At 40.4% G+C, this 144,179-nt stretch overlaps 1 long non-coding RNA gene and 1 pseudogene across 5 annotated transcripts; one reads left to right on the forward strand and one right to left on the reverse strand.

Moving 5' to 3' along the window:
- Positions 1-10,783: 10,783 nt before the first annotated feature.
- LOC145509061 (uncharacterized) lies at positions 10,784-16,863 on the reverse strand. 4 transcript variants are annotated; one of them, XR_014055832.1, is made up of 3 exons: positions 16,657-16,863; positions 15,239-15,592; positions 10,784-11,333 (listed from the first exon to the last, which is right to left on the reverse strand). It is a non-coding gene; the product is annotated as an uncharacterized LOC145509061 (long non-coding RNA). The 4 variants fall into 4 exon arrangements; XR_014055833.1 differs by having other exon boundaries at positions 10,784-11,167; positions 16,657-16,858; XR_014055834.1 differs by having other exon boundaries at positions 10,784-11,356; positions 16,657-16,858.
- On the forward strand, positions 16,745-79,717 carry LOC145509058 (large ribosomal subunit protein eL28-like; annotated as a pseudogene). Its single transcript, XR_014055829.1, has 3 exons — positions 16,745-16,851; positions 75,848-75,956; positions 76,711-79,717. The product of XR_014055829.1 is annotated as a large ribosomal subunit protein eL28-like (transcript).
- Positions 79,718-144,179: the final 64,462 nt, after the last annotated feature.

Here is a 144,179-nt window from a genome sequence, read left to right on the forward strand (position 1 = left end):
AGTTATGACTCAGGCTCTGCAGCCTGAACTCTTACACTGAACAAGATGACAGGAAGCAATAAGCCAGATACTGGGCGTGGGCTGGAAATAATCCACTCCTGCTCTGAATTGTCAACAATGAATAACCATCTAAAATCTTCTCAAACGTCTTCAGTGAGAATTTCCTCCCTAAGTGGATGCAAGTAATAGCTACAATGGTAGCAAACGCTTGTTTACTACCATTATTTTAAGCATTATTAGCATTATTTTAAGTGATAGACATATATTGACTCGTTTAATTTAGAGCAACCACCCATGAAATGGATGAGGAAACCAGGACACTCAGAGCTCCATGGGCAGCAGAGCCAGGATTTTAACTAAATGTTCTGGATCCAGAGTCGGCTTTCTTTGTGTCTCCTTGTTTATCAAGAAGGCTTTCATAATTTTATGAAATCGACAAGAGCAGGACACAGTACAGGGATTGCCTGAGTACTTAGACTTTTTCCCACAGCTGCTTACCAGTTCTTGTAATGCTTAATCACTTGACCTTTTTGGAGCTCAGTTTTCACATTTTAAAATTGAAGGTGTTGGTCACTTCCTGCCTTTATTCTCCTTGAGCCTATGGATCTTAGGTTTGGAAGCTGCCTTAAATGCCTGAAAGTGAAAGTGAAAGTTGCTCAGTTGTGTCCGACTCTTTGCCACCCCATGGACTATACAGTCCATGGAATTCTCCAGGCCAGAATACTGGAGTGGGTAGCCTTTACCCTTCTCCAGGGGATCTTCCCAACCCAGGGATCGAACCCAGGTCTCCTGCATTGCAGGTGGATTCTTTACCAGCTGAGCCACAAGGGAAGCCCAAGGTTACTGAAGTGGGTAGCCTATTCCTTCTCCAGTGGATCTTCCCAACTCAGGAATCAAACTGAGGTCTCCTGCATTGCAGGCAAATTCTTTACCCACTGAGCTAACATGCCTAATCCAACAATAATTTTACCTGGATGATGGTCAGAACCATCTGCAGAATTTTGAAAACGTCTAGAGTCCTGAGCCTTCACCTAACAGACTGCACCAACATTTCCAAGAGTAAGGCTTCGGATTCTTATCATTGAAATCAACTCCAAGGAGTCTGATATGTTTGAGAAACGCTTATTTAGTTCGTATTTCCTCAGTGCTGGAATTCTCTCCACATCACTTTTTCTCCTCTTTAAAATGAAAAATGTTAAATGAGAAGAAAAGTGGAGATAATAAGATAATAAACCCATGACCCAGCGTCAAAACTTACCCACTCAATACCGATCTTATTTCTTTCCTACTCCCAATCACTTCATAGTGTTCTTGGCAGGTGATGGTAGCGCTGCTTCTTTTTAAACACCTCCACAGATGGAGCTGTCACTGCCTCCTCAGACTGCTCATGTTAGTTAGAACCTTTTAACTGAAAGTGACAAAAACTCAGTTCTGATTTCAGTACGAGATCATCGCTTTGGAATGACAGTAGGGTATTTCACAAAATCCAAGGAAAAGTTGAGTGACCAAGTTGTGGGAGGATAAAAGTATAGTGAACCTCAGGAACATCTGGAGCACAGGACTTAATCACGTCTCTTTGTTTTCCCTTTGTCCCACTTCCCTCTCCTCTCTTCTCCTTTTCTCTCCTTCTCTTCATCACACCTCTGAGTGTTACATTTATTTTTTCTTTCTTGCCATACATCTTCTCCTCTGGGTGGGAAACTCTTCTCTAGTTTTACCTCTGAAAGTTTCCACTACAGCTAGCCTGAATCCTCCCCACTCCTAAATCCCCAAATCCCAGGGAAAGGAATCATTCGTCTGAATTGGGTCAGGGGTAAAGTACAATGTATTTCAGTGACAACGTTGAGGGAATGAAAATAATTCCCCAGACATGGTTGTGGAGGAGCTAAGGTGCTAAAACACTTTCTGCTACCCATGCCGGGTCCAGCCCCCAAGCTCTCAGACTTCCCTGTAGAAGGCTGACCTCTCCCTTCTTCTGACTCCACCACTAGATCTTTTCCTCCACTTTGGAAATATACAGACCAAGTCTATTTCTCCTTTCACATGATGTGATTTGAAAACAACTCTCAAATCCCCCACTTAATCTTCTCTCCCCCAGGCCAAATAGCCCTGGTTCCTTCAACACTCCCTGGCTTGACATGATTTTGAGTCCTTTCTTTGTCCTGGTCACTCTCCTCTGGATGGGCTCCAGTTTGTCACTTAAAAATTGGCACCCAGAAGTGAAGGCAATAAATGTTCCAGATGTGGACAGGCCTGCAGAGCCAAGAGCAGAACTAAGCAAGCCCCACACATAACATGCACATGTACGCTGTGGACAGGACACTGTCAGCATAGCCTCGATTTGTACTCCTTCCCTCGAGCCTCAAAAATGCACAGTTCATGTAGGTGTTTCAGTCAGCTAAATCTCAGCTCTGTTTATGGGAAGAGTTGTTAATCTAGCAACCTCCCATCCCTCCCCAACCATTTTATTGAACCCCAAATATTGATCCCTTGTTTTGAATGCATCCTGTTAGTTTGGCCTTATTATTCCAAGCTGTCAGACATTTGGAATCTTTGTTTTCAAAGAGTAGATCTTCCTCTCAGCTGCAAGGGGTCTTCTGCACCTTCCTGCCACTGATAAAATGTTGAAGAGAACCACTCAGTACCCTGGGACACAGGGACGCACTGCTAGGGATCTCCATGTTGATGTGGCTCCATTTATCAGCTTTCTTTGTATTTAGTAACCTTACTGAATTCCTCAATTCCTTATTCTCAGTTCTAAAACAAACAAAAACCATAAATTGAATTAAAAACTCTCCTCTACAAAATGCTAGCAAACCAAATTTAACAGCACATGAAAAGGATTATACACCATGACTGAATGGGATTTATTCCAGGAAAGTGAGGGTAGTTCAGCATTAAAAAAATAAATAAATCAGTGAAACATGTTGTGCTAATAGAACAAAGGAAAAAGAGCTTACATGGTTATCTCAATTAATGAAGAAAATCATTTGACAAAAATCCGACATTCTTGCATGATAAACTTTCAGAAACCTACCTAGAAATAGAAGGAAACTTCCTAAACAGTATACAGGGCATTTATTAAAAAAAAAAAAAATCCACAGCTAATATCATGCTCAGTTGTGATAGACTGAAATATTTCCCTTTCAGGTCAGGAAGCCTGCTTTCAGTACTATTATTCAACATTGTACTGGAAGTTCTAGCCAGAGCAATTGGATAAGAAAAAGAAATAAAAATTATCTATGTTGGTAAGAAGTAAAATTATCTCTATTTGAAGATGACATGCTTCTATTGGGTTGGCAAAAAAGTTGTTTCCATTTTCAAGTAACAATAAAAGGCACATCTTTTATTTTCACAAAGAACTTTATTGAACAACTTATTCACCTCTCTGTTCCACTACCTTCTGCCATTTTTCAGGCAACTTCATAATTCCATCTTCCCAAAACTTTTAATCTATTTGAACAAAGAACTGCTCCATGTGTCTTTTACAGCCTTCCAGGGAATTGAAATTTTTTCCATTAAGAGAATTTTGTAAAGACCAAAGTCAGTGGAAATCTTAAGGGGCAATGTCTGGTGAGTATGTTGGATGAATCAGAGCTTACCAGCTAAGCTATAACAAAGGTTGCCTGGCCGTCAAAGAAACATGCAGTCTTGCATTATCCTGATGGAGGACTATGAATTTTCCATTGACTAATTCTGGATGTGTTTTGTCAAATGCTGCTTTCAGTTGGTCTAATTGGGAGCAGAGAATTAATTGTTCGGTTTTCTGGAAAGGAGCTTATAATAGAGGACTCCCGTCCAATCCCATCTTACATACAACATCACCTTCTTTGGATGAAGACTGGCCTTTGGTGTAGTTGCTGGTGGTTCATTTTGCTTGCTGCATGATCTCTTTTGTTCCACATGATTGTACAGTATCTACTTTTCATTACCTGTCACAATCTGCTTTAAAAGCAGAAAGTGTTCATTATGTTTAAGTAGAGAATTGCATGTGGAAGTATGGTCAATAAAGGTTTTTTTTCCCCCCGCTTAACTTATGTGGAACCCAAACATCAGAGAAATAAACATAACCAAGCTGGTGCAAATGATTTTCAACACTTGATTTGGATATTTTGAGTATGCCAGCTATCTCCCTCATGGTATAGTGTTGATTGTTTTCAATTAATGTCTCAGTGTGATTGCTATCAAGTTCAACTGGTCTACTCGACCACAGAGCATCATACAGTGAGGAATCTCCAGCACAAAACTTCGCAAAACGCTTTTGACACGTTAGATCAATCACAGCACCTTTCTCCATACACTGCACAAATATTTTTTGTGTTTCAGGTTTTCTTTAACCTTTTTTTTTTGTAATAATAAAGCATAATATGCTGAAAATGTTCTTTTTCTTCCATCTTCAATAATAAAATGGCTACACAAAAATTCACCAATTTTGATAAGTTTTTCTTTAAATACATGCTAATGTGCCAGCTGTCATAATACAAACAAATAAAATATTTTCAAATGAAGTTAAAGACAACTAAATTCTAGTAGAGCCATCTTATGGGGAAAAAAATAAATGAACTTTTTCACTCACCGAATATATGTTAAAAAGCCCCCCAAAAGCATAAGAAATCTTCTACAGCTAATAAATGAAGTCAACAAAATTTCAGGGTAGAGGATCTAGACTTACAAAAATCAATAATGTTTCTATACATCAACAATCAACAATGTGAAAAGAATATTAAAAAATTCCATTTACAATAGCATTGAAAAGAATAAAATATCGGGGAACAACTTTAACAAAGAAAGTGAAAGACATATACTCATAATTATAAAATATTGATAAAAGAAAGTCAATAAGATATAAGTAAATACAAAGACATCCTACCTTCATGAATAAAAAGATTTAATATTATTTAAATGGCAATGCCAAATATTATTTAAATGGCCAAAGTACCCTACAGAACTAACACGATCCAAATTCATATGGAATTGTAAAGGGCTCTAAATAGTCAAGAGAATCTTTTTCTTTTTTAAAGAACAATGATAGAGGATTTATACTTCTCAATTTCAAAACTTATGACAAATTTACAGTAAAAAAAAAAACAAACTGGTACTGGTATAAGGACAGATATATAGACCAATGGAATGGAACTGAGAATCCAGAAATAAATCCTACATCTATGGCCAATTGATTTTTGACATGAGTGCCAAGCCCTCTCAATGAGTAAAGAATAGTCTTGTCAATAAAGTGTTGAATTTCCTCTGGATTGCCACATGCAAAAAAATGAAACTGGATTCCTACCTCACGTAATATACAAAAATGAATTCAAAATGGATCAACAACATAACTGTTTATTATAGTTAAAACCATAGAACTCTTAGTAGAAAGCATGGGGTAATATTTATGCTCTTGTATCTGGCAATGGCTTCTTAGACATGACAATAAAAAGCATGAGCAACAAGAAAAGATTAGACTTCATCCAAATTTAAAACATTTGTGTATCAAATGGCATAACCAACAAAATGAGTAAAGAGCCTACATAACGGGAGAAAATATTTGCAAATCATTTATTCTAGTCCAAAATAAAAAACTTTTACAACTCAACAACAATAAGACAAACAACCCAATTTTAAAAGGGGCAAAGGCCATGGCACAGGCATGGACTAGGCATTTCCTGAAAGAAGAGATAAACATGGCAAAAAGGATTAGTCATCATTAGAGAAATGGATAGCAGCACTATAATGAGATTCCATTTCATATCTACTAGAATGGCAATAACAACAGTAACAAAGTAGCAAGTATTGGTGAGGATGTAGAGACTATACAACATCACTGCTGCTTGGAAACACAAAATAGTTCAGTCACTGGAAAATAGATTCACAGTTCCTCAAAAACATAAAATTAAAAGTTAAACATACAATTACCATATGATCTTGCATTTCCACTCCTAGGTCTTTACCCCAAAGAATTTAAAAAAAAAATGTTCAAAAACTTGTATTGAATGTTCATGACAGCATTATGGACAATAGCCTAAAGGTGGAAAACTCAAACATCCACCAATCGGATGACTGACTAAATAAGGTATAGTATATACGTAATGAAGTTCTGATAAATGCTGCAACATGGAACAACCTTGAAGACAGTATGCTAAGGGAAATAAGCTAGGCACAAAAGTATGAGCCTTGTGTGATCCCACGTGTATGAACTCTCTAGAACAGGCACATTTATAGAAGTGGAAAGTAAAGTGGAAGTTACCTGAGGTTGGGGGGACAGAGGAATGGGAGTTACTGCTTAATAGTTGTAACATTTCTGTTTGGAACAATGGAAGTGTTTTGGAAATAGATAATGGTGATGGTTGTACAACATTGTGAATATATTTAATGACATAGAAATAGTTGAAATGGTTAAAATTTTATGATGGATTTTATACTACAATTTTTTTAAAAAAATTTAATATACCAAAAACCACTAGATGAATGAGATAGTATGGAATGTAACTTATACCTCAATAAAGCTGTTTAAAAACAACACTTTAGAAAAAAAATTTTTTTAATTAATTTATAGTACACTTATTTGGTGGCAAAACCCAACATGAACTGACATGAGATGAAGTTATCTATAGGTTTTGTATATCCCACTCAGCCTGAACAATAGTATTTTTTCACAGAAATATTAATATGTTTGATTCAGGGTTCTGGACCATACACTGCTGGGGGATTGTTTATATATTGGGGGATTGTTTATATTTTCATTTATATATATATATATATATACACACATATATCTTTGCTTTCAACAATTTGAAGAATTTGAAATTTGAAGGATAAAAAGAAAGTCCTTTGGCAAAAGCTCCCCTGAGACACTGGGGAACAGGAATATTTACATTTTCTGCAATTATAAGAAAAAATGATAAAATTTATAAATCATTTTATAGCTTATAAATCTAAAAGGAAGCTAACTCTCAGAGAAGTTAAGTGATTTGCCTAAGACCACACAGCTAAAAATGAGGGAGAAATTAGACCTCAAGTTCCATGCTGTTTTCATTATCTTGTGAGCTCTTACCCAGGACTCCATTAACCCCAGGTGAACTCCCTGAAACTTGAATTTCTGGTGAGGAGAAGGTCTACAGCTTTCAACAGATTTTCAGATGTCTTCATAACCTCTCTGCCACCCACAGCAAAATCACATGCCTTTGTAAAATAGAATATTCAGAATCTAAATATTCAGAAATTTTAATTACCGAGATTTCTGTCTTCAACTTGAGAAGAAGTGGCAAATACCAGGCAAATAAACTCATGCCCAGGTTTTATTCCAAATAGTGACACAGTCAACTCTGCCCCCTATACCTTGCAAGCCAACATTAACAGCAGGGACCATAATAAAATACACTCCATCATCAGCTGGACCATCCTGGGCTCCTTCTGAAGGGTTTCAGGAATTGATGTCTTACTATCTAAGTAATATTTAAAAGTAATCAACTTCTTTTTTTAAAATAATGTGTGAAGCCAATATGAATGCTGGTTACTAAGTCTTCTCTTCAAGGAGTAACTGGGTATTTGTCAATTTCATGCTTCTGGGAGTCACGGGGGACAGTAGCTGAGGAAAGCTACACTCAAAGGAATGTAGGCCCTCATTTTCAAGGGAAAATGGGGTTTACATAGCGTTTGGCTCTAAACATCTCTATTTCAATGTATTTGAATATGGAATATTTCAAAGTTTCTTCTGCTTATGAAATAAATGTACTAGAATCCTGTTGTATATTCATTGCTTGTCATGAGTGATTGCATCTTTGGATCTATTAGATACCTGTGTAGTGAAAGAAGGACTCAGGGGATTCATTCCAAACGATTAGCCCCAAGCTCTGTAATAACATGCATTTCAAAAAGCCCTCTGGAGCATAGCTGATTATATAAAATAGCTTTTTCTATCCTACTGACTATAACTAGAGGTTATGGGAATTTTGGTTTTATAACATGAAGAGAACAGTTATCTCTTATACAAGACCAAAGTAGGAACAAAATCAAGTTCAATTTTAATATCATAAATATCATAATTAGAACATCTCTCTACCCCTTTGTTCCCCCTAAAAAATGATCAAACTAAGTGTCATCCTTACTGTCACTGACATTGAAAGAAGGGCCGTTCATTAAAGGCCTGGTTGTCCATACAGTCTTGTCTATACTTTAATAAGAGATAACCATGTTTATCAGATTGTCCAACAATTTTTAAGAAATTTTGCTTTACTCATGTAAAATACAGTGATTTTAATCTTACCCATGACCCCTCATATGGACTAATTATAAGTGGTCAAAAAATAAAAGGGTCATTTTTCATAATCCCAACATGAAGGCTTTAGTTTTAATCCTGAGATATTAGTAAATAAAATGAAAAATCTTCCTTGGAACCATAGGCTTGGTCTCTACCAGTGACAACTGACAGTACCCTCTTGCTTTTTGTAAGTGCCTCAAGACCTCATAGCAGGCAGAACTGTTGGGCATTGATTAGCCAATGATAATTTAGTAACAAATGTAGGCACACTTATTAGGAATTGTCAGAAACTAGAATAATGACCACATAAAAATCCAAACCATCTGGCCCATAATAGAGTATGTCTTTCCATAGTCTACACCTTGCTTTTGTAGTAATAAATTATTCCATCACATTCCTAGTAAAGAGTTGGAGAGGAGAGGCCAGGTGACCTTGAAATCTCTGATTTAATCTGAGATTCAGTTTCTGCAGCTTCATATTCAATCACAATTCCCAATGCAGAGAGACATCTTTTTCTTTTCCTTCTGGCCTGACAACCAAGAATGCTACCAGCTGAGTTATAGGAATGATAGACGCATTAGTCAAACCCTGTTCCTATGGGCAGGTGGGAGGAAGGAAGGATGGAGTGTAGATAATCTAGGAGAATTGTTCCCAAATCTGATTGATTACAAGGTTTTTAAAAACACAGATCTCTGAGCCTCAGTGGATGGACTTTTGGGGCCTTGGAGTGGATCCTAATTTACCAGTCAGCTTTCACTAAGGTAACAAATGGCTTCAACATCTCAGTGGCTCACACAAGCATCTGTGGTCACGTTTCATAAGGGCTGTGAGTTGGTGCAGCTCTGTTGGGCATGCCTGGGCCTGACCAAGAAGCATGTGTATCCTCATTCCAGAAACCAGGCTGAAGGAGTATCCTCTAACTAGGGTGTGCCGTTCTCTTAACTGAGTGCAAAAGCTAGAGGGGGTGCCAAGGCAAACCATGCCAACACATCTAATGTTTCTACGTTGGTGCGGCATGCATCATGCTCACTTATAATTCATCGACTAAGGGCAAATCTATGGCTATGCCCAGTGTTTTGGGGTTGAAAACCAAACATCACCTCCAGGAAAGCATGGTATATATGGCAGCCTGAGGGTGGCAAGGGAGACAAATAAATGTGAACAAGCACACAGCTTACCACACCTCAGAATATACAATTTTTAAAAAGCTCTTTGGGCAGTTCTGATTGGCCTCCGATCCCTGGTATTTCATGAGAAAGGCATCTCCCTTTATGCACCTGCCATGACAACTGAGCATCCATTAGTAGCCTCTTCAGCAGAGTGGTTGAGTTAAGCAACAGATTAGTGTAACCCAATCACTCACTTCATTAACAGACATGTGTACACAACACATAAGGGAATCTGATGCTTCCGTAAGTTTTAGCAGATTTTGCAAAGCACATTTGTATCCTCTTCTCATGTAATCTCCATAACTCTTTAAGTGGTTATAATTATTCCCATTTTGCAAGACTCAAAACCAAGCTGAGGGAGATTCAACGCCTGATGGCAAAACACCTAGAAAGAGTGGATTTTGACTGATTCCACTCCCAAGTCCAGATCTCCTTTTACAGTGTGTGTCCTGGGTGCCCAGCCCTGTTGTTGCCATCACTTACTCTGCAAGATATGTTTGCATAGATATTGGGATATGTAATGTACATTTTAACTAATTTATTTGATGCATCTACACTAAGCATTTACCACATTTCAGGCACTATTCTAGGTGCTGGGGAGGCAGCATGAACAAAACTGATGAAAATCCCTGCTTACAATTGAAGAGAGATGATGTTAAACAATTAAACAGGTAAACTCATATCCAACAGCAACAATTGGAACATCAGCCAGGTGAAGACAAGTGCTGGGAGGAAAAGCAACAGGTGTTTGGCAAGGTCAGAGTCAGTCATGGCTAAATTTAACAGGAAGTAAGTCCTTATTAAGAAATGAAGAAAGATTATCTTTCAGTTTTGATCCTCAGACTTCATCAGAGGGCAAAATATTTCTAGAACCTCCCCAGATCACTCCTATGTTTTGAAATGCAAAAAATAAACTCACATTAAATTCTATGGCATAAACTATGTTTCTTTTGACAGGTTCACTACTGAAATTCAATTTTTATTAAAATGATCCATGTGGCCATTTCAAAAACTTAAGCGAGTAAGAATAGTATAAGTCAATAAAAAATGAGCACATTTTTCTTCTTGTGAGCCTAAAAGGACCTCATATACCTCATTGCATCTGTATTTCAGAATAAGAACCTCTTATAATGATAAGACAGGTCCTCTGAGTGTCTCATGCTTTAATAAACAAATTCCCATAGTCAGCAAATTTACCATTTGCTTATTTCTATCAGGACCTCTCTTTCCTTGAGAAAAACTAAGGTAAGTCATCACAGTTGGATTCTCCATTCAACAGACATAAATTGAGACCCTGTCATATATTAGGCACACATCTGTGAACTGGAGCTATAGCAAAAAAGAAAACAGACCAAATGCCTTGCCCTTTTGGAGCTTACATTCCAGCTAGATGGAGACAGACAATTAACAAACATGATTGCTTGTTTGCTGGGGGCACAAGGGATCTGAGGAAGAAGAGTCCAGACATGCAAGTGCTCTCAAGCCCTGAGGTCATCTGCAGGCAGGAAGCAGCGAGTCTTTCAGCACTTCAGCCTTGCTACCACCGACACAGTTGTTAGGTTGCGCCCAGGGCACGTTCCACGCTGGCAAATGGGTTGAGAGGTGTTGCACTTGAAGCCTCTGGCCCCCACGTGGATCATCCGTAGGGCAATATTTCTGTCCAGCTCGCAAATGTAGTGATGGGCATAGGATGTGATCGATCGTTGCAGAATAATTGGTTTGAAGAGGCATCGTGGGGCCACAGCTGGAAACGAGCACATTCAGAGTGACAGGATCTTGGCAGTCACAGAGGCTGAGGCTTGGAGTCTTGCTTTTCAACCAAACCAAGTGGGATAGCTGGGCATTCATTAGGAAGAAACGCCTTCTTCACACCATGACTCTCAAATTGCATCACCCTCTCCCCCTAGGGACTGAAGAGGGCAGCTTCAAGGTTCTTGTTTATCAATGTATCAAAAGTGAGGTTGGACAACTGTCACTACAGAAGTAGAATTTATTTTAAGAATCTGAAAATGTATCTTAAGATATTAATAATTCGAGGATTCACTTTACTATGAGTAGCTTCAATCATTCAATAAAGAACCCATACACAGTAGAAAATTCCGATAGGCACCTTGTGTTAAAAATCAACAAACTTTTACCAAGAGCCTATTTTGTAACTTATATGCCTGAAGTCTGGCCATTAACTCAGTGGGAGAAAAAGTAGATGTTGGGGAATTGTCTCAGCAGCTGGTAATTTTTTTTGCAGAATTTTTTGCATCTCTGTGATATTCTGTCGATGCAATTATTAAGTACCTGCTTTGTGCTGTTCACTTTGCTGAGAACTTTGCGTACGTACTACTCAGGCATCTCCAAGCTTTACTAATTAGTGCTATCACCACCCGTGTGACGTCTAGGAAGCTGAAAATCAGAGAACTGGCATAACTTGTCCAAGATCAAACCTGAGATTCATTCCCAGGTTTGTCTGGCTCCCAAACTGTGTTCTTTTCACTATGTCAAACTGACCAAAGTCCTATGTTTTTCTTGCTGTGGCAGAGATCAATGACTGAACAATACTTCTTCTCTAGCCAGTTCTTCATTAAAGACCAAAGGTTACTAGCAATCCCTTGAAGGTGGAATTTCAGGGCAACTTCACTTTCTTCATCATACACTATACAATATTTTTCTTTTTAAAATAAGGGGCATATAGTACTTTAATAAGACATGGTACATATATACAATGCAATATTATTCAGCCATAGAAAGGAATGAAGTTAGGTCATTTGTAGAGACATGGATGGACCTAGAGAATGTCATACAGACTGAAGTAAGTCAGAAAGAGAAAAACAAATATCATATATTAATGCACGTATGTAGAATCTAGAAAAATGATACAGATGAACCTATTTGCATGGAAGGAATAGAGACACAGAAGCAGAGAATGGATGCGTGGACACAGCAGGGGGAGAGACATGGATGAATAGGAGATTGGGATTGACATGTATACTCTACCATGTGTGAGATACATAGCTAGTGGGAATCTGCTATGAAGCAAAAGGAGCTCTGCTCGGTGCTCTGTGGTGACCTAGACGGGTGGGAGGGAGGTCCAAGAGGGAGGGAATATATGTGTGTATATAGCTGATTCACTTCTCTGTATGGCAAAAACTAACACAACATCGTAAAGCGGCTATGTGCATGTGTGTGTGTTACTCGTATCCGACTCTTTGTGACCCCATGGACTGTAGCCTGCCAGGCTCCTCTTGTCCATGGGATTCTCCAGGCAAGAATAATGGAGTGGGTTCCCATTTCCTTCTCCAGGGGATCTTCCCAACCCAAGGATTAAACCCTGGTCTTGGCAGGCAGATTCTTTACTGTTTGAGCCAGCAGGGAACCCCAATAGATTTTTCAATTACTTTTGTAATAAGAAAAACATAAATTCTATTTCAGAGTTATGTAGCAAGGCTCAAGGCCCTGAAATTTACTCAGTTTCTCTCCTGTCCTTTGCCCCTTTTCTGATGTGATCTGGTCATGGAAAGCCCATGTGCTGCTATGCACAGGACAAAAGTAGTAAGGGACCAGGGGCCTAAAGAAGACTTTAACTGAAAATGTGAAATCATGTTCCATATCCTCAGAGGACTATTGCTGAAATGGATCACATTGAGAGGTCATGGGGCTTCTCTATCTGGGGGTTTTAGAAGACAGGAGAAGCAGGTATGCTGGTAACTCAGAAATTTTTGCAAGGGCTGGACCAAGTGATTCTTTTTATTTTTTAGAATAATTTTTTTTCAGGTCAACAAATTATTTTTTATCTGTAAAATAGAGACCCTATTCCAGCCCTAGAATTGTGGTGAGGACTAAATTAAATAAGACAGATGTGACCAATAAGTACTATAGGGCCTGACATATAGTAGGAACCCAATTAATGCGACTTTTGGCCTATCATTGATTAATGGATTATGAAGTCCAAAAGGTGGACCTAACAGAAGCAGAAGATATTAAGAAGAGGCTGCAAGAATACACAGAAGAACTGTACAAAAAAGATCTTCATGACCCAGATAATCTCGATGGTGTGATCACTCACCTAGAGCCAGACATCCTGGAATGTGAAGTCAAGTGGGCCTTAGAAAGCATCACTATGAACAAAGCTAGTGGAGGTGATGGAATTCCAGTGGAGCTATTTCAAATCCTGAAAGATGATGCTGTCAAAGTGCTGCACTCGATATGCCAGCAAATCTGGAAAACTCAGCAGTGGCCATAGGACTGGAAAAGGTCAGTTTTTGTTCCAGTCCCAAAGAAAGGCAATGCCAAAGAATGCTCAAACCACCGCACAATTGCACTCATGTCACATGCTAGTAAAGTAATGCTCAAAATTGTCCAAGCCAGGCTTCAGCAATACGTGAACCGTGAACTTCCAGATGTTCAAGCTGGTTTTAGAAAAGGCAGAGGAACCAGAGATCAAATTGCCAATATCCGCTGGATCATCGAAAAAGCAAGAGAGTTCCAGAAAAACATCTATTTCTGCTTTATTGACTATGCCAAAGCCTTTGACTGTGTGGATCACAATAAACTGTGGAAAATTCTGAAAGAGATGGGAATACCAGACCATCTGACCTGTCTCTTGAGAAACCTGTATGCAGGTCAGGAAGCAACAGTTAGAACTGGACATGGAACAACAGACTGGTTCCAAATAGGAAAAGGAGTACGTCAAGGCTGTATATTGTCACCCTGCTTATTTAACTTATATGCAGAGTACATCATGAGAAACGCTGGCTGGAAGAAACACAAGCTGGAATCAAGATTGCTGGGAGAAATATCAATAACCTCAGACATGCAGATGACACCACCCTTATAGCAGAAAGTGAAGAAGAACTAAAGAGCCTCTTGATGAAGGTGAAAGAGGAGAGTGAAAAAGTTGGCTTAAAGCTCAACATTCAGAAAACTAAGATCATGGCATCTGGTCCCATCACTTCATGGGAAATAGATGGGGAAACAGTGGAAACAGTGTCAGACTTTATTTTTTTGGGCTCCAGAATCACTGCTGATGGTGACTGCAGCCATGAAATTAAAAGACGCTTACTCCTTGGAAGGAAGGTTATGGCCAACCTAGATAGCATATTTAAAAGCAGAGACATTACTTTGCCAACAAAAGGCCGTCTAGTCAAGGCTATGGTTTTTCCAGTGGTCATGTATGGATGTGAGAGTTGGACGGTGAAGGAAGCTGAGCACTGAAGAATTGATGCTTTTGAACTGTGGTGTTGGAGAAGACTCTTGAGAGTCCCTTGGACTGCAAGGAGATCCAATCAATCTATCCTAAAAGAGATCAATCCTGGGTGTTCATTGGAAGGTCTGATGTTGAAGCTGAAACTCCAATATTTTGGCCACCTCATGCGAAGGGTTGACTCATTGGAAAAGACCCTAAGGTTGGGTAGGATTGGGGGCGGGAGGAGAAGGGGACGACAGAGGATGAGATGGTTGGATGGCATCACCGACTCGATGGACATGGGTTTGGGTAGACTCCGGGAGTTGGTGATGGACAGGGAGGCCTGGCGTGCTGCAATTCATGGGGTCGCAAAGAGTCAGACACGACTGAGCGACTGAACTGAACTGAAGGAGAGAGATGAGTTTAATGCAAGGCTTTCCATCCTCACACCCTTGTATGACTCAAAATTGCATCAAATTGAGTTTAATTTTAAGCAATCTTTGTGAATTAAAAGTTCACACAAATGAAAAGAGGCCAGAGAGGTAAGGAACAGAATCTCTTTGTCTCCGTCAGGTAGATGGGCCCTGAAATTGCTTAGTTTCAATTCCCTCTCCAACTTTCCAAGACTTTGTCACTTACCAAACACTCAGAAGTTTCACCAAAGCAGGATTATTTTGTGTGAGGAACCCCTCAAGCAAAGCAGCTCATATTTCCATATAGAGACCCCACTGTTAGTCAAAACAACACTTTGGATCATTCCGATTAATTATTTACTTAAAGTTCCACATCTTCTTTCTATGACTATAGATAGTCTCTGGGGAGCGTGACTTGTTTTTTCCTTATGGCCGTTATTATATTAGGTTACTCAAGTTAACGTACTGCGTCAGGAATGTTCCACTTGCTAAACTTTTTGAAGGTTTCTTCATTCACGTCTTCATCAGCGAAATGTCCTCTAAAGAGCTTTTCTCATTCCCTTTCCTATTTCTCCCTGGGCTGCAAAATGGAAATAAGTGCTCAGTCAGTAATACCACTGTAAGGTTCTTTGGAGGCATCTATGAGGTGGGCATGGCAACCACTCCAGTATTCTTGTCTGGAGAATCCCCATGGACAGAGGAGCCTGGTGGGCTACAGTCCATGGGGTTGCAAAGAGTCGGACACGACTGAGCTACTAAGCACAGCACGGTACACAGAACTGTCAGAGAGGTGCTTCCTGAGGGTTTGTGTAGTTCAACTCCACTCCTTCTAAACATCCAGAAAACTCACAGAAGCCCCATTCTGATTCAGCCTGCCTACCTGCGTGCATATTTCCTCTCTTGAGAGGAAAGGAAAAGCTCAAGAGACAGGAGAAAAGAGAAAGGGAGAGGTAGTTAAGAAGGGGTAGAGAAGGCTCAGAGGCAAGAAAGGAAGCAATGGAGATGTGATAGCCCAGCAACGTCTGCATCCCAAGCCCCTGGAAACCCTCCTGGTGTGATGTTGAATGGAATCGCTTCTCACTTTAGCATCTCACCTCCTGGGCCCCATGACAAAGCTGCTAAGGATCAAAACTGTCTATGAGTGGTGGGGTTCCCCGATTAGTTTCTTTCTTTATTTCTGACCTGACTTTCTTCATGAGCCCTCCACCTGCCTTAAGTAGCAAGAAAACAACTCCATTTAGTCCAATTTATTCTTCAGGTTAGTTTTGTCCAACCATTTACCCAAAATCTTTGGATTCACTTGTTTTTCTCCTAACTTCATCTGGACTCTCATCTCCCTCTCCTGCTCCTCTCTCCGGCTCCTGCAGCCCATGACACTGGGGGAGGGGAACCCCTGGATTTGCACTTGTGCCTGGGTGTGAGGTGCCTGGTGTCTGCTGAGGAATGCTTGGCATCACCCCATGGCTGGTATCCACAGCTGGCACCTGCAGCTGACATCTGTGGCTGGAGTACTTTTGGTCTATTTCTGCTTGGCTTGCTCAGAGTCTGGGGCCCCTCCCTGGAGACTCAAGCCCCACTGCCTACGCCGCTCCTGCTGATGAAGATGCTCTGAGTCTCTGCCATATCTGCCACTTCGGGTCCTACCTGTCAACAATGCTGTCCTGATGCGGCAGGCCCATCTCAGTCACCCCAGCAACCTAGGTCAGGTCTGTGACTTCACAAAGGAGCATGCAGGCCAGATGAAAACAGAAAAGCTCAGATCCGCAGGCCAGTCCCTTTATCCACCTGCATATCCCACCCCATACTCTGAATTTGCAGGACCCTCCATAAAATTTCAGGGTAAGTTGTCTCCATCCAAAACAAAAAGGTAGGTCAAAAGTCCTTGTGCTCTCACAATGCTCTCAGCCTATCCACTAACGCTCCTCACTGCACAGGGCTCTGATGACCCAGAGAGGAAACATTCAGATATTCTTCCTGATTTCCCTGAACTCATTGCTCCATCATCTTCTCTCTACAAGCCCTTGGCCTTGGAGGGGTAAACTTTTCTTTGGGGTCTACACTACATAAAACTGCATAATGTGTTTCACCAAGACTAGTTTGATATGTTAAATGGACACGAGAGTCATTTAGAAAATTCTAGTTTCATAATGCTTGCCTTTGAGGCTATTGTCTTGTTGGAAATCTTTGAATTACCAACTTTGCCAGAACAATATTCCATTTATTTTCACTTTGTGATAACCTTACTTTATATTGACTAGAAAACTGATCATAAATACTTAAGATAGAAGAGAAAGAGTATTAAATACCACTCAAAATATTGTGCTCATTTTGAGGGAGCAGAGATGTTCCTCTCAGGCTTCTTGCTCCATGGATTGGTCCTCAGAATGGCTGTTGCCTCTGACTGGTGTTGAGGTTATCAGGGTAGCAGCCCCCGTTCCATCTCCTAGGAATTATCTGTCCCTGACAGTCGTTGTCCATCCAGGTTGTAGACCGTGGAGCCACCTTCTCTGGACATGTCACTGAGATCTTGTGGCTGAAAATGAAATCTCTTGGATCTTCTCTGCATTCGTCAAACATTTATTAAACATCTCCTATTGGTATATCGGAGAAGGCAATGGCACCCCACTCCAGTACTCTTGCCTGGAAAAATCCCATGGACGGAGAAGCCTGGTAGGCTGCAGCCCATGGGGTCGCTAAGAGTCAGACACGACTGAGCAACTTCACTTTCACTTTTCCCTTTCATGCACTGGAGAAGGAAATGGCAACCCACTCCAGTATTCCTGCCTGGAGAATCCCAGGGACAGCGGAGCCTGGTGGGCTGCCGTCTGTGGGGTCGCACAGAGTCGGACACGACTGAAGCGACTTAGCAGCAGCATTGGTATATACTGATACAAATGCTCTTAGACACAGAAGTAAGAGGAAGGAACAAAATAAATCTGCCAGAAAGTCTTGTCATTAAGAATTTGTGCCTCTCTCCCAAAGTGGTAAAATGAGTTTGATTGTAGATATCAGCCTACAATTTTAGATGTCCATGTCAACCCTACTCTACTTGACTCCTTGAGGACCAAGAGGGATGAAACCTCATTCATTCTTTTATCCTTTCCTTTAACAAGCACTGATTGCTGTTATATCGCAGGCACTTTGCTAGGTTCTGGGGAAGCTGAGATCATTAAGATATATTATCATCTGCAAAGCATTCTAGATCATTCAGAAATATAGACATTTCCATGGCCAGAGTAAAGCGGTGTTATAGCTGTTCCCATCACCCCCATCAGTGAACTCTGCACAGCGTTTATTAAACCAGCTGCAGTGAGTGCCAGGAAAGGCTTGGTCAAGTTGGTCTTTGGTTGAAGGAGAAGGTGATTAGGAAGGAGACCTGAAGAAGATAATGGCTTGATTGAGACTTCAAATACTTGGTTTGTTTATTTGCCTGTTTGTTTACTTATAAGCAAGGAAAGGTTTCTAAGCAGAAGGGTAAGGCCTGAAGGTGATCAGCAGCATGAAGGTTCCAGGGAGCTGCAAGCAGAAGGAATGAGTATGGAAGGAGCCAATGGAACAGGAAAAGATCAAGCCTGGTTCCTTGGGCAGATGCCAGCCTGAGGGAGGTGGTGCTGTTTGCTTGTTCTTTTCACACCATATCCCATCAGCTCCTAAAGTCAATCATTATGAATGTTTCAAAAGAAGGACAAGGGCCAGAGAGAAGGGAGAACTGATAGTCCCAAAATAGACAATCATTAACTACACTAAAGCCTTTGACTGTGGGGATCACAACAAACTGTTGTGGGAAATTCTTAAAGAGATGGGAATAACTCCGAATGCTGTCAACAGCCTGAGTCGGCATGAGGAGGTGAGGTCCCTGGCCAAGGTCATGTGCTGGAAGTGATGGCTTAGGGTCCGTTTCAGGTACCCTCACCCCAGAGCAGGCCCCACTTCCACCACTACCTTCAACCAGCAGAGAGAGGTCAGTGGTTCTGCAGAGTCCATATCAGATTTCAGGTAAGTAAGCGAAAGAAGAATGAAGAAAACATAGATTCCCTTTGAAATAATTTTAGTTTATAATGAATGGAATCTAACTGGATGCCAAGTTCCAGCTTCCTATTTTTTATTTTTGTGAGGTCCCTGTTCTCTTTGAGCTCAATTTGCTTCAGAGGAAATGCCATACATGGAAGAAGGGTTTGAGGAGTGCAGGGGGATGACAACTTAGTTACATGTGCCTGGGGAACAAAGTAAAGTAACCACAGAAAGATGTGGACCTCTGTCTTGGGTAGGCCACCTTCACCTGCCTCCCTCTCACTGTGGCCATCGTAGTGAGCTGAGAAAAGCCAGAAGCTGTTTATGGAGCTAATTTTTATAGAATTCAGATATACTTAAATGTCAGTTTACTGTGTCACCTACATGTGACCCACTTCTGTACAAAGGCAGCAGGAACAACTTGATCCCTACCCTCTTTGACCTCATTATTCAAAACAGATATGCTGCTGCTGCTAAGTCGCTTCAGTTGCGTCCAACTCTGTGCGACCCCATAGACGGAAGCCCACCAGGCTCCCCCATCCCTGGGATTCTCCAGGCAAGAACACTGGAGTGGGTTGCCATTTCCTTCTCCAATGCATGAAAGTGAAAAGTGAAAGTGAAGTTGCTCAGTCGTGTCCAACTCTTAACATCCCCATGGACTGCAGCCTACCAGGCTTCTCAGTCCATGGGATTTTCCAGGCAAGAGTACTGGAGTGGGGTGCCATTGCCTTCTTCGATATGAATAGTACATTATCACCAGTGAACAGAATTAAAGCTCAACGGTCTCTGATCTTAGGTATATCACCTACATGTGCCCAGCAGTATCTCTTCTGTATGTGGGAAGTATATGAGATCAACCTTGGCATGCTTTGAGGAATCAAAGATTCTAGATTATTAAGAGTCAAATTTCTAGGAGCACTAAGAAATCAGATCTATTTGAACCTCAGCGTTCCATTTAAAAATCACTTATAACCCCTAAGTCTCTGATTCCTCATCTATAATGTGGATGTGGTAAGCGTGTCCACTTATAGGGGCGTTGTCAAGTTCAAATGTATTAAAAATACATACTAAGCTAACATATAAAAAAGTCTGAGCCCAAGTCTATGTTAGAATTAAGCGATGAATAATATTCACCTTTTTAATTAAATAAGTCATCTTTATTCTCCTTATCAGCAAAGAGCTTTTATTTAAGTAGGAAGCAATAAGGAAAATTTGCAAGTCAGATTATTAGAATACATTAAACAGAACACTTGGCATTAATAAAACAAGCACACATAAATATTTGAAAACAAATCAAAATACTGTTACTGGCAGTTGAAATGGTCATCATTTTAAGAAAAAGAAATAATCCCTTAGTTGGATGATCCTCCAAAGGAAATCTAGAACTGAGTATAATGGGCAATGACTTTGATGTGTAACAGAGGAATGCTGCACAGGGACAGGCAGTGAAGGAAGGGACGTCAAGAGCTTGAAAGGACTGAAGTGCACAGGATGTAGAAGAAAGTACGTGAGCTGGGTGTAAGGCTTTGATTTGGGTTTGGTTACCAGCCAGCCCTGAACTTGTACCAAGTACCTTCTGTTTTCAAGTTAAAAGTCATTTACTGGAAATCTATTGTATATGCCCCAAAAATGTCCCCCCAAGAGTTCGTATGAAATTTGCACACAAGTAATTCAACCCTAAGGGATGCTGTGATAAATCCTTTGATGGAGACACAGCCAGATACTCTTGGAGCACAGTGCGGAGCACAACCCTACCTTTGGAGTAGGGTTGGGTCCTGACAAAGACAGAAAAGAACAGACGAGTCTGTGGCCACCAAGGGCTTACAGTATGGCTAAAGAGAGAAGACAACAGTTACAAAATGTTCAATAACTTAAAGGCAGGTTATAACTAAAACATTCCAAAGCACAGAGAACTCATATTTCCTGGTCTTGGGTAAATATTTTTTCATTGTTGTTGTTTGGTCCTAAGTCATGTCTGACTTTTTGCGACCCCATAGACTGCAGCACACCAGGCTTCCCTGTCCTTCACCATCTCCTGGAGTTTACTCAAACTCATGTCCATCGAGTCAGTGATGGACATCCAACCATCCAACCATCAGCCATCCAACCATCTCATCCTCTGCTGTCCCCTTCTCTTCCTGCCTTCAATATTTCTCAGCATCAGAGTCTTTTCCAATGAGTGAGCTCTTCACACCAGGTGGCCAAAGTATTGGAGCTTCAGCTTCAGCATCAGTCTTTCCAGTGAATATTCAGGACTGATTTCCTTTAGGATTGAGTGGTTTGATCTCCTTGCTGTCCAAGGGACTCTCAAGAGTCTTTTCCAACACCACAGTTCTTTGGCACTCAGTCTTTTTTATTGTCCAGCTCTCACATCTATACCTGACTACTGGAAAAACCATAACTTTGACTAGATGGGCCTTTGTAGACAAGATAATGTCTTTGCTTTTTAATATTCTGTCTAGGTTTGTCATTGCTTTCCTTCCAAGAAGCAAGCATCTTCTAATTTCATGGTTGCAGTCAAACATTTATTGCCATGCCTTTCTATTATAGACCTATTTTTTTTAAAAAAAGTCAGATCAGGACGGAGCTAGCCCACATATAGAGGTGATTGATCTCTGCACAAAAGAAACTGCTATGTACTGGCTACAGGCATGGGGGCTGGGGTGTGACTGTCTGCATGCAAACCTGATGCTCCTACTCACTAGTTCTGTGACTTTGAGCCAGTCACTTAATCTTCCTGGGCCTCAGTTTCATCTTCAGTAAGATAAGCCTAGTCATGGAACCTGCTTTATAAAATTGTTGTGAAGAGTAAATAAATCAATGTATTTAAAGCTTTGGGTAATACCTGGTACATAGCAAGTGTTCAATACATGTAAGAATAATATTATGACTATACCACAATTAAAACCATGAGAAGGCTCATCATTTGTTTTTCTTTTGCTTTCTTTACACTCACCCTCACAAAACATTAATAATTTTTATGTTATTGTAGAACCGATGGAACTGTAGCATGCTTAGAATACTGCCTCCACTGCCCTCTATTTAGTCTGACAGTCTCTGATTGGTCTTTCAGGAGTCTTCCAAGACTCTCTCCAAACCAGGTTGAGTGGCTCTTCTGTAGGTTCCTATGGCTCCATATACTTAGTCTCGCCAGCAATGTGGTTTTTGGAATGTGTCATGGAATGTGATTTTTGGTTCATTTGTCTGTCTCTGTCTCACTCACTCCTGCACCAGGAGGGGCAATTCCTTGAAGGAAAAAACTGCATCTTATTTTCCATTTTATCTCCAGGAGCTAACATAGTGCCTGACATGATATTGAGTGTATATGTTAAATGGGAGGAAAAGAAGAAATAAGAGGGGAGGGAAGGAAGGAATAAGGGAGGGAGGGAGGGACAGGGGAGGAAAGAAAGAGGCAAAAGGCAGAAAAGGTGTGTAGAGGTGCTCTGGTCCTGGCAATGTGACATGTGTCTGAGTCTGCACACCTTCTTCCCTCTGCCTCTCCTGTCCCTCCAGTCCTGTAAAGTGAAGGGAAGTTTGAGCCATGAGAATGTTTTACTTACCCCAAATCACCACTGGAGAAATCTATTGCATTACTGAACACTTGTAATGGGCTGGCTCCATTTCAGAATATAGGATTTTCTGCCCCTGCCAAACAGACTTATCCACGAGAAGCTTAGATAGTGCCTTTGCCCACACCTGTCTGGCTCAGGGAGCTTGTTTGTCTGTCAAGGGGAGAGCTGGGCACTGAGAAGGGCTGATGGGCTTTGACGAGAAAGAGAACCGGGCACACAAGTCTCGTTTATAATCCATTCCAGCTGCTCCTCTGCTGGGGGAAACTGGCATTCTGTTTTGTTGGCCCCTTTTCCATCAGGACAGCTGTGAAACCCTACTCAGTGAAGTAATCGCAATAACAACCACCACTTTGCATGTTGATGCCTTTCTTCCAAGGAACTCAAAGTTCTTTGGAGACATAACCTCATTAATCCATCCTGCATGAAGTGGTGGCTGATGGGGAGGGGTAGGAACTCTTACTCATGCTTCCAGGGCTGGGGGATTTGAAGGGGGGAAGAGTGGAAAAGGAAGAGAAAGAAATGTTAGAGCTAGGAAAGATAAGCAAAGATATTTTCCCCCGAACCCCACTCTGGCACAAAGATAACACTGCATAGAACAATACTCAGTTAAACGTTTGAGATTTAAAAAAACAAAAAAACACTCTGAATGTTCACCATCCCCTCAAAGGAAGAGAATTCTAGGTGAGAAGTTAAGAAACCTGATTTGTAGCCCTGATATTGACACTGAATAGCTGTGTGACCATGAGCTAGCCTCATCCTTGGAGTAGTAACTTCATAGGAGAGCATGTGGCCCAGTGGTAATGCTGGAAGAGCGCAGAGCCAAAAGACAGGAGACCGACGCCTGCCTTTACAGCAGCATGGTTTTAGGTGTGTTCCTAGCTGCAAAGGCTCACTTTTCTTATCTGTGAAATGAAAAAAAAATTAGACTGAATTATCTCTAGAGTTCTTTTCAGTTCCAATAAAACCAGTTATTCTAGAAATGGTGGGCTAGGAAACGTCAGATCTGATTTCTGCTTAGACTTTTGGAAATCCAATAACTGTCCATATCAGTTTTCTACCACTGCCACCCTGAAACTCAGTAGTTCATACAAAACAACAATTTATGATTTCTCACCATTTTGTGACTTGCCTGGACAGTTCGGTGGCTTCACATGGGTCCACTTTTGTGGTTGAATTCAGCTTGAGGCTGGAGGGGTTCAGTTGGGACATCTGTAGTATCTGGGCCTCCTTTGCCTTGTGGTCTTTTCATCCTAAAAGCGACTACATCTGGCTTTCTCACTAGTGGTGGTACCACTTCAAGAGGGCTAGTCTTGGTGCTTATATGCTCATTACACCTCTTCCATGTCAAGTTCAATACTATCTTGTAACCTCAAGACCTCAAGAAAGTCACACGGCCTAGAATCAGTGAGGGAAGGACTACACAAGGACATTGTTAGAGCCGAATTGTGTCCCTCCAAAGGGTAAGTTGAAGTCCTAACCCCATGTATCATAGAATGTGGCCTTATTTGGAAATAGAGTCCTTTCAGATGCAGTCAAGTTAAGATGTGGTCTACAGGGGTAGGATAGACCTCTAAACCAGTGTTACTGGTGTCCTTATAAGAATAGGGAGAGTCACACAGACAGAGGCAAGATGGTCATGTGAAGACAGAGACAGATTGGAGTGATGCTGCCAATAAGCCAAGGAATGCCTAGGGCTACCAGAAGCTAGAAGCAAGGAAGATTTTTCTCCTAGAGTTTTTGGAGGCAAAATGGTTCTGCCATGCCAGTCTTGATTTCAGATTCTTGCCTCAAGAACTGTGAAGATAAATTGTTGCTGTAAGCCACCCAGTTTGTGGTACAGCAACCCTAGAAAATTAATACAGGCATGAACACCAGGAGACATGGTTCTTTGGGGCCACTAGTTAACAATCTAGCATACCATCTACTTTTATGAGCATAATTACACATTTGTTACATGATTATTGTTCAAAATATGTGAAAATGTAGGTGTGGTAGATTGCAATAATTCTTTACCCTTCCTTTAGTCCATGGCCTCTGCTGTATGACTTGACACCCTCCATCCCAAAAGGTTTAGAGCATATTCCCCTTCCTCCTCACTTTCTTATGGTCATGTGACTTGCTTTAGCCAATAGAAGAAGAAGGAAAGGCCATTATGCCAGTTTCTTAACAGGCCTTTATATTTCTACAACAACTGCCTGTTCTGACTGTTACTTGTGGCCAATGTGCTCTGCCAAAGATGCTGTCTCTTGTGCTCCCAGAGCTGTCTGTCCTTAGGTATGAAGGACATGCTCAGGGGTTCAGAGCTATGTGTTACTCTGGGTTGAAACTAGAGAGAATGCTCCTCTCTCTATAGGGATCAAACCTATACCAAAACTTTCTCTTCTGTTTTCTCCTCTTCTCCTCTAGCACAGGTGTCCTTAACACTTCCTTCCAGAGTCCTTTTCTCCCGTGCTCAGCATGCATACCAATGATATTGGCATTCAGCTTTTTCACTCTGGCTACATAAATCAATGCCAATGTCTTTACTATTGAGATGGGAATCACACTACACCAATCACCCTGAAACTTGCCATTTTTACTCAATAGTGTATCACTCTTCTTTCATTACTGTAAATACAGATTTGTCCTCATTTTTAATAGCTGCACATATTTCCATATACACATGGATATCTATATGCATGCATGCATGCATGATTAGTGGCTTCAGTCATAACCAAGTCTTTGTGATCCTATGGACTGTAGCTTGCTAGGCTCCTCAGTCCATGGGATTCTCCAGGCAAGAGTACTGGAGTGGGTTGCCATGCCCTCCTCCAGGGGATCTTCCCAACCTAGGGATCAAACCTGGATCTCCTACATTGCAGGCAGATCATTTACCCTCTGAGCCACTGGGAAAGCCCATCCATATGTATTTGCATAGTTTATTTAAATAATTCCTTACTATCAGACATTCTGTTTGTTTCATTTTTGTTTATTAATAATGTTGTAATAAATACACTTTTACATACCTATTCCATTATTTTCAAGATAAATTCATAGAGATAGAATTGCATATGCAAAATATATTTTAAGGATTTCAGTACAATTTTCCCAAATTACTGTCTGAAAACACTATATTAATTTATACCTACCAATGTGTAAGAAGAGGCGGCAAGAATGGACAGAAGAACTGTACAAAAAAGATCTTCACGACCCAGATAATCTCAATGGTGTGATCATTCACCTAGAGCCAGACATCCTGGAATGTGAAGTCAAGTGGGCCTTAGGAAATGTCACTACGAACAAAGCTAGTGGAGGTGATGGAATTCCAGTTGAGCTATTTCAAATCCTGAAAGATGATGCTGTGAAAGTGCTGCACTCGATATGCCAGCAAACCTGGAAAACTCAGCAGTGGCCCAGGACTGGAAAAGGTCAGTTTTCATCCCAATCCCAAAGAAAGGCAATGCCAAAGAATGCTCAAACTACCTCACAACTGCACTCATCTCACACGCTAGTAAAGTAATGCTCAAAATTGTCCAAGCCAGGCTTCAGCAATACGTGAACCGTGAACTTCCAGATGTTCAAGCTGGTTTTAGAAAAGGCAGAGGATCCAGAGATCAAATTGCTAATATCCTCTGGATCATTGAAAAAGCAAGGGACTTCCAGAAAAACGTCTGTTTCTGCTTCATTGACTATGCCAAGCCTTTGACTGTGTGGATCACAACAAACTGTGGAAAATTCTTAAAGAGATGGGCATACCAGACCACCTGACCTGCCTCTTGAGAAACCTGTATGCAGGTCAGGAAGCAACAGTTAGAACTGGACATGGAACAACAGACTGGTTCCAAATCAGGAAAGGAGTACATCAAGGCTGTATATTTGCACCCTGCTTATTTAACTTATATGCAGAGTACATCATTAGAAATGCTGGGCTGGAAGAAGCACAAGCTGGAATCAAGATTGCTGGGAGAAATATCAATAACCTCAGATATGCAGATGACACCACCTTTAAGACAGAAAGTGAAGAGGAACTAAAAAGTTTCTTGATGAAAGTGAGAGAGGAGAGTGAAAAAGTTGGCTTAAAGCTCAACATTCAGAAAGCTAAGATCATGGCATCTGGTTCCATCACTTCATGGCAAATAGATGGGGAAACAGTGGAAACAGTGTCAGACTTTATTTTTCTGGGCTCCAAAATCACTGCAGATGGTGATTGCAGCCATGAAATTAAAAGACGCTAACTCCTTGGAAGGAAAGTTATGACCAACCTAGATAGCATATTAAAAAGGAGAGACATTACTTTGCCAACAAAGGTCCATCTAGTCAAGGCTATGGTTTTTCCAGTAGTTATGTATGGATGTGAGAATTGGACTGTGAAGAAAGCTGAGCACCAAAGAATTGATGCTTTTGAACTGTGGTGTTGGAGAAGACTCTTGAGAGTCCCTTGGACTGCAAGGAGATCCAACCAGTCCATCCTAAAGGAGATCATTCCTGGGTGTTCAGTGGAAGGACTGATGTTGAAGCTGAAACTCCGATACTTTGGCCACCTCGTCCAAAGAGTTGACTCATTGGAAAAGACCCTGCTGCTGGGAAGGATTGGGAGTGGGAGGAGAAGAGGACGACAGAGGATGAGATGGTTGGATGGCATAACCGACTCGATGGACATGGGTTTGGGTAGACTCCGGGATTTGGTGATGGACAGAGAGGCCTGGTGTGCTGCAATTCATGGGGTCGCAGAGAGTCGGACATGACTGAGTGACTGAACTGAACTGAACTGAATATGTAAGAGGGCTAATTTTTTAATTCTCATGTAAGCACTATGATTCTTTACACCATTGCCAAGCAATAAAAAACAAAGTTTGCATTTCATAGTGTATTCTTCAGTCCTCTTTTAAACAATTGGGTTGCTTAGAAATGTGCTTATAAAATTGAATAGAAAAGAGACAGCAAGAACACAGGATACTGATGAAATAAAAATTGAGCTCGCAGAAAGAAACCAAGAGCAAGGAAGGAGCAGATGTGCAGGTCAAAGCACTGTTGTTAATGGTTGTGCTTCATGGATTTTTATTTGTCACATTAATTTAAAATGGCTTAGATGTGAGTGAATTCAACTCAAAACGATGTCACCATAAGTTGCCACACTCACAGGGGTTGAAAACGTAGGATAGAAATTCCAAATAAGAGCAAATTCTAAATAATATATCAGGGATAAGAGTTATCCCCCAAACATGATATTAATTAGGAGGGAAATGCAGTACTCAAAAAAACTGTTTTGAGGAGTAACCAAGTTAGATATGAGTTTACTGAGTGAAGAGGAGCAAGACCAGCTAAGATCAAGGATTTACACACAGGCATTTTCTGCCACATTGGTCTAAGATAGGATCAGGTGCTGCAAATGTGGACAGATCTATTTAGTTTAACATGTCCATGTTATCTATAGTGGTGCTGGTCCTCAGAAAGGGATCTATCTGGGATGTCAACATGGATTAAAAGAATAACATTTCATCTGCTACTTTCATTCAATGCTGGTAATTTGGTTTTAGATATACATGTATTTAAAATCAAATAATATATACACACACACACACATGCATGCATGCATGAGAAGTCGCTTCAGTGTTTGCAACTCTATGGACTGTAGCCCGCCAGGCTCTTCTATCCTTGGGGATTCTCCAGATAATAATGCTGCAGTGGGTTGCCATGCTCTTGTCCAGGGGATCTTCCCCACCTAGGGACTGAACCTATGTCTCTTATGTTGTGTTGGCAGGAGGCAGGAGGGTTCTTTACCAATAGAGTCACCTGGTATATATAGTTCATTTCATAGGTCTTAAACACATGTATTCCATGTGGCCCAGAATCTCACTTCCAGGAGTTCATCCTAATAAAACAACTTAGCATACACCCAGATATTTAGATACAAGATGTTCACTGAAACACTATTTATAAATTAATGATGCTAAAACATATACTGAGACCATTTAAAATGATATTATAGAAATATTTTTACTCACGTGGATCAATGATCATAAAATATTATATTTTGAAACAGAACCTGAAAAAGAATAGATACCTATATATGCATAACTGGATCTCCTTGCTGGACACCTGAAACTAAGATAACATTGTTAGCAAACAATATTCCAATATAAAATAAAAAGTTAAAGATTGCGAAGTACGATTCAGTATTGTCTGTGTGGATGGGTGTCAGCAGTCTATGACATTCCATTAAAGACAGCTACTACTAACACCTGAGTTTTACTAGTTCTTTGATCCTCTTTTCATGCTTAGATTAAGGAGTCTTACTGCAAGGTTGGTTGGAATCCTACACTTTAAGCACTTGTTTTTGCGAGCTCAGTGGTTTCTTCTCCAGAGTACACTAAGCTGAGGCATTGCGAGTGACATAAATGGGGATTGAAATTACAGCTACACTCTGAATCCAGACTCATGACACTTCTCCTCCAGCCCCTGTTTCTATGTTTATATGATCTTGACACTTGGGATGAATTCCTTCTCAGGAATCCTGTAGATCATCTTTGATGATTTGACTTCTACTGGGGAAACAGCACCCAAACACACACGCAGTTTGCCAAACATAACTATCCGTGTTTGGACCCACATTTGGACCTGTCTTAGTTCTAGCCTCATAATGTTCCCCCGTCTCCATGTGAATCATGTGGAAGCAAACATACACTTGGGAAGAGGCGGTGGTGGGCAGAGGTGACACCTAGTAGCATGTAGCAAACACATCTGAGTCTCAGTTCCAGATTACTCAGCTTATTTTGTCACATGTTTTTGTTTATGTAACTGTGAAAAACATTAATGCGAAGACCTGAAGAATATGCACCAAAAATATTGACAGTCCAGTGGTGGGTTATGGGTAATTTGTTAGTATTGTCTTTTTTTTTTAATTAAAAAAAAATTTTTTTTTTTAATTTGTTTTGCCATACATTGACATGAATCCACCATGGGTGTACATGTGTTCCCCTTCCAGAACCCCCCTTCCACCTCCCTCCCCATCCCATCCCTTCAGGTCATCCCAGTGCACCAGCCCCGAGCACCCTGTATCATGCATTGAACCTGGACTGGCGATTCGTTTCACATATGATCTATTGTCTTCTTTTATCTTACCTATGTATTCTAATCTACAGAATCATGTATTCCTTGTGAACATTAAACAGAAGAAGTAATGTTTTAAAGATACTCTCTCAAAAAAAATAAGAATGCTTCTCTGGTGACTCAGCTGGTAAGGAATCTGCATGCAATGTGGAAGACTTGGGTTAGAACCTTGGGTTGGGAAGATCAAGGGAATGGCTACTCACTCCAGTATTCCGGCCTGGAGAATTCCATGGACTGTATAGTCTATGGGGTCACAAAGAGTCAGACACGAGTGAGCAACTTCACTTTCACTTTTTTGAACAACCACTCTGAGGTGTCTATTGCTTCATCTCCAAACATTCTATAGTGATATCAGGTGAATTCTTGATTCCAGGGCCATCAACTCAAGTGCTTTTGCATTATATAGCAATTTTTAGTAATTTTTTTCTGATCAAACCCATTCCTTCACAGTGATCCTAAAATGGCCTGTTTATTTGGGATTGATAACTTTGATGAATAATGTGGAGAGAATAGATGAAGTATCCAAGTTTGAAAATACGAGAGAAACGTTTACAGAGAAGATTCATGAAGCATTTGGGGAAGCGGTTGGGTATTACTGCAGGATCCTCAGGGAGGCTTTACAAGCTTAAGTGTTTGTAGTGTGGTGAAAGTGGCCAGATTTTTGGTAAGACACTGGCTTAAAGTCTGAGAGATGGAATGTAGAACAGTTGGATGCAGAGAACAAATATGGACTCCAGTTAAGTTTGGGAGGTGACATAAAAGAGATAAGGGTAGATTTCAAATTTACTGTAGAAAGAGGAGGAGAAACTTGGCAATAGCCATGGGTTGACTCCTTCAGTTTCTGTTCAAATTTTCCCAGCATTACAGCCCCTTCCACTTTATGTGCTACCCAGTGGGATGCTCCAGACTTTAGATCCACCCAGGCTTGATCTCAGGAGTGACCTCCATGTTCAAGAAAGCATCTGCCACTATTTGGTCCAGGCTTAACCCCACCAGCCTCCTCAGAGATGGGGCATGCCAAAGTTCTTTTGTAAGTATGTAGTGAAAGTTTGAGTCACACTCTTGCTTAAGAGGATATTCTATGCATTTTCAGACATATGACTAACTGGGCAAAAAGCTTAGAAAATATAACTCGGAATAACACAGTGTTCAGCGGGAGAGTTGTTCTTTGCTTTTCGTGTTGTTAGAGGGGAGAGGGAGGAGGATTGGCCTGAAGTACGGAACACCATAAAGAGACAGATAGACAGAGAATCAAAGTCCCTGAATGGCATTTAATTCCATGTTGCTGTTTTTCCTGGTCGGGTTTCAGAAAACCTCTGACAGTTGGATTATTTGCTATTTAGTCATTCTACTGTACAAATTTTACTGACAATCAGCAGGCATTGCCTAATTTCACGCTCAAGCTAATAAAAAAGACCAAAGCAGACTACAACATCAAGTATATGTTTAACTTGATGCGATTTTTAAAGAACATTTCCAAGATAACACATAAGTTGTAAGAGTAGCAAATATACAAGGCTGGACGACATTTAAGTACATTCAGGTTTTAGCCAAAACGGCTTGCAATAACTAGGTTAAAAAAAGAAGGACAAGAAGCCTAATTGGAGGCTTTCACATTAGGTTCTGAAACACATTTTTTGGTCCCCTTGTGCCTTGTTTCCAAGATGGTAGCACCTGGAAAAACATGCAGCTTGATTTCTGTAATAGATATGAGCTCAGATAGTATGGGCTGCCTTACACCAGCTCCTTTGAAACGGGTGGCAGTTACTGCCAGAGTCCAAGTGGCTAAATCGCATGCTTGGAAATAAGAGTATATTCATCTGTTTGTGAAAATCACCAGGCATAGACTGTTTCCACCCAACACACCGAAGAAACTCGCAAGCCTCCTGTTACCAGCAAGAAATAAAGCCAAAACTCAGCAAGAGCAATGCCAGATGATCACGGCTGTTTTCCCGAAGCCTCGATTTTGAATGCTGTGTTACTATTTATTCTTCCCGGACTAAGAAGCTTCTGCCAGACTGACGACAGTGTCCTCCATGAGGCAGTGGCAATTTCCACCCAATCCTGGCCCCCAAAAGCATCCAGTGTGTGTTCACTTTTCATCACAACTTGATCAATCACCCCCAGGAAACTTCATTTCATTCCACTTGCTACAATGAGAGTAATGAGAGCAGCCTTTGACCCTTTCTTCTCTACCCCACTTAGTTTACAGTGAGCTGTGAAATGTGATAAGTTGATTCTTAAATACACGCTTTTATGCCAAGAACAAATATCTCTTATTTGACTTGCTGTTCCCCCACAGGAATTTGGTATTGTTTATTTAAGAATTTGACATGCAGCAATTTTGTCAGATAAAGTTGGGAAGAAATGTCCTCCAGATGACATAACTGCCCTATCTATGGAGGGTTCAAAACTTGCCTCTTATCTTTATATCTGTGGTAATAACTGGACCCTTTTCGTTCCACGTGGAAGGTACAGTTTCATCTCCAGTTTGAACTAAAAGTACTACAGGGCTAGAGATAGAGTCAAGTCCATTATAATAAAATGCACAAGCACGTAAAGGATCCTTCTTGGAAGTCAAACTATAAATTCTTCAGGTGCTTTGAACCGTAACCTTTATATACTTGGGGGTGCATCATGGGCTAAATGAAAGCTATCTTGCATTAACCCCAAAGTATGAGTTTTCAGACTTTTATTAATATGTTCATATAAACTAATAGGCAGTTTATATGTGCTGTAGAAAACCTGGGAAACAAAGAAGAGTTTAAAGAAGAAAACTAAAATTATTTTAATTCTATCTACAAAGATAATCACTCCTCCAATTCCAGTTTATTTCTTTTCAGTCTACCTTTTATACAATTATATAAACTTATCTTTCACCAAAAAGCTACAAATTGTTCTATAATAGTTTTAGCTTTCTTTCACTTTACTTTTTACTATGAGCATTTCCCCCCGTCACTAAACATGTATCAAAAACATGATATCCCATACTGGCAAAGATTTCATAGCCCATGAACTCCTTGGCATCTGGGTTACCTGCATTCTCCTTGAAATGCAGTGACCATGCAGCATCATGTACATGCCAGGACCCCCCAGTCACAAGAGGTAGAAACATAAATAAGAGAATTCATTGGCTTCCATTAAAAGGACTCCCTTTAGGCACCCCAGTCTTCTGGGCTTCAGCTAAGTTCTTCAGGAATCAGTCTTTGTCTCTCTGTCTCTCCTTACCTCTGTTTGGCTTCTAACCCAAGCAGGCAAGCAGGTTCTCTCTATGTGGAAGCACTACACCACTAACATCGCCACGAATGTACCCACTCACAGATCCAGTGAGATCAGAGAGAAAGAGAAAGTACTTTTCTCAGTGGTCCCCTGAAAGGCTCATGGAGGTCTCTAGTTGGTCTCACAGAGATCACATGCTCATCTCTGAGGATGGAGCACCCTGATTGGCCAAGTCTAAACTACGTCAGGGTCACACACAGGGGTCAGCTCCGTGGGAGGGGGCCCCAGGCAGGGAGTTTGTGAGAAGAGTATCCACCCTCTCTCCACTGCTTTTCTTTCCTTGTCTTAAAATTTGTCCTCACTAAGCAACAGCACCAGTTGAGTATGTGATTCAATTCTTGCCTCATAGGCTTTCTTAAGATGAGTGTGCTCAGTACATTTACAAACAGTTATATTCCCTGAACTCAGAAGAAAAACTAATTCCAGAGTCATTTCATGAGAAAGCCAGTTATCTTTTCATGGTCTAGTTTTGGGTCTGCCATGAAGATTATCAGCCAGTCACGTAGATATCAAGTGACTGTAGCTTGATTGTAGAATCTTGAATGGAAGCTAATGATACAATAACTTTGAAGGAGAATCAAGATCTAGAATTATAGGTGCACTTTATTTAGTGCCGCCACCATCATTACTGATCCACCGTAGTGCCATCCTTCTCAGAAGAAGACCATGTATAGTTTCCCATGGCTTCTCAGCCAGTACAACAGAGAAGGCACATCCTAGAATCAGCTGTGGCAAGCGTGCTTGATATAGTACCATTCCCAGTCTCAATGGTGCTGAGGAATCATTTTCTTATTCCTGTAGGGTTAGCTCTTTTTGCTATATTTGACCAAGAAAGACTGACAAGAGCTATACATGGAATGGTTTCAGAGATGCTGTGTGCTGTCTTACTGCAAGTTAAAACCTGCAAATTCTCCAGCAGGTTGAGATACCCTCAAGGGAATGGTCATGGACATAGGCACTCAAGCTCAGCAGTGTTTGAGAGAAGTCCTCTGACTTTGTGAAGGTCACCTTCAAGAGGGCCGTCTTAGGAGAATCGGTCAATCATGGTAAGAAGGCCAGCTGGAGGACAGTACTGTTGGTGGTGTACTGTGTTAATCTATTGAATCTGCATCTCTGTCACTAGACTGCGGGCTTTTCCTGGTATCCACTTAACTTCCTATATCAGACCTTGCACTCTCCACTTCCCTTCCTCTTGGCCTCAGTTCACAGCTCTGGAAAAGAGTTCCACAGGTTTCCAACTACTCTCCACTGACAGTGCATGCATCAAGCCTGCACCAAACACCTGTTTTCCTGCCTGGGGTGGGGGGGGGTCCCCTCATTCCTCAGGATGGGGGACAGGGTGCTTGCTTGACATCCACGTATGTGCAACCCAGAAGTGTGCAAGCAGTTGTGCTTTGACGGGTAACTCTCAACCGTAGCAGCTCATGAGCCCTCTGATGCTGCTGCATACTCTTCACAAGGTGCTGGCAGACTGGACACCAGCCACTCTCACTGATGGCCCTCTCACTAATGAGTCCTGATATTGGCTTTCCTCCCCCCCAACCCCGTTCCATTCTTCTTGATCCCTCTCTTCTGCCTTTTACAATCATTTCCCAAATCCATCTACATGTAAGCCTTTAGTCTCAGGCTATATTAAGGGAAACCCAGGCTGAGAAAACCACTGCACACCAACCGCGTAGCATAGAAACTGGCTAGATCAGGTATACAATAAGTATTTTTAAGTCAACAAATAAGCCAAGTATAAATAAATTAAAATTATTTTAAAAACTAAGAGGTAGAAGAAGACAAAATTAAAGAGACCAGTAATACAGTTTAGTACAAGAAAATTTGGGGCTTCCCAAGTGGTGCTAGTGGTAAAGAACCCATAGGGGATGTAGGAGATGTGGGTTCGATCGCTGGGTTGAGAAGATCCCCTGGAGGAGAGCATGGCAACCCACTCCAGTATTCTTGCCTGGAGAATCCCCATGGACAGAGGAGATTAGTGGGCTGCAGTCCATAGCATGGCAAAGAGCCGGACAGGACTGAAGCGACTTAGCACGCACGCACATGAAAGTTCAGCATTGCTTAAACCTACCAACTCAGCAGAGAGCCCCCCCATGCCATACTGGTGGACTCAGAAATGTGCTTTCTTTTTAAGTGGGTGAATTTTCACCAAGACCTATCTGTTTAATCCTTCCTCCCTCAACTTGAGAAAGCTTGGGAGAGTGGAAAAAGAATGAGAGTTGTCACGACACCCAGCTGGGCCTGACTCTCCAGGTTTGCCGCTGCTTCTTATCAACGGGACCTTCCCATATTCTTCAAGGTCAGTTTGCCTGTCTGGGCCTCCCCAATGGCTCAGCAAGTAAAGAATCTGCCTGCAGTACAGGAAATTCAGAAGACATGGGTTCAATCCCTGGATTGGGAAGATGCCCTAGAGGAGAAAACAACAACCCACTCTAGTACTATTGCCTGAAAAATTCCCGTAGACAGAGGACCCTGGCAAGCTACAGTCCCTGGGGTCACAAAGAGCTGGACACAACTGAGTACCAGCTCATGCAATGGGAACATGAGTAGTCTTATAGCATTGTTGTAAAGATTAAAAAATAGGTCCTCAAAAATATTGATTTCCTTTCCCCAGATTCTCTGCCCTCCTTTGCTCCCTTCTCTGGTGATACCTATACATTTTTTTGGAGGACTTGTTTCTGAACTTGTGGTCCATGGCCCTGAGCTGAAAGCTTGGGGCAACAATCTTCTGACTCCATTTGTCTGTCTTTACAGTTTCTGCACTTGCAATACAACAGCCAGCTGTCTCAACACTTGAAAGACAATCTACCTCAGGTAAAGATCTTTATAATTTCTTTAAAAAAATCTTTCAAAGGCATTTTGGTCCAGGGGGTTCCCCCCTAGGGACACCACAGTGTGTGTGTGCGTGTGTGCACATGGGCGTCCTGTGAGCCTGCAGCTCTCCACCCTTCTCTGGCCAAGAGTGCCTTTTGTCTGCTTGTGCTCCTCTCAAAGGTCAGACCCTTGTGAAAAATACTTGCTCTATTAATCATCTTGGAAGACTGCTCCAGACACATTTTCAGAAGGGATGCAGTAAGTTTTGTCTGCACTGTGCACCCTGGGAAAAGAGTTTCCCCTTGAAAAGCAATCTTGCCCGCAGCCAAGTCTTTTTTTTTTTTCCTTACATTTTTAAAAGCAATGAAATTATTGCATGTTCTTAAGGCATCAGGAGGCACCACCACCCCTATGGTATGGGCATGTTTGTGTACTTAGGAGATGTGTGCCCAATTAGAGGACTTCTCATGAATGCTGGTGTTGGCGAATGACCTACAGCCAGCTGCTGCTCAGTCTTTTGGGGGAACAGTGGAAGGTTTAACTGTTATTTAACACAGACTTGTTCAGTCAGAGACAGAGTGGTATGAGGATAGCTACATGCCCAGAGCTAATGAAAGATGAGCCAGTGATTAGACTGGCTCACAACCTGGGTAATAATTTTTATACTCACAATTAGATCATGGAATTAAATAGAATGAGACTGATCCCCCCACTGTACTGCATAGCAGGGGTCAGAATACATGACGTTCTAGTCCCTTTTTTTCTCATCTGAACCTTGCAGCTTTAGACCTTCAAAGGGAGAGGCACTTTCACCAGTCATCTGAATGAAAGCGAGTTTTTCATCTTCCTGTCTTGTCAATAAGGGATCACTTCATGTGTGCAAAGAGTAGTGAGCACAGAAGAGAGAAATTTCTGGGCTTGTTTCTGTCTCGTGTAGAATTTTCATCTTTTGCCTTTTCCACTTGTGTGGAAACTTTTCCTGGTCGTTACATAATCTAATATTCTATTCCATGCAGCCAGTCTTGGTAGCAATGAGAATGAAACCTTGACAAATGTGCCATCCATTCATTAAGACTCCCATCTTGTAAGTGTCAGGTATTTTTTTTTCAAAATTGTGATAATACCTATTCTATTTCAGATATAGTTTAATAACTCTGCCTTCTGAATGAAAGCAGGATTGGTTGCTATAGTAATTCTCAGCTGAGATGTGTGTGTGTGTGTGTTAGTCATTTAGTCATGTCCAACTCTTTGTGACCCCATGGACTGTAGCCCGCCAGGCTGCTCTGTCCATGGAACTCTCCAGGCAAGAATACTGGAGTTGATTGCCATTTCTCTCTCCAGGGGATCTTCCTGACCCAGGGATCGAACCATGGTCTCCTGCATTGCAGGCAGATTCTTTACCATCTGAGCAATAGGGAAGTCCCAGGTGAGATGAGAAATAACTAATCAACAGTGTCTCACTGAGAGTCCTCCCAAACGCCATGCCAAAGGAGGTCTACAGCCATATTCAGTAAAAATAGATAACACCCTGGACTGTTTCCCAGTGGGATCAGACCAGACAAGAACAAGGCAGGCTGCTTAGGAGACAGTCTGGGGATCTTTGTGAATGACATCTATAATAGATAGATACGCCTCCCCCTCAGATTCTTGCTCCTGGGCACATGCAGGACTTACAACTGAGTCATGGTTTTCAAGAATGAATGTGGGTGTCACAGTCAGTGACCTGTGGTCATAAATAGCTTGTTTCAAAAGTACCCCAGGCACAGCTGAGCCCAGAGAGTCCCTTGAATGACTTAACTCCAAGCCCACTTCAATAGCCTCTTTTTATTGTCCATACCCCCTTTTACTACCATGGCCTTGCATAAGTCCCACAATCTCCTAAAAGATTTTCAATGAAGAACCATCTTTGAACAAGAGCGCTAAGAACTGGGAAGTTGGACACCAACTTGTAACTGAGGTATCCTGGAAACAGTCCTAACACATTTCCCACACCTAACCACTTAGGGTAATTTGGAAAGTCAACAACTAGCTCTCATGCAACAGACAGGGAGCATCTGCCAAGGGCCAGACACTTGAATAGGTTCCTGCTGAGAGAAGCATGGAAGGGAACAAGTCTTCACTCTGCCCAGGAGGAGATCTCAGGGCCAGAAAATGTCAACAATCTTTCTCACCACAATGCCGCTCAAACAACTGTGTCAAGTGAGAGCTGGAGAAGGTACCACACAAGAGCTGGTCTTCCAGAGGGAAGGGAAGTTGGTCTGTTAGAAAAGGGAAGTATACCGATACCAAGAAGAACATTTCTATGGTCAAAAGCATGGAAGTGTGACAGACCATGGCAGGTAGAGAGTACTGTATAGCGGGAGAGTGTGTCATGGATAGATGGATCAAGGCACAAAATGCATTTGTTGGGCAGTTGCAAAAACCTTCAAACTTTCTGAACTAGATACATCAGGGGAAATTTATTATGAGGAGGCAAAAAATAGTTCATGGAATTCAAGGGCAGGAGGTACAACTAGGCTTAGGAACAGAAACACTATCAGGAACTAGAGCTGGAGTCACTCTCTCTACCTTTTTCTTATCTGGGCCATGAGGTTCCTTATTTCTGCAGATGCACAGCTCTGAATTGATCATTCCTCTATTGAATAGGAGCTGATATTCTTCTCTGTGCTCAGCGTGCTCCTATGCGATAGGAGGTGATCAGGGCTGGCTTCACAGGCACAGACACATGCAATCAAATGACCCCTACATTAGGTTTAATGCACAGCTGTGGCTATCTTGTAATTCTGAATATTTTCACTGAACTTATGTTTTGGAAGTGAAGCCCAATGGGATGATGGAGCATGGACATGAATAGAAGAGATGCCCAGAGTACTTTGCTTTCCAATTCACATATAGCATTTAGAACGCCCCATGGGCACACAATTTGAGTGGCCCACAATACATGGGCATTCAAGCAGATTCAAGGAAGGAAAGTATGTTACTGCTGCCACTAAGTAAGGTGGGGATGAGGGAGGTGCTGACATCCTAGAAGCCATCTTTCCATTTCTCCTTTGAACCAGAACAAGGACCAAGGAATCCTTTCACATTCTTTCTTATTCACATTCTTTCCCTGGATTAGCCAACTACTTCATGCTGAAATGATGCCATAGAAGGAAAGGGAAAGATAGCGCAATATAGACTTCTTTTTCCTTTCACTCCTTCCTTACTCATTAGTAAGGTGAAGGTAGAAAGCTTTGGTGGAATGTATCAAGACATGAAACAAAACTGTTCAGTTAGTTTTGAGCAGCATTTCCACTGTTCTGGTAAGAATGACATACATAACAAGTATAGGCTACAAAATATGAATCATGTAATTTTCATGACTTGCATATGAGTTAAATGCTATTATATTTGCATTTAAATCTGGCATTGTATAATACAAAGATAAACAGTAAAATCTGTACTAATAATTTACAATTTAACTTGTTCTTTACTTAGAATGCCATTAAACTAGCAAAGAAAAAGCACAATAGCAAGTTGAATGATCACTCAAGAAAGGAAAACGTTTTATACCTTACTGCCTTCAACAGTATTCATTTTCTTCTCTTTGAACAAAACACTCAACATACTCATTTTGCAGCAGGCTCCACAAATTGTGTAGCCAGTTCTGTTCTGGTGATGAGTGGGCAAACAAAATAGACAGGGTGCCTGTTGTCTATGGAGTTTACTTTCCACTGAAGAAAACAAGAGAAAATAAAATCAATAAGTAAGTAAACAAGAAAAACCTCACTAGCTCATAACTTTTTGGAGGAAATAAGCAGGGTAATATGATTATCAAGGGAAGGGGATCTTCTGTAGCTGGGGCAGTAGAGAAAGCCTCTTCAAGAGATTGTTCTTTCAGCTGAGGCCTGAAACAGGAGCAGTTAATGATGCTGACACAGTGAAGTCTGCCTCTTCGTTCTTAGGCTCTTGTCCACACTCTGCAGTCAGCCTGAACCAGCCTGCCCCCTCACAGTTTTACAGATCATGGCCAGGTCTCCCCAGGATTCTTCACTGTGTCTGTGCCCCTGGGTGAGCCTCCTCTGGACTTCCCGTTGGAGGAAGTTCCAGAGACTCTTCTCATCAAGCTATCTAAAGACCTTGACAACTTGAAGGGAAAACATAAGGTGCACCTATTTCAGCCCAAGAGTTTGAGGAGCCTAGAAATGTAATCCCTGGAGGACAAATCCCTCGTTCCAGGAACTCCTTAGAGAGGCTATCTGGCCAATGCCCTGCCTTTGTCAGTCATGCAGAGAAAGTCACATCAGAAGGGAGGATGATTTGAATGAGCCCAGATGTTTCACTTAAAACCACAACCAGGCCTAGCATTTCAACAATTTTTTCAGTCATTTCTTTTCACGTCCTGTACATACTCGAAAGTGGTCTAAGGAGACAGCATGCCTTAAAAGAGGACAATTGCAAATGGCAGAAAATAGCAAACACGATAATAACTTGTCATGTCTAACAAAGTTACAGCAAAGGCAAGCTGTCTAGCAGTGAGCAGATGTGGACCAAGAGGGAGATTGCAGAGAGCTAAATGTGGCAGGCCTCAAAGCATTTTGGTCAAGGATTATAAAACACTACCCACGGTAGAACATATACAGTAAATATAATATTTCAAGAAGGATTTAGAAATATGCAAGTTTTACTATGTGAGAGTTTAAAAGAGAGCGATTGAAGTCTCAATCAAAGGGGGTGAAAAGTTTTGCCAAGTGGAGTAGAATATGATTATGTTGAGGATTTGAAGCTAGGATTATTGTTTTTTTTTTCCCCCCAAAAAGAACGCTGCACTTGGCAGCAGCCTCAATTCCAGTACACAGAAGTTAGTAAACTGAAGACATGGCAGGGAATTCATCTAGAGAGGCTAATTGCTTTGTCACTTTCTGCCAAGACCATTTGAAAATAAGCCCCTCTGTCCTATTTGTGTTGTAGTTGGAAAGAGATTGAGGTTGACCATGAAAGACTCAACAAGTAATAGGTGAATTTAGGCATTTAGGCATGGTATGTTCTCACTAAATATTTGTAGAATGAACACAAGGACCCTGAGGGATGGGATGGAGAGAGAGGTTGGGGGGGGGGTTGGGGATGGGGGACACGGGTACACCCATGGCTGATTCATGTAAATGTATGGCAAAAACCACTACAATACTGTAAAGCAATTAGCCTCCAATTAAAATAAATTAATTAATTTTTTTAAAAAAAGAGAGTCTAGAAGTTTAGGCCGGAGGACAGTCTTCTGGACTAGGCTATGGGAGTGCCACATCTCGCAGTGGCATGGGTACAGATCCTTATACGTATGGATATATGCATATGTAGTTATGTGACCTATTCCAGCTATTGAGCCCTAACTGCATGTCCATAACATGTTGGAGAAGTTTGGTCTACACGTGGAAAGGATGGGTTCACTTGCCAATGGGGGCACCATTATGGTGAAGAGGGAGACGAGGCAGCCTGACACTTGACTGCAGTCAATAGCACAGGCTGGTGCGCCAGACAGCCACTGCCTCATCCTGCGAGGGTGGGACCGGGATCTCTGTGGACGAGTACACTGTGTGATGTGATGCAGCAAGTGATTCCAGTTGTGAGTGTTCTCCAAGCCAGTCCCCACAGACACCAGCAGTTTATGAGATATTTGGGAGCAGTTAAACCAGCATGTGGCAGATACCATTTATTTTTATGCCGTCAGACAGGGAAACTGGATGACGACATTTACTGAGCTGCTTCCTCAGATCAAAGACTTTTGGGAACTCAAGGACAGAGAAACCCAATTTGTCAAAGCGCTTGTTTACCCAGTGGTGCTTTTTTACCGTTGTGACAAAACATGGAAGTACGTTGAACCTGAAATGTTGAGAGAGAGAGAAAAAAAGGAATGAGCACCACTATACTTTCTGAAGTTTGCTTATTTATGTTAAAACTGGACAGATAACTTTTAAATAAGGCAATCATTATGCAATAAAATTAAAAAATAATGTGAAGCATTTTAGGATTATCAATGAGAACAGTGTTGCAACTTCAGAAGCAGATTGTCAGCGTTGTTGGATTAGAAAGTCACAATTTTAAGGGACAAACAAAGATTTCCTCTGGAAGAGTAGCTTAATTTAGGAGGCTCTTGTAAACCTGAGAGCACAACAGTTCCCTCTGACAACTTTGTGGATAAGCATGTGAATCCAAGAACTTATATTTCTACGACGAGTCAAACTCTGGCAAATGTTTCGATTCCTCTGGGTTTATTAAAATCTATGATTTCTTCATTCTTCAGGAAAACCCAAGAAAGAGTCACCATCAACACCACAAACCTAGAGTGCATCCTGACTGAGTGTTGAAAATGATCATTATATTAGGTATCAGGATTCGAATCCTCATGCAATGTGGGAGACCAGGATTCGATCCTTGGGTCAGGAAGATCCCCTAGTAGAAGGCATGGCAACCCACTCCAGTATTCTTGCCTGGAGAATACCCATGGACAGAAGAGCCTGGTGGGCTATAATCCACAAGGTTGCAAGAGTCGGACACAACTTAGTGACTAAACCACCACCACCGTTTTGAACAGCTAATGAGTTTTACCATTGTTTTTCTTACCTTTTATCTTTCGGAATTTCTAATCATGTGGCTTACTACCAAAAAAAGTTAGATTTTCTAGCTTTTGGTCATAACATATGTAGAAAGTGAAACTCGTCTTAGAATTCCCTCCTCTGAGGCCACTTTGTGCTCCTTTTGGGCAGGGAGTAAGATCCATCTGTTTATCTTTAGCCTTGCTTTTCTGGCAAACCGGCTCACATACTGGCAATGTGATATCTGTCACCTTGTATTTCATGGAGGATTTTCCCCCAGCCCCAGGAGTTCCATGACCTTTGTGATTCAGACATTTATGGTCAATTCTCTTCCATGCTCTCTGGATCCAAGATACTGGGTAGTGACATAAATGGCAAGTGATTGGCTGGTTCTGAAAAGACTTCCAAGAATAACTGCCACAAAACTTTTTAAAGAAAACGATGACTTTTAAAGATCTAGAAATGTTGTCTGTCAACTGAGGTCTAGAATGGAGACTACTGGTGGCCAAATCATCTCATAGGCATGTTTTGCTTGGCCAGGCAAGTGTTGGCCTGCAGAGTGTTTAAGAAATATTTAATTAGTTCCCAACATTTGAAAAATCAGGAGATGTCACATAAAAAAATCCAGATTTCTGGCATCATCTGATTTGGTAGCCCAGAGTCTGCATACTCGCCTGGCAATAATTGGCTACTCCTCTATAGCAGTCATCCCATCTGGATAGGCCAAGCACACTCCACTCATCAGTCCCTACCACTCCCCGCCAGACCTTCTTCACTCAACTCCATAGCATGCCTGGCTCAGAAAGCTTTTGAGATTGAGATCTTTACTTTAGAACTTCATTGTGCCTAGCATGCTGCTAAGAACTGTGGAGGAAACAGGAAGAGGATTAGCATTGTAAGCCTTCCTGGGTTATCACCCAGTTAGAGAAAACAAGAATACTAACAATAATTTTTTAAAAAGTTAATTTATGGATCAATTAAGGTCTTCTTTGTGAGGTATCAAGCACAGACATGACACCTGACCTACACACAACATGCATGTGTGTCTTGTCTGTAGAAGTGATGATAAGAAAGAGCCAGCCCTGCAGGAGACCAGTTGAAGAACTCGGCAGTTTGTCAGTTAGGTCACTAAGGTGCCTCCAGTGTGGACTTCAGAGATTCATCCCGGTATTTATCTACTGTTTCATTTGTCAACAAATATCTATAAACTGATGGGGAGGCCCCAGAAGTCCACCACTCAACCCTCTCTCCAGGGAATCTTCCTGGGGAGCTTGGTGGATGACAGTCACACATACTGAGCCTTTGGATTCACTGTGGATCCAACCTCCCAGAGACCACTTTCAGCCACAGTCTGAGCTTGGTGGGGGTTCTGGACCGAGGCCATTCCTGCCCAATATGGGATTTCTCCAGTGGGCAACCTTTGCATGGGGTCCACCTTCAGTCTGGCCAAAACTTGCTCAGAACTGCACCGGGGTCTGAGGCTCTTCCTGCCCAATCTCCCTTCCTTCCCTCTCTCCTTTGACTAGCCTCCTGTCAGATCTGTGTCACAGTCTAAAACCTTTCCCAGCCTTCTCTCAGCTTCCTCTCTGTTATCCTTCATAGGTGTTTCCACTAATAAGTTGCTTGGGTGTCTAATCCTTGGCCTCTGCTTCTCAGAGAAGCAGATGGAACTTCCAATTGTATGTCAGGCACTATGCAATAAAGTGAGGGTACATACACCATAAGCAATAGGAATAAGTTATTTAAACTAGGGAAAGCCTAGAGAATGACTTTCAGATTTATTGGGTGGTCAGGAAGGTCTTTCTAAGGAGATAATGCTTAATCTGACATTTAAATAATAAGAAGGGGTACATGTATGTGTATACTTAAGCGCTTAGTCGTGTCTGTTTGCGACCCCATGGACTGTAGCCCACCAGGCTCCTCTGTCCATGGGATTTTTCAGGCAAGAATGCTGGAGTGGGCTGCCGTTTCTTCCAAGAGGGAATAAGAAGGAGATAGATAGTCAAATGAAAGCCTTAGGAGGGAACATTCCAGGCAGAGGGACGAGCAAGTACAAAGGGTGGAGACAAGAACATCTTTGGTATATTTGAGAAGAGATAAAAGGTCAGTGTGGTTGAACAGTTATCGAAGAGGGAAAGAATGGATGAGCAAATGTCAGAGAACTAGGGAGGAGCTGATTGCTTTGGGATTGTCAGTAACAGCAAGCAGTTTAGAGTAGGTCAGGGAGAAGATTATCCTCTATCTCCAAGGACAGATGGGGCTCTGTTAGGTCAAGACAGAACTCTAAAGGCTTGTGTCTCCTGCTAAATGTCACAATAAAAAGACAGAGGTTTTAAACAGACTACAAATACAAAGCTTCTGGATGTACTTATATCATGCAGGCCTTGTGGGCCATCCTGAGAAACTAAGTACCACACAAATGTTACATCTGCAGAGGATGCTGGGTTCCAAGCTGTGTGTGTGTGTGTGTGTGTGTGTGTGTGTGTGTGTGTGTGTGTGTGATGGTGAAAACAGCCAGTGTCTAATCTGAACCTCATTCTTATGTGCTTTCAGAGTTCAGAGAAGGTATAAAGGGCTGTGAATTACAGTAAGTTGAAGAGAACTTCTTGGAGAAATGGGAAGTTAGCTTATTGAAATTATGTTGCCTGCTAAGAAAAAGGGGAAAAGCCACAGCCTTTGTCTTGCTAAAGCTGGCTGACTGTATTTCCATTCTAAGAAAATAAGGAGTCAACAACTCCTATTGCAAACATGCCAGCACTTCACCTGACCACTAGCAAGTCTGCAGGAGCTCCTGAACAGATGCTAGAATGCAATGACATTGGAAAGGGACTCTGTGCCTAGGTCTAGATGCAACTTGTTTGGAGAATATTCCTTGAATACCAGCTTCAAGAATCCATGCCTCAGGCATAAGCTACTGCTCTTGGACTGGAAGTTCTGAGAATGTTTTTTGACCAGAGGACACTTAAGGATATTGTTACCTTCTGCTCCTACCTGGTTTGAGTTTTAAGAGGCTTTGGGTTTTGTTTGTTTGTTTTGTTTTGTTTTTACTGTTGCCCTCTCATCCCATCGGGGGCAGGACAATGAGAAACAGATCTTTGATAGCTCGCTAGTCCTTTCCTTTGGAGAGTCACAGGACAGTTACACGCAGTAGGAAAGTTTCCTGAAATAGAACTGTATTATCCGATGACTGGAAAGAATGACGGAAAAGTTCACTTAACTATAAGGGAACTGATGAAAGGCCTGGATGGTTTCCCATTGTCCAAGGAGCTCAGCTTCGCTAAATAGATCTCAATATGTTCATCATTCAGCCCTTGTTATGGCTGGGTCTACATGATGGCAAACAACCGCGCTGAACATTGAGAAATCCAACTGCTATCTCTTAAGAGAATGCCACCTATTTGAAATACTTGTTGTTGTTGTTGTTAAATTTCCTTCTGAATATTTTTAAATCAACTTTGTGTTGATACTTGTGAATTTATACATATTATAAATTTTTTAAAAAGTGATCATTAAATTTTCAAAGGGCTTCCCTTGTGGCTCAGATGGTAAAGCGTCTGCCCGCAATGCAGGAGACCTGGGTTCGATCCCTGGGTTGGGAAGATCCCCTGGAGAAGGAAATGGCAACCCACTCCAGTATTCTTGCCTGGAAAATCCCATGGACAGAGGACCTTGGTAGGCTACAGTCCATGGGGTCGCAAAGAGTCAGACATGACCGAGTGACTTCAACTTCACTTAAAAGTGAATATAACTATACACGCACAACAGATCAAGAACCAGACATTATCAGCACCCCATAAGTCCTCCTGTTGCTCCCTTCCTGGAGAAGGCAATCTACTATCCTGGATTCTAACACAGATAGGTTAAATTTTCTTGTTTTGTATTTTATATATTAATAAATTGAATCTTACTATATGCACTCCTGATCTCAAGGAAAACTCTTTAGTATTTCACCATTGAACATAACATTTTTATATATCAAATTTAAAAAGTTCTCTTCTATTTCTACTTTGCTATGAATTTTCATCATGAATAGATATTGAAGTTTGCCAAATACTTTCTTTTATTCTCTTGAAGTGGTTTGCTTTTTTTACATTTTTCTTCTGTTAACATAGTGAGTTATGTTAGTTGATTTTTCTAATGTTAAAACCTTCCAAAACCAGAGTAAAGTCTATTAGCTATATTGTATTATTCTTTTTATATATCACTGGTTTCAATTTTCTGACATTTTGTTTAAAAGTTTCTGCATTCATGTTTATGAAAGAGCTGATTTGTAATTTTAAAAACAAATTTAATTTTTAAATAGATCTTTAGACTGACTTCCCTGGTGGCTCAGACGGTAAAGAGTCTGCCTACAATGCAGGAAACCAGGGTTTGATCCCTGGGTTGGGAAGATCCTCTGGAGGAGGAAATGGCAACCCACTCCAGTACTCTTGCTTGGAAAATCCCATGGACAGAGGAGCCTGGTGGGCTACAGTCCATGGGGTCACAAAGAGTCGGACATGACTGAGCGACCTCACTTTCACTTTCTTTAGACTGCTCAGTTTTAATTCTATTTTTAGTTGTAATAAGTAATATTTATTTAAGAGGTTTTGTACATTTTATCCAAATTGCTAAATATATTAGTGTCAAGTTTATTACAATACCCTGTTACTATCATTTGATATCTTTAGGATTTGTAGTCATGTTGTCCTTTTCAATATTGATGCCAATCATTTGTTTTTATTTCCTAAGAAGTTTTGCCAGCAACTTATCATTTGTAAATCTTTTCAAGAAACTAAATTTTGGTTTTGCTGATTTTCTCTATTGTATGCATGTGGGTTTTTTAATTTGTCATTTATTTGTCATTTTATTATTTATTTCCATTTATTCCTCTTTACTCATTTTTTGAGATGAAGGTTTAAATAATTCATTTCCTGACTTTCTTCATTTTCTCCATTTAGATGTATAAATTATCCTCCCTCTAAGTAGATGGCTGCGTGCCACAAGTTTTGATATATCATATCTTCATCATCATCCAGTTCAAAATATTTTAATTTTCAATGTAATTTCTTCTTTGATACATAGATTGTTTATAAATTTATCTTTTTCAATCTCCTGGTAGTTAACTTTTTCTAATCATCTTTTGTTGCTTTTTTTTCTTGATTCCACTGTGGTCAAAGGATCTATTTGTAATTCTAAATAATTTCAGTCCTTTAAAATTTATCAGTTCTGGCTTAATGGCCTAATATATGGTTAATTTTTACACCAGTAAATTGCTAATTATGTATACCTAGAAAAGTGTTATTTTGGGGTGTAATGTTTCATATTTGTCAAATAATACAAGCTTGTTAAGTTCAGAATTTTTATATCATTTTGAGTTCTTTGGTTGCTCATTCTATGGGCTATTGACACAAGTACATCATAATTTCTTACTATGATTATTTATCTATTTTAAGGTTAATTTTGCCAATTTAAAAATATTTTGAAGATTTATAGAGTTCAGTCAAACTTAGGGATATGCTGTCTTTGAAATGGAAAGACCCCTTCATTGTTAGAAAATGTCTCTAAAAGATCCAACTGACTCTTCTTTTTTAAATAAATTTCAATTTTCTTTGTGTATACATATCTATAGATTGTCTGTTTAGATAGATGTATATGATGTGATAGATATAGACATCCATATGAATATCATATATACAGAGAGAGATGACAGATAGCCTATCGCTGTCTCTCTATTTTTTTTATCTGTTTCTCTGGGACTCTGATACACCAGCATTTCATGTAGCCTCAAAACTCAGCAAATATTCTGTGAGGAAAAGTAATCATGTGTTTGAAGTTTCTGATTTTCAATCTGTTATTAGTCTTGTAAGACCACTAAAATCTTTGTTTTTTCCTCTTTTTCCCAGCAAAAATTTGCTGCCATATATTTTCATGACTTCTGTCTCTTTTTAGGCAACTTCCAGTATTTGTAATGTCAACTTTTCTTAGTAAATGATTAAATTTCAAAACTAGCACCTCATATTATTTTTGTAGTATCTTTTGCATAACTATTCATCAATATATCCACTTCACAAATATTTGTTGAGCTTCTGTCATATCATAAAACTGAACTTACTAATGTAAATGAGTTTTTTTGTTTCCATGAAGGCAGTTAAACCTCAATACAAAGAGCCATGATTGGTGATAAAGTTTTTACTCGAACACTTTGAAATGAGATAAAGATAACACAAAATACATGTCAGTATAAAATAATCAATTTCCTTTTTCTTTAGAAAGTCCACCTCTATTCTAAGATCAGGACCTTAATATTTGCAATGCTAAATATCTTTTTTTGCTTTCCCTTCCAGAAATCAGATGGTAGTTACAACAGCTTCAACAACCAAAAAAGCCTGACACATTTTTAAAATCATATTTTTAAGTTTCAGAGAGCTGTGGAAGTAACAAGGACTAAGCGAACTAAAATCAAAAGAGTAGAAAACATTTCCTAAATGGCCTGGGAGCATTTGTTATTGTGGGTGTGAACTCATGTTGGTCTTCCCCTGGGGAGTGAACTCTCTCTCTATCCTTCATCTCCATGTCTTTAAATTTCTGCTAGTCACTGTCAATTCCAAAGAAAAAACTTGCTGAAAGAGGAAAAAAGGAAAATTAAAATTTTGTTTTGTAATACAGCAACATAAATTTTTGGTGGAAGAGAGAGTTGAAAAGTTGTGGTTAAACTGAGTTTTAAGAAGTTATCTATTGATTTTCTTTACCCATGTTAATTGTATTTTGCCTTATTATGAATCACTCACAGTAGCAAAAGAAATAATAATAATGTGAAACATAATTGCAAAAAATGAGTTTGCATTTTGTGGTCTTCCATGGGCTATTTGTCATTTTATTAAATCTTAACAAGGACCTGTTAAGGTAGGTGTCATTACCCCCCCCCGTGTTATTGAATACATTTGAGGAAACTGAGGCTCAGTAAGGTAATGTGACTTGAACAAAGTCAAAGAACAAATGGCAGAGTCTGTTTTAATCCCAGGTGCCAAGATTTTGAGTCCAGTGGTTTTCCCGCTACACCAGTGCTGTCTTAATATTCTGCTTTCGTTTCATATTAATTGTACTGTTGGTCATGGTAAGAATACTAATGAATACAATTACCAATGATTTAGTAAGGGAACAATTTTAAAAGCTGAAGTTTATTACAAATGGCCAATTTAGTTTTATAAGGGATAGGTCATACTGAAATAAGTGACTGAGTTTTTCTAGGATATAATTTCCATGGCGACCATGGAAAGATTGACATTATGTACTTGGAATTCCAAAAAGGTTTTGGTAACATCTCAGAGATCATTAGCTCAGATCTTGGACTGAGGGTAAAGTACCTTAATAGACAGAAACCAGGCTCAAAACAGCAACTGAAAGAATGGATTTTTCTAGCTGGAAAGAACTAGTAAGTAGGGCATCCTGAGGTGAGACTGGATGTTCTTTTTTGTAATTTGTAGAAATATTTAGAACTATAATGTCCCTGGTGTGTTGACAATATACAAATTAGGGGAAAAGTCATCTCCTGCTGCTGTTGTTGAGCTGCTTCATCCGTGTCCGACTCTGTGTGACCCCATGGACTGCAGCCCACCAGGCTCCTCTGTCCATGGAATTCTCCAGCAAGAATACTAGAGTGGGTTGCCATGCCCTCCTCCAGGGGATCTTCCTGACCCAGGGATTGAACCCAGCTCTCCTGCATTGCAGGCAAAGTCTTTATTGCTGAGCCACCAGGGAAGACCCAAAAGTCATCTAGCCAAATTCAAAAAGAATATGTTCAATTTAGCATACCCCAAATAATTATTACAATTCATCTAACTCCTTTTGAAGGAGATAATGGGCCAGTTGGCTAGACATCTGGATGTGGAGACCCAACTCAGAATAATCCCCAAAGAAAGAAAGTACATAACTCTCAAGTCGATTATGGGGTCTTTTTTTGGTTGTAAAAAAAAAGGTATAAATAATAAGTATATAAGAAATAAAAGCGTATAGTCAGAAATTAACAGGAATATAAGCAACTCAAAGTCAAAAGAAACCCTTAATTGTCCTCTGTGTGCGAGCTTAGTCCTCAGTCATGTCCGACTCTTGTGGCCCCATAGACCATAGCCTGCCAGGCTCCATGGGATTCTCCAGGCAAGAATACTGGAGTGGGTTGCCATTTCCTTCTCCAGGGGATCTTCCCAACCCAGGAATTGAACCCAGGTCTCCTGCATTGCAGGCAGACTCTTTACCGACTGAGCTACGAGGGAAGCCCTCTACCTTTCTTTGACTTTTTTTCTTTATCTTTTTCCCCTGAACCTAAGGCTTCATTCAGTAGTTTTCTCTCTCATTGGAGCCTTTGACAATTTTTTCTCACCAAAATTTAAAAAAAAGAAAAAAAATAGTCTTCCAGAACAGAGAACAAAATATCTTTTCCAAAACATTACACAGGCTGTCTGAGGATCAAAGCAGTTCCTCTGTGTGTGTGTCTGTGTCTGTTTGAATATTTGTGTCTGTGATTCAGTATTATTATACATTACAAAATGATCACCACAATAAGTCTACTAACCATCTGTCACCTCACAAGGTTTTTATAATATTTTTGGCTATGTTTCCTGTGCTAAACATTATCCTCATGAATTATTTGTTTTATAAATGGAAGTTCATATCTCTGATTCTCCCTCACTTGATTCATTCACTCCTCTCTCCTACACCTATTTTCCGTGTATATATGTACAGTTTGTTCTCTGTATCAGTGAGCATGTTCCTCTTTTGTCTGTTTATTTGTTTTGTTTTTTAGATTCCACATGTAAGTGGAATCATATACTCCTTGTCTTTTCCTGTCTGACTTTTTTCACCTAGTGTAGTACCCTCTGTTTTGTGGTTGCTATTGATGTTCAGGCACTAAGTCATTTCTGACTCTTTGCAACCCCATGGACTGTAACATGCCCGGCTTCTGTGTCCTCCACTACCTCCTGGAGTTGCTCAGATTCACGTCCACTGAGTTGGTGATGCTGTCGAACCGTCTCATTTTCTGCTGCTTGCTTCTTCTTTTACCTTCAATCTTTCCCAGCATCAGAGTCTTTTCTAATGAGTTGGCTCTTCACATCAGGTGACCAAAGTATTCAGCTTCAGCTTCAGCAACAGTCCTTCTAATGTATAATTCAGAGTTGATTTCCTTTAGGATTGACTATTTTGATCTCCTTGCAGTCCAAGGGAATCTCAAGAGTCTTCTCCAGTACTGCAGTTTGAAAGCATCAATTCTTCCACAGTCAGCCTTCTTTATGGTCAAACTCTCACATCTGTACTTGACTACTAGAAAAGCCATAGCTTTGACTATACTAACCTTTGTTGGTAAAGTAATATCTCTGCATTTTAACATGCTGTCTAGGTTTGTCATAGCTTTTCTTCCAAGGAGCAAACATCTTTTAATTTCATGGCTGCAGTCAACATCCACAGTGATTTGGGAACCCAAAGAAAAGAAAATCTGGCATTGTTCCCAATTTTTCCTCTTCTATTTTCCATGAAGTGATCAGACTAGATGCAATGATCTTTGTTTTTTGAATGGTGAGTTTCAAGCCAGCTTTTTCACTTTCCACTTTCACCCTCATCAAGAGGCTCTCTAGTTCCTCTTCACTTTCTTCCATTAGAGTGGCATCATCCACATCTCTGAGGTTGTTGATATTTCTCCAGGCAATCTTGATTCTGCCTTGTGCTTCATCCAGCCTCACATTTTGCATGATGCGCTCTTCATATACGTTAAATAAGCAAGGAAACAATATATAGCCTTGACGTACTCCTTTCCCAATTTGGAACAAGTCCATTGTTCCATGTTGGGTTCTAACTGTTGCTTCATGACCCGCTTACAGGTTTCTCAGGAGACAGGTAAGGTGGTCTGGAATTCCCATCTCTTTAAGGATTATCCATAGTTTGTTGTGATCCATACAGTCCAAGGCTTTAGCATAGTCAATGAAGCAGAAGTAGATATCTTTTTGGAATTTCCTTGCTTTCTCCACAATCCGATGAATGTTGGCAATTTGATCTCTGGTTCCTCTGCCTCTTAAAAACCCAGCTTGTACATCTGGAAGTTCTTGGTTCACATATTGCTGAAGACTAACTTGAATGATTTTGAGCATAACCTTGCTAGCATGTGGGCTTCCCTGGTGGCTGAGGGTAAAGCATCTGCCTGCAATGCAGGAGACCCAGGTTTGATCCCTGGGTCAGGAAGATCTCCTGGAGAAGGAAATGGCAACCCACTGCAGTATTCTTGCCTGAAGAATCCCATGGACGGAGGAGCCTGGTAGGCTATAGTCCACAGCGTCGCAAAGAGTCAGACACGACTAAGTGACTTCGCACGCTTTGCTAGCATGTGAAATGAGCAAAACTGTATGGCAGTTTGAGCAGTTTTTGGCATTGCCTTCCTGTGGAATTGGAATGAAAACTGACTTTTTCTAGTCCTGTGGCCACTGCTATGCTTTCCAAATTTGCTGGGATATTGAGTGCAGCACTTTCACAGCATCATCGTTTAAGATTTGAAATATCTCAGCTGGAATTCCATCACCTTCACTAGCTTTGTTTGTAGTGAGGCTTCCTAAGGCCTACTTGATTTCACACTTCAGGATGTCTGTCTCTAGGTGAGAGACCACACCATCACAATTATCCGGATCATTAAGACCTTTTTTGTGTAGTTCTTCTTGACACCTCTTAATTTCCTCTGCTTCTGCTAGGTCCTTACATTTCTGTCCTTTATCATGCTCATCCTTCGTGAAATATTTCCTTAATATCTCCAATTTTCTTGAAGGGATGTCTAGTCTTTCCCATTCTATTGTTTTCCTCTATTTCTTTGCATTCTTCATTATCTCTCCTTGCTGTTCTCTGGAACTCTGCATTCAGTTTGGTTATATCTTTCCCTTTCTTCCTTGCTTCTTGAGTCTCTTCTTTCCTCAGCTATTTGTAAAGCCCCCTCAGACAACCACTCTGCCTTCTTGCATTTCTTTTTCTTTTGGGCAGTTTTGGTTACTTCCTCCTGTACAATGTTATGACCCTCTGTCCATATTTTTTCAGGTACTCTGTCTACCAGATCTAACCCCTTAAATCTATTTGTCATATCCACTGTATAGCCATAAGGCCTTTGATTTAGGTCACACTTGAATAGCCTAGTGATTTTCCCTATTTCTTCAATATAACCCTGAATTTTGCAATAAGAAGCTCATGATTAAAGCCACAGTCAGTTCTAGGTTTTGTTTTTATGGACTGAATAGAGTTTCTCCATGTTCAGCTGCAAAGAACATAATCAGTTTGATTTCGGTATTGACCGTGTGGAGATGTCCACATGTAGAATTGTCTCTTGGGTTGTTGGAAAAGAGTGTTTGCTATGACCAGCATGTTCTCTTGACAAATCCTGTTAAACTTTGTCCTGACTCATTATTTACTCCAAGCCCAAACTTGCCTGTTATTCCAAGTATCTCTTGACTTCCTACTTCTGCATTCCAATGCCTGATGATGAATAGAACATTATTTTTGGTGTTAGTTCTACCAGGTCTTCATAGAACCTGCCAGCTTCTTTGGCATGAGTGGTTGGGGCATAGACTTGGATTACTCTGATTTTGAATGGTTTGCCTTGGAAATGAACCAAGATCATTTTGTCATTTTTGAGATTGCACCCAAGTACTGCTTTTCAGTCTCTTCTGTTCACTATGAGGGCTACTTCATGTCTTCTAAAGGTTTCTTGCCCACAGTAGTAGATATAATGGTCATCTGAATTAAGTTCACCCATTCCCATCCATATTAGTTCACTGATTCCTAATCTATCAATGTTCAGTCTTGCTATCTCCTGCTTGACCATGTCCAATTTACCTCGATTCATAAACCTAGCATTCCAGGTCCTTTGCAGTATTTTCCTTACAGCACTGGACTTTACTTTCACCACCAGATGCATCCACAACTGTGTGTCATTTCTGCTTCAGTCCAGCCACTTCACTCTTTCTGGAACTATTGGCAAATGTCCTCTGCTCCTCTCCTGTAGCATATTGGACTCCTTCTGACCTTATTTTCTTTGGGAAAATACACAGAATTGGAACTGCTGAATGGTACTTTTTTTTTTTTTAAGTTTTTGAGGATGCTGTATACTGTTTTCTTTGGCTTTCCAGCTGGCACTAGTGGCAAAGAAAGTGCAAGTCACTCAATTGTGTCTAACTCTTTGTGATCACATGGACTATACAGTCCTTGGAATTCTCCAGGGCAGAATACTGGAGTGGATAGCTGTTCCCTTCTCCAGAGGATCTTCCTGCCCCAGGGACCGAACCCAGGTCTCCCACATTGCAGGCGGGTTCTTTACCATCCGAGCCACCAGGGAAGACTAGTAGAAGATAACTGGAGTCCAATTTTTACCTGCCTACTCAGGCATAGAAAAATCTTTTTACCCCATATCTCAGCTACTACTGAAGTTGGGTCATTGTGAGTACTTTGGAGATACACCTCCAAATATCTAGTAACCTAAACCTTAAAAAGGGTCAAGAATTGTGGTATGCTTCAGTTTGAAGTATAGAACTGTAAGAGAAAGCCATCATGATATTAGAATCATCAATTTTAATATCCTGGGGGAAGAAATGGCATATTTTGCTAACACTGTATCTTGTTTAATGACTGATGTTAGTTATTTTTGGCTTTTCATATGAATATTTAATCTTCGACACCTTCTAAATTAAAACCACTCTGTTTCATAGGTTGGCAATTTATTTCAATTGTTCATTCTACCATATCCATTATATTAGATGAAGGTATTATTAATTTAGATCTATTTGATCTTATACCTAATATAAAGATACAAGAAAATGAATGCTGAATTCATAAGGATATTCCCACAACTGTTATATTATTTATCTAGATTTTGACCATTGTATTATTCCAGTCAAAATCCAGTTAGAGCTCCCTCCACCATAGAAACATACTTTTTTTGATAGTAGCAACAAATTTAAGAAATAATGCAGCTATTTCTGAGGTTTTTTTTTTTTTACATATAGCCTCATACATTTTGATCTGCTTTTGTTTAAAATAAGAAAAAATATGTATCCTGAAAGCTTCCCTAATATTTTATCCTTGGAAAGAACTTTTTTTCTAAAATTGAAAGGTTTCTAACTAACCCAATTTTCCATTTATATTGCTCAAGCTTTCTTTATTTTCCAATGCAATTTATTAAACCAACAGATAGTTCCATTCTCTGAGAGAAAACACATTTCAGAAAGTTCACACAGATAGCTTTCAAATACCATTTGTTGTCAATAGAAATAGGCCAAAATCTCCAAACTCCAAATTCCCATACAATCTCCAGTTCTCCCACCAGGCTTATGAAACTATACATTGAAAGACACGCCAAGCATATTCACATTTTGATGGGAGCTTCATTCCCAAATCTCTCTGGTTTCCCACCATGTAAGGTTCTAAATGACCCTGTTGTTTCCTTAGCATCTTTCACCCTGGATCAGAGGCAGAACAAAGAGGTCTGTTCTGAGTTTCCTGTACTCATGTTCCACAATGGCCTTGCCTGGACTTCTAAGCTGACAGTACCTTCCTGCTCCAGTATCACTTTGCCACAACTTCATCCCAGCATGTAAGAGAGAAGGGAGATACTGTTCTCAGAAGGGAGATACTGTTCTCGTTTGTTCTTGTTTGTTTGTATATATAATCCCTTTGTTTCGTCCTCTAAAGTTTCATTCTTGGCTAATGCTATAGAGTCCACTAAGAAACTTCATTCATCCTTGAACTCCTTCCTCTTTCTCTCTCACCGTGTATATGCCCGGCAGTGTGCCAGGCACAGGAATATAATGATGGACAAGGAAGCAGTGTTTGAGCCCTCTTAAGGCTCAGAGATCCTTCAGACTCCCACATTCATCCATAGTCTATAGTTTGGAAAATATGATTATCATGTTTCCAGCTCAAAGGGTAGCTGGGATAAGACTTAAAATTAAAATAAATGATAATGGAACAAGGTGGGTACAAAGCACATTCACACATTTGTCTTCACTCAACACATTTTGATGAATACCCTTCACGCTTCAAGCACTGTCATGGTACCTGGGAGTAGAGCTGTGAACCAGCTTGACAAAGGTCTGCCCTTTGTCCAGTAGCCCATACTCTGGTGAGAGGAGTTAGATGATATGAGTGCACAAGTCAGTGAATCAATACAATGCACCCAGAGAGTAATATGGGCTAGGAAAGAAATTAAAGTATATCATGAGCCCGAAAGTGACTAGGATGGAGCAAATGGACAGGTCTACACTAACCAGGGTGGTGGAGGAGAGGATACATGGACTGAAAACCCCACCTGAACAAAAGTCTGGCATCCAGAATGTTCTGGAAAGAAGGGCCAGCAACTGCAAAAGCTTCAGGCCAGGAAAAATCTGGCATGTACTGGGAACAGAAGTGTCCCTAGAGAGTGACCTGTGCTTAATGAATATCTTGGGCTGCCAGTGCGAGATGGGGTAGGGTCAAGGGGAGGAGCAGGGTTAGATCTGTAGAATCTGGTAGGTCAAAACCTGACTTTGGACTTGACCCTAAGTGAGATGGGAGCGTCATGGAAGGTTGTAAGTCAGGGGTTAAAAACACCCTGCTGGCTGCTGTGTTGCTTCGTGGGGAAGAGAAGAACATCAGGGAGGCAAGAGTGGAACCAGGAGATTAGTAGGTACAACACAACATATGACACATCTGAAGTTTAATCCAGTGACCATCTGCAGAGAGTGAAAGAGAACTCCTCTGGCTTGGTCACGCCCAAACACAGATCTAGAGGTAGAGGGCCTTAGTCTGCTACAAGGCATTTGGGAACAAACCTCAGGATCTTCTCCTATAGACTCTTCCTCTCTCCAAACAGCACTGTGTAAATGGGAGGGTAAGTGAAAGTGTTAGTTGCTCAGTTGTGTCTGACTCTTTGCGACCCCATGGACTGTAGCCCCCCAGGCTTCTTGGTCCATGGAATTCTCCAGGCAAGAATACTGGAGTGGGTTGCTAATATCTTCTCTGGGGGATCTTCCCCACCCAGGAATCTAACCTGTGTCTCTTGAGTCTCCTGCACTGCAGGCAGATTCTTTACCATCTGAGCCACAGCAAAGCCCAAGAGGAGGGTAGCTGGCTTTCAAATAAGTCAGGCTGTGTTGGAATCCCAGCTCCATCATGGCACCTCCCCAGCCTCAGTGTTGCCCTCTGTGAAGTGGAACTAATGAGCCCTCCTCTCAGGAGGGCTGTGGGAGTAGGTTAGATAACAGAGGCAGAAGGTTATCTTCTCTTCTCTCTGGGGTGGCACATATCAGGGAGGAGTGCAAAGAACAGCAATTGTCCTCTGCATCCCAGACTAGAAGAGGCCATGTTTAGAAGGAACCTTGTGTTTATGACTTGTCCATAAGAAGCATGAAAGTAATATGACTAGGGGACTAGAAGGGTCATTTAAACCTACTTTATTCAATCGACAAGAAACTAAAGCTGAGATTTCTTTTTAAAAAAGTCGAGAGAAGCAGTCATGGAAAAGGTTTGCCCAACTCCACACCAAACGAAAACCCTGCGTCACACCTTCTCAGAGTCAAAGAGGTGAGGACTAATGTTTACATAGTTGCAAAATATTTCAGTCATTCTTATCGGCAATACGCCATGGGAATGTGATTTGAATAGTGAGGCAAATTTGGAGTTTGGATCTGCATGTAAAGAAAGGGCCAAGATGAAAGTTGGAGTAATAACTTTCACCTGACAGCCGGTGGAGGGGTTTACGTGGGTAAATGGTTTTCTAATTGACAGTTTTAGACCCTGGCAACAGTGATAGAAATGGAGTCCAAATCTTTTTGAGGGATTGTAACTCTAAAAGCTGTGTTAATGCGATAGATTAAATGTACCAAAGCCGAGGCAGCCGTCGGCAGACCCTGGGCCTGGGGATTGCCTTTTCCTGGTTTCACAACTGTTTATTTTGATTGCTTTAAGTGTTGCAAAGCCCTGTTGCTTTCCTTTCAAATTTCTGGCCTACCTCTACCCATACTGCTGGTTCATTTAAGCTTCTTTCCAACTTTGGCTTCCTCACAAAGCCTGTGCTAATTACGCGGTCAAAGATTTTGGGTGGTCAAATGTGGTTATCCTGAACAGCCATAACCCCCAGGATTTGCCCTTTGGCATGCCTTTTCAGAACTTGTTCACACACCTTGCATCTGTAGTAGTCAGTTAACACTGAATAACAAACAACCTCAAAAATCTCTGACCTTACGGCTTGGCAGTATAGCTTTCATGGACTAGGTTTTGGCTAATGTAATCTGAGTTCAGCTGCTCAGTGGCTGTATTTGGGGATGCAAGTTTGTTGGGTTGGCTCCACACTTGGGTCCATTCAGATCTGCCCCCCATGTCCTTTTGCTTACTGGGAACAGTGGCTATTGAAGGTCTGACTTCATGGCGAATGGAAGAAATTCAAGAGGGCCAATCAAGTACACATTTCAAGTCTCTACTCACATCATTTCCTGATTCCACACAGGCCAAGGCAAATCATTTAGCCAAATCCGAAATCCAGGAGCAGGAAAATATACTCTTCCTCTGGAGGGAAGAAGGAAAGTCTTATGACAAAGGGCATGGATGTGTGATTCTCACATAAGGATGTTTGAAGTGCTGGAGACCAACGAATGAGTCAATCTTCTACAACCTCTTCTCCAAGTCCTGACCAAGGCCCTCATCTTGAATACCAGTGGAAAAAGGAGGTATGGAGCATATGGAGCCCCCATAGGGAATTATGATTGTTTCTGCACCTTCTACTCCACTTACTCTCATATCCAGAGTTTCCTTGGGTCTTACTAGTCTACTCTACTAACTATACATATACTGACAAACCCACTTGGAAAATAATTCAGACTTCACAGGTTATGCCCCCACTGATGTAATGTAAGGCCCACTTCAAAAACTTCCGTAATTCAATCTGGGACTCCTCAGGAGTGTTTGACTTGATGTTACAAAAGACTCCTTTGGGTTCTGCCCTGGCACCCCCTTGCTGACCCCAGCACTGATGCTAATGCCTGTGACTCATCCAAGAGAAGGAGCCTCATCAGCACCTGTATTATCAGGGCTCCTGCAACAATGTCCCAGGACTCAAACTCCAAACCTCAGGTTTACAGAATCAATGCATTTCTACTCTGAAGCCAGAGAAACAGAGCTACACGTTTCCCTGCCACACCCTGTCACTCTCTTCATTGTATTTTGAAAAGCTGCTTATCATCCCCACCCAAACTAAACGCTTGTGTGAGTGCTAAGACGCTTCAGTGGTGTCCGACTCTTTGCAATCCCACGGACTGTAGCCCGCCAGTCTCCTCTGTCCATGAGATTCTCCAAGCAAGAATACTGGAGTGGGTTGCCATGCCCTCCTCAAGGGGATCTTCCTGACTCAGAGATCGAGCCAGCATCTCTTTCGACTCCTGCATTGACAGGCGGATTCTTTACGACTAGCGCCAAACTAGGTGCAGCAAGTGCTATCAGTGTCCCTCACTGTGTCCCTCAACACTTTCACTCTGCTCCAGCTAACTTCTAGCTACCAGGGTCCACATCCCTGTGACCAGAGAATATTTTTTTCAGAACTGAAAAAGTCCTCTCTGCCCTCATGTGCAGCAGGCCAGAGGTACCAGGCAATTAACAATCCCCAGCAGCTCTCAACCAGTGGCTTTCAAGGCTTGGTTTATCCTTCTCCTCCATGAGGGATAATCCTAGGTTTCAGTTTTACACTGTTGCCAGTTTCCCTGCAGGACAAAGTTCAAGTTATCCACCCTGGTTGTCAGCTTAATATCCTTCCTTTTCTGTGGTGGTGGTGGTGGTTTAGTTGCTAAGTCATGACCGACTCTTTGTGACCCCATGGATTGTAGCCTGCCGGGCTTCTCTGTCCATGGGATTTCCCAGGGAAGAATACTGGAGTGGGTTGCCATTTCCTTCTCCAGGGCATCTTCCTGACCCAGGGATTTAACCTGTGTCTCCTGCATTGCAGGTGGACTCTTTCCCGCTGAGCCACCAGGGATTCCCTGAATCACTTCCCCATTCTTCAGTTGATGCTAATTTCACCATTCGAATAAACTATTTGCACCAAAACCTCAGGATTAGTTTCTGGGAAACCAAACCAAGGCACCAAGTCCCTTATCACGGCAGTTTTTTTCAAACCCCATAGGGCTGACTTGGATAACTTCCAATATGCTACTTTCCATATACCCTGTTTTCCCATCCCTCTTGTCAGGATCATAGAACCTTCCTATAGACCCCTTTGCCCAGATAATTGCAAGGAGGCTGGTCTCATAGACCCACCAGACTTGCCTAAATTAATGCCTGGATCCAGAGTGCACACAACTTGGGCTCCAATGGACAAATCCACCATATTGTCAATTCACATTTATCATCACATTCTGTAATGTGTCTTGAGTCACTTCTATGTAAAAAGAGCTGACAACGGTGCGAGGAACATCAAATCATATGAGAAATAGTCCATGACCATGAGGAAAGAGGGGTCTGAGGGAAGAGTTCTCGCTGAGGCAAATGCTGCCTTCTGCTCCTGTATTTTCACTCTTCCCTTCGTATTTTGAAAAGAGAATCTATTAATTCGTATAACTACAAAACCCCCAAACTGTTAAATTTTTGCTAACCTAGCAAATTGAACAAGTACTTAGAAGACAATATAGACCATGGGATGAGTTGTATTTTCCTTTATTTGCCTGTGAGCAGAAGTAGGTCTTGCCCGAAGCAGGCTCTCAATGAACGTTCATCCCATGGATAAAGTGCTCACCCGGGCTCCATGCAGCCCAGGACTCACTTGACGGAATTATTTCACTTCCAAGAACACTGCTGTGGCACTGAAAAATTAAAGCATTGAACCCACCTGACTCTAAAGTCCAAACAGTCTATGGATCTGTATACTCAGAATATGTATTCTTAAAGGAAAGTTTTATTGATATCACTTTAGGAATATTTTCTTGGACCAAAGAGAGAAACTGCTAAAACGGTGCTAAGTAAGTAAGTGAAAGTCATTTAGTCGTGTCTGACTCTTTGCAACCACAATGGAATTCGCTAGGCCAGAATACTGGAGTGGATGGCCTTTCCCTTTTCCAAGGGATCTTCTCAACCCAGAGATCGAACCCAGGTCTCCCGCATTGCGGGCGGATTCTTTACCAGCTGAGCCACAAAACGTGGGAAAGTCATTTGAGAGAAACGTGGAAGTTTCCTGTTAGATTTTATTTTCCAAATTTGTCCCAAACTCTGATTGTCGATCAGTCTTAACAAGGAAGAAGAAAGCCCATACTCAGCTCATAATATGTTTATTCAGTGTCTACTGTTAGAATCAAGCTGTACCGGGCACTGAGGATGTAACACTTAACAAATAGGCACATTCTCTAATCTCACTGAGCTCACTCTCATCTCAAAGCCCAATGTGCCTGAACTGGTGGGTTCACTTACCCACACATCAGTCCCAAACCCACTTACCCAAGGTAGTCAGAATGCATTCACTGCATCCGTACATTTCTATACGTCATTTTATCCTATGATCTATTTGGGGTTCAATGCTAAATTCTAAGTGCTGAATTCAGATGATGCTCATCCAAATTTAGATGCATCATCCGAGAACAAGAGGAAGGGCCACATCCACAAATCACTTCTCTGGGGAGTTCACAGTCCTCTTGCTCTGGTGTAAAAAGCAGTTGCTCAAAGCAGAGCAAAGAAGTATAGACACGGCAAAAGCCATCTTCCTGGTTGGCAATTTCCCTTAAGATTATAAAGAAATATTTCACAGGAAATATGGAGCTGGAGTCCTCACAGCTGCTGAAGACAAGGCAATGAGCAGAGACGGGAACGAGGAGGGGATTGAAGCAAGATTAAAATATCAAAAGGGAAATCAGTAAATTTGAATCCTCAGACCTGGAACCAATTAGAGGTCAGCTGGCAACTGTCAAGAATCAATATAAGAAAGATGTAATTTTTAATAACTCAGAAATAAAGTATGCTGTTAACATGCTAGGAATTGGGGCAGGGGAGGAAAAAGAGTGAAGAAAAATGTAGTCTGTTAGCAATTATGGTGTGCATGCCAGGACCAGCTTAAAGGAGTCACTCTCACCTTCTCAGGGCTCCACTCTGGGTTTCAGCCTCAGCACAGCGCCCTTCAGCCTCCGCTTGGCACCACCCAAGCACAGCTGGCATGTCTGCTGCCCAGCTAGTTCAGAACTCAATGGATCAAGGATTCCTCTGTGTCATAAATCCAGACTCTTTTTCTCCAAAGAAGCTGGGGCTCTGGGAAACTTTATTAAACAACCCTTGGTCTTTACATAAGCAAATGTTTACCTTTCTAGTTATTTATACACCAAATTGATATCTTTAAATATCAAAAGCTTAAGGATTTTCACATTTGGCAAGTTTTTACAACTCTCACCAAGATAGGTGTGTAGAGTCAAATTGGGAAACATTTTCTAAGAACTGAAGATGAGTACAATTTGAAAATCACTTTGGAGATGGACACTTCTCCAAAGAATGAAAATGTACTTGAAGACCATAACACATAAGCAGATAGGGGGATCCCTGGAAAGATCAGACAGGAGTTTTCCAAAGTGTCCTCTGTGGAATATTAGTTCTGAGTGATTCGAATAGGCATTGCTTTTAATTTAAAAAACAAACAAACAAGCAAACAAACAAACAAAATGCATCTCAATAGCAAATAAGCCTGCAAACTCCTGTGTTATACAAAGTTAAAGAGATTCCTTTATTGCAGGACTTTTTAGATCCTTTATGGCATCTGAGCAGGATTGTGAATCTAAGAATTTTTGCATGGAGTGGGTTTAGTCTTGGACCACTGAAGAGTTATTTCACCATGGACCATTTTCTTGTTTTGTCAAATTCAAGTTCAAGTTGGCTTAAGCTTTTCCCTAACTCAGCAGGTATCAGTGTCTCGAAATTAAAATGGATCCTTACAAGGACAAGGTTTACAAAGAGCATCTCTGACATCTTTTTCAAATTTTCTTTCTTCTCATAAGACATCTAGGAAGAAAGAGAACTCTAACGTTGCTTGCTTCTGAATCCCTCTGATCTTTGAAACTGTATTCATTTCATTGGAGCCCAGTCAGCTTGATCCCCATTCAGGATCCCAGTCAAGCATCAGGCCGATCTGAATGCCAGTCTCATCTGACCTTGGTGTACAAGTCATTGTTTCTTGCTCTATCTCTAGGTAACTGAAAGCTTTCTTAGAGGCGAAAGGGGAGAGATCGCCTTCCAGAGATCAGAGATTGCCTCTCCCAGCAACTTCAGCTTACCGCTAGGGAAAACTGAGGCTCAGAGATGGCAAAGAACCTTAAAATCACACATCCTCTTTTTTTTAGAAGCCAAACCTTGCAGAGCCCACCCAGGTGATCAAGCTGTGCTCCCCCTCCCTGAACCCCTTGAGCATAAAGAACCTCACGTTTCCTCCAACTTCCCATCCCACTTGCCTCTTCAGGGGTCTGAAGCAATTTGAATGAGCCTCCCTCTGCCCTGTCACAGACTGGAGCACATTAAGGGCAGGAAATTAGGCTGGGGCATGTTTGTAGATCCGGTGCCGATTACTCTTCCCCTCCGATTGTACATCCACCAATACGGAATGGATTTCTCTCTAATTTATGAAAGGTCGGTCAGCATGGAATGATAAAGGAAAGGGCCATGTCTGATAAATTCACCTAAATTGAATTCTTGGGCCACATTACCAAAACAGCAGACATAATTTATCTGGATTTCAGGAAAGCATTTAGGGCTGTACCATATAACAGATGCATTTACTAAGGCAAACCATTGTGTGATGATTAAGTGTCAGGTGGCAATTTTGGAAACAGGTTTAAAATGGCCCAGAACCCAATGCTGGGTGCACCGCCAGGAGACACTTAAGAGTATAGACAGAGAGGTCAGTCTGGGGGTCATTGTTTCAAAGTCCTTGACCCTAATTATAATTTAATTTCCACAATGGTCATATCTCTTGAGAACAGAATTGGGATGAAGGGGGGGCCAGTTTTAAAAGGAACAGACTGAAAACAAGTTGTGTTTCTTTTTTCAATCCGAGTGGCTCAGTGAGGGATGAATGAGTTATTCTTCCACCAGGTGAACACAAATAAACAAGAGAATAAAGGAAGCCAAAGACTTCTGAGCAACAGGGCACTGCAGTGACAAACTGTGAACAGGACAGGGATGGGAGGCAGTGGGTTTCACTAATACTTCAAACTCGGAGAGTCTGAATTGATACCATGAATAGCAAAAGAAATGGAGTTCAGGGTTCTTGAGATAGAAATAGGCTCAAATAATTACGTAACTGTGAGTCATTAATACCCTTGCTATGGCCTCGAAAGGCACGAGCTCTAAACTCTGGTTTGAATTTGCCTCTTCTTAGAGTCAAGATTTATGCATCAGCCTTACATCTTTATCCAGGCAATGTGGAATAGATTTCTGTCTAATTCATTAAAGGTCAGTCAGCATGGATTGATAAAGGGAAACCCATGTCTGATACATTTGCCTAAATTGAATATTTCCTCTGGGCTACTGCAAAGGTGACCTGAGGTGACCGTCATCACGAATTCACCCAGGCAGTCTTAAACTGAGTCTCTGTCTAATGCCCTCACCGACTCCATGGAATCCAAGAAGAGGGCAGTAGTCTAGTGCAGGCTCATTCTCTTAGGAACAAGTTTTGGCATTTGGGTTTGGCCTCAATAACTAGTTCCCAGGTCTATCCCACATATTGAGCTGAAGGTGTCCACAAACGTCAAACCCCTCCCAGAGGTACTGAGCATGGCACACTTGTGCACACGTGTTCCATTTCCTCACCTCCCTCTCCGACTCCACTCTGGGTACCTAACAATGCCAGCCAGTACCAGAGCTGCCTCTGGCAAACACTCTCTTCTTCCTGGAAGCTCTTTCCTTGTTCAAGACTGTATCATGTAGTTTGTGGTGGTTAGTTGTATGTGTCAAGTTGGAGAGTGTTTGGAGATGAGATTAACATTTAAATTGTTGAACACTGAGTGAGCAGACTGTCCTCCACAATGGGGGTGGGCCTCATCCAATCAGTTGAAATTCTGAGTAGAACAAAAAGACAGCCTCCTTAAGCCCTAGGAAATTCTTCAACAGACTGTCTTTGGACTGTATCCACATCATCATCTTTCCTGGAACTCCAAGTGCTGGCCCATACAGCAGATTCAGACTTGCTGGTCTTCATAACCATGTGGGCCAATTCCTTATAGTAAGTCTCTTTCTATAATATAAACTATCTTGCTGGTTCTCTTTTCTCTGGAAAACCCTAATGGATACACAGGGGTATCAGTAGTTATAGTTCTGTCAGATTTCTGGAGCCTACAACTTGAGGTAAGGTCTCAGTTTTCACTTTAATTCTCTGTTTAAGGAAACTCTCTGGATCTACATGAAAAAAATTGAAGCATGGAACAAGCATGTCACAGACTTCATTAGCAGGAACTAGATTATGGATCTATTCCGAGAATTAAGGGAAACTTTGGGATCCTTGGACTGCAAGGAGATCAAGCCAGTCAATCTTAAAGGAAATCAACTCTGAATCTTCTTTAGAACTGACACTGAAGTTGAAGCTCCAATATTTTGGCCACCTGATGTGAAGAGCTGACTCATTGGAAAAGACCCTGATGCTGGGCAAAATTGAAGGCAGGAGGAGAAGGGGATGACAGAGGATGAGATGGTTGGATGGCATCACTGACTCAATGGGCATGAGTTTGAGCAAACTCCGGGAGTTGGTGATGGACAGGGAAGCCTGGCGTGCTGCAGTCCATGGGGTCGCAAAGAGTTGGACATGACTGAATGACTGAACTAAACTTGGAATCTTCAAGCAGGAGATTCCATGAACTAATATAAACAGGACACTATGATATCAAAGGGAGTTTAGAAAAAATACACAGTAGAATCCTGGCACTATTATTATGCCATTGCAGACTTCCCCTAGCCTCATGATGTCTTGAATCTCATGAAATTCGGCAGCTGAAGTGAAGTACAAGATGGAATTAAGGTAATAAACTCGAACGCATTTTCATCTCAGTAATGTGAACCCCCAATTGAGTCAGAATTTTACTGATGCAAGTTTTCATGGCCTCTCAAGTGAAAACATCACCGTGCTCAAATGGCACTTGTAACCACAGGCTCGCAGATATTATATAGGATGTTCATTCATTTATTTATCCATTCATCTAGCTAGCATACATTAAGTATCCAAAGCCCTATGCAGAGTGTTGCGGGAATTAAAAGAAATGCCTTCAATACCTGTTTTCAAGACACTGCATAATCTAGTTGTTATAAAGACAACCAACAGAATGAAAGTTTGCGAGGTATTTTTTTCTTGATTTATAAAAATAAACTATCATAGAGTCCAGATAATAATGTATTTAACAACACCCACATGTGCATCAACAACTCATGACCTGCCTAGGTGCGTGCAGTGATGGCAGAGCCAGCCAAGGCCTTCACTGAACCCCCAAAATATAAAATACAGTTGGGAAAATATAGGTAGGTTGACTTATAGGGATGGTACTAGGGTAGAGGTGGGCTGAGAACATGGAGAGGAGAGAAACTGGGTCCATCAGTCTTCATGACAAACCCAGAACAAATACAGTATTTGGCCTTTTGTAGGTGCTAAATACAGAGTAGGAAATGGCAACCCACCCCAGTATCCTTGCCTGGGATATCCCATGAGCCGAGGAGCCTGGCAGGCTACTGTCCATGGGGTCACGAAGAGTTGGGGATGACTGAGCGACTGAGCACCCTCACGCACAGGTGCTGAATTAATAGATACTGAATGAACGAACAAATTAATGAAACCGTTGTGATGAGGAGGAACAAGTGCATACAAAATACCTTATAAACTCAAGGGACAGTGAGGCACTTGCTTCCAAGGATGAAGCCAAGCTGAGCAGCAGCCAGGCTGTATATAACTCCTTTCATCACACTCCAGGGACCATGGTATTGCTAAGGAGCCTCAAGCAAGAATAATAAACAGAATAAAAATTGTCAACTTCATGAAGTGTGTCGGGTTGAATGAAAGAGTAAACTGCAAACTAATCAATGCCTATTACATGTAGGAAGTTGAATGAGATTAATCTAGGAAGACTTCCTAAAATAGGTGAGTTCTGAGCTGAATTTTTTTCCTTGGGGACTTGACAAAATAAATCTTACTAATAGTGTTTCATATGCATTTAGATGAATATATACTATAGATATATTATATATATTCTATACACACACAACATATATATAAATGAAGCACGTGTACTTCCCAAAGTGTATTCTCAGATATTAAATCAGATAATTCTGTCCTTCTGTGATCCTTATTTTCCTGTCAATCAACTTTGGAGACAGTCACAGTGGAGCAGAATTTCAATTTGGAATTCCAAAATCCTTAGTCCTGTCCCTTTATGGGAGAGTCTGGGGTGGCTGAACTCTTTTTTGCTTTTTGAGAGCTGCCCATATCCTCTGCGATTGCTGTTCCCAGGATGCTTGTCCTCTAGGCAAGAGATCTAGTCCTCCCTCCTAGAGTTAAAAGCCATTGCTTTTTCAGCATTTAACTGGCATAAACTCTTTACATCCTCTCCCCAGCTTTTTAAAAAAAATAAACTTTTACTGGGAAACTGTGGAGTTTCCCAGAGAACAGCCTGGAAGTATTTGAATGCCAGGACCCTGAATTTCCTTCCTAACAATCTCCTTGGACCATCACCAAACCCTTCTCAAGCCACCATCTCTTTATCTCTAGGGACCAGAGGCAGTTCATATTTCCTTTCTTTGGCCAAAATGTTTAGTTCCATCATCCTGGAGTCTCTTGCTATTTCTCCCATGGTATTTGGTTGCCCTGGGGAGAGGATCATAAGAGCAAGTCTAGGAGGGAACTGAATCAATCCAATTCCAGGGCTGTCACTGAGAACCAAGGGGTCATCTGGCCCAATGAGAAGGCACAGAATACAGTTTCTGGATGAACAAATTGGAATTACTACTAGTGTCAATTAAACTACTGGTTCATTCCCAAAACAAGTCAAGGAAGAACAGAACAAGCTCATCTGGGATGAAGACAAGAGTGTCTCCCCTACCTGCCCAGTAACATAGAAACCCCAAGGACCCCATGAGACCCAGGCAGAAGCAGAGTGGGCAGAGCCTAGCACCCCATCTCAGGGGTGTGAAGAGTGGGGAAAGGCTGGTCCTGACAGCCTTGGGATAAGTCATGGCACCTCTGTCCTTTAGTGCAAAGTTCTATGGTTTGTGTGTTGAGGACTCTTACGAGGTCTTTTCGTTGTTTGAAGGAATAAAATGGACCACCTCAGAACAATGGATGCTCCTTCTTGAAGTCAAACGAGGTTAGAACATGGACTTTTGTGAGGGTGGAATTTCTGAGCATCTGAACTGATCATCTCAAAGTATATTTCAGGATATGTTTGCCCCCTCCCATAAAAAATGATGAAAGCTCTTTTCTTTCTGCCAGGTCTTCAAAATTATAACTAGATTCTTTTCTTTTTGGTTATCTTTTTGTTGTTTTAAAAAATAAATCTGAGTGAAAGATACAGAGCTCTAAGAATAGATCTAAATCTAAAAAATTTTTCATCCAAATCATCCTTTCATTTTTTTTTAATCATAGCAGCGTTGAGTAATAAAGTATTTGACCATAGTGCTTTCTTAGCCCTCCAACAGCATCCCAAAATGTTTCTGAGCTCTGAGCAGTGGTTTAAGAACTATCCCCCAGGCCCCACATGTATCCCATCAAGACTTGGACTAGACAGGCAGAAAGAGCATCACCCGTGAACATGACCTAGTCATTCCTTATTTCTTCTCCTCTTCTTATGGCCTACTTCCTTCTTTTACACTCAATATAATTGACAGTGATGACATCCAATTACAGCATTTCCTTCCAAATAAATTTGGAGCCCAGAGAAGCAGGTTTCTTTAATTCTCTAAGAGAGAATAATAATTTTTCTCTAATTTTTGTAATATCAAATAGTGATGTTACCAAAAAAAAAAAAACAAACCCACACAAAACAAGTTTGCCAGATTGTCTCTTGACAAAATACAGGACATGGAGGCTGGAAACCATCCTGTGCTCTGTTCATTTCCCTCATAGTGATTATATAAATTATCTCCTGGGTCTGGAAACACCAGTCTCTATTTCAAAAGGATAGCTTTCCAAATCCATATGTGGAAGGACGAAGAAAATATTGTCTGTGAGAAACTGTCCAGGAGAATCATCAGCGCACAAGATCATTCAGGGTCCGTGGCCCACATGGATATGCTCAGCAAATCTCACTGGCGCTCATACATCCCAGTCAAATGGGCCACTGGGTGTCATTGTGCCCACTGTATTGATAGTGAAACTGAGGGTATCCTGTATCCAAGTTAATGTAGGCTATTTAGAAATGGAGCTGAAGGGACTCACTCCTGGGCTCTATCCTCATTAGCCAAATGGACCTTGAGTAAGACTACAACCTGGCCTTCCTCTAGAGGAATGTTGCCATTGAGAAATCTTAAACTTGGTTTGAAATAGAGCCTCCTAAACACTGTCCACCACCCTTTACCTTGTGCAGCTAATTTACTGCAGGGCGCAAAAAAAAAAAAAAAAAAAAAAAACATGGAAATAGGAAAGAAGGAATTTCCTGTCTTCTTGTCTTCTGGTCCTTCATGATTCAGTCACAACCTTCAAGCATTACATGTGATGTTTGCTCTGACCTGGTAGATTAATGACTTCTTCAGCTGCTAATGCAGTGATTATTATCATTATTACTGTTTTAATTTCAAACAATGGGAGGCAAGGAAGAGAGGGTATTTACTGCAGCGATTCAGTGGAGACGTTTGGGTAAAACTACATTTGTAGTACCATAAACTAGCTTCCCAGTGCCATTTGAAACACTGCCAATTCGCTTATCACTAACATTTCCCTGAAAAACAGAATTTCTTTTCTCTTCTTTTTCGGTCAGCTTGCCAAAAAGCATTATGTTGCCACAGCCAGCTACAGAATGGGATAGGAGAAAAGTGTGCATTAATTGTATTCTGAAGCCTGCCATAAATTCACTGTAGTGAATTTGGATGGAGAGATTAAACAGCATTCAAGAACATTTTCCAAAAGAGTACTCGAGTACACAATAGTGGTTTGTGTGGGGCAGAGAGATGACACAGGACGATTGTGATTTATGTACGTCTCATGTTGGGTCACCACTCTTCAAGGGGAGGAGTGGAGTCTTTCTGCTGTACAGCTCTCCATAGAAACTTGCTCAGGACTCTGTGTACAGCACATGGCCACTGGGTGATACCGTGGTTGGATGGGCCAGACTGTGAGCTGGACTGCTTGAGGGGCACCCAGAGAACACAGCAAACACTGAGGTTTGAAGAAAGTGACAAGAACTTGACAAAAAAGAGTCTGTGACTGTGAGAGAAAATTGCAAATATTAGACTCAAGAGTTAGACACATTTGTGGTGACCTCACGAGCCCAGGTGGTGCTAGTAGTAAAGAACCTGCCTGCCAATACAGGAGACATAAGAGACGCAGGTTTGATCCCTGGGGCAATCTCTTGGAGGAGGGCACAGCAACCCACTCCAGTATTCTTGCCTGGAGAATACCATGGACAGAGGAGCTTGGCAGGCTGCGGTCCATAGGGTTGCAAGGAGTCAGACACAACTGAAGTGATTTAGCACGCACACAATTTATTGTTCAAACCGAGATACTTTTGAGAGAATAAGGGGGCACTGTAAACATTATGCCAGGTCAGCAGTTGACAAATTATCATGTGTGATCACCCCAACTGCAATGTTCTTTGGCAAAGGAATGTAATGCTGCAAAGAAAGCATGTCCTTGAATTAATGAAATGCTCAGGAAGAGGTACTGTATTAGTCTGCCACCATAACAAAGTACTGGCTTCCCTCATAGCTCAGTTGATAAAGAATCCACCTGCAACGCAGGAGACACCGGTTCGATTCCTGGGTCGGAAAGATCTGCTGGAGAAGGGATAGGCTACCCACTCCAATATTCTTGAGCTTCCCTTGTGGCTCATCTGGTAAAGAATCTGCCTGCAATACAGGGAGACCTGGGTTCAATCCCTGGGTTGGGAAGGTCGCCTGGAGAAGGGAAAGGCTACCCACTCCAGTATTCTGTCCTGGAGAACTTCATGGACTATATAGTCGATGGGGGTCACAAAGAGTCACATGTGACTTCCACATTCATAACAAAGTATTGCAGACTGGGTGGCTTAAACAACAGAAATATATTTTCTCACAATTCTGGAGGGTGGAAGCCTGAAATCAAAGTGTTGGCAGGGTCGGTTTCTTCTGCAGCCTCTCTCCTTGAATTGCAGATGGCCATCTACTTCATGCATCTTCACATGGCCTCCCTCCATACCTGCCTGTGGCCAGATTTCCTCTTCTTAAAAGGACACCAGTCATACTCATAGGGCCCATCCTAATGACCTCATTTTGACTTAATTCTCTCTTTAAGGATGTATTCACAAACTTATCACATTGTAACCTATCAGGGGTTAGAACTTCACCATATGAATTGGGATTTGGAATGTACACAACTCAGTCCACAACCCATTCTGGTTTCTAAACAAAACCCAAAGTTTTACAAAAGCAGTTCATGCCTTCTGAGAATGGCCAGGCTCTTCAAGAGATCAAGAATCCAAGGTTCTGAGATTCACAGACTTACCAGAGAGAGACGACAGGAGGTGTGGTCACACACATGACAGCATACAGATGAAGCAAAATTTCACAATTAAGAGTAAGAGTGATGTTTAAAATATGTAACTGATATACTATAGGCACTGACAAACCACTATGAATATCAGCCAGCACAAAGCTGGAGCAGGGCCTGGATGCCGTGAATATATGTCCAGGGCTGACCTTTAGTGGAAGGGTTATGAGGCAGACTTGCAGGGAGGGCTAGTCCCCAGGCAAAGGCTTGGAGAACTAGGGCAGCAGGGACGCAAAGAAACAGCTCTTTACTGACTAGGTAGAAGTGTTCTAATGTTTTAACAACCAGTGCATACACCTCTGATCACCCAGTGATCACATGTATCAGCCCTGTTAGAAGATGAGCAATGTGAGTCTTGCCACTTATGAGTTCTGCGGTCTTCAGTCTTGTCTGATAGCATCACCTCTTTAGGCATTAAGTTTACTGATCTCTGTGAAAGTTGCATGTCCACGAGGCTCAGGTACTTGAATACTATTGTCACGTCAGCAGTTTTTCCTTAGGTTTACTGGCGCGCGCGCACACACACACACACACAATCCCACCTTCCAAGGAGCACCTTGATATCAATTTCCTTTCACTTTCCTTCCCCATTTTCCTTCCTATTGCTCAGAAACTCGCTGGGAGTGTCATAGAGGGCTCTCACACAATCAGAGCCAAATGCTTTTGGCTTGACATTAGGAAGCTAGCATCTGAAAGTAACCAGTTGATACCTTGAAGTTTTATTTGAGAATAAAAATCCAAAGAAGTTTCCATGGACCAGGGAAGGTTTTCAATCTCATTCAAAACCCACTTATGTGGATATTTAAGATCTTTTGCGTGCGTGCTAAGTCACTTCAGTCATGTCCAACTCTTTGTAATGCTATGGACTGTAGCTCACTAGGCTCCTCTGTCCATGGGACTCTCCGAGCAAAAATATTAAGGTGGGTTGCCATGCCCTCCTCTAGGGGATCTTCCCCACCCAGAGATCGAACCCTCATCTCTTAGGTCAGCTGGATTAACAGGCCGGTTCTTTACCACCAGTGCCACTTAGGAAGCCCTCAAGATCTTTCAGTGAGCAACAAACTGTGCGCTAACAGTTTTGCCCGTATCTAGACGGAACAGTGCTCAGTTCCCGGGAATTGGTCCTCTTGTGATCTGGGCACTGGATTTTCCGAATTTAAAAAGAAGAAACAAGTAAGGGATAGATAGAGTAAGGGGCAAAGTATTACAGGCAAAGCAGTGGTGAAATGTCAGTAACTCCCCAGCCTGGAAACAACTCATTGAGTAACTATTTTCATTACATCAACTTATGTCTCTCAGAAAATAATGATGGTCTATTCTCCCTTTCTACGATAATCCAAAATAACACAAGATGGGCAGGATAAATCATTGTAGGAAAGTATTCCTGATGTACCAGGGGTCCAGAATGAGATAGCAGAATTTCATACCTTTACAATGTTTAAAATCAGAGCACAGTGTCATCTCTGGAGACAGAAAGATAAACAAGTGACTTTCAAAGTTCCATTTAACTTTAGATGTAAAAATTAAAATGCATGAAAAATGTATGAAAGCCAAGAATTCTGTGTGAAGTTTTATGGGCAAGAAATGAGTATCAATCTTTAAAAGATTTTTTTAAAAAACACATTGATTTCCTTACTGAGATTTATTGTAAAGCCATTTGCAGAAAATTCATGGAAAACGCCCCCAGAACAAGAGATCATTTTATGTAGTAAATAACTCTAGCCATAGGTTAGACATGTATCTCACCCCAGCTTGACAGAAGGATTGGGAACCACCCCCACCCCCACCCCCACCCCCGAAGCAAAGAGGATTATGCTACATTGGAACTAAACCTCAGAAGAAAATATTGCTGTGAGGGGCTTCATATCTTGTCTCTAATATGGGGGATGGAAAGCAGGGAAGATAACGACCACCAACAGTGTAAGGAAAATGTAACTAAATATGGCAGCTCCTAGAAGACAGATGAGTTATGGAATCCCAAAGCACCCAGATTCACTTTAGACTTTACAGGTGATGATTCCCTTTGATTCATGGTTGCAGTTCTTAAGGGCAAAAGAACTTAGTTAGCTGGAGAAGGGGATGCAAACAGAAAGAAAGCCTTCTCCAGCTGGGAAAACAAAAGATGTTTGGGATGATGTCGATGAAAGCTTTTTTAAAGTGAGAGGTACAGACAGAGTGTAAGAGGAAGGCAGCTGGAGTCTTTCCAGATGCGCTAATGATGCATGGTGCTGCTGACAAAGCAGTTCACCCAACCGGTGCGAGAGAGAGCTGCCTGGGGGACCTGCCCTTTCTCTTAGGGTTGGACCCTAAGAGTCCAGGTTGGGGGAGCCTTCACCACTTGGTTCAGAGAACTTTTTTCTTTTGCTCTCATTTAAATGCTTACCACTGAGACATACTTAAAGCTTAGCTTTTTTTTTTTTCTTTTCCCTTTTCAGATTTCATTCCCCTTAGCAAGTATTTGGTTTCTAAGATCAGAAATCAACAGGGGAGAGGATGTTAGCCTGGGTTATAAAATGAAATGAAACGCCTTTCCTTTTTCATCCACTTTTACCGAAATGCTTGGTTCTTTGCTCATAAGACTGAGAAAAACCCAATCTGGGTTTAAAATACTTAGCTATTTGGGAATCCTTTGCCCATCCCAGGGACCCAGGGACCTGTGGGTCTTGGTAACTATGTCTGGTTGGGCCTGTGTGATCTAAAATGCAAAATACAGTGCATGACAACATAATTCATTTTAGTCTCTTTTTTTCATGTTGTTTCTCCAACTGAGGCAAGATGACATGTGCCACAAAGCCATCATCTGTGATGGTCTTAGAATTTATAATTTCAAGTTGCAGATCCCACATCACCTTCTCCCCATTATCACTAAATGGCCTCTAATTCCTCCTTACCCAATTTCAACCTGGGGACTTCCCTGTCTCTGGAAGCAGTTCACTCTATCATCAGACTTTACTGTACGATGGACTCTAAATTTGACAAGGTTCTTTCCAGATGACAGCAGTAAGGCCAACATGTTCGCCTTCTAAACCCACACTGCAGATACTGCCCTCCTATTTGTGACCATTATCTATAGCTAAGCTCTTCCCAGCCCATGGAGCTCTATAGAGAAACTATTCAGATGTGTTGTTTGCAGTTTGGTTTCATTTCGTGATACAACCTTACCTGTAGCACAGCTGATTGAGTTTGGACATTGGGAAGAATGTTCTCAGATGAAGGTTTTTACACACTGGAACAGTTAATACAGGGAGAGAGGAGTGCAGGGAATGTCCTCAAAATGCCCTTCCAGTATTTAGAATAGAAGTAAATATTTTACCAACTCTAATGCCTTTGTAAGAGTGCTACACAAAGTCACACCTGAGACAAAAGAATGAACTGGTTACTCTGTCTTCCATGCAGTCAGGTACCTCTCAAATGGTGGCAAGGTGGTCCTAGAGATTATTTCATGTCTGGAGTCAGCACACTACGGCACATGAGCCAAATCTGTTCCATTTCCTATTTCTGTAAGCCCTACGAGCTGAGAATGGTGTTTACATCTTTAACAGCCAAAAAAACTCTTAAAAGAAAGAATATTTTGTGACACATAAAAATTAAATTCAAATGTCAATGCCCATAAATAAACACAACTTAAAAGACAACCATGTTCATCATTTATGTGTTTTCTGTGGTCAATTTCACATTCAACATTTCAACTTTCAGCACAGTGGAATAGTTGTGTCAGAGAGCATTAGGACTGTAGAAAGCCTAAAATACTTTCTCTCTAGCCCTTAATGAAAAATATTTGCTGGCTCTTTCCATCTCAGGCTACCACAATGTGCAGAGCCACCACCATGCCCACGTATCTATCATGTATGGTCGTGCAGAACTGCTCCAGCTTCTTGATCAAGATGAATAAGCAGACTTACAACACCGAAGAGGAACTAAAGAGCCTCTTGATGAAGGTGAAAGAGGAGAGTGAAAAAGCTGGCTTAAAAACTCAACATTCAAAAAATGAGAATCATGGCATCTAGTCCTATCACTTCATGGCAAATAGATGGGGGAAAAGTGGAAACAGTGTCAGATTTAATTTTCTTGGGCTCCAAAATCAATGTGGACGGTGACTGCAGCCATGAAATTAAAAGACGTTTACTCCTTGGAAGAAAAGCAACGACAAACCTAAATAGTGTGTTAAAAAGCAGATACATCTCTTTGTCGACAAAGGTCTGTATAGTCAAAGTTACGGTTTTTCCAAAAACCAGTAGTAATGTATTGATGTGAGAGCTGAACCATAAAGAAAGCTGAGCACCAAAGAATTGATGCTTTCAAACCATGGTGCTGGAGAAGACTCTTGCGAGTCCCTTGGACTGCAAGGAGATCCAACCAGTCCATCCTAAAGATCAGTCCTGGGTGTTCATTGGAAGGACTGATGTTGAAGCTGAAACTCCAGTACTTTGGCCACCTGATGCGAAGAACTTACTCACTGGAAAACACCCTGTTGCTGGGAAAGATTGAAGGCAGGAGGAAAAGGGGACGACAGAGGATGAAATGGTTGGATAGCATCACTGACTCAATGGACATCAGTTTGAGCAAGCTCTGGGAGATAGTGAAGGACAGGAAAGCTTGGCGTGCTGCAGTTCATGAGGTGGTAGGATGTCGAGCACGACTGAGTGACTGAACAACAGCCCCAAACCCAATAACCTGAAGGTCTGCAACTCCTTCCACTACAATGGGCTCATGCACAGCAAGACTGTGGACATGCAGCTGGCAGTCGATGGCAAAAGGGTCGTGATGGTACCAGAGATCCGGCCAGCACAAATTGGCTACTTCCTGTGTGTGGACCACCATCAGCAAGAATGCCCAGGCCACCTTTAGGAGCATCTGGCACATGATCTGGAAGAACAAATACCACCTGGGTTTGCGCATGGCCACCATCCCCAGAGCCAGAGCCATCCTGTGCAACGAGAAGCCTGTGATGGTGAAGAGGAAGTGGACCCACTCCATCAGGAAGCTCCTGAACCATCTATCCCCTCTCCAAATCAATAAAGCTGTCAGCCTACTTTCCTCAAATTAAAAAAAAAAAAATTGCTGATGACTGATATATGTCCTTCCTAAGTCTTCCTGATCATGTTCCTTAAACTTAACAGTCTGTTTCTTTGCCTGAATCTGTAGTCTCAACTCATTGTTTACAAAGCTTTCTGTACAATGCCTGGCACATATTATTAAGAAGTAAGTACTTGATAAACGAATATAACTACTAATTTCATTATAAGACAAATGGAGTAGCATATCAGAAGCTCAAAAGATGAAAAGCCAATGGTACTTCTTGTTACAAACAGCTCAGCACCATTTTTCTTTGTGAATATGCAGTTTGATCTAAAATGTCTGCTATTCTCTCTGTATAAGATCTACTGGTTCTAGACTCCCTGGCTTTTAATTACAAAGCAAAATCTTCTAATGCCAATAATAAGACCAACTTCTATACCTTTTAAGTGCAATCTTCTTGATTATAAGCAGCCACTGACTGAAGACTTCAATTAGAGAGGGAGATTTCTTAAACCCTGGGGCAAAAGTTTAGTTCAAAACAACTTGGAAAGTGGTTTAACTCTTTAAGGATCACCTGCCTCCCAGCATACAGCATTCACAGAAAACCCATGATTTTGCACAGTTTCAAGAAAAGAACCATTCTGTGTTTCTTATTGAGTGGCTCCTGCCTCCTGAATACTGTCACCCTGGTTAAAGTTAACATGGAAGAAATGTGGGTAGGGAAGATAGAGTTCAGTTTACTTGTATAAGTCTCTTTATTCTATTTCAAAATAGCTGGTCCTGGATTTAGAATTTGGGGAAGCTTCAAAACCCTTTGGAAGAGTTCAGACATAAATTGAAGCTATGCCTACCCAGCAGAGACTCCGAGAGACTGTTATCATACACCATATCTCAGGAAGAGCCAAACATTCCTGTACAGATGCCAGCCAGGCTGGGAAGTAGAATGACAAGAAGGAACCTAGAAAAATTCCATAAACAGAATCAAGAAATGTCTCATGTCCCAAACAGAAATATGTATTCTATAGTTTCTGCAAATTTCCAAATATTCAGAATGAGAAGATTTGGGCAATCAAGTATAAACTAAAGCAATAAAACCCACTTATGCTCATTTATTCAATCACTTGCTCCTTCTTTCTGTCACCTTCTCTATGAAGTCTTCATTATTTTACTACTTAGTTTAGACCTAGTAAGTTTATTGTTCTCACAGTTTTTCACACTTGGCTTCCTTTCAACCCCTAAGCATTATGGATTCTTCCTTACTCTTAAGTGTCACACTTCGGCCTCTAGAGGGAGTTCAAGTCCCCAGATCCTCAAGAGGAAGAGTCCTGTTGTAACATATGGGTCAGTTGGACCCAGGTGTCTGGGATGGAGCCTTTCGTGAGAGGAACCATGAGGTTTAAGGCTCTCCTCCTGCCTGGAGTACTCACCAGGATTCCCTCTCCTTTGAAAATCTCCCTTGTCCTCTTAGCCTTTTTAAAAAAGCTCTTTGTAAAAACTGCTTCACTTTTTTTCTTCCTCTTTCTGGCTGAATAGCTTCTATGATAGTCTAAGCAGAGGGATCCTCCCAGTTCAAACACAGTCTAAACTAGCTCATGAGGAAAGGAGATCAGAGAAGCATTTCATAAAAAGTTCTGATTAGTAATGTGACAAGATAAATGCTAGTGCAGTCACTATGGAAAACAGTATGGAGGTTCCTCGAGAAATGAAAATATAGCTAATATATGATCCAGCAATTCCACTTTGAGATATTTGTCCAAAGAAAATGTAAACACTAACTCAAAAAGATATATGCATCCCTAGGTTTATCGCAGCATTGTTTACATTAGCCAAGATACAAAACAACCTTTGTCCATTGATGGATGAATGGATAAAGATATATATGTATATAGGTATATAAATAGAGATAGATAAATACAGTGGAATATTATTCAGCCATAAAAAAGAATGAAATCTTATCTATGACAACATGAATGGGCCTTGAGGGCCTTATGCTAAGTGAATTAGGTCTGACAGGGAAAGGTCAGACAGAGGTAATCAACATTTTATTTCTACAAGTTTAAATTATGCTATGAATTAGTTAGCATTAATATGGCACCCTGTACTTCAAGAGATTTATTATAACAATGAATTGAGAGCCTCCAAATTTCTGACTGCTAGTACAGAAAACTTACCCCAGGTTTCCTGGGGTATGTTTATAAAGCATTCATAAAGTGGACTCACCCAGCAAGAAAAATAAAATGACATGGCAACACCACATGAAATATATTTGCCACAGAATTTTTCAAAAAAAATCACTATTGTGAAAACATACTAGTTTTTATTGCATTTTAGGGAGTGTGGATTATTGGAGATTATTCAGGAAATAGAAAATGTTTAAAACACAGAAACTTGCTTAACAAAATGTTATAGTCTGATTTCGGTGTGACCATTTATACCCTACCTGCCTAAAATATTTTTTCTTCTCTTTAGAAGGTCATAATAGTAAATCTACACCATTTGTTCAATTTATTACTATCTCAGTAATGTGGAGAAGGTGTTCAAACTGACCCACAGTTTAGAAGAGGCGAGAAAGGGAGAAGGGGTTGGTTAAAAGGCACGAACTTCCACTTGTAGAATAAATAAGTTATGAGCATGTAATGTACAGCATGGAAGGAAGGAAGAAAAGAAGGAAGAAGAGAGGGAGGGAGAGAGAAAGGGAAGGAGAGGAAAGGAATGCAGCAGTGTTCCAAGACTCTAGCCTCAACCCTCCCAACCATTTCAGCCTTCCCACTAGAGAAGATCCTTTGTCAGCTCAATTTCCAAACTCTCCTCTCCATTCTTAAAGAAGGAGGCTTTTTACTTTGTGGGGGGCAAGATCAAGTTGATTGACTCAATAAGGTATGTTAGAAGGAGGTACAGGAATGGAGACAAGGAGAAGTAAAGGACTGTGCATGTTGGAGGGGAGACTGGGGAGCAGCTGCACGAACAAAGATCGGAACTCCATTTTTTCGGAAGGGGGAATCTGAATTTCTGTTTTTATTAATTTTTAAATTAATTTGCATTGGATGTAGAAACTCCATTTTATTTACTTTAGGCTTTGAATTTGTTTCTGGGACACAGCAATGCTCTGAGACTGAACTACACAGGTCTCCAGGTTAATTTGAGCCACGCAGAAAATATGTGTGTCCAATCCTCTTTGTACATTCTCTTTGAAGCCCATAGTAGGTGGCTGCCTGAGGGTCTACAGATTTTGGAGGTTTGCCGCCCTCATCATAATGAGTATCTGACAAGTCCAGCAGATCAGGACAAATATGGGCATGGAGACTAGGATCTTGGTGGCAGGTCCTCTCAAGGTCAATACACTACAGCAACAGCCCAACCTCTCAGGACAAATTCCCAGGTGGAAAGTAAGACTCCAGTACTAAGACTGAATCTGGAGAGAGTAATTCAGTATCATCAGGGATAATCATTCATTCTAGAGCCAGAGCAGTTTGTCTTTTCATGGATGAAGTCCCAGAGAAACTATGGGTGAGACTTTAAAATGAGTCTGCTACTAACAGGTGTCCTCTGCCTATAATTGCAGCTACATGGACTATTGGATGACTTTCACAAATATCATCAGGAATCTGGTCTTGGCATTAGCAAGAGCTCAGTTCTAGATTCAGAGCAAGATCACCTGCACACTCTTGGTTTGGTAGATGGGCAGGATATATGATTTCTCAATTCTCCTTTGTCTCCTTATCTCACCATTGAATCCCTAGGGCTGAAGGATGAACATATTAATCCGGAAGGAACACATAGGATCTACTTCAGTAGGAAAAAGGGTATTTCCCAGAAGAGAGGTTTGTGTTGCTATTAATGTAGAAGAGCTTACAAAGGCTTTTGGCTAATGGGGAGTTGGGCGCAGGACTGCCAGAGTTTGAATCTTAGCATCATCACATGCTAGCTAGATGACCTGGGATAAGCTCCTAAACTTTTCTCTGTTCCAGTGTCCTCATCTACAGAAGGATAAGTTGTACATGCTTCATGGGGTTATTGTAAGAATTAAATGAGATAACAATGAGCTAACTCTTCCAATGTAAAACATTGGAAGAGTGCTTGGCACGTGACAAATGCTCACTAAATATTAGCTTTTGTTCCCAGGCCTCAGAAAATCAAAGACTGAGGAGAGACAAAGTTTGAAGGTTAAATCTGGTTAAGTGTATTGTTTAGCTTGAAAATGTGCTTTAATTTTATAAATAAATTGTGTACATAATTCTAAATTATTATATGTACTTGTATCATACATTTTGAAAGCTAATCTAAATTCATTTTGCAAGGGAAAATCTATTTTGATCATGTAAATGCATAAATTATGTTCTAAAATTTGCCCAGAGATCATAATTTCTAACAATATGCTAACTTCATTGGTTATAGCAGAATACATAAGAGCAAAGGTGAAGAAAAATTTGCCCTTACAATGTCATATGTAGGAATTTACTAATACTTTGGTGATTCTCCTTTATGGAAAAAGACATTCACATCTCTGATTGATCATGGAGTCTAGATATCCTTGGATTAACCAAAGAAAGGACAAAATGTAATGTATAATGGCATCATCCCATTTCTAGAGCAGTATTTCCTTAAAACCAAGCTATGTTCCAGTGCCATGCTGACTGCCTGAAAATCCCTTGGGGAACTTGTCTCCGTGTGGGTCCTAGATTTTTTTGCCCAGAATTATACTCAGAATAAGACCCAGATTTTAATAACCTCCTAAAGTGATTCTGATCAGTCAGACTGGGGAGCCATTGTACCAGGAAGAGTGAAATCAGCATCCCTCCCTGCAGGAAGATGGGCACCCATGTGCATCCAAGGCTCACAATCAGACCAGGGCCAAGAGATGCGGGTTTGAGGTAGGAGCAAAGTTCTAACTTCCATTAGGATTGCTCTTTGGAGGATGGCCTCATCCTTCTGGAGATCTTTCCTATTGAATTGCTTGAAGGGTCTCTTCCTTTCTCTTTCCTCCTTATGGCATGGTGCTGTGGTCATTAAGGTCAGAGATCAGAGGTCCTAGGGCCTCTGAACAGCCCAATGGATCGCTCAGGAGAAAAAAGGATTAAAGAAGTCTCCCATTTCTTAGTTGATCCAACCTTTTTATCGGAGTGGAAGGCCACAAAATAATGTGGGCCTAAAGTGCCGCTGTGCTAAGCTGCTTCAGCTGTGTCTGACTGTAGCCCTACAGCCTGCCAGCCTCCTCTGCCCATGGCATTTCCCGGGCAAGAACACTGGAGTGGGTTGCCATTTCCTTCTCCAATGCAGGAAAGTGAAAAGTGAAAGTGAAGTCGCTCAGTCGTGTCTGACTCTTAGCGACCCCATGGACTGCAGCCTACCAGGCTCCTCTGTCCATGGCATTTCCCAGGCAAGAGTACTGGAGTGGGTTTCCATTTCCTCCTCCAGGGGAATGTATTTATAGCAACCTTAAATGTCAATGGACTGAATGCTCCAGTAAAAAGACATAGTGTGGCAGACTGGATAGAAAAAAAAGCACCAAGGGCCTTCAATGTGCTGCCTACAAGAGACCCCCTTACAGCAAAGCACACACAGATTAAAAGTTAAAAGTGAGGGAATGGAAAAAGATATTTCATGCAAATGGAAATGACAAGAAAGCAGGAATCGCAATACTCATATCAGACAAAATAGACTTTAAAGCAAAGGTTATTAAAAAAAAAGATAAAGAAGGACATTATATAATAATAAAAGGATAATAAAATTATCCTGCTCACATTAATGGACAGATCTTCCACACAAGAATCAATAAGGCAACAAAGGTCCTAAATGATATAATAGTATTGATATTTTCAGGACACTAATCCAAAAAAAGAAAACACTGAATATACTTTTTTTTTTTTCAAGTGCACACAGAATCTTTTATAATTTTGACCAGATCCTAGGGCAGAAAACTAACCTCAGCAAATTGAAGAATATAGAAATTATTTCAAGCATTTTCTCTGACCAAAATGGTATGAAACAGGAAATCAACCACAGTAAAAGAAATGAGGAAAAGATGATTACATGGAGACTAAATATCATGATTCTAAAAAAATCAATGAGGAAATCCAAAAGGAAATTTAAAAAAACACCTTGAGACAAATGACAATGAAAATACAAACATACAAAAATCTATGGGATGCAGCAAAAGCAGTTCTAAGAGGGAAAATTATAGCAATATAGGCTTTCATCAAAAAGCAAGAAAAAACTCAAGTAAATAACATAATTTATATCTAAAAGAATTGGGAAAAAAAGAACAAACAAAACCTAAAGTAGCAGAAGGAAGTACATATCAAAGATCAGGGAGGAAATAAATAAGACATTTTAGAAAAAAGAAAAAATAGACAAACCAAGAGCTGGTTCTTTGAAAGGGTAAACAAAATTAACAAACCTCTGGCCAGGCTCACCAAGAAGAAAAGACAGAGAACTCAAGCAAAATAATAAATGGAAAAGAATAAATCTCAACTGCTACCACAGAAATACAAACAATCATAAGAGAATATTATGAACAATTAATTATGGGCTTCCCAGGTGGTGCTAGTGGTAAAGAATCCACCTGGTAGTATAGGAGATACAGAGATGAAAGAGATTCAGATTTGATCCCTGGGTTGGGACGATCCCCCTGCCCCTGAGTAGGAAGTGGCAACCACTCCAGTATTCTTGCCTGGAAAATTTCATGGACAGAGGACCTGGTGGGCTACAGTCATGGGTCACAAAGAGTCAGACATGACTGAGCACACAGCACATGCATAAACAATTATATGCCAACAAATTTGACAACCTAGAGGAAACAGACAGCTTTCTAGAAACATACAACTCAACAAAATTAAATCAAGAACAAATAGATCATTTGAACAGAGCAATTGCTAGAAGTGGAATAGAATCTGTAAAAAAAACAAAACAAAAAAAAACACAACTTTCTACAAACAGAAGTCCAGGACCATATGGCTTTACAAGTGAACTCTACCAAACATACAAAGACCTTATACCAATTCTTCTTAAACTCTTCCAAAAGATTGACGAGAAGGTAACACTCCCAAAGACATTCTATAAACCCACTGTCACTCTGATAACAAAACCAGACAAAGACAACACCAAAAATAGAAAATTACAGGCCATTATCTTTAATGAATATAGATGCAAAAATTCTCCACAAAATATTAGCAAATTGAATCCAGCAACATGTAAAAAAGATCATACAACACGACCAAGTGGGATTCATCCTAGGTTCACAAGGATGATTAACATATGCAAATCAATCAATGTAATACTTCACATTAACGAAAGAAAAGTCAAAAACCACAAGATCATCTCAATAGATGCAGAAAAAGGATTTGACAAAATTCAATATCCATTCATGATAAAAACTCTTACCAAAGTGGGAACACAGAGAACGTATCTCAACATAATAAAAGCCACTTATGACAAACCCACAGTCAATATAATACTCAATGGTGAAAAGTTGAAAGCCTTCCCACTAAAATCTGGAACAAGAAAAGGATGTCTGCTCTCACAATTTCTCTTCAATATAGTACTGGAAGTCCTACCCACAGCAATCAAACAAGAAAAAGAAATAAAAGATATCCAAATTGAAAAGGAAGAGATAAAATTCTCACTATATTCAGATAACATGATACTATATATAGAAAACCCTAAGGACTCCACACAAAAAAACTACTAGATCTAATAAGTGAATTCAACAGAGTAGCAGTTTACAAGATTAAAATTCAGAAATCAGTTGCATTCCTTTACACTAATAATGAAGTATCAGAAAAGGAATGTAAAATCCTTTTAAAAGCATGCATATATATATGTAAAATACCTAGGAATAAATCTGACCAAAGAGGTGAAAGACTTATACCTTGAGAACCATAAAACATTAATAAAGAAAGTAAAAGAGAATTAAAAGAAACAGAAAGATATCCCATGCTTTTGGAATGGAAGAATTAATATTGTTAAAATGGCAATACTACTCAAAGCAATCTACAGATATAATAAGATCCTATCAAATTACCCATGACATTTTTCACAGAACTAAAATAAATAATCCAAAAGTTTATTTGGAACAGTGAGAGATTCAGAATTGCTAGAGCAACCCTGGGGTGGGGTGGTGAGGGGAAACAAAGCTACAGTAGTCAAACCAGTGTGGTATTGGTACAAAAACAGGGATATGACAAAATGGAACAGATAGAGAGCCCAGAAATAAACCCACACATACAGTCAATCTTTGACAAAGGAGGCAAGAGTGTAAAATGGGAAAAAGACAGTCTCTTCAGCAAGTGGTGCAGGGGTAAGTCGGACAGCTGCATGTAAGTCATTGAAGTTAGACCACACCTTCACATCACGACCAAAATAAACTCGAAATGGCTTAAAGACTTAAACATAAGACATGATACTAGAAAACTCCTAGAAGAGACCATAAGCAAACCACTCTTCGACATAAATCATAGCAATGTTTTCTTAGCTCAGTCTCCCAAGACAATTGTTGTTATTATCGGTAAGTCATGTCCGATTCTTTGCAATCCCGTGGACTGTAGCCCACCAGGATCCTCTGTTCATGGGATTTCCCAGGCAAGAACACTGGAGTGGGTTGCCATTTCTTTCTCCTTCTACCATTTTCTTCTGAACCTAAGGACCAAATCCAAATCTCCTGCATTTCAGGCAAATTCTTTACCATCTGAGCTATGAGGGAAGTAAAAGACAGTAGAAATAGAAGCAAAAATTTTAAAAAGGAGCTTCCGGGCAACATGGAAGAATAGACGAATGTGTGCTCATCTCTTCCTGCAATAGTACCCAAATTGCAATTAGCTGTTGAACATCCATTGACAGGAGGATGCTGGAACCCACCAAAAAAAGATAACCCATGTCCAAAGACAAAGAGGAAGCCACAGTGAGATGGTAGGAGGGGCACAATCACAATAAAACCAAATCCCATACCCACCAGGTGGGCAACCCACAAACTGGAGAACAATAACACCAAAGAAGTTCTTCCACTGTTGTGAAGGTTCCGAGCCTCACGTTGGGTTTCCCAGCCTGGGGATCCAACAAAAGGATTGGGAATCTCCAGGGAATCTGACCTAGAAAGCCAGTGGGATTTGATTATAGGACTTCCACAGAACTAGGGAAAACAGAAACTCCATTCTTGAAGGGCACAAACAAAATCTTGCACACACCAAACCCAGGGAAAAGGAGTAGTGACCCCACAAGAGACTGAACCAGTCCTATCTGCTAATGTTGGAGGATCTCCTATGGAGGTGTGGGTTGGCACGGGCTAGCCACAGGGATAGGGGCACTGTAGTGTAGCAGCAGCCTTGGAAGATGCCCCTTGGTGTAAATCCTCTTGGAGGTCACCATTAACCCTACCATAGACCACAGGCCAAACAGCTAACAGGGAGGGAATGCAACCCTACCCATCAGCAGATAATTGGATTAAAGCTTTACTGAGCAAGGCCCTGCTCACCAGAGCAAGACCCTATTTTCCTCACCCAGTTCCTCCTATCAGGAAGCTTACACAAGCCTTTTAGCCTCATCCACCAGAGGGCAGATAGAAGAAGCAAGAAGAACCACAATTTCATAGTAGCTAGAACAAATATGACATTACAGAAAGTTAATCAGGATGAAATTACTCTCTGAGAGTAATGTCCCAGATGAAGGGACAAGGTAAAATCCCAGAAAAACAACAAAATGAAGTGGAGATAGCAAACACCCAGAAAAAAACTTCAGAATGATGATAGTGAAGATGATCCAGGATCTCAGAAACAGAATAGAGAAGATGCAAGAAATGCTTACCAAAGACCTAGAAGAACTAAAGAACAAACAAACAGAGATGAACATTACACTAGAAGGATTCAATAGCAGGATAACAAAAGCAGAACCAATAAGTGATATGAAAGACAAAATCATTGTGGAAATCATTGCCACAAAACAGAATATAGAAAAAGAATGAAAAGAGATGAAGGCAGCCTAAGAGACCTCTGGGACAACATTAAATGCACCAATATTCATTTTATAGTGGTCCCAGAAGGAGAAGAGAGAGAGAAAGGACCTGAGAAAATATTTGAAGAGATAATAGCTGAAAACTTTACTAATATGGGAAAGTAAATAGCCAACCAAGTCCAGGAAGCACAGAGTCCCAGGTAGGATAAACCCCAGGAGGACACAGCAAGATACATAGTAATCAAACTGACAAAAATTAAAGACAAAAATAAAATATTAAAAGCAGCAAGGGAAAAACAACAACATACAAGGAAACTTCCAGAAAGTTATCAGCTAATTTCTCAACAGAAACTCTACAAGCCAGAAGGGAAAGGCAAAATATATTTCAAGTGATGAAAGGGAAGAAACTGCAACCAAGATTACTCTACCCAGCAAGACTGTCACTCAGATTTGATGGGGAAATCAAAATCTTTACAGACAAGCAAAAATTAAGAGAATTCAGCACCACCAAATCAGCTTTACAACAAATGCTCAAGGAACTTCTTTAGGCAGGAAAACACAAGAGAAAGGAAAGACCTACACTAAATAAACTCAAAACAGTTAAGAAAATGGTAATAGGATCATGTGCACGTGTGCAGGCATGCTTGGTCACTTGAGTTATGTCCAACTCTTTACAGCACCGTGGATTGTATCAGACCAGGCTCCCCTGTCCGTGGGGTTCTCCAGGCGAGAATATTGGAATGGGTTCCCATGCCCTCCTCCAGGGGATCTCCCTAACCCAGGAATTGAACCCGCATCTCCTGCATTGCAGGCTGATTCTTTACCCACTTAGCCACTTGGGAAGCCCAATAGGATCATACATATCGATAATTACCTTAAATGTAAATAGAATAAATGCACCAACCAAAAGAAACATGAAAACGTGTGCATGTATGCACTTCATTTACCACATCACTATACTTAACCCCCCAAATTGTATGTAATTATTTTGTATTGTTAGGTTAATCATGTTTCTATTATGACTTGCAATTTTAATTATCTTTTATTTTTTGTCTGGCTATTGATTGTGAAAACTGATAAACATCTTTTACTGTTGTGGTTATGTAACTACTATTCACCTAATACCATAGTATCATGATTGGTCAAGAGAAAATAATAGACTTCTGTATCACCAAAAATACCGTTTAATAGAAAAATCTGTAATTGATTTTTAAAATCCAGATGCATATCAGAATTATCTTGGAATTTTTTGAAAAATACAAATGCCCAGGAATTGCTTTCTTCCCCCAAAGCTCTAGATGTGACTCTAATGAGCAGTCATGTTTAAAAACACCTGGACTATATGATGATCTTTTACTTTTATCTAGTTTGTTTCACTTTTTCTATTTCATATTCAGTGCTCTCATTTCATTTAGTTTATGTTTTACAATTTTTCCTTCTCTTCTTTTTTTGATGTTCTTTCTCCAGGCTTTATCAAGTGTAGTGAAAAGCCTTTATAAACATATACATAAATAGTATGTATGATACAATATATACATTTTATAAAAGTGATGACATTTTTTACCTAGCTAAAAAATTTGACATTTTGATTCCACTTGTTTGACACAGTATGAAGAGAATGTTAGATTTCTAACTAAGCAACAATGTTTTACTGTATAGAACAGGGAACTATAGTCAATATCTTGCAATAACCTATAATGGAAAATAATCTGAAAAATAATGTATGTGTATATATATAACTGAATCTCCTTGTTGTGCACCTGAAACATTGTAAATCAGCTATCAGTCCAGTTCAGTTTAGTCTCTCAGTCATGTCTGACTCTTTGCAACCCCATGGACTGCAGCACACCAAGCTTCCCTGTCCATCACCAACTCCCGGAGCTTTCTCAAACTCATGTCCATCGAGTCAGTGATGCCATCCAACCATCTCATCCTCTGTCATCTGCTTCTCCTATACATCAACAATATGTCCTCCTATAAATCAACTATACATTAATCAAATATATATATTAAGAAAAAGAAAAAAAATTTTGACCTAATCAAACTTGCAAGTTTTTGCACAGCAAAGAAAACTAGTAAAAAAAAAAAAATACAACTTACAGATTGGGAAAAAGTATTGCAAATGATGCAATACCCAAGGTCTTACTCTCCAAAATATATAAATAGCTCATACAACTCAACAACAACAAACAACTCAATCAAAAAAAAAAATGGGCAGAAGATTTTAATAGACATTTCTCCAAAGAAGACATACAGATGACCAGTAGGCGCATGAAAAGATCAACATCATTAATCATTAGAAAAATACAGATTAAAGCTACAATGAGGTATCACCTCACACCAAACAGAATGGCCATCATTAAAATGTCTACAAATAAAAAAAGTTGGAGAGGGTATAGATATAAGGGAATCTTCCTACACTGTTGGTGAGAATGTAAGTTGGTACAGCCACTGTAGAGAACAGTATAGAGGTTCCATAAAAGCCTAAAATCAGAGCTACCATATGATATAACAGTACCACTCCTGGTCATACATCTGCAGAAAGCCATAACTCAAAAAGATATATCACCCCTATGTTCACAGCAGGGCTTCCCCGGTAGTTCAGCTGGTAAAGAATCCATCAGCAATGCAGGAGATCCTGGTTCAACTCCTGGGTTGGGAAGATCCCCTGGAGGAGGGCCTGGCAACCCATTCCAGTATTCTTGCCTGGAGAATCCCCATGGACAGAGGAGCCTGGAGGGTTACCATCTGTGGGGTTGCAAAGGGTCAAAGACAACTGAGTGACTAAGCGCGCACACACGTGTTCACAGTAGCGCTATTCACAAAAGTCAAAACGTGGAAATAACCTAAACTCCATCAACAGATGAACGGGTAAAAAAGATCTGGTACATTCATATCATGAAATACTACCTGGCCATGAAAAAAAATGAAATAATGCCATTTGCAGCCACATGGAGGCAACTAGAAATTATCATACTAAATGAAATAAGTCAGAAAGAGAAAGACAAATGCCATATGATATCCCTTATATGTGGAATCTAAAATATAGTACAAATTAACCTATTTATAAAACAAACCGGTTCACAGACATAGAGAACAGACTTGTAGTTGCCAAAGGAGGTAAGGAAGGTGGGAGGAAGAAGGATAAACTGGGAATTTGGTGTTGGAAGATGCAAACTGGTACATTTAGAATGGATAAACAGCAAGGTCCTATTCATAGCACAGGAAACTATACTCAATATCCTGTGATAAACCATAAAGGAAAAAATATTTTAGAAAAAGAATGTGTCAGTATGTATAACTGAGTCATTCTGCCGTACAGCAGAGACTGGCACAACATTGTAAATCAACTATTCCTCAATTTAAAAAAAGAAAAAGAAAATTTAAGAACTGAATAAAAACAAAGATAACAGAAGGACTGAAAGGAAAAAGTTATTATTGTCCTAAAAATAACTTGGACCTATTCATCTAATGGTAATAGCCAAGAGAGATAGTATACAAATTCATGTTGTTGAAGTAAGTTACTATCCCTGCTTTCTGATTTTCCTGCTGCTTGATTGATCAGCTCTTCCTCCCATCCTGTGAGCTCCCTGACAACCTTTCAAAATATCTTTTTTTAATGCTTATGTTGCTTATATTTGCTTTCTGTTGCTTATACCAATGATTCCTAATTGACATTGATAAGTTAGAGACTATACTCTCATGGATTGGTTTGGGAAAGAGAGAGACTTGGAAACCAAAAGATGAACCAGAAGGTTACTTCCGTGAACAACATGCAAAGCCTGGATGGAAGTGGGATCTGAGAAGTAAGGAGAGGCCAGGAGACATTGTGAAAGAACAAAATCTTGTGATGAGTCTTATACAAGGAAAAGGGAGAAGAGCAGTCAAAGATAACTCCCGAGCTTCCTAGCCTGGCCCGGAAGATAAAAACACAGGAGTAGTTCCTTCATTCAGCTTTATTGTGTGCCTACTATGTGCCAAGCATGGGCTAGTGGCTACTGATGCAGAGATTAAAAGTGACTTGCTACACAGTTGAAAGGAGAGAAGGTAAATTTTACTTTGGACAGGAAGAGTTTAACATATCAGGAAGAGGTGCACTGGAAATAAGGAATTAAGGCACTTCCATGGATCAGAAATTGAGCAGTAGGGCTTCCCTGGTAGCTCAGATGGTAAAGAAATGATTTGGGTATCATTAATGAGTCAAGGGGTTACTTTGGATGAATTATCAGGAGTTGAATTACCGAAACAAAGTTATAAAAATATTACATGGTTGCTAATAATATTGTCAAATTATTTCCTAAAGTGACTGTACCAATCATCAGAAAATGATTCTTTACTATCTACTTAGCATTGTTTGCTATGAAGAAAATTAAAACTTTTGCTTATCTAAAAGATAATAATTGTACCTTGTTTAAACTATATCTTTGATTATTAATGAAGTTTAACATTTTCCTATATGTTTAGTAATTATATTCTATTTGGGCGAATGATCTATTTATGTTTCTTGCCAGTTAGCTTTTTAAATTACTAAAGGGGCTTCCCTGGTGGCTGAGATGGTAAAGAAGCCGCCTGCAATACAGAAGAGCCAGGTTCAATCCTTGGCTTCCCAATTTGTGATATTTCTTTTGATTTCATATTGGCTATTTTTATTGTACAGTTAAATTTTTTAGTGTAGTCCAATCTGTTAAATTACCTTATTGCTTCAATCTGACATAATGCTTCTCCAAACATAATAAATATAGTTCCTACTGTTTTCTTTGGAATAACATTTTTGTAATTAAGTCATCAGTCTGGAATTTATCTTGTGTTATAAGATGTGAATCTAAAGGATTTACCTCAATTTGGTATTGAGTTATTTCAATTTCATTTGTTAAGTAATCTTGAATCGCTACATATTCTAAGCCAAAACAGAAGTGATAAAACATATGTATGCTGACTTTTGACACGAATAGACAAGTCCTATTGCTTTGGTAGCTGTCAGTTTATGCATCTCTCAAGTGAGTGGATTAAATTATGGTCTCTTCCAGAATTAACCCTTGATGATTCTCTAAAAGCCTTTCTCAGGAAAAGATCGGTGCTCCATGAGCACTCAGCTAGAACACGATGACCCACTGCTTTGGCTGTTGCTGTTTGGATTTCTCAGATAATTTACAAACATCCTTGGCCACACAGCCATTCAGAAAGCTTGGGATTTAGCATATTTACTTCATTTAGGAAGGCTGCACAGGATATGTCTGGCTGACATGAATGGTGCCTAATGGGCAGTAAATAACTTTTGACCACTTGACCTTGGTCATGTTGATATGACCCCATCAGTTCTCCTCAATGGTGGGATCATGCAGATGCCCACGAACCACCTCATAAATGAGCAGAGTATTTCCCCTAATTGGGGAGAGGAAGCATGGTAAAGCAGAGCAGTGGAAAGACCCACATTTTGTGAATGCGTGGCCTGATTGGATCCTAGAGTAAATCACCCACGGCCCAGCCCTGTCACTTTCTCCTTTTGAGCTTAAAGGCCCCACAGAGCCAGTGCTTTGAATTACTTGTCTAGGCATCAGTTTAACCCCATTTTCTACCCCTGCGCTCCCCCTACCCAGCAGCATTTTCCTCTGTTAGATCTTGTTCTTGCCTTCTAGTCAAAGCCATTTTCCCTGTTACCCTATATACTTCAATATTTTTCTTTTGAGTGTTTGCTCAGAACCCAGATTCCCCAAGATAATTTTCTTGTGTGATGATAACAACCACTACTATCACTATCACCACCACCACTACCATCATCATCATAAACTGAGCCCCGCTATATAACTGACACTAACTCTATAAACCTCATCTAGCTGTCTGGCCACCTGAGTCTGAATCTTATCTCTGCCGTTTACCAACTGTATGATCTCATTTAAGTCACTTAACCTCTCAGTGCCCCAGTTACCATCTGGAAACTGAACGTATTAATAGCACATATTTTATAAGGTTTTTGGAAGGTCTAGATGTGAAGTACTTAGAACAGTGCCTGGCATATAGTAAGTTGGAAAAGATAAGGAAAGATTCTCCCCTAGAACCTTCAGAGAAAGCATGGCCCAGTTTTAAGCCACCTAATGTGTGATATTTTCTTACAGCATCCACAGGAAATAAGCACATTGTCATTTAAGACTCAACTTCAATTTCAGCTCCTCTGTGAAGGAGCTCTCTGCCCCCTCCATCTCCTCCTGTCATCAACAACACGCACTTGCCCCTCCACTCACTGCCACATGCCATGCACAGCCTAGGAGTACATTACCATTTTCCATGGGTGCTAGACTTAGAGCTTCTGGAGAGCAGAGGTCAAGGATGATACTTACCCTGATTCCCAGTTTAAGAAATCTCTTTGGTTAGTATTAGCTTATTAATAGAAAACTCAGAAACATAGTTTATTGTGGACTCACTGTGGAAAATACTCCCTGTGCATAAAAGATAGGAAAAAAAGAAAGTAAAATGTTTCTGTATTTCAGTTCAGTCACTCAGTCGTGTCTGACTCTTTGCAACGCCACGGACTGCCGCACACCAGGCCTCCCTGTCCATCATCAACTCCTGGAGTTTATTCGAACTCATGTTCATTGAGTTGGTGATGCCATCCAACCATCTCATCCTCTGTCTGTATTACTTTATTATTATTTGTATTATTATTTATTATTATTTGTATTATTATTACTTTATTTTCTTTATGAGTTGGACCACTGTGGCTCAGGGAGAAAAGCTTAGAGAAAAGATAAAGTTAGAGGGATAGACTGAAAATAAAAAATGTGAGCTGGTAAAAATATTGATAGATGCATTAGAATATTTGAAAAAGTTGGCATTTGTTAACTTTCTTGCTTAAAAAGACCCTAAGACTATTTGTTCCTCTGAGTTCATCCAATTTTCGAGACTCATGCTCTTAAATGCTTCTGGAAGCTGAAGTGCATCTAAAATGAATACAGGTGAATAGAAAATGTTATTTATAAATTTAATGGAAAAACAGAAACATGCTGGTCTCAATTTCAAACTCTTTGATTTCAGCATCCAAGAACACTTATTAATTAAGGAGACATTCATGTTCTGAACTGCCTATTGCCTGTTAGTGTTCTTAATTCACATCCGGAAAGTTTCCTATGAGAACAAGTGTCCTACGGAATGCCAGCAATCTATCAAGACCATGTTTCTGGGGCTCTTCTTTTCTGATTAGACGGTTCTGGGAGACTCGAGGAAGGGAGGTCAGAGGGAGAATGCTGCTAGTCTATAGAGTGAGAGATTATAATATCAATACAAAAGGCCTCATTCTCAGGAGCCATGTTAGAAGTTGTTGCCTTATCATATGTTCTTCAAAAACAACTTGTAGGATTGAACTTCAGAATGAAATTCATGAGTCAATGTGAATAACTACAAATCTTTTAAACTTAACATTTTAGCCTTGTCCACTAAAAAAGAAATTACTCAAAAAGTCAAATGCAATGTTTGTTTTCTTCTAGGTCCTCAAAGAAAAGGTGGGAGTGATTCAACCATAAACCACTTAGATAACTTTAAATAGAGAATGATGAGGGACTATCATCCCTCAGAGTTAGCCATTGATCTGAAATAATACAGGTGATAAACAGGATAAAGGCAAGATCACTCACTGACATATCCAATTTTGTATACATGAAAGAATTGAAAATAAGAAATCCCTACTGATTATTCTGAATGATTTCTTTTTTCCCTTAAGACTTTCTGGTTTCCCTCCTTTCCCCCCAACTACGTCAAATGTTAACAGAATAAGAACACCGTTCTTCTGCCCTAAATGTCTTATATTCAAAATATTCAAATGAAAAATCTGATCAAAAAGGAGCCCCAGTTTTGGAAGGCAAAGAACACGGGACTGTTTAGAGTATCCAGTGTCATTCTACAAAAACCTTTTTCTTTCCTCATGAGGGCCTTTGATACTCTGCCCTGGAAAACCAATACACAGTATTGTACAATTTGATAATGTGTGCACACTGCTCTGTGAGAAGTTGGCAGGAAAAGTAAAGGGAAGAAATAATCCTTGTAGTTCTGGGGGAAAATAATAAGGTCACCGCAAGTAAAATTTTTCCCTTCGTCAAGTCTCAGTACCCATCGTTCTTCTGAGATTGGATTTCATGTGCATTTCCGCACTGGATGAGAAAACTTCACGTTAGTCCTATCAACTCACCTGCCTGTGACAATCTCAAGATCTTAATAGCCAGACCACCAAACAGGAAATAGTTGTGCAGCTCAAGTTTTGAAAGCTATCTGTCCACAACCCTGCTTGCCGGGAGTATTTTCCGGAGCCTATGCAATATTTACCATTAAATGTTTACAAGTTTAAAACACAAATATTTTATCTTTTTCACATAGAACAGAAATAAGACCTATTCTAAGGAAATTAATTCATTCACATTTATCTGCTCTTGTATTTAACTGCATTTGCTTATTCAGTTAATCATCATTCTTTTCCTCAGCTAACACAAGTCAGAAAGAGTGCTGAATGATGAAAATATGAAGATGAATAAGACCCTGCGTTTTCCTTCAGAGAGCTCTTAGGGAGTAGGCGGGCAACCACAATCTAACATAGATTTTGATTTACAAAGAGATGCATCCAGTTCCAAACTGGCCAGAAGAGTTCCACCCAAGTGAAAATAAGCATTTAGGGCCTTCAGAGCCACCGGGACAGTGAGCTCTTATCTTAGATACATGGAGAAAATAAATCCCTACCCAGCTGGGAATTTGCTCTTCTGTGTAACTTCCTAAATCATTGAGTACCAAGCTCGCCATTTTCTTCCTTGTTCTCATTCCAAGAGTAACTGAGTTTATTCTGCCCCAAACTCTTTTTCCAAAGATGTTGATATTTCAATTGGTTTTAAGTAGCTCTCCATGGACTTTGTTTTTTGAGGGTTTTTTTTTTTTTTTTTGGTTGGTTGGTTGGTTGTTTTGTTTTCCGTTGTTGAAGGAAAGTAGGGGGAGAGCAGAGCTGCATTTCTTTGAGGAATTTTGCTCATTACCTCTGCTCTCCTTACCTGGCCTTCCAATACTGTGCAGTTCTGAGATCCTTTATAGGACAAAAGGAGAAAAAAATGGCTCAGTCCCCTCAGTTGTTTCTACCCCATTCTTCCCAAACTCACTGACCTGGTCTCTGAACTCTTGTTCATGTAATAGGTCAGTTCCTTTCCTTATCTCTATTCACTCATTCTGAGCATGGATGACTATGTATTACAGAGTCTCCAGCTTGTTGAGACATTCATAACACTCAGACCTTTATATTTCACTGCTATTTTCTTCGCTTTTGACAGGGAATGTGAATGGTGTAAAGGAAAAAGCCAGACTTTGGAGACTGACAGAACCAGGTTTATCTCTTGGCTGTGGCAATTTTGTCAGCTGTGTGACTCTGAGCAAGGTCAAATCTCTCTGAGTCTCAATCTCAAATATCATTACCTTACACAGTTTTTGTGAGGATTAGATGGTATGACAAGCATAAAACACCTAGCATATAGCACAACCAATAAATAGGAGTCATTTTTGTGATGATAGTGTACACTCCCTGCTTATAGCCAAGACTGGACATGCCCATTTACTGTGACGTATATCCATCCATTTGCAGTGTGTCAAGAAGCATGCAAAACACTGGGGCTACACTGTAAGGAATATACAAGGCCCCTGTCCTAAAGGAGCTCACAGATTTTTACAGAAAGGACAGTTTCGTACACAAATTATTATGGTCCTAAGTAAACATGCCACTGTAGAAATAAAGACAGAGTGCTTTTGGAATACAGGGGATAAAAAGACTCTGTGACATGCAGCTCACCAAAGCAGAGTAAACTCTGGGAAGGCAGAATTCCAGAAAGGAAATTTTACACTTGCTTTTGCCAATTCTAGATACAATAATCCTGATAGAAATTCAATTGGCAAACTTATCAACAATGAATTATAAAAGGTACACGGTAATCTCAGTCAGGGTTTGGTCAGATAAACAATAATCACTCTAGGCATTTCAAGCAGTAAGATCTTAATTCAGGGAATTGGTTATTTATAAAACCACCAGAGTAAGCTCCAGGAGTTGGTGATGGACAGGGAGGCCTGACGTGCTGCAGTCCATGGGGTCACAAAGAGTCAAACACGACTGAGTGGTTTTTCTTCTGAAAATCACCAGAAGAGTGCCAAAAGAAAGGTAACAGAGGCCACTGCTAGATTTCAGGGGTGCTATTAGCTTTTAGAGAGTCAAGAAAATATAGGAGTCCAAGAAATTCCAGGCAATGATCATAGCACCAAGATGTGGGTTTAACGCGAAGTGTCTCTAGGGTGGCCACAAAATCTCACCACTGCCAAAATCTACATGTCTGCCAGCTGCTGTCAGAATAACAGTATGTGACATCTGCTTCTGCTTAGGCTTCCAGGTCTCATGTTAATGCCTATATTTACTGATGCTCGGACATCTTGGGGTCTTGCCGACTCAGGAACGACTGCCCCTCCCAGGACAAGCTAATTCCTAGAGACAGGAAACTAACTTGTGAGCATCCTTCTCATATGCAACCCAACCAATCCAGAGTCCACAACCCCCAGTCACCTCCTTTATTTGCTCTCACACTCTGGGCCACTATCCACCTGCCCTTACCACCTCAGGCAAGATACCAGACAACTATGGACATCACCTGTGACCTCGTGCTATGCTTAGTCACTCAGTCAGGTCCCACTCTTTGCGACCCCATAGACTGTAGCCTGCCAGGCTCCTCTGTCCATGGGGATGCTCCAGGCAAGAATACTGGAGTGGCCTTGCCCTCCTTCAGGGGATCTTCCCAACCCAGGGATTAAACCCAGGTCTCCCATATTGCAGGTGGATTCTTTATTGTTTGAGCCACCAGGGAAGCCTGTGACCTAGAGCTCACTGAAATTACTCAAACTAGTCAATCCTAAACCGAGCTACTGTGCATCTCCATTCCTTCTCATGGAAACCACATAAAGGCTCTTCTCACCTTCCCCCACTCCCTCTGCCTCCTGAAGACTTGGTGCTTCCTTGTGTGACTCCCTATGGTATGGTGTACCCCTATTCTCTTGGGATCTCTAAGTATAACTAGTAAACTATCTCCAATGACAGTTGTCTCCTGATCTATTGGCCTCACCATACCTGAATTAAAAACAAAGCAAAAACATCTACATCTTAATATCGCTCATTGAAAAAAAAAAATCTAGAATCTGCTGGCAGGAATTTGGAATTAGTTTCAGGCTTCCAACTACTATACTAAAAGAGAGAGAATGGAAAGGGAAAGAGGGTTGAGTTCCTGAGAGACAGTCTAGCATACTGAGGCATGAACTAGTGACAATCTTCCCCTACAGTGGTTGAAGGTCTAGCATGATCTGGCTTCTCTGATCTGACCAGGGTTGGCTACATTTTGCTTTATAACCCTTGCTACTAATTTTTTGAGTTTTTAAGCTTTGATTACTCATTGCTCAAAGCCAGCCTTTAAATACTCATTGATGGTCTCTTCAGAAGGTGTTGTAGGCCTTTGTGTTCTACACACTGCTTGCAATGCATTTCAATTGCTAACTGAAACGACTACATAGTGACTTCGCCCCTTACTGACCAACTGACCATTATAGACCTGTTGTCTCTCTTGCCTCATCTGTGCCATATGTACTATAGCAATAAAGGAGAAATTTTAAGATCCTTTTAGTAGGAAAGGCACTTGCTGCTTAGAGTATGAGCTGAAAATGGATCAACTGTAACACAACTGACACTTTCTATGCAATATCTTTAAACCTTCCCCATCCCAACAGAGAAACCCAGGGCTTTAGTGTTTAATTACCTCCTATAGCCTTAAGAGTCCTGACCCCAGAATAGAAAATTCAACAGCTAGAGAGATTTTACATTCAAACACATCAACATTAAAAATGGCAATAAGGATTGTATAACTCATTGAATACAATAGGACACAAAGAGAACAAACAGATATAAAGAAATATACAAACAAAAAAAAGGTTGAAGAGACAGAAGATATCAATATTCTCTCAAAGTGTATCCATCCTAGTAATTATTAGATTGTTGTTGTTGTTCAGTTACTCAGTCAGGTCCGGCTCTTTGGGACCCCATGGACTGCAGCACGCCAAGCTTCCCTGTCCTTCACTATCTCCTGGAGCTTGCTCAAATTCATGTCCATTGAGTTGGTGATACTATCCAACCATCTCATCCTCTGTCATCCCCTTCTTCTGCTCCTGCCTTCAGTCTTTCCCAGCATCAGGGTTTTTTCAAATGAGTCAGTTCTTTGCATCAGGTGACCAAAGTATTGGAGTTTCAGCTTCAACATCAGTCCTTCCAATGAATATTCAGGATTGATTTCCTTTAGAATTGACTGATTTGATCTCCTGAGTCTCCTCCAATACCACAGTTCAAAAGCATCAATTCTTTGGTGCTCAGCCTTCTTTCTGGTCCAACTCTCACATTCATACATGACTACCGGAAAAACTGTAGCTTTGACTCTACGGACATTTGCTAGCAAAGTAATGTCTCTGCTTTTTAATATGCTGTCTAGGTTGGTCATAGCATTTCTTCCAAGGAGCAAGCATCTTTTAACTTCAAGGCTGCAGTCACCATCTGCAGTGATTTTGGAGCCCAAGAATATAAAGTCTGTCACTGTTTCCATTGTTTTCCCATCTATTTTTCCATGAAGTGATGGGACCAGAAGTCACCATCTGCAGTGATTTTGGAGCCCAAGAAAATAAAGTCCAAAAAAAAAAAAAAGAAGAAAATAAAGTCTTGTCATTGTTTCCATTGTTTTTCCATCTATTTTCCATGAAGTGATGGGACTAGATGCCATGATCTTCATTTTTTGACTGTTGAGTTTTAATCCAGCCTTTTCACTCTCCTCTTTCACCTTCATCAAGAGGCTCTTTAGTTCCTTTTCACTTTCTACCACAAGGGTGGTGTCATCTGCATATCTGAGGTTATTGATATTTCTCTCAGCAATCTTAATTCCAGCTTGTGTTTCATCCAGCCTGGCATTTCTTATGATGTACTCCGAATATAAGTAAATAAGCAGGGTGACAATATACAGCCTTGTTGTACTCCATTCCCAATTTTGAAACAGTCAGTTGTTCCAAATTCAGTTCTAACTGTTGCTTCTTGACCTATCTATAGGTTTCTCATGAGGCAGGTAAGGTGGTCTGATAGTCTCATCTCTTTAAGAATTTTCCACAGTTTGTTGTGATCCACATGGTCAAAGGCTTTGGTGTAGTCAATGAAGCAGAAGTAGATATTCTTCTGGAATTTCTTGCTTTTTCGATGATCCGATGGATGTTGGCAATTTGATCTCTGGTTCTTCTGCCTTTTCTAAATCCAGCTCGAACATCTGGAAGTTCTTGGTTCATGTATTGTTGAAGCCTGGCTTGAAGAATGGGAGGTGAGGCCTGTGGCATAAATCCTCTTGGGGGAGATCACCATTAGCCCCACCATAAAGCCACCAAGCAGACGACCCACAAACTGGAGAACAATTATACCAAAGAGGTTCTCACACTGCAGCAAAAGTTCTAGGGCCCACAACAGGTTTCCCAATCTGGGGATCTGGCAAAGGGACTGAGAATCCCCAGGAAATTTGACTTTGAAGGCCAGCGGGATTTGATTATAGAACTTTCACAGGACTGGGGAAATGGACTCTTGGAGGTCAAAAATCAAAACCTTGTGGGCACTAGGACCCAGGAGAAAGGAGCAGTGACCCCACAAGAGACTGAGCCAGATTTTGATTATAGAACTTTCACAGGACTGGGGAAATGGACTCTTGGAGGTCAAAAATCAAAACCTTGTGGGCACTAGGACCCAGGAGAAAAGAGCAGTGACCCCACAAGAGACTGAGCCAGATTTGTGAGTGTCCAGGAGTCTGTCGACCCACGAGGTGTGGGTCGACAGTAGCCTGCCGCGGGGTCAGGGACACCGAATACAACAGTCCTGGGAGCCCATTAAGGTCTTTTTTTTTTTTCCCCCCCATTAAGGCCTTTTGAAGGAGGTATCCCTTACCTTCATTACCTCACCCATAGTTTGGCCTCAGGGTAAACTACAGGGAGGGAACACAGTACCACCCATTAGCAGAAAATTGGATTAAAGATTTACTGAGCATGGTCCTTCCCACCAGAACAAGGCCCAGTTTTCCCCACAGCCAGGCCCTCCCATCAGGAAGCTTCCACAGGCCTTTTAGCTTCATCCATCAGAGGGCAGACAGAATGAAAACCACAATCACAGAAAACTAACCAAACTGATCACATGGACCACAGCCTTGTCCAACTCAATGAAACTATGAGCCATGCTGCACAAGATGGACGGGTCATGATGGAGAGTTCTGGCAAAACGTGGTTCACTGGAGAAGGGAATGGCAAACCATTTCAGTATTCTTTCCTAGAGAATCCCATGAATAGTATGAGAAGTCAAAAAGATATGACACTGAAAGATGAACTCCCCAAGTCAGTAGGTGCCCAATATGCTACTGGAGATCAGTGGAGAAATAGCACCAGAAAGTATGAAGAGGTTGAGCCAAAGTGGAAACAACGCCCAGTTGTGGATGTATCTGGTGGTGAAAGTAAAGTCTAATGCAGTAAAGAACAATATTGCATAAAAACCTGGAATGTTAGGTCCACAAATCAAGGTAAATTGGAAGTGGTCAAACAAGAGATGGCAAGAGTGAACATCAACATTTTAGAAATCAGTGAACTAAAATGGACAAGAATGGGCAAATTTAATTCAGATGACCATTATATCTACTATTGAGGGCCAGAATCCCTTAAAAGAAATGGAATAGCCCTCATAGTCCACAAAAGAATCTGAAATGCAGTACTTGGGTGCAATCTCAAAAATGACAGAATGATTTCTCTTTGTTTCTGTGGTAAACCATTCAATTATTAAATACTAAAGGACAAAGAGCAACTGTTCAGTGGAGGAGACTAACAGACACCCCCTATATTAAGTGCTCAAGATGACCATCATCATCATTGGGCCAAAGCCACAACTTATGTCATATCATACGAACACTACTGCTGCTGTGATATTCCTGCCAAAGATGCATAACTTGAGCCTAATCACAAGGAAATATTATATAAACAAGTTGAGAGACATTTACATAACTGGCCTGCAATCTTCAAAATATGTCAAAGTTATTAAAATCAGGAAAATATTGAAGAAATACTCCAAATTGAAAGATATTAAGGAGACTTGACAGCTAAATGTGATGTGTGATTCTGGACTGGCTCTCTTGTGATCAATGATGTTATTGGAGTAACTGGTGGAACTTGAATGGAATCTGTTGATTAAATGGTAGTGATACATCCGTGTTAACTTCCTGATACTGTTGGTTGTATTGTGGGTATGTAGGAGAACGTGTTTGTTTGTAGAAATTACACACTCGCATTTCAGGGGGTGATGGGACATCAGGGCATCATCTTAAATGGTTTAGGAAATAAAAGATTTCTTTTAAGAACTTTCAAGTATTATGTAAATTTGAGACTGCTTTAGAGATTTTAACAAATACACATTTGAGGGCCTCCCAGGTGGCTCAGTGGTAAAGAATCCACCTGCCAATGCAGGAGACATAAGAGACATGGGTTCTATCCCTAGGTCAGGTTTGATCCCTGGAGAAGGGAATGAATACCCACCAGTATTCTTGCCTAGAGAATTCCATGGACAGAGGAGCCTGGCAGGCTAGAGTCCATGGGGTCACAAAGAGTCTGTAGCTTTATTTAACTTTAGTTTTTTATTTACAAAGAAATTATAAAGATAGCACAGAGAGTTTCCATATACTGCATATCTAGATCCCTTATTATTAACATCTTACGTTAGTTTGGTGCATTTCATAATTACTTGATCATTTTGTTTTTAATTTTTACTGTTAATTAAGTCCACAGTTTATTCAGATTTCCTTACTTTTAACTTTTCTTCTGTTCAAGCAACTCATGCAGGATATTCCATCATATTTGGTCACCATGTCCCTTAAGCTCTTTTTGGCTTTGACAGTTACTCAATCTTTATTTTTCATGACCTTGACAGTTTGGAGGAGCACTAGTATTTTACAGAGTTGGGATTTTTCTGATATTCTTCTTCATGATTAGACTGGAGTCATAAGATTTTAGTAGGAAGATCACATAAGGAAAGTGCCATTCTCATCATATCACATGTATGCTTCCCATTTTTAGTAATTATAGATAAAACTGCTATAAACATTTGTGTGTGGGTTTTATGTAATAAGTTTTTTAATTGGTTGGGTAAATATCTGGGGGTACAACTGCTGGTTCAGACCACATTCAACTTTGTAAAAAACTGTCAAATTGTCTTTCAAATTTGCTTACAATTTTCTATCCCCACCAGCAATAAATGAGAATTCCCATTGCTTCACATCTTTGCCAGTAACTGATATTATCAGTTTGGGGATTTTTGCCATTCCAAGAGATATGGGTGGCAGAGGATGAGATGGTTAGAGAGCATCACCAAGTCAATGGACACGAATTTGACCAAACTCTGGGAGATAGTGAAGGACAGAGAAACCTGGCATGTTACAGTCTGTAAGGTTGCAAAGAGTTGGGCCTGACTTAGCAACAACAATAAAAGTGGTAAATGGGAATATTTCATTCTTTAATTTGCATTTTCCTAATGATAAATGATTTTGAGCATCTTTTCATATGCTTATTTTCCATCTCTTTATCTTCTTTGGTTAGATGTCTATTCATGATCATTTGAGTTGTTTGGTTTGTTTTTTTAATGAATTAGTTTATTTATTATTTATATGGCTGCACTGAGTCTCAGTTGCAAAATGTGGGCTCCTTGTTGTGGCATGCAGGCTCTCCAGTTGCAGCATGTGGGTTCAGTTTTTGCACGCATGGGCTTAGTTGCCCCTTGGCCTGTAGCATCTTAGTTCCCTGACCAGGGATCAAACACTCATCCTGTGCATTGGAAGGTGGATTCTTAACCCATGGGCCACCAGGGAAGTTACAGTTGTTTGTTGTTTTAAGGTGTCTGGAAAGAAGGAGAGGAAGGAAGGGAGGAGAGGAAGGAAGAAGAGAAAGAGAGAGGAGGGGAAGAGCAGGGGGGAAAGTATCTGTGTATTTGTGAGGAGAGAGAGAGAATTACTGTGCATATACTATGTACAAGTACTCTTTGGGGCACTTGACATACCCTGTTGTTCAGTCGCTCAGTCGTGTCTGACTCTGACCCTGTGGACTGCAGCATGCCAGGCATCCCTGTCGTTCACCATCTCCTGGAACTTGCTCAAACTCGTGTCCATTGAGTTAGTAATGTCATCCAACCATCTCATCCTCTGTCATCCTCTTCTCCTCCCGCCTTTAATCTTTCCCAGCATCAGGGTCTTTTCTAATGAATTGGTTCTTTGCATCAGGTGGCCAAAGTATTGGAGCTTCAGCATCAGATCTTCCAGTGAATATTCAGGATTGATTTCCTTTAGGATTGACTGGTTTGATCTCCTTGTGGTCCAAAGGACTCTCAAGAGTCTTCTCCAACACCACAGTTTGAAAGCATCAGTTCTTCAGTGCTCGGCCTTCTTTATGGTCTCACATCCATACATGACTACTGGAAAAACCACAGCTTTAACTATATGGACCTTTGTCGGCAAAGGTACCCTAGGGGACAAAGTAAGCAATACTCCTGCGCTCGAAGCCAAGAACTATTTAGGCAAGAACTCTGGAGGTGGAAGAAGACTTGATCTAACGTCCTAAGGTGGGAACATGCCTAGAGCTTTTGAAGAAAGGGAGTGGAGCCCAAAGCGGCTGAAAGGGAGTGAAGAGGGGGGAAGCAGAAGAGGAGGTCAAAGAGGCCAGAGCTCATGGGTCACAATGGGCCTTTTGGCCAGGGTAAGGACTTTGCCTTTCATCTGGGTAAAATGATGAGGTGCCGCAGAGTCTGAGTAGAGGAGAGACATAATCTGACTTACATTTTAAGAGGATGATTCCAGTTGATGCTGTCCATAGTCCCTAGTGGGACAAGGTTAGTACCACAGACTTGTTAGAAGGCTACTGTGATGGTCCAGGTGAGAAGAGACAGTGACTCTAGGACAGGAGACGTGGGGGAAGTGAGAAGCAGTCTGATTCTGGATATATCTAACATTTAGAAGTGCCTCCAGCATGGTTTCCTGATGGATTGAAAACGGGATATAAGTGAAATAGAGTCACAATTCTAAGATTTTAGGCTTAAGCAACTAGCAAGCAAGATTTGCTGTCACCTGAGATGGAGACAGCTGCGTGGGGAGCAGGATGTGGGCAGAGGATTGGGGGTTCTGTCATGGACGTACTCTGAGATGCCTATTGGACGTGCGAGTGGTCTTGTCAAGCAAGCAGGTGGCGTGGAGTTGGAGAATTGAGGAGAGATTTGGACTGGAGACAAAAAAATCAGCAGTTATCAGCACACTGACGACCTTCAAAGCCATTGGGGCTGATGTGCCACACAACAGTGAGTGTAAACAGAGAAAGGGACCAAAGACTGAGCTCTGCTACCCACTTATTGGCCTCGACAAGAGTGGTTTTGGGGTAACAGTGGGGGCAAACCTGGACTGAAGTAGATTTTAGAGAAAATAGGAGAAAAGAAATAGAAAATAGAGAATATAGAAATCTCTTTTGAGGAGTGTCGCCAAAGAAATTAAAGAAATCAGCTGGTAAACTTGTGAGGAAATTGGGGTCAAAGAACAGGATTATCTTTTAAGACAGGAGAGATTAACAGCTGGTTTGAATGCTGATAGGAGTGAGCCAGTAGAGAGTTAAAAATAAAAATCTGATGCTGCTAGAGAGAGGGGAAGGGTTGCTGGAGTGCTACCTTTTGGTAGGTAACGTGGGGTGGGGTGGGAGCAAAGATCTGGACCGAGGAACTGGCTTTATTCAGGAGCATAGAGTGCTAATGTATGGTGGCAAGTAGGCAGAATGTATCAACTGTGTGGGGACAGACAGTAATGGTAGAAAGATGTAATGATAGGATTCTGGGGAAATTCACTTATGACTGCTCCAATTTGCTCAGTGACATTGGAGGTAAAGTCATCATTTGCAGGTCATGCCACACCCATTTTTGTGCGGACCGCAACTCTGAGATAGAGAAGCAGGAATGCCTTCTCAGAAGGGTGATACTTATCTGAACTGTGGGGGTGGAGGGATGAGTGAGAGCGTGCTGGAATTCTATGTACAAAGGCATGTGAGCCTAATAGAACAACACTAATTTTCTGCAACTAGAGGATGACGTGTATGTTTGGACAGCAATGTGAGAGGAAACTGGAATCTCATTTAGGACTGGATAATGTGATAATTTGAACATCGTTCAAAATTTAACAAATGGCTCAAACAGGAGAGTGGGATAGTAACATTTGCACTTTACAAAGAAAATGTGTTGGCTTTGCGGAAAGATGAATTCCCCTGGAGAGAGAGGTTCAAGTCAGGAAAACAAGTTAAGAAAATGTTGCAATTATGCAAATAGAACATTAGGAGGACATAAAGGAAGGTAGCAAGGGAGAAGCATTGAAAGAGAATTTGTTGATATATACACAGGAGAAAAGACATGTGGTGGTAGTTATTTAAATGTGTGAGATGAAAGGAAGGAAGAAATCATCCAGGATAGGAAGGCACTTAAGTTACTAAATAGATGGTGAAAAACCTGACAATGGTTGATAAGGTTGGGAATAGGATTGGAAGAGAAAGTTGGGGGAGAGGAAGAAAAAAACTGAGTTTGGTTTTAAACATTTGCCTTGCTTTCAAGTCATCCACAATAAGAGTGATTTCACCAGAGAGAGATGGGCTAGAGATTTACATGTGGGAGACATAAATATATAACTGAGAACACCCAGAAGAGATTATAGAATGAACTGAGAAATACATCAAGAGGAATACCAACATTTAAGAAGCAGAGATATCAATAAAGGGAATGAAAGAAGAATGGCTGGAGAGGAAAGGGAAAAACCAAGTGATGTCACAGAACTCAAGTAAAAGAGTGCCAACAAGTGGGAGTGGGGGTAAAAGACTTTACTGGTGCCAATCTCAAGATGAAGTTGGTCTATCAAACATAGAGATGACACCTGAGAAGTGATCCAAGAAAAATTGTGAAGAATATTCATTTATAGCATGCTCAGATCTGGATGAAGATATTTTTCTAATTCTTCATTCACCCTGAGGTTTAATAGCTGATAAGAGATTAAACTGTTAGTTTTCCTAGAAATGAAGGAATGCTGTACTGAGTTCTGAGGTCAGACATTATTCAGCTAAGGTAGGTGGGCTTGGCAGAAGGGGATGGGATCCTAGAAGCTTTCCTAGAGCTCATAACATCACATTACTCACTTATGTTGTAACTCCTCCAGTTTCAGATATAATCAGACAATGAACTTTTTTTTTTTACTGTGTGCTGGTGCTTCTTACAATGTTTGCTATCTGTATATAGGTTTGAAGCCAAAAGACCATTGTGTGGTCAGACTCTTGTTCATGCTGAACACAGGTGCCTGCCAATGTGTGCTTGGCAGAAGCATTCCTGATTTGCACAGCCTGTTGCAATTTGTCTCTAATGTCCACAATCTGCCTGTGGATTTTGCTCAGAAATAGCTATCTCATTCCCTGGAACTGAATCCCAAGACCACTTCTCTGCACTATATTTATTCTTACCACCAAAGATGAGTCTTTAATTTTTTTTAATAGTGTCCAAAGCACTTTCATATTCAATATATTTAATTCAAGTTTCACAGTAACCCTATAAGACAAATGAGTTAGTTGTTAATATTATTCCCATTTTATGGATGAGAAAACCAAGGCTCAAAGAAATTGTATGACTTACTGAAATTTGTATAATTAATACTCGGAAACATAATAATAGTAGCTGATAAATCTATTGTATTTACCTTGAGCCAGCACTGTTCTGTGTAGTCTATTATTAAAATACTATAACTCATTTAATCCTTATAACAATCCTGCAAAAGATGCTATTAATTCCCTCTTTTGTAGACGTGGAAACTCAAACACAAAAAGGATAAATATCTTGTCCAGCCTAATAAGTAATAGAAGAAGGATTTAAACTCAAGTAGTGTGATTTCTAAACCTGCTATGTTATCTTTGAATCTCATCTGCAATTAAAACATAGTGTCATCTATATTGTGTGGTTTAGGCTTAATGTAGCAATGAAGCATTTCTTCTAGCACTTGCTGTTTGAGCTAACCCACTTGACTTCACTCCTCAAGTTTCTTCAAATTCCACTTTTCCATTTTCCACGTATGTTGAGTCTCATGAGGCAGACAATGCAGACTATCTTACAACACCTAATTTTGAGACTCCTTTCCTTCCATCAAGTGTTCAGTAGCACCCAAAACACTCAAAGTTGCTTAAGATTCTGGATGTGATATTTGAGGCCGTCCTGGAGCTCATGGATGAGTTCTCTCTCTCTTTCTCTCACGCAGGCATTTGTAGCATTTGCCAATTTCCATCGTGTAATTATTTCAGCCTACCAGCCTACCAAAATGAAATCGGCTGGCTTGCCAGATTGCTGAAATTTTAATAATTAGCTCTAATTCTGTCCTAAGTGATTTTTCTGTAATATACTTGAAGTGAAAAACTTGTAAAAAGATTGTATTTAGTAGCCACATTTTACATATGAGAAAACTGGCACAAACAGGTTAAGTAACCTAACCAAGATCAATCATAACAAGTGACAGAGTCAGGATTTGGACCTGGCATAGAGCTCCAGTGGCCCTGCTCTTATCCGCTCCACTGCCAGCCTCTCAAACACTGGCTGGGAGTTTCCGATTCATCTTTGCTTTCAAAGGTCCCTGCCTGATTGTCCAGACTCCCATCTCTCCATTCCATCTTACATACTACTAACAAAATTCTCATTCTAGAGAAAAAAGCTGATCGTATCATTCCCCTGCTCAAATACCTTCAAATAGTTTGCTGCTAGAGGTAGGATAAAACACAAATTCCTCATTTTAGTATCTTTGTCCTCTGAGGTCAGCTCTTGTAGTATTCATTTACAGTGCCCCCTGAATGTTCTGTCTGCTCCGGTTGTATTGAATCAATTGTGATTTCTCAAACTGGCCGTGTGCTCTCCTGCCTCTGGACACATGCGACCCTTTCCATCCATCAAAGTCCCACCACTTTCAAAGTCCTGAATAAATGCCACTTTCTCCATCAGATCTTCCCATATGCCTCCAGTTGGAATAAATTTATTTTCTGCTTCTTGTTGTCCCACCACATTTGACTTGTACTACCTCCATTATAGCACTTGCAACGATCTGTTTTTTATTACAGTTATATTGCATGGTGTGGGAGATACGTCTGTCTTCTCAGCCACAAGAATGAGTCTTTGTGGGCAGGGGCCAAGGTCCATTCCTCTTTATATATCTCTCCCAGAACCCAGGATAGTGTCTTACTAAAAGCAGGAGCTGAATGAATCTTTGCAATTTTTATTGCTAAGTGAGACCAACGAAAATCTGAACTTGGTGTAAACTGAGTATTTGCTCCCCTCTTTCCCAGTTCGTGGGACGCTATCCACTTTAGGTTATCCCCTGAGGACAGGATGCCAATCCCCCGTCAACTGGGGAAGCAACGACGGAACATCTTGTACCATGGCACAGGGGACGTGGGTGGGAGAGCAACGGCTGACCTGGGGGGGTCCTGGGTCAGCTTCTGGACCTGGCTTTGCCCTCCTCCACTGATCTGGGACAGCGGCGTGTTTTCCTCTGCAGTTCTCCCCTTGGTCACAGACACAGCTGCCTCCCGGACTGGACTCAAATCCATCCTAGAAGGTGGAGTCGTCCACCTTATGGACCTACAGCCCCAAACATCTTCCTTCCCCATTCCTACCCACCTTTGTTGTCTCCACTTTCATAGTTCTGTTGTTGTTTTAGTCGCTAAGTTGTGTCTGACACTTTTGCGACCCCGTGGACTGCAGCCCGCCAGGCTCCTCTGTCCATGGGATTTCCCAGGCAAGAACACTGGAGTGAAGTGAGATGCCATTTTCTTTCTCCAGGGGATCTTCCTGACTTGTTTTAGGGCCTTCAGAAATACAACAGAGCCATCTGTCTTCTCCCCTAAGGTGACGACCCAATTATCAGGAAAGTCTCCAGCTCTTGCCCCTACGGCAGAGTAGAGTTGATTGAGTGCCTTCAGGGACTCTCAGGTATGGCCAAATGGGTTTCTGGGGCTTTGCTGGGAGAGTAGAAAAGTGAAAACAACACCTCCACTTCAATGTGTGCCCACCAGTCTAATTCCCGGAAGGCACCAGTGTTTCAGCATCGGCACCATTGGTATTTGGGCCTGCATAAGTCTTTATTGGAAGGGTAGCGTAAGGGCATTGCAGGATGTTTACCAGAATTCTTAATTTCTACCCACTAGATGCCAGTAACACCATCCCCCTCAGCTGTGACACCCCAAAATATCACCACATATTGCCAATGCCTTTGGGTGGCAAACTCTCTGCCCAGTTGAGAACCACTGATATAGGTAAAAGTGCCATATAAATGAGCCCTGTCAGGTTAGGATGCCATCGGTCCCAGCCTTCTAATGATCAGTTACGTGTTGTCTTTGGAGTCTGCCCAAGCTCCCTCTGGCATGGGAACATTCCTGGGTGGCTGCCTCCAGGATGGGTGGCTAGGTTATCATCTTGATATTGGTATTGGTCCCCACATAGAACAGAAGATGAGAGGGCCATGTTTCCAAGCAGATGATTTGCGGAGGTTAGGCGTGCTCTTTTGAGACTCCTCTTGCCTCTGAGTCTAGCACTCTGAACCAGGGCCCAGCAACAGGCAAAAAAAAAGGAAAATAAGGTCAACCCCAAGGCTCTTTTTCTAATTAGGCTGCATTTCTTTGTAAAAAATAGTTTTGGAAGGATCTCGTTTTATGGAATCTTGCCCTAAACTCAAGCAACGTAAGACATCCTCCTCAGCTGGTTTAAGAAAACACCTCAAAGGGTCAATAAGGCATTTGGGGGAGGGGAAATATATATAAACTCCCCTATTGTCAAATTTCCATCCTCCTTTAGCACACGCACCCTCTCCTACCCAGATTCTTCTTTTCCCTGTTGAAAGGATTAATGTATATATTTCCAAAGGAAGATTAAATATCTTATCATTGAACATTAGAAATGATCCACAAATCTCCCAATAACTTGCTTTTCTGTAAAATGCAAAAGTACAAGTTTACATTACATTGGTGTTCAGAATGTTTCTTTATGAAGCTTTTTCCTTGGTGTTAAATGGCCTAAAGTACCATATGTTTCTTAATAAAAAGCCATGTAAAAACCTACATTAATAAACTGAACTCAAAGAAAAGCTGCCCCAAGACGGCTCTAACCAATCCTTTTTATGGGCTTGCCAACAATTTCAAGATTGTTTTAATGAAAAAAATTTATGTTGCTGTCTTTGTGTACCCCAGCAGGCCAGTTCCCCCAGTTCACCCTCGTCCCACCCGCGGGGCCCAGCCAATCCTCCAGTGCCCTGCAGAAGGGCTCGCTCAGACCTTCCTTGGCAAGAAGTTCAGAGACGGGCTAATCTGTCTGGAAGCTCCTGCAGCACACACGGACCAGTGGCTGCTTCTGAGTCCTTGCCTGCTAACATTCCCTGGAACCACACTGCCAGCTCTGTGGTTGCTCTGGGGCTACACTGTGCAAGGTAAGCAGGGGAGAGACTTTAAAAGGGAAAATTCTTTAGAACTCAGCCTGAGGAGCCATTAATTTGTTTCCCAGATTCCATGTTTCTCAACATGTGGGAGGGGAAAGAACATGCCCTTTAGACCAGCATTATCATTCCCTATTGCATTTGCCTTTGTGTGTGCTGGTCTCAGCTATTGAATGGTAAATTCCTTGAAAGTGTGATTGTATTTTGTTGATCAGATATCATACTTAGCATTGTCTTTGTTTGTCAATAGGCTCAGTCTCTATGCACTGAGATTTGATTGCTTTCAAATTCTAGCTTGGCCACATATTGGCTATAGGTTACATAAATAAATGTTTGTTGATTAAAAGAATGAATGGGGTCTTCCCTGGTGACCCAGTGGTTACGAATTTGCCTTGCAATGGTAGGGGACACCGATTCAATCCCTGGTCCGGGAACTAAGATCTTGGAGCACTCTAGAGCCCACTTGCTGCAACTACTGAAGCCTGCATGACTCCACAAGAGAAACCATCGCAATGGGAAGCCAGCACACCACAACTAGAGACTATCCCCAGCTCAATGTAACGAAAGAATGCCTAAGTGCAGCAACAGTAAAAACAAATTAAAAATTAAATTTAATTTTAAAAAACTAATAAATAAAAGAATGAATGGAAGAGAATGGTAATTGTTATATGTAACTAATAACATGACAGAAATTCCATAAATGATGTTGCTTTTATTTGTATATGTATTATATGTAAATCCCACGGACAGAGGAGCCTGACAGGCTACAGTCCATGGGGTCGCGAAGAGTCAGACATGACTGAGCGACTTCACTTCACTTTATATGTATTACAGTTACTAATGCTAGCTATGGGTACCTAAAGCAATTTACCCTCTCTGAACCTCCATTTTTCTGTCTGTAAAATGAGTCTCATAATACCTGTCTTCCTTCTAGGTTTCTATGAGGAGTAAGAGATCCATAGCAGGCACTCAGTAAATGCTGATTCTTCTAGTCCTCCTTGTACAGTAGAAGTAATGACCACTTTGCTTTCCACCACCTATCAGAACACAAAAACACCACAGCTCCCCTTATTCAACACATCGTAACACTGCCATAATCCTGCAAAGGGAAGATGTGATTCTACAGCACCCTCCTACTCCCTGTTCCTATAGAGAGCATAGAGAGGGAGGCACTCTGGCTTGAAAGAAACACCAGCCAAATCTGTGTCTTATGTCCTGATCATATACCATGCTCATCATCTTTCTTTTGTATTTTTTTTTCTCTCATTCTTTCTTCTGTCTCTTAATAGACTTATTTTTGAGAAATGCTAGTTTATTTCCATAGGACTAGTAAGAAAAAGAAAGTGCTCTTAACTCTTCATATTCTACAAAGACAGAAGGCCACTGCTTAAGACTTGGTGTGGTGGTGATGTCTGGGAGGGTGACATTTTCTTGGGGTGAAAATTGAAAGTGACAATGGACTGCTGTTGGGGATGACATCTTTTCCATCCTGTAGTTCTTTCACTCATGAGTTCTGGATTTGTTTGCTTGTTTTTTCTTCCTTCTTAGGAAATGTTGTGTTTTAGATATTTTTATACATCTTCATCTTACAGATTGTCAGGTAGAAAAAGGGTAGACGCATTCTTGTGTAACCAGAGGAACAGAGTCAGGACAATGGATAGCAGTCAGACAGATCAAATTCTGAGCCTTTACAAGTAAGAGCTTTCCAGCAATCGGAATGTTGTAACCAGAGGAAGAAACTGACTAGGCGAGCTTACCAACCCTGGAAATGTTCAGACAGAGATTTGGATCACCTCGTCAGAGACACCATAGAAGAAATTCTTGCTTTGAGTAGGGAAATGAGCTAGATGACATGTAACAAAAAAGAAGATTCTTTGACCCCCAAGATTAATTTAAACCAGTTTTTATTTCTGACCTCACATGTCTACTTAAAGAAGAGGTACTGACGTATTTTCTCCTATGATTGGGCCTAATGGATCCAGTATTAAGGTAGTTCCTGTCTCTGATGATGCCAAGCGGCAAAGATGGAAAATACCTTTCTGCCAAAGTTTCTTTGTGGCTGTGGCCTTACGGTTGTTCTCCTAGCCCCCTTGTTTGTCTAGCCAAGTTTACTTTTTTTCCTTTTATTAGACTAGTTTTGACTCTCTCTCTGGTTTTCATCTACATGAAAGGGTTCTGACCCTTGACGTCGCGTGACTCCTGGTTGCTCGGTACATGCCCTGAATTTTGCTTGTCTGCTTGGTGCCTGAATTTCTGCTTCACCTTGATCTCAATTTACATTTGCCGTCAGTTCATAACTACCTATAAATTTACTATGATGGATAAGTGATTGAATTCTGGATTAGCCTGGGTTCAAATCCTACTTATTGCTCCCTGGCACACTTTAGACAAGTCACTTTAGTCCTCTAAACTTTGTTAAATGGAAATATAGTACCTATGTGACAGAGAACACAGTCTATGTCCAGTAAGTGTTATTACAGCTTTTATTTCATGAAGACTCTGATTCAGCCTTTACTCTACGGTCTTAGCTTCCTATTCCATGTTGATGCTCTGACACCATCAACCACCATCTCAAGACAAACAGAATCTTAATTTAGACTTCCCTTGTTTAATCAAACAAATACGTTAGAGTTAGATTGGCCACAAATCATTTCCATAAGGTGAGTCTTATTTGTCCATTAAATTTCATCATAACATCGCGAATCTAATTCTCTCAAAAATCAGTTTGGACCTTGAATATAATGAAGTTGAGCTTCAGAATTCATAAAATATTTTCAAATCAAAAATAGCTTACCAGTAAGTAATTGTCCACATTCAAAACACTGGTTATAATCATATACTCTTTGCACAGTTACAATAAGAGACAAGACAGCAAGTTCAAGAAGCATCACACCCCCAAATTCCATCTATCTGTGATGTATGATCCTTTAGAATGAATGTGTGACTAAATTCATGAATTTGTGAGTTTAGAAGTCTATCCAGCAAAATGAGATCATTTGTCAGTGTTGCAAAATCACTACTCACTATTATGTTTAGTATTATTATTCTGTCTCAGGACAGCCAACTTAAAGAGAACCAGATATCATACGGGTTCAGACAAGAGGGCCGTGGAAATGTTTTTGATGAAACAGGCACAGTGCATTCTTGTTAGCCATTGGCTGTTTCCTGAAAATGTCCATCAATCTAAAATTCACCAGACTCCTGGAAGCAGAACTTGAACCAAACCTAACTCCAAACCAAAATTCAAATAGAACTGAACCCAAATGTTAATGTTTCACTAAGCCATGAACTGAAGCAGCTTTCACAGGGGAAGGGGAAAAAAGGACGAAAGCAATTTGATTTGAAGCCAAATGCTATATATGTTTTATAAAACTATTGAACTGGAACAAAATCAGATCAAAATATCCCCTGAACTAAATTTAAACAAATAAATTTTTATTTCTTTCAAATTGAATCCCTGGCTATGCATAAGGCTGTGTGCTCAGTCGCTCAGTCATGTCTGATTCTTTGTGACCCCGTGGACTGTAGGCCACCAGACTCTTTTGTCCATGGGGTTTTACAGGCAAGAATACTGAAGTGGTTGCCATTTCCTCCTCCAGGGAATCTTCCCCACTCAGAGATCGAACCTGTGTCTCCTGCATTGGTAGGCTGATTCTTTACCACTGAGCCACCTACAAATAAGGCTCACTTTAGTACATGTGATGTTTAATACATGTATAGTTTCTCTTAGGCATTTTTTTTTCCTGTGTCAATTTTCTGTTTAATACAAAATCCCAGAAAATTGACGCGGGGAAAAAAAAATGCCTAAGAGAAACTATACTTGTCATTTTCCCTGGTGGCTCAGACGATAAGCATCTGCCTGCAATGCGGGAGACTGGGGTTCAATCCCTGGGTCAGGAAGATTTCCTGGAGAAGGCAATGGCACCCCACTCCAGTACTCTGGCCTGGAAAATCCCATGGATGGAGGAGCCTGGTGGGCTACAGTCCATGGGGTCGCAGAGTCGGACATGACTGAGCGACTTCACTTTCACTTTAATAATCCCTACCTGCTTCACTAGTTACTGTGAGGATTCAATTTAATAATAAGCAAGTACTTCCATCACTATCATCCTCATAATTATTTTGCAATCTGCTTTGTGTCCAGCACACAAGGGGTCAACTTAGAATTTTGAGTCCTCCAATATGTTTGCTGGCCACCAGAGGGCAGCAAAAAGGTAGAAAGCCTGGCTGGAACAGACTGTGGAACTTGTCTCATTTGTGAGGACAGCACTGAGATCTTACTATGTGCCAAACACTGTTCTAAGCATCTGCATATATTAATATATTTAGTCCCACGAAGTGGGTTCTGTTATTACTCCCAATGGAGCCGATGAGAAAACTGAGGCAAAGAGAGGTCAAGAAACTTGTCCAAGATCACCCAACTAACAGGTGGCAGAGCCAAGATTTGAACCCAGATAGCCTAGCCACAGAATCCCCACCCTTAACCCACCATCATATACTGCCATTTGATATTCATTTTGGAAGATTCTAACCTGGGAGAAGTTGAAATCTGGCCTCATTCATAGGCATGGGTGGACCTTCAACCAAGGATGACTTTATAAAGTTCAGGACCCAGAGCAGAAGAGAGTCAAAACTTAAGCCAGGAGAGTGTGATGTGGTCAACAAAAATGTTAGGGACTAATTCAGGGCACAGGCCTCAACCAAGTAAACAGCGGAAAGTTCTGCAAGTGGGGAGGAAGATAGGATTCAAGCACAAATGTAGGAAACAATCAGGACAATTGCCCTTGACAAAAGATAGTTCTTCTCATGGTGGCTGAGTCCAACTGGCTCATCCTTCTGAAGCTGCAGGATGCCTTAAGGTTTAAAGCGCCAATACTTAACAAGACAACAGGGAGCTGACTCGGTGCCATTTGTACAGCAATTTCCAACTCCTGGGTTTGTTTTGTTTTGTATTTTTTTCTTTATTAGCAGCAACCAAAAAACCTACTATCCTGGTCATCACAGCCAAGCCTCTCAAATTAACAGGTCCTACTAATGTCCCAGCATCTTCATGTCCCATACTCTCCCCACCCCACTGCAGTCAGACCTTTGCCCACACCACTTCACAGAGACTGACCTCTCCAAGGTCACCAGTCATCTCCAAACACCAGATTCACTTGGCATCTGCAGGTGTGTCTGGAGTTTTTTTACTTTCTTGGTCACCCCTTCCCTCATGAATCTCTCCACCCCTGGATTAGAAACGCCTTGTTTGAGGCACACACCCTCAATCCAGATGCAATCCTGCTTCTCTGAACACCACTTTGTGGTCTGTTTACTGGCTTCCACATCTCTTGTCAAAAGCAATGCAATGGCTTTTAACTGGTCTCCCTACCTCCACTTTGGACACCTTGATCCATTCTTTTTTTTTTTAAGAGATTTTTTTTTTTTTAAATGTGGACCAGTTTTTAAAGCCTTTACTGAATTTGTCACACTATTGCTTCTGTTGTTGATGTTCTGTTTTTTCGGCCACAAGGCATGCAGGATCTTAGCTCCCCGACCAGGGATCGAACTCACACCCCTTGCATTGGAAGGTGATGTCCCAACCACTGGACCACCAGGGAAGTCCTCCTAATCCATTCTTAACATTGCTTTAGAGAGAGTTTCCCAAAATAGTGAAATGCTACTCTGATCATGGTTCTCCCTTGCTTCAAATCTTTCAGTGGTTCTCATTCCCCCATTATGAAAAGTTAGCTACTTTTCTGCCTGCTTTCCCACATGGTTCTGGTAATACCTTCACACATGCCCTTTGTCTACTCGCACTACTCAAAAAGTCATTCAAATGTCCGTAGCTTCTCAAGCGCTTGTCCTTTGTATTCTTCGAAATGCAGCTCAATTATCTCCTTACTCCTCAACACACTTCCCTGAAATCCTTTCCCCTAGACAGAGCTGTCAGCTTCCTCCAGAGCTTCCATGTACACACGAGTCATTGGATGGTCGTGGCTCATTCACAGTCACCAGTCTCCTGTGCCAGACTCTTCTCCTTATGTGAAGGACCATGTGGGATTTAGCCCACTGTCCCCAACACCTAGCAGAGAGAGGCACTTAATATATGTCTCAGGAATGAATGGATACTTTTTGAAAGGAAAGAACCGATAGGGGACTGAAATACAACACCTGGTGCATCCGTGCTCACCAAATTGTAGGTAATTTGGAACTGGAATCCCGATTTTCAGTGTATCTTGTTAGTGCTTAAAGATCTGAAAGACTAAGGCAATGCTGAAAGCTGCAAATTGTAAGTCAAGTGAGAGTCTTCATATTGACTTTATTTCGTTATCAATGACAAGGCCACGAGAATGTTAACGAGAACCAGCAGGGGTATGCTGAACAGCAGGCTCAGTCCAAGCGGGTCTGCAGGCCCCCAGAGCAGCCCATGGGACTGGCTTTCCTCTCCACATACCACTCAGTGGAACAAGTCCTGACAGCTTAACATGGCGCATAAAACGTGCTCTTCCAGTGACAGGGCACTTAACATATTTGACTAGAATCATGTGGACCAGATTTTTCGTTGGCTTATCTTGCCAAAAGAAGTAGAATCTGTTCACCCTGCCTTATTCTTAGCCCTCAATTTCATACTAATTTAGTCATCTAAGAAGATTGGTCTGTGCAGCTTCCCATTTGTTCAGTAGAAGCTCACAGAAGCATCACCGTTTCTCTAATCCGCCCTCCCAGCAGAGAATGGAGCCACAGCCAGGAAAGGCAGAGACTGCAGGAGGTGTCCTCGTGGTGACTGCTCATCTGCTGAGTCTAACTTTGATGTTTTTGCCTTGACTTCGGGGGCTGATCAGCCGAGGGTGATAAGCATGAGCTTCCAGGTCTCTGGTCTGTTCTCTGACTGCAAAGGGGCATGGGGTGTAGAGCAGGGCACGCCTCTATCTTGCACCGTAAATCAGCCGTGTGGGTTATCTCATCCTCTCCCACTGGACTCCCTTCCAGTTTGGAAACTCGAGTAGCATGGGAAGGAGACACATGCCTTTGCATCCCACATTCTGAGTTCAAATCCTAGCTCTTCAAGCTCTTAGCCATGTGACTTTCAGACAAGTTATTTAACCCTTTGGGTCCTCAGCGCTCTCCACTGTAACAGGGGGATAACAACTTCCTCAGAGGGTTGCTCTAATGGGAAAATGCCTGTAAAACACTTGGCATTAAGCCTGAATCAGCTCTCTGTAAATGTCAGCTGCTATGATCCTTCGTTTTAAATTCTTAGAGATTGGACTGGCTTTTCATGAAGTGCCAGATCGATCCAAGCTCAGCGTGGCTTCACGTCTGGCCTAGAAACGCGTGGAAACCCCAGGATGACTTCCATGATGCTAACGGCCGAGCTCCATGTCAGCTGACGAGAAAGAGCAGACCCGCTCCCTGTGGCAGAAGGTAATCGCTCTTGCAATCACAAGCAATTTTTGCTACTGTCAGCATCACTGAGCTAAACTCGATCTGGACGAGAAACCTGGATCACTCTGTGTTGGTTCCCATATAAGCCAATCTTATCAACAAAATTCCAAATGCCCCCTCTTCTGAGTGATGATGTAACAAACAAGTTGACAGGCCATCAAGTCTGGAATCCTGCATCCAACTGTGTCCTACATGCCGAATATCAGATCAAAGTGAAAAAGAAATCAGGAGAGAATTGAGGCAATTTTCCATGTACAAGACTAAACACAGTTTGATTTTCAAATTTTAGATTGAGTTCTCAGGACTGACCATCACTGGAAGATTTCCTTCTGAATTTTCTTCTCTAGAATGACATGTATAAATCACAGAATAAATAAAGATGTTCCCACAGCTACTCTATTAAGCATCATCTCCTTTCTGTAGACAGAAAATAGGTTGGTCAATACAGGGACACCAGCGGAGAAGACGATGGAGGAGAGGTTAATAAAAGAGCCTTGGAAAGCTTCCCAGATTTCACAACTGCAGCTCTTTCGAAGTAATCCCTCATGGGAAGTGCTGGAAATCCACTGCAAGAGCACTTTCACTAACACAGATTACCCAAAATGAAGAATGTATTTCAACAAAAACAATGCCAAATCTAAGTCCATCAACTCAAGCCTCAGTACGAGCGTGACATAGAGAGATGGTGTGTCTGATTACATCAGAGAAGCAGAGCCACAGGCCGTACACACATACACCCGTACATATTGTTGCTGTTCAGTCGCCAAGTTGTATCCGACTCTCTGCAACCCCATAGACAGCAGTACGCCAGGCCTCCCTGTCCCTCACCGTCTCTCAGAATTCGCCCAAGTTCATGTCCATTGCATCAGTGATGCCATCCAACCATCTCAGCCTCTGTCATCCTCTTCTTCCACCTTCAATCTTTCCCAGCATCAGAATCTTTTCCAATGAGTCAGCTGTTTGCATCAGGTGGCCAAAGTATTGGAGCTTCAGCTTCAATAATAGATATATACATATATATACACACACATACATATACATGTGTGTATTATACATAAATGTACAGCCTGTGGTTCAGCTTGCTGAGTGAACCTTGACTGATATGTATACTGGGGTGTGTGTCTGTCTGTCTGTTGGTGAAGGCCAGATGGCTATAATGTGGGGCAGAGGGTCCACAAGCACTAGCCACAGCCCCCCGAGAGGTGGAGAAACCTGTCTCCGTTCTTGTTGCCTCTGACTTTGCTTGCTGGGTCTTGCTGGGGCCCTTCACCATGGAACTAAACACATGGACCAGGCCAGCGAGATGAAGAAACTGAAAGAAGATCCAAGGGAAACTAAAGCGGTTGCAGTTCTACCTACTCCCTCACACCCAATTCTTTGCGACCCCACAGACGATACGGTCCATGGGATTCTCCAGGCCAGAATACTGGAGTGGGTAGCCTTTCCCTTCTCCAGGGATCTTCCCAACCCAGGGATCGAGCCCAGGTCTGCCGGATCGCAGGCGGATTCTTTACCAGCTGAGCCACAAGGGAAGCCCCTGAGGTGGGGAGCTGACCAACAACAGGGTCACAAAAGAGCTGCTGCCTCACTTCCGCGCCCAAATCTCCCATATCCCACTGGAAGCATATAGGAAAGGGAAATCTGGAAAACGGAGTTGCAGCCCAGCCAAGCAGACGACTTATGGAGCCGCCACAACAGGTATTAGTCCTCCCTGCCTGTGATTACTACATAACACCTCTTTCAGTTCAGTTCAGTTGATCAGTCGTGTCCGACTCTTTGCGACCCCATGGACTGCAGCACGCCAGGCCTCCCTGTCCGTCACCAACTCCCAGAGTTTACTCAAACTCCTGTCCATTGACTCGGTGATGCCATCCAACCATCTCATCCTCTGTCATCCCCTTCTCCCAACTCCTCTTTAGAGAATGCCTTTTCCAGCCTAGAAGGGTTTAGATGTCCACAGAATAAAGACTCTTTACACACCTCATCATATCATTCACAAACTAAAAATACTTATGGTAATTTTGTAAAGTAATTTGGATATTAAGAAATCTCAGTGAATTCTCAAAGCCTAAGACAGCCTGTTCTAAGGGCTTTGGTAGAAGTTAATCTATTACATCAAGGAGAGTCCCTTCCATCCTCTGTGTGTGTGCACGCACGCGTGCATGGGTGTGTGTACACACACACATTAATCTATAGTTTGTAATCATAATTTCACAAGTTCAAGTTTCATATATTCTCAATATTCAGTAAATGTCACACTTTAGCAGGGATGTGACCTGAGTGTGCCTGTCCTCACTCTCTGTTCTGGGTACCAATGGCTTTGAGACTGAGAGATCAATGTGCCTGACATCACGTTTTCTGGAAAACACCAAACCTGGGCTGCCCAGCTGCTCTTTAAAGTATGTGTGTGCCTCTTAGTTTTATAGTAACCATGGTGTTTGGGGAAGGTAAAGGTGAACATTACTATTTTAACCAACACTTTTAAATAGAAAAAACAAATTTAGGGAGCAATCACATGGCAATATTAAATTTTTTTTCATTATATTTTCTAGTAACTCTCAAGCACTGGTAACCATAAAAGCCTCCATAATGTGTTTATTGAGACCAGTAATCAGTGCAGGATGGAATTTTCAATATAATATGGGCAGGTTTTCTATGAAAGTGGCACAGAGAACTCTGTCCCTTTGCTGGAGTATAAACTTGACTCCCTCTTTAGGGCATTGGAGTAGTAAAACACAAGAGAACTTCCTAATGGAAATGAGACTATTCTCATTAAATTAAATGAGACCATTTAATGTGGGTGAAAGTGATTTAAAATTCACACACCTCCTGCAAATATGTTCTTGATTTACTTTTTAAAGAGTAAAATGGGTTTAGTAAATATTGCCAGGTATAATAAATCATAAAACATTTAACACCGATTTGTCAAATGTAGTTTACATGAACTAGCACTTAGTGTTATTTATACCAGGCTGAATGAAATAGCTGATATGTTAGAAAGGTTTTCAGCCAGTTAGGAAACATGCAGTGAGCAAAACATTATGCTGGGTGGTATGTAGGTTACAGAAATGTTACACATTATCCCCAAAGTGCTTACAGTTTGGATGGGGTACTCAATCAACAATACAAGACAGGATATGAGAAGAGCCTGTCCAAACTAGCTTGGTTTCAATTAAACTAACCAATGAAAACCATCCTTTCTTATCTGATTCTACCCAACCCCCAACCTGGCCACCATCCATTAAGAAGTCCCAGCCTTTTAGGAGTGTTGACCTGAATCTCCTATCCTGAACTAATCTTATATTATCTTGCACTCCTTTTCTAAAACTTTTAAGTTTTCAACATTTGATCTCTTCTCTGGGATGGCTTCACAACCTCTTCAGGGACCAACCCTTGCTTCAAATATGACTGCTATTTACTGCTTAGATATGTACAACTTTAGCCACTCAGTGTAACATCCTGATATAATTTAATTCGTATGGTGGGACTCTACCCTTTAGGCTGATTTGGCTAATGTCATTACCTGATCTGTCCCCTCTTGATAATTATATAGATTAATGAAGGTGCCATAGGAGTTTCATGTTCTGATTTTAGGAAAAGCCAAACTAGCACCCATCCTAACTCAGAAAATCTCCTTTTTTATTTCTCAATTGGACACACACACATGTAACCCCCCCCCAAAAAAAACATATACTTTTCATAACATAGAAGCAAGACAAACTTCCCTCAAATTACTAGGCTATGAAAATTTATCTTCAGAATTAAAAATAGGGGTCATTCACTTCTTCCCTTGAAAGATTTATTGCTCTGGCCTTCCTAGTAGAACATTACATGTAAAATACATATAAAACAAGTATACAAAATGTATAAATCAACCGGTTTTAGACATTAGTCAGCAAGTGGCACAACAGTGATTTCTGACAGAAAAAAAGGAATCAGATCAGGTGAACCCTACAATGGCAACCGTTCACTATCTGGAGATAGTTTTGCGAATGTGGCTCAAAGAGTTGACGACACAGAGCCTATCAGTCTTGCTGGGTAGGGGAAACAGAGCTTGTAGTTCAGGGAGGTGAAGATGTCCATAATTTGCAGGGGAGAGGAACAGAGAAGAGTGAGATGCATGGTGAGAGCTCTGAAAATCAGCAGAGGGTACCCTTGAATGTTGTTAGAGCAGGTGACGTGCACATTCAGAAGTAGAAATTCCCTGAGGCCAGGAGGGATAGAGTAGGATTAACAATTCCTGGAACTCACAAAGGTGAGTTGGTGTGGAGAGACACTGTATTTGACACCATTCTCAGATGTCTTTAACTTTTGTAGTAGAATTAAATAATCTCTAGTAAAATGGCTTCTTTGAGCTTAGCTCAACAAAAATTAAAAGTATGACTCAAATGAGCCATACTGATCTAAAAATAACTTGTGTGTATTTTTGTGCACACAGAACTACAACAACAAAAAAAATCAACTCATGAAAAAAAAAAAACAAAATACGCCTCTCAACAATGTAAAACTCACAATATTCAGCATCTAATCAAAAATTAATATACACACAAAGAAGCAAGAAAAAGGAACCATAGTCAAGAAAAAAAAAATCCATTTGCTGTTAACAGATCCAGACATCCCATGGACGGAGGAGCCTGGTAGGCAGCAGTCCATGGGATCGCTAAGAGTCGGGCATGACTGAGCAACTTCACTTTCACTTTACACTTTTATGCATTGGAGAAGGCAATGGCAACCCATTCCAGTACTCTTGCCTGGAAAATCCCATGGATGGGGGAGCCTGGTGGGCTGCCGTCTATAGGGTCGCACAGAGTCAGACACGACTAAAGTGACTTAGCAGCAGCAGCAGATCCAGACATGACAGAGAGAATGAATTAGCACCCAAGTCTCTTTAAAAAGGTATTACAAGTGGACTTCACCCGTGACTCAGTGGTAAAGTATCTGCCTGCCAATGCAGGAGACACAGGTTCAATCCCTGATCCAGGAAGATCCCATATGCCATGGAGAAATGAAGCCCATGCCCCACAATTATTAAGCCTGTGCTCTAGAGCCTGAACTCCAACTACTGATTCCACGCACCACAACTCCTGAAGACCATGTGCCCTAGAGTCCCACGCTCTGCAACAGGAAAAGTCACTGCAATGAGAAGCCTGCAAAATACAACTAGAGAGTAGCCACCACTCACCCCAACTAGAGAAAAGCCCATGCAGCAATGAAGACCCAGGTACAGCCAAAAATAAACAATCATTTTTTAAAAAGGTTTTATAAATATTACAGACATGCTCAAAGATATAATCAAAAGCATAGGAGAGAAATAGGAGATTTTTTAAGACCAAAATAGACCATGTAAAGAAGAAAAATAGAGTGTCTAAATAAAAAATACACTTGATGAGATTAACAGGAGATTACATAGTAAGAAGAAAAGGTTAATAAGCTTAAACAAATATCAGCAGAACCTATCCAAATGAAACGTAGAGAAAAAGAAGAATAAATTATGAGGCCAGCCATGACCCTTAGAGACAATATCAAGGGTTCTGAAATAGGTATAATCAGTCAGTTGGTTAATCAGTTCAGTTGCTCAGTTGTGTCTGACTCTTTGCAACCCCATGGACTGCAGCATGCCAGGTATAATGGGAGGTTTGAAAGATAAGGGAGGGAGAAAAAAATATTTGGAGGAAAAAATGGCTGAAATACTTTCAAATTCCATAAAAACTATAAAACCACAGGATCAGAAAGATCAGTGAACAACATACAAAATAAGCATAACAGGAACTAAACCAAGGAGACTGGTTAAAACCAATGAAAAAGATAAAAAATTAAAAATAGCCAGAGAGAAAAACCAACACATAAGAGCAAAAAAAAAATATAAATTGCAGCAGATGAAAATTAGAAATTATGTACCCCAAAAGACAATAGAGGGACATCTACAAACTGCCTAAAGAAAGAAAGAAAAAAAAACACTAAAACTAGAATTCTATACCAAATGAAAATATCTTTCGAAATTGAGGGAGACACAAAGACTTTTTCGGGTTCGACCAGTACAAGAAACATTAAAGGAAACAGGCAGAAGGATAATGTTACCAGATGGAAACTGGAGCTATATAAAGTAATAAAGAGAGATGAAATGGTAAATATATGGATAAATACTGTATTCATCTCCTGTTACTTCTGTAACAAATTACCACAAGCTCAGTGGCTTACAACAACAACTTCTTTCCTTAAGTTCTAGCAACCAGAAGACTGAAATTGGTTTCACTAGGCTGAAATCAAGGTGTTGACAGGGCTGCATTCCTTTCTGGAGGCCCTAGGAGAGAAACAGTTCCTGCCCATTTTGCAGCTTCTAAAAGCTGCCCACCTTGCTTGGCTCATGGCCCCTTCCATCTTCAAAGCCAACAAAGACTGATGGCATTTTTCATGTGTTGCTTTCTCTCTGATTTTGACATTTCTTCCCATATGATGGTCCTTATGTTTATAATGGACCCACTTGGGTAATATAAGATACTCTCCCTATTTTAAGATCAGCTAATTAGCAACCTTAATTCAATCCTTAACCTTAATTACACCTTCGCTTATAACATATCATTCATAGACTCTGAATATTAGGATATGGGCTGCTTTGGGGAAACATTATTCTGCCTGCCACAAATACAAATTAAAAGTTTCCCAGTTTTAATACTTTTAAAAGATAATTCAACTGTTTCAACAGTAAATAATAAGATATTATGAAAAATGCAAACAAAAAGTAAATTTAGATGCAAAATTATTAAATGAAACAAAAGAGTGAAATTTTTAATGCTAAAAGATACATTTCACAATGAAAATAAAATAATTATGACTCTCTTTGTACCTGAAACCATCCCTGATCTCAACAAAACTACAAATAGAACACTATATCTAGGATATCTAATAATGCATCTAGGAAATATAACAATAAATCTAGGAATTAATAATAAAACTTGAAAATGAAGGAAACATTCTTCCTGAAAATTAAAAGCAAAGAGAAATTTGTAAAAATAAGAATTGATTCAAGATGTCAGAGTAGAAGGATTGAACTCATCTCCTCCTGGTAGAGCACTAAAATAGATAGCAACTAGAGGTTGAGCAACCATTAACAGGAAGACACTAGAATGCACCAAAAACATGCTCCACATCCAAAGAGAAAGGAAAAGCTGCAACAAGAAGATAGGAGGGGTGTAATCACGAGAAAATCAAACCCCATACCAGTCAAGTGGAGGACCCACAAACCAGAGAACAATAAAATCAAAGAAGTTCTCCCACTCTTGGGAAGGTTCTGAGCCCCATGTCAGGCTTCCCAGGCTGGGGACCCACCAAAGGGACTAAAGAATTCACAGGACTGGGGGAAATAGAGATTCCACTCTTGGAAGACACAAACCAAATCTTGCACAGCACCAGGACCCAGGAGAGAGGAGCAGTGACCCCACAGGAGACTGAATCAGACCTACGTGCTAGTGTTGGAGGGTCTCCAATGGAGGCATGGGTCTGTACTGCCTTTCTGAGGGAAAAATGCCAAATAACACACAAGGGAACTCCAATAAGGTTATCAGCTGATTTCTCAACAGAACCTCTACAACAGAAAGGAATGGTATGATATATTTAAAGTGCTGAAAGGCAAGAACTACAACCAAGAATACTCTACCCAGCAACACTTGTTCAGATATGAAAAGTGGAAGTGTTAGTCACTCAGTTGTGTCTGACTCTTTGTGACCCGTGGACTATAGCCCACCAGGCACCTCTGTCCATAGGATTTCCCAGGCAAGAATACTAGAGTATACTGTATTGGATATGCTGGAGTTGGATAATACTGGAGCTGACATTTCCTTCTCCAGGGAATCTTCCTGACCCAGAGACTGAATGCAAGTCTTCTGCATTGCAGGTGGACTCTTTACCATCTGAGCCACCAGGGAAGCTCTCGGATATGATGGAGAAATCAGACAAGCAAAAGTTAAGAGAATTCAGCATCACCAAACCAGCTTTACAACAAATGCTAAAGGAACTTCTCCAGACAGGAGACACAAGAGAAGGAAAAGACCTACACAGTATAAACCCAAAGCAATTAAGAAAACGGTAATAGGATCATAGATACAGATAATTACCTTAAATGTAAATGGATTAGATGCACCAACCAAAAGACTGGCTGAGTGGACCAACACACGTGCATGTATGTGCTTCCACTTACCACATCACTCTACTTAACCCCCCAAATTGCATGTAATTATTTTGTATTGTTAGGTTAATCATGTTCCCATTATGGCTTGCAATTGTTCAGTTCAGTTCAGTGGCTCAGTCGTGTCTGACTCTTGGCGACCCCATGGACTGCAGCACGCCAGGCTTCCCTGTCCTTCATCAACTCCTGGAGCCTGCTCAAACTCATGTCCATTGAGTCTGTGACACCAGCCAACCATCTCATCCTCTCTCATCCCCTTCTCCTGTCGTCAATCTTTCCCAGCATCAGGGTCTTTTCTAATGAGTCAGTTCTTCACATCAGGTGGCTAAAGTATTGGAGTTTCAGCTTCAACATCAGCTTCCAATGAATATTCAGGGTTGATTTCCTTTAGGATTGATTGGTTGGATCTCCTTGCTGCCCAAGGGACTCTCAAGAGTCTTCTCCAACACCACAGTTCAAAAGCATCAATTCTTTGGCACTCAGCCTTCCTTATGGTCCAACTCTCACATCCATACAACTCTTCACCATACTGGAAAAACCATGGCTTTGACTAGATGAACCTTTGTTGGCAAAGTAATGTCTCTGCTTTTTTAATATGCTGTCTAGGTTTGTTATACTTTTTCTTCCAAGGAGCAAACATCTTTTAATTCCATGGCTGCAGTCACCATCTGTAGTGATTTTGTAGTCCAAGAAAATGAAGTCCGTCACTGTTTCCATTGTTTCCCCGTCTATTTGCCATGAAGTGATGAGACCAGATGCCATGATCTTCATTTTTTGAATGTAGGTTTTAAGCCAGTTTTTTCACTCTCCTCTTTTATTTTCATCAAGAGGCTCTTTAGTTCCTCTTTGCTTTCTGCCATAAGGGTGGTGTCATCTGCATATCTGAGGTTATTGATATTTCTCCCAGCAATCTAGATTCCAGCTTGTTCTTCATCCAGCCCAGCATTTCTCATAATAAACTCTGCATATAAGTTAAATAAGCAGAGTGACATCAACAATGCTCAACTTAATATTGCTTCTTGGTATTTGTCAAAGAAATTTTGACAAAGGAAAGAAATTAAAGATATAAAAATTGTAAACAACTAAATATTATCACATTTTGCTGATGGCTGGGTGAAAATGAGTATATAATCTATAGATTTCACATAGACAACAAGTAGGGAAGATAACATCCCAGTTACTATAGCAGAAAAAAGGAAAAATACTAGAAAGAACACATGAAATGTGCAATTCTCTAGTTGAATAAATATTTTAAATGCTCCTGAGAGACAGAAAGAAGACTTGAACAAAGACTTGAACAAGCAACTCATATCATGTTCTTGGATAGGAAGACTTAACATTCTATGAAGTGCCAGTTCCTGCTAAGTTAATCTATAAATACAACATAATCCTAATAAAAATAGCAACACTTTTGTTTCCTGGAACTAGGCAAGCTGATTTTAAAGTTCATATGGAGAAATCAACAAGCAAAAATAGAAAAAATCTGAAAAAAGTAATAAAAATATACTAGAAACAAAAAAGCATCATTAAGATAAACTTTATAACACATAATTATAGGCTCAAGAATTAAAACAGTGTGATACTGGCTCTTGAATAGAGACACATTATTGCACTGTAATAAAAAGCAAAGTAATGAATATAAATATATTGAGATAGTATCTCAAATTTGTTGGGAAAATAATTACACATGAAGTAAATGTTAAGGCAACAAAGGAGTACCTATCTGGAAAATAAACAAACAAAAAACAGCAGATTCATATCACATACATTATTTAAAATAGACTTAAGAAAGATCAAATATTTGAATAGAAGTATTGAAACCAAAAAAAATGCACTACAAATTTATGTCACAAATTAAGGATTAATGTCCCTCATATATAAATCAATAAGAAAATAAAGATTGATAAGCCAATAGAAAAAATGGGCAAAAGGACAGTTCACAGAAAATAAAATTTTTAAGTGAAAAGATGTTTAACTCCATTCATAGTGAGAGAATTGCAAATTAAAAATATACTGAGAAATCATGTTTCAAAATCATCAAATTGTTGAGTGTCAAAAAGTTTGATAACACTTTCTATTGGTATAGTTTGGAGAAATAGACACACCCATATATTGTTGGCAACGTATATTGGTTCAGCCCCTGTGGAGAACAGTTTGCCAACAAATTAAAAGTAAGACATCTATACATCCTTTGACCTTATTAAGCTCATTTGTTAGAGTTGAGCTTAAAAGACAAGCTCACACACTCAAAATGGCTTATACATATGAGTGGTTTATGTATGAATGGTTTACATATGAGTGGTTTGTGATACAGAAATTCAGAAGCAATCTAAATGACAATGGATAAAATATCTCCAGAAAACTACTCAAGAAACAGGTGGAAAGGGGAATTGTAAGGCTAGGAAATGATAGTAGAAAAAGATTCACACCTTTTACACCCTGTTCAATTTTTTTTTGAAATTCATTTTTTTCATTTATAGCTTCTTTGAGGTATAACTGATATACCAAAACTGTACACTTTTAGTGTATAGATCTTGATGAGTTTGGACATATGCATACACCCATGATGCCATCACAACCAAGGGACTGAAATATCCATTACTTGCAAACTCCCCAAAATTCCCTCGTGTTCTTCTGCGGGGTGTGTGTGTGGTTGGTTGGTTTGTTTGTGGGGAAGAGCAACTAACATGAGATCTATCTTCTTAACATATTTTAAAGTGCACAATAAAGTCTTTATTATACAAGATAAATAAGTTCTAGAGATCTACTGTGCAACATCAGTACCTATAGTTAATTTTTAGAAATTTCAACCATGTGTGTGCACTAACTTAAAAAATATATCTGTACATGTACATGTTAAATATATCAAAACAAATTATTTGTGTATATATATGGGGGGGGGAGGGGGTTCCCAGGTGCCTCAGAGGGTAAAGAATCTGCCTGCAGTGCAGAAGATGCGAGTTTGATCCCTGGGTTGGGAAGATCCCCTGGAGGAGAGCATGGCAACTCATTATAATATTCTTATCTAGACAATCCTGTGGAAAGAGGAGCCTGGTGGGCTACAGTCCACAGGGTCGCAAAGAATCAGAGGCAACTGAAGTGACTGAGTATGCACACATGTATACAAGTGTATGTTTATATGAAAAATACAGAATATTAATAGCAAAAATACCTCTGTATGATTATTGGTAATTTTTACTCTTCTATATTTTCTAGATTCTCTTCAATAACTCTATAACAATAGAACTATAAAAGTCATATCTTAAAGATCAGAAGGATGATCTTGGTGTATTAAAACTAAGAATCAAAAGACCTAGCCCTTGTTCCAGATTCAACACCTACCTTCTTGGTGTCATTTGTTATATATTCTAACTAAACTGAGGCTTAGTTTTCTCATCTGTAAAATGGGGATAATACTGCTTGCCTTGGTTTTCAGAATTTGGGGGAAAATAAAGTGAGAAGATGCTCTGCAAATGCTTATAAATCATCATGCTACAGAAATGTGCAATATTGTTATAGTTAATGACGTAAGAAGGACTACCGAAGTATTAGATTTCTCAGTCTCCTTAAGATACAAACTGACCAATGAGTTAAGTAAAGTCAATCAGGGTCTCAAAGAGCTACAAGGCAACTAAGTTCTGTCCTCCACTGCTATTTCCATTTGCAAAGTGAAAAGAAGAAGGTTAAGGAAGTTCTATAAGGATATTCTAAGGGAAGAAATTCTCACCCAAGGAAGGAGCACTGACTTGTGCTCTCCTAAAGGTAGATGTTACCCCAGTAAGACACATCCAACTCTATCCAGTCAATTCTACCAGGACCAGTTTGCTTCTGCTACACAAATTGGTTGTGTTGTAAACATGGTGCTTGGGGTATATCTGCTTTGCTGTCCATACTCTGAAAAATCTGAATGAACTCAATGCCCAGTCCAGCACTCCACAGAGAGACTTTTCTCCTCACTTCCAAACCAACACACATACATGTGTGCATGTGTGTATACATGTATATCTAGATATTTTTAAAAATTATGCAGAGTTACCAGAGAAGATGCTGAAACCATGAATAATAATAGTTATGTCAGCATGAATGTGGAATTGAAGCTCAGCACTGCTTGTAAAACAATATATTGTTTCAACAAAAATAAGGCCAAAAAATCAAAAACAGTTCTGAATCGGTGTCCAAAAAGTTTCACTTTTAAGTAATGGTTTCAAAAGATTTTTCCCTTAACATCTGAGGCAACAAACCAGACCAGGGTAAGCAGCTGGATCCCCCTCACCTTGGCCAGCTTGCTGGCTCTCTCTCACTCTCTTTTTTCAGCCATCAGGATCTTTCAAAATGTTCTCACTGGAAAACCTAGCTATTGTAAGAGCTCAGGAAATTCATTCACTTGGGGTCATGGTACACTCCTATCTGCTTCACTTCTCAGCGGGTTATCTCCAAATATCTTGAGGGGTATTTCAAAATGCTAAAAATAAATGGAAAAAACACCATTAATTGGTTCAAGTTTTTCCCTTTAATTTATTTATACCATACACAGTCCTTTAGGGAAAGTCAGAATGCATTTCAAAAAATCAGCAACCACAAATATTATAAAAGGCTGGAGATTGTTGCTTCAGGCCTCTAGGAGATAATTTAGTGGTACTATATATAATGGCTGAAGTGTGGTCCAAGAGTTATATATCTCGTGGGTTCAAATCCCAATTTCAACACTAGCCATGAGGCTTTGAACTCTTCCACTTTTAACCCTTCCATGTCTCTTTTTCTTATCTCACAGTTACCTTAAAGAATGAAGGAAATCATTCCTGAAAAGCGTTGAGCACAATGCTTAGCACATAATAAGCATTCTATGAATGTTAGCAGTTATTTTAATTATTTGCAGTACTATGGCAGAAAATTTCTAACTGGTCCGTGAACATCTTGCAAGAGTTAATGCTCTTCCTTAAGCACCTACCTTAAGTATTCACTACTGTGGAGATAACTTGGGTACCTTCTCCAGATTACAAGCACCGTATAGCTTCTTGTCTCAAATTCAGATATTCTGCCTCTCAGCATGGACTGTTTAATGTGTACTTCAAAAATGCACTCAAGCAGGCCAAAACTATGTCTTCTATCTTACAGTGAAGGATGCTGATGGGTTGGTATGCCACATTCGATTTTTATTAGACTGGCTCTGTGCTAACTGCATTCCAGCTCATTTCTGAGCTTCAGCAGATGGGTGGGCAAGGCAGGAGTAGCACGGAACACACTGCTTTGTTTTGGTGTCTTAACACTTCAGACAGATGAAAAGAATAGTCCTTAAACTGGCCCATCTCTGTAGACTGTGTCTTCAGCAGAACATACTTCATTTTTTCCATTAGTACGACCAGATGACCTGTTGGTAAATGTTTTAGGGAACAGATCATAGCAAGAAAACTAAAGGCATATTTGAGTTTATGGAGATACCTAATTTTCCATCACTGAGTGATGTTCTTCTTTATCTCCATGTATGTTATTCATCAAGGCATCTTGACACTATTTACTGGAAAGGAATGGCACTGTTTACCAGAAAACTAGCTTAATCTGCTACTCATTGTTTTCATCAGTTAAATAAAACTGACCTTTCATCTTTAGCATTGTGCTTCCAACAAAATCCTGCCAAAATCACTAATGATCTGTGTTCCTCAGACAGCTGCAAGACATTCTCCATGAGCTAAGGAACAGTAGGATCATCACCCCTTCTGGAGATAGAAGAACACAGCCTTTATAGACCACGTTAACAGGTTAGCACACCAACCAAGCCACTGGGATCCAGGAGAAAGAGAAAGGGAAGGGAAGGAGTTTCAAAAAGAGAATCCTCAAACCTTGTATGGAACCCCTTAATCAAAAGTACTTAGTATAGTCATAAAGACGGAATTAACCCAGCTCAGAGGCAAGGGTAGAGTTAACAATCAACTGATAAAATCAACTTTATAGAGTTTCACACTTAATAGAATTAGTATAGATATTCCATAGTGGAGCCTGACTTAACCTAATGAGTATTCTTCAGGTATTGAAGAATATCTGAGTACCTGACAACCCTTTCTTTCATGAAGAATGATATCAATATGGCCATAAAGTTATTTTGCTACTCACATTGATAACGGTGCTTATGTGCACTTAAGTTCACCCTCAATTTATCTCTCAAAGACCAATGCCTACCCATTCACTTGTGGTTGTGGATTGGTTACTCTCAATCTAATTAACACTCTGGCACACCATGGACGTTCTTACACAGTTCAATCAAATTACAGAAGCAAATGAGCATTTCATTTAAACCGGTAAGGTCTCAAATTTTGATTTTGCCTGGTGCTTTTGCTCACCTACCAACCATCCTTCCTGCAGTAATAGCATCTTTTTTTCCCTTTGAGAAACTGTTTTGTCCCATTTTCATCTACATATTAGTTTGTACCCCAAGATATATGTATGGAAGTGTTCATTGCAGCAAAAATTAAGGAAAAAATCTAAATGTTAGATATTTAATATGGGGATAGTTTAATCATAGGGCATTCATATAAAATATTAGGCAGAATTTAAAAGAATTCTGTGGAAGATTTATATGTACAATCATGGAACCATCTCCACTGTTTTTAAGTGAAAGAACAAGCTGCAGAATAATGTATGCAACTTGATTTAATTTATGTAAACGTGTTATAGTCACCTAGCCCTTTATCTTTACCTTCTTCCTTTCAGGCTCAGTAGATAAAGAATCTGCCTGCCAATGTGAGAGATATGGGTTTGATCCTTGGGTCAGGAAGATCACCTGGAGACAGAAATTGCAACCTACTCCAATATTCTTGCCTGGAAAATCCCATGGACAGAGGAGCCTGGTGGGATTACAGTTCATGGAGTCTAAGAGGGTCAGACAAGACTTAATGACCAAATAACAGCAACAACAAACTTGATTTAATTTATGTAAATATGTTATAGTCACCTAAGTATACATGTAAATGAACAAAAATTATATCAATAAATACACATAAGACTGATAACAGTGCTTACGTCTGAGGAGAAGCATAAAACTAGAGGAAGAAAAGGTGAAGGAAAACATTAACTTCAATTGTGTTATTCTGTATTATTGGAATTTTTATAAGCATATAACTATAATATAAACTTGAGGAAAGCATGGCAACCCATTCCAGTATTCTTGCCTGGAGAATCCCATGGACAGAGAAGTGTGACGGCCTACAGTCCATGAGGTCACAAAGAGCGACATGACTGAAACAACTTAGTACACACATAATATAAACACATAAAATTTAAAATAAAGTTCATGAAAAAATCTATCCTCAAAAATGAATCCTTTTTATAGCAGTGGGTTATGTCCTCAGACTTTGGAAAGGACTTTGGGCTGTTATCAAAAGTGGTAGCTATTAATATGTGAAACTAGAAGTTATATTCAATTCAGACACAAATAATTGAAAAAGACAATTTTCACTTGCTTTTGCATCAATATTATTCACTCATTACTATAGTAATAATAATGTCTCTTTCAAACTGAAATAAAGCTGTGTCTTCCTTGTCTCAATTACAATGCCAAAGTAACCATTTTCATTAGTGTAGCTTATATCCTTACAGATTTACAAACACATATAGGAATATTACACATATGTATAGTTTGGTTACATCTTTAGATTTCTTGGATGGGAATCTTGGCCCTCAATCTCCAGGAAATATATCAGCCTCTCCAAGTGATCTCTATAAGTGATCTCTTATAGTCTCTCTCACAAAGAAACAATATCTTCAATGTTCAATTCCAAAATTCTAATTCTCTTGTACCTTTGAGTTGAGTAAAAGATCAAAAGGTCACAGAACTGGTTAGTCCTTTATGGGTGATCCAGCACAAACTTTGGAAAGAATTGCCATTTATTGCCTTGGAACTTCAGCTAAAATAAGAAAATGAATTGCATTTATTTTAATGTCTAGTTAGTCAGATTTCTTAAACTAATTGATTTTAATATGTGGTTTCCATATTTAACCACTTTGCTTAAATTTTTCATTAGTTTTATCAGTTATTTCTCTTCAATTTTTAGTATAAAAATTGTTTTGGCTATAAATGATAACTCCTCCTTTTAATTCTTATATCTCATATTTCTTCTTCATGTCTTAGTGCATTGGTTAAAATCTCCAGTACAAAGTTTAGTGTTTCAGTGATAGTAAACTAACCTTCTCTTTTTTCTAACTTAATTTTAAAAATTTCTATTATTTTGCTATTAGGTATGATGTTTGTTCTAGATTTCTGTTAAATGCTCTTTAAAGATTTTTTTAAACCTATTATATTTCTAGCTGACTAAAATTGTTTTGATTTATGGGTCACTGAATTTTATCATTTTTTCTGCATCTATTTGAGATGGTTGTAAGGATTTTCTCCTTTAATTCATTTATTAGCATACTAAATTATATCAGTAAAATTTTCTTGTGTTGACTCATCTCTGCATTCCTAGGCTATGTGTTGTATTCTTTAATGTAGATTTGTATTCAGTTTGTTGATATTTTATTTTAAAATTTTGCCCTATATTTTTAAGTAAGAATGTTTTATGTTTTCCTTTTCTATTGCTTCCTTCGCCAAGTTTTTGAAATTCAGTTAAGTGAATTACAAAGCTTTCCAATTTTTTGATGTAGTGGACTAATTTATGGATCATGGAGATTATCTGTTTCTTAAGGTTTTGGTAGAAATCCAAAAATCTATTTGGTTTTTCTACCATTTTTAATACCAGTACTTTGATTCCCTTTTCAATTATATTGTATTATAAAATTGGTTTTCAACTTGCTTTGAGATTTATTTCTATGATTTACATTTTCCTAGAGAATAATTTATATCATGCAATCTTTCAAATATATTATTGTAAAATTTTATTAATGTTCTAACATTTACTCTCTTTTCTATTGGTGTTTATGGCTCTATCTCTTTGGTAATGACATTTCCATTGTCTTTGTATTCTTACTAAGATTCTCTAAAATGTTATAGTAATGTTATTAATGTTTTCAAATAAACAATATTTTATGGATTAATTATGAATTATTATTCATATCTTTTAATAGGTCTTCCTCCTCCTTTTTCAAGGGTATCTTATTATTATTTTCAAGGATTTTTTGGTTGGAAGATCATTCATTTTCAATCAGTATTACTGTATAATATTTGGCTTTTTAGTTATAAGTTTTTCTGTGACCACGACTTCACTTATAGATTTTACTATGTTGTGCTTTATCATTTTTAAGAAGTTTGTCATCTATATTTTTCTTTATTCTATAACCCCAAATATACTTGAAATTAATTTTAAATTTCAAAGTATATATTTATTATCCATTTTGCATTTAATTGTATTACACATGTAGTGTATTCAGATGCAGGATAAATTATGGTTTTTATACCTTTGGTGGGTTGTTGCTCTCACTGGTATTTTAGATTCAGGTTATTTTTTAATCTTGTTTCATCATCTTTGTCCTTCCTTGTTTCTTGACTCATTATTTCTTTTGTATTCTTTACTTTCTTTGGGGATTTATTTTTTATTTTGTTGGAATGCATCTTCCATTCATATTTCTTGAAGCCTGGAGGTAAAAATATCTTGAGTAATTGAATGTCCCAAATATCTTTAATTTTTCCTTCATGTTTAAATAATAATTTGGCTAGATAAGGAATTCTAGGTTCTAGTTTTTTCTTAGATCTTCCAAGATATTGTCATATTATCTTCTTAGGGCCAGCACAGCTGATGAGAAACACAGTATCAGTGTACTACTTTTTCCAATATAGAGATTTTTTTTCATTCTGGCAGGTATTATGACTTGTTTCTTTAGATTTAGTGTCTCCAAATCAATTCATACTCTGTCCAGATGAGAATCACTTTTTATTTGTATTACTCAACAATTAGTAGACAATTTTAGTCTACAATTTCATTTACATTTTGAAGTCTACCAGTCATTTATTTCATTGAAATGAAATCTTTTTCCCTAGGATATATTCTTTTGTTATGTCTTTCACTCTTACATATGTTTACTTATTTTAAGAATATGTCATGTGTGACTACATTCTTGCAAAAAAATCTGGACAATTCACAAGTATATTGAGCAAAAACTTTGAATAATTATAATTCTCTCCCTATGAAAAAAGCATTGTTATAAATAAATGTATCCTTCCAGACATTTTAATTTTTCTTTTAATTTGTATCAAATTAACACACATTCATGGTTTACAAAATTCAAAAACAATATGGTTTGTAACAACAAAAATGACAGAATCCCAACTCCTTGTCCCACTTCCATCTCTGATTCCCACTCCTGGGAGACAAACACTTCCTTTATCTTCCTTTTATCAATGGACTCATGTATCTCCTAGCTGAGCACCCAAAACATTTGAATTTTCAAGAATCACCCATTTGGAATCACCCCTATTTGAGGCTGAAATTCCCAAGCTTCTTACCCTACTTTCTTCACAACATAGATAAGAATGACTTTATCAACAGTGGTCATCCCTTCCTGGAAACCAGTACAGCAAGCAAATCTGGGGCTCTTTTTTATACAACAAATGTACTCTGTGGTTTTAGCTAGGCTTTGTAACAGAAGAGGTATGCTCAAAAATAAATTAATCACCCACTGTGTTTAAATCTTGGAGTAGGAAATGGCAACCCATTCCAGTATTCTTGCCTGGAAAATCCCATGAACAGAGGAGCCTGGAGGGCTACAGTTGGTGGGGTCACAAAGGGTTGGACACGACTGAACGACTGAGCACAGGCGTATATAAATCTCTAACTAAATTTATTCAGCAGTTGAATTAAACACAGCAACCAGCTTCAAACACACAGTGCCAGTGTGGATTTAACATTAATCAACAAGGCTTCCATCTCAGAGAGTTGGTAAATGCTCTCTAGAAATAATCATCTGTGTCAGTGTCTTCATCGTGATATGCCTTTGGTCCTTTATTAGGTGCATTTCAAAGACGCACAGCAGCTCTCCTCATGAATTTAGCATTCACGTATCATAACACTACAACTTTGCTTCTGCCATTGCATCCCCTTAAAAACTCCTCTTTTGCAACCCCATGAATTGCAGCACACCAGACTTCCCTGTCCTTCACCATCTCACAGAGGGGACATGTGTACGCCTGTGGCTGATTCATGTTGACGTATGGCAGAAACCACCACAATATTGTAACGTAATTGTTCTCCAATTAAAAATTAAATAATTTTTTTTTAAAGTACTGATACCCAGATTCTAGCTCCAGAGGTTCTGATTTAATTGCTCTGGAGTGTGGTCTGGGTATGGAGAATCAGCCCGGTGATACTCAGGTGCCCAAAGGTTAAAGAATCATTGAAAAAATTTCCCATGGGAGATGGCTTTCATAGCAAATGGTCATCATCAATTGGCTTCTTTTTAAAATCTGGATTTTGATGCATGCAGTTTTTATAATAAGATGAAAAGTGAAACTGACTCAGTCGTGTCCAACTCTTTGGCAACCCCATGGACTATACAGTCCAAGGAATTCTCCAGGCCAGAATACTGGAGTGGGTAGCTCTTTCCTTCTCCAGGGGATCTTCCCAACCCAGGGATCAAACACAGGTCTCCCACATTGCAGGTGGATTCTTTACCAGCTGAGCCACCAGGGAAGCCCATGAATACTGGAGTAGGTAGCCTATCCCTTCACCAGCAGATTTTCCTGACCCAGGAATCGAACCTGGATCTCCTACATTGCAGGCAGATTCTTTACCAACTGAGCTACTAGGGAAGCCCTATAATGAGGTGAATCCACATTTAATTCTGTTGTATTTATGCTATATTTAAAGGAGAGTATAGATTTGTGGTACTTTAGGCTTATTAAGCTTAATAAGATGGATTGAATTCAAGATCAATTAATCCAACACATTTTATAAATGAAGAGACTATCGAATTCCTGACCTCCCACAATAATCACCGCTGGTGCTTTTTCCCCTGGTGTAGGATTCTCAGCTGCCTGCCTGTCTGACATCTGGCTCAACCCAACTCCAGCTGTATTTATACATCCTGGCATCAGCTTGATTACTTGTTTGTGAATGTGTACCTTGTCCCAATCTCCAGTTCACCCACCTCAGACTCCTCACACTCAGCACAGCACTGACTTCCCCGGCTTCAGCAGAGAACCTTGAACCCAGCCTCCAGCTTATGTCACCCACTGCTCTGGCTCAGCCCTAGGTAGGTACATATCCCCATGTAGGAGATGAAAAATGGGTGTCTCTTCATCTTTTTAAAGAGAACTTTGAGTATATTCAAAATAATTCTTTTATTTACTTTTTTTTACATTTTATTTACGAAAATACTAGTAGTAGCTAACAGAATTCATCATTGTGTTAAAAGAGGAATATATATTTATTAGACTAAAAGTCAACTGCTTTCATCCTCAAAGAGATGCAGAGACAGAGTTAGGAGATTCTCTCTTTAGCAGCTTAAATCCCACGCACAGACACTGAGTATTTCTTTTATAATTGTTTGCACCATTATTATTGCTATACATGTGCAAAAGGGTACATTTGGAAAGCAATTCCCCTGTCTCCTTGTCCCTTATCCCCAGCTTCTTTTCTCAAAAGGACCCATGTCAGCAATTAATTTGTACCAGAGGTACTCTCTAAATATTTCAAAATGGCACCCTCTGACCAGGTTGCTCACATACTTTAGGAAACTAGAGATACCACCATGCAGGGTGGGCGTGGAACACTGGTAATCCAAAGCATGGCATACAGCTACTCAAACAGTCCCTGGTGGATAAAGTATGGGAGCAGGATGAGGCAGTGAGCCATCAAGAAGTAGTGGTACTTGACTGCTTACGGTGATTATAAAGAAGTAGGCTGTTTTCAATGCTCTAGTGAGAATGCAAAAGGAAAAGGAGAAACTGAAGGTGGTGACTATTCCACTCACAACAGGAAGGAAAACCATAAACCATGAAGGATAGCTCTGAAGGAGTCTTAGTTCCTGTTGTCTCAGAATACGTACAGCTGAGTATCAGTTGCGGTGCCTGGGAGTAAGGGTGGCATGCCTGCAGCACAAAATAGGTGCTCAAGCCTGTCAGATACACCCTGCACTAAGGCAAGGGCCAGGTGAGGAAGGGATGGGACCTTGGTATATGGAACAGGGACATTTGGACAGACACAACTGAGGCTTAGAATGATAAACCCACATAAACTTCCTGACCTGTAGAGGCAGCCCCTCCAGCCCAAGCAGCCTCCCCATATTTAAAGCACCTGTGAAAGTGCCTCATAAGATAATGCTGCTCTCCTAGGGGTCCACCCCACCACCAATAATTGCCTCCACACAGATTATGAGCCCAACATAAGTCCCCCAAAAAACACGAGGCTTGCTCTGGGTTCTGCACCAAGAGACTTGCAGGATCTCAGCAATTTGTATCTATAGAAGTCTGAGGAGGGTGTGGGAGCAAATTCTAAGGGTGTTTGAAGAAAAAGGACAAATTATAAGGCTTGACCAGGCAGAATTTGTTGGCATACCCATACCTACCCAGAGTTTGGATTTAGTGCATTGGCTCAGGCACCTGTCAGCAGCATTAATTGTCTGCTAGGTTAACTGCTAGCAAGGATGAAATGCCAGAACTTCCCTGCGTACTCTAGGGGATGGAGTCTGAAAGCTTAAGGAGATAAGACTGCTAGCAGATTGGCTGTGTGCGACCTGTTTGGCCATTCCTCTATGAGACCTCAATTACCCGCCAACCTCCTTTGCTTGCAATCTCATAGAACTGCCAGCAAGATATTCACTCCAAAATATTATTCAGCCTTAAAAAAAATGAAATTCTGATACATGCTAAAACTTGGTTGAATCTTGAAGACATTATACTAAGTGAAAGAAGCCAGATACAAAAAGACCAATATTGTATGATTCCGCTCATATCAGGTACCTAAAATGAGAAAATTCAGAGTGACAGAAAGTAAAACAGAGAGTATCAATGGCTGAGAAAGGGGACAATGGGTAATTATTGTTTAATGGTTACAGAGTTTCTGTTTGAGATGATGAAAAATTCTAGAAATGAATAGTGATTGATGATGGTTGTAAAACATTGTGAATGAATTTAATGCCACCGAGCTGTATACTTTAAAATGGTTAAAATGATAAATTTTTATGTTATGTATATTTAAATACAATAAAAGAGAAAGATATCCATTATGCATGGCCAAAGGGTGAGCCTATGACCTACGACCCAAGCTAGACCAATCCAACTAGTTAGCTTGAGCTCATATCTTTTGCCAAAGACCACAAAATGGATGTCTTAGTTTGGATAGCTCTAATAATATATCATATCTGTAGTTATTGATATTTCTCCTGGCAATCATGATTCCAGATTGTGCTTCATCCAGCTCGACATTTCTCATGATGTACTCTGCATATAAGTTAAATAAGCAGGGTGATAATATACAGCCTTGACGTATTCCTTTCCCAATTTTGAACCAGTCCATTATTCCATCTCTGGTTCTAATTGTTGCTTCTTGACTTGCTTATAGGTTTCTCAGGAGGCAGGTAAGGTGTTCTGCTAATCTCATCTCTTTAAGAATTTTCCACAGTTTGTTGTGATCCACACAGTCAAAGGCTTTAGCATAGTCAATGAAGCAGAAATAGATGTTTTTCTGGAATTTTCTTGCTTTTTCTATGATCCAGCAGATGTTGGCAGTTTGATCTTTGGTTCCTCTGCCTCTTCTAAATCCACTTTGAATACCTAGAAGTTATCGGCTCATGTACTGCTGAAGCCTAGCTCAGAGAATTTTGAGCATTACATTGCTAGCGTATGAAATGAGAAATATCAATAACCTCAGACATGCAGATGACACCACCCTTATGGCAGAAAGCAAAGAACTAAAGAAACTCTTGAAAGTGAAACAGGAGAGTGAAAAAGCTGGCTTAAAACTCAACATTCAAAAAACAAAGATCATGGCATCAGGCCCCATCACTTCATGGCAAATAGATGGGGAAACAATGGAAATAGTGACAGACTTTATATTTTGGGGCTCCAAAATCACTGCAGATGGTGATTGCAGCCATAAAATTAAAAGACACTTGCTCCTTGAAAGAAAAGCTATGACCAACCTAGCCAGCATATTAGAAAGCAGAGGCATTACTTTGCCAACAAAGGTCTGTCTAGTCAAAGTTATGGTTTTTCCAGTAGTCATGTTTGGATATGAGAGTTGGACCATAAAGAAGGCTGAGTGCCAAAGAATTGATGCCTTTGAAGCATAGTATTGGAGAAGATTCTTGAGAGTCCCTTGGACTACAAGGAGATCCAACCAGTCCATCCTAAAGGAAACTAGCCCTGAAAATTCCTTGGAAGGACTGATGCTGAAGCTGAAACTCCAATACTTTGGCCACCTAATGTGAAGAGCTGACTCATTGGAAAAGACCCTGATGCTAGGAAAGATTGAAGGCAGGAAGAGAAGGAGACGACAGAGGATGAGATGGTTGGATGGCATCACTGACTCAATGGACATGAGTTTGAGCAAACTCCGGGAGATGGTGAAGGACAGGGAAGTCTGGCGTGCTGCAGTCCATGGGGTCTCAATGAGTAAGACACAACTGAGTGACTGAGCAAAACAAACAATATATCATACACTGGGTGACTTATAAAGAACACAAATTTATTTCTCACATTTCTGGAGGCTGGAAGTCTGAGATCAGTGTCCTAGAATGATGAGAGCTCTCTTCCAGGCTGCACACTGCCAAAAATTGCATTTTTATGGAGTAGAGGGCGGAAAGAGGACTTGAGCTCTCCCTTTGCCTATAAGGACACTAATCCCATCCTCACAACCTCATCCAATCACTTGCCAAAGATACTACTTCCCAATATAATCACATGGAGTGTTGGGGTTTCGGCACGTGAATTTGTGGGAGACATATTCCATCCATAACAATTGGCATAACTTAGAATGAATTTACTCTGCTTGTTCAGCATTTTTCTTAGATTCTGTAAACCACAAATAGCTTTTAAATAAATTGTTACAGGAAAAGACCTCCACACCACTCCCCAACAGCCACCACTGTTGCTCTCTTTCCCTTTATAGACAAAATTCTCAAGAACAGACAGCTCTCACAGTCTCTGACTCCTCACATCCTCTGCATTCTTCATTCTACCCTGGTCTAACTTCTGCCTCCAGCAATTCCCTGAGATAGCTCTTACAAGGTCACAGTGACCTCCATATCACAAGATCCAGTGCAAATATTTGAGCCTTATCTCTTCCTCCTGAAACATTTTTTTTTTGATTGGCTTACATGTCGTTTTACTTCCTGATTTTCCACCTAATTTTCTAAATTTTTTTTCAGTCTCCTTTGCTGGCCTCTTTCTACTTTTAAAATCTACTTACTTTATGAACTGATCCCAAGTTATTCTATCCACAACCATGAATGGCTTCAGTCACTGTTTACATGCTGATACCCAAACATATACTACTTCCAACTCAGACCTCTTTGGTCTTTGGTCCCTAATACCCAACTGCCTTTCTCACATTTCTTTTGGATGACTCAGAAACTCTCCAAATTTAACATACTTCAAATAGAATTTATTATTATGCTCCAAACAAAGTACTCTCTCAGTAATTTTTTTCAGTGGCTAATGGCTAATACTACTATTGCCCTCTCCCCACCTCCATCCCACCCAGTTATTTAGTCCGAATTTTGGAAGTCATCTTTCACAATCTCTTTAGAAGATCTTTGGAAGTCATCTTTCCCAACCTCTTCCCCAAGCCATCACCAAGCCTGGTTGACTCTACCTCTTTACTGTAACCTGAACCTACATCGCTCTTATCCTTGTCCGAGTCATTACCTCTCACCTGGATTTTGGCAATTAACCAGTCTTGCCAGGTAACTGAGTGTCTTATGAGTTAAAACTCAGTGTGCTTTAAGTAATGTAACAGAGAATGTTTATTGTCAATTTATTTTACACTTCATATTTTAGATGCCCATTATCTTCAAGACAGTGTTGATTATATT

The sequence above is a fragment of the Giraffa tippelskirchi genome, chromosome 6 (genome assembly GCF_054371585.1).
Source record: "Giraffa tippelskirchi isolate mGirTip1 chromosome 6, T2T-mGirTip1v1.2.pri, whole genome shotgun sequence".
Lineage (NCBI taxonomy): Eukaryota > Metazoa > Chordata > Mammalia > Artiodactyla > Giraffidae > Giraffa > Giraffa tippelskirchi.